Genomic DNA, 144179 nt, shown 5'->3' with positions numbered 1-144179 from the left:
GACACCCAGATCTCATACTTTCAGCCCCAGGATTTTAAGAAGTGAATTTCTGTTGTCTGTAAGTCTCTCAATCTGTGGTGTTTTGTTATAACAGAAGCCCAACTGAACTAAGACAGATGGCAAATGCCTCTCTGAAGAGGTGGCATTTAGTTCAAGATCTAAATGATGAGAAAAATATTGATAGGCAAGACCAAGGAGAAGAGCATTTCAAACAGTGGAAAGCAATGTTAAAAGATCCAGAGCTGGGGAAATTCTTGGAGTGTTCCAGGAGCTAAGAGTCAGCCAGCATGACTGGAGCTTGGGGAGCAAGAGGGAGAGCTGCGGATTAGACCAGCGACAGGACAGAGACACACGGGGAAGGCCGTCGGCCATGGCATGATATTTCAATTGTGTTCTAAGTACAAGAAGGCCTTAAACAATTTCAAACACAAAAGCAACATAATCTATACAGATGGACAACAGGCACATGAAAAGATGCTCAACATCCCTGATTATTCAGTTCAGTTCAGTTCAGTTGCTCAGTCGTGTCCAACTCTTTGCAACCCCATGAATCGCAGCACTTCAGGCCTCCCTGTCCATCACCAACTCCTGGAGTCCACTCAAACTCACATCCATCGAGTCAGTGATGCCACCCAGCCATCTCATCCTCTGTCGTGCCCTTCTCCTCCTGCCCCCAATCCTTCCCAGCATCAGAGTTTTTTCCACTGAGTCAACTCTTTGCATGAGGTGGCCAAAGTACTGGAGTTTCAGCTTTAGCATCATTCCTTCCCAAGAACACTCAGGTCTGATCTCCTTTAGAATGGACTGGTTGGATCTCCGTGCAGTCCAAGGGACTCTCAAGAGTCTTCTCCAACACCACAGTTCAGAAGCATCAATTCTTCAGCGCTCAGCTTTCTTCACAGTCCAACTCTCACATCCATACATGACCACTGGAAAAATCATAGCCTTGACTAGACAGATCTTTGTTGGCAAAGTAATGTCTCTGCTTTTCAATGTGCTATCTAGGTTGGTCATAACTTTTCTTCCAAGGAGTAAGCGTCTTTTAATTTCATGGCTGCAATCACCACCCTGATTATTAGAGAAATGCAAATAAAAACTATAATGAGGAACCACCTCACACTGGTCAGAATGGCCACCATGAAAAAGCCTACAAATTAAAAATGCTGGAAAGGATGTAGAGAAAAGAGAACCCCCTACACTATTGGTGGGAATGTAAATTGGTACAACCATGAAGGAAAATGGCATGGAGGTTCCTCAAGAAACTGAAGATAGAGTTGCTGTATGATCGAGCAATCCCACTTCAGAACATACACCTGAACAAAACTATAATTCAAAAATTACATGCACCCCTACGTTCACACCAGGACTATTCACATTAGCCAAGACGCGGAAGCAACCTAAGTGTTCACTGACAGATAAATGAATAAATAAGACGTCTCACACACACACACACAATGGAATATTACTCAGCCATTAAAAGGACTGAAATAATACCATTTGCAGCAACATGGATAGAACAAGAGATTATCATACTAAGTGAAGTAAGTCAGAAAGAAAAAGAAAAATATGATATCCTTTACATGTGGAATCTAAAATATGACACCAATGAACTCATCTATGAAACAGACTTACAGACACAGAGAATAGGCTTGTGGTTGCCAACGGGGAGAACAGTGAGGGATGAACGAATTTGGAGTTTGGGATTAGCAAACATAAACGATTATGCATAGACTGGATAAACAACTACATACAGGTTCTACTGTATAGCACAGGGAACTATATTCAAAATCCTGTGATAAACCATAATGGAAAGAAATGTGATAAAGAATACATAGGGACTTCCCTGGGGGTCTGCTGGCTAGGACTCCACGCTCCCAAGGCAGGGGACCTGGGTTCGATCCCTGGTCAGGGAACTAGATCCCACATGCTGCAACTAAGTCTTGGCACAGTTAAATAAATAAACATTTTTTAATAAAAGAATGGATATATACATGTAGCTGAATGACTTTATTATATGGCAGGAGTTATTACAACACTGAAAATCAACCATACTTCAGTAAAATACATTTTTTAAAAAAGCAACATGATCTGTATTAAAATCCTAAGCGGATCCCTGTTGCTGCTATGCCGGCTCTGTGAGTACCAGCTTCATGACTTTGATCACAGCTCTAATTCAGCACTGAGTACTTGGCATTATTATTATTATTATTATTTAGATAGTTAGATAGCATCACCAACTCAATGAATGTGAATTTGAGCTAACTCCAGGAGATAGTGAAGGACAGGGAAGCCTGGCATGCAGCAGTCCATGGGGTCGCAAAGAGTTGGACGTGACTTAGCAACAGACCACCACCACCACCACCACGTGACCTCAGAGGGTACACTCCCACCACCCCAGCCGCCCCAAAAGTGTTAAATGACTGACTTAATAAGAATGCACTGGAGGGACATTCCTGGAAGCCCAGTGGTAAAGAACCTGCCTGCCAATGCATGAGACATGGGTTTGATCCCTGATCCAGGAAGATCCTACATGACAGTGAGCAATAAGCCCATGTACCACAACTACTGAGCCTGTGTTCTAGGGCCTGAGAGCTGCAGCTGCTGACCCCACATGCCACAACCACTGAAGCCTACGAGCCTAGAATCCACGCTCTGCCACAAGACAAGCCGCTGCAAAGAGAAGCCAATACACTGCAACTAGACAAAAGCCTAAGCAGCAGTGAAGACCCAGCATAGCCAAAAATAAATATAGGTTTTTTTAAAAAAAAGAATGGACTGTAGAGGCATAAAGAGTAAATGCAGAAATACCAGCAAGAAAGCCACTGTAATAACCCAGGTGAAAGAGTCTGGTAGGACTGGAGGTGAAAAGAAGAGAGAACTGTTGAAAAACAGAGGAAGAAGAAATTAGACTCAAGTGTTGGCTCTGAGATGTATCAGTTGTAAGACCTTGAGAAAATCAAACTCCCTGAGCCTCTAAATCTTCATCTGTAAAATCCTGTCAATATAGGAATATCTCATTCACTTTGGTGTTGTGAGAATCTTATGAGAAAGTATCAGGAGAGCACTTTGTCAAACTGCATTGCCTGCTTATATGAGGAGACATTACTGTAATTATTACGTTTTCTACTCTGACCTGATGGATTAGTCAGAAACATTATCTTTAGTTTTTACAGCATCTCCTAATTTTCTAGAATAGTGAGTATAGGAGTCCAATCCGTTTGGTCTCTGAGGCTGACAAGGTGATTCCATGAGCCTCCTATAGGTCTTCACCAAGGTCGTAAGAAGCCAGACATCTTCTGGACCAGAAGCTTTGTTCTCTTTAGAGCAGGAGTTCTCAAACTTAAGCACCTATCCGAAGCTCCTGGAAGACTTGTTAAAATGCCAACTGCTGAGCTCCAAACCCAGAGCTTCTGCTGTAAGAGAACTGACAAGAGGAGCAAGAATTCCCATTTCTCATAAGTGCCCGAGTGAGGCTGATGCTGCTAATTTGGGGTCAGCTTTGAGAACTGCCTTAGCTGAGCATACAATCAATATCCTTTTTAGACTGAATGGTTTCCTCTAGTTCTTAGATGAGAGTCTCACAGATATTCAAGAACCAACTGGAAAAATTTCTTCCAGGTTCTTAACATGAGAGCTAGCTGTTCTTGTTCTGAACAACTGGTAGGTTTTAAAAGCATGGAGCCAGGCCATCTGCTTTTAAAAACTCTGAATCAGCTGCATGACCTGAGCCAAGTACCTCCCTTCTAGGATCAATGTGAGGATCAAGAGTTCATGCACACAAAGCACTTAGAGGCACAGCTGGTACCAAGTAAGCAGTTGATAAATGCTAGCTGTTAGCATGATTATTTCGGAGCGTGACTCATGTAATTGGTTGTTTTATGGTTTTCACATAAACCCAGCAGAAAGTGCGGCTTCAAATTTGTAACCCACCTCTCAGAAATGTATAAGACAGCACCAAGCATTGTGGGAACAAACATCACCCCCAGCTTCATCTAGCTTTTAACCCACATTTTTCCTAGGACTCAATTCCCTCACTTCACTTTATCTTATTGAATTATTGTGTGGGTCTCTGTATGCCATTTTAAATCCTTTCTTTTTTTAATTTTTTATTTTATCTTGGAGTATGGCCAGTTAATGATGTTGTGATAGTTTCAGATAGACAGTAAAGGGACTCCACCATACATATACATGTAGCCACTCTCTCCCAAACTCCCCACCCATCAGGCTAAATCCTTTTTTAAACCAACTGGATCCCATGTATAAATAAATAACTCTCCATTGATTTATGCAGCTGCTCTATGAATAATCAAGGTGTTTCAGGGTCAAGAGTCCTACAACCCAACTTCTTCAGGTACCTGTCATTACTATTTTACATTTTTAATCACCTTAAGCACACAACAATAATAGTAAACCATATATGCAAACCATACATAAGAATACAATTGTTTCATGAGTATTCACCCAACTTTCTGTCCTACTGTTTCTTGGAATGATACAGACTGTGTTCTACAAAGTCAAGTCACGGTCCAACTTTTGCTGCCTTTCTCTTGTGAAGACGTCATTGACTGTCCACTGATAGACACTGCCTTTCGATCTTGCCTGTGGCATTCAGTCACTCGGGAAGCAGTTACTGAATACCTAATACATGTCACACAATCGGGCTCCAAACACTATCTGTCCTGAAAGAGACTCAGACTTACAGAACAACTGATGGGTGCCAGGGAAAGGATGGGGTAAGCCATAGTGAGGGAATTGAGGGCTGACACGTACACACTGCTATATTTAAAATGGTTAACCAACAAGGACTTACTGTGTAGTACATGGAACTCTGCTCAATGTTATGTGACAGCCTGGATGGGAGGGGAGTTTGGGGGCGGGTGGATACATCTGTATGTGTGGCCGAGTGCCTTTGCTGTTCACCTGAAACGATCACAACATTATTGATTGGCTATACCTCAATACAAAATAAAAAGTTAAAAGAAAACCACTGATTGTCCTCTAGGAGCTAGAATCTAGTGAGTAGACCCATTACTAGGCAGGTGAGTTCCATACTGCAAGATGCATATTATGAATAAGAAAGGTCAACAACATTTGCTGGACATTTGCTACATGCAGGCCCTGTTCTGTGCACTTTACCTACTGCGAGGCCCACACCACCAATTCCCTCACTTTGTAGCTGAGGAAATGGAAGCAGGGAAACCGCAAGGTCACCCTATAAGAAGCAAGGTCACACTATAAGAAGCAGAATCAGACTTCAAACTCAGGCAGTCTGACTCCAGGGCCTGCACCCTGAATCCCTCTCTACTATGCTGCTTTTCTGCCATGTAACATGAAGGAGAGTTGAAGGATTAAGGTCAGGGGATCTTTGGACCCAGGAATGCAAAAAAAAAAAAAAAGTAACTTTGGACAGAAAAAAAAAAAAAAATTAGCGAGATGAGAGAAGGGCAGGACCTCTAGAAAGCAGATTAGGTAGCAAAATTAGGTAGCATTCCGTGGCTGGGAACCACAGGTGGAGGAAAGGCTGAGTAAGCCTGCGATAATGACCCGGGAGCTGCTGGAGGGTGGCCACTGCAGGAAACTGCAGTCCCAGCCCCCAGGAGACCAGCCGGCCCCACACAGGTAGCACTCTTACATAAGGATCAAAATCAGCACTTTCCATGGAGTTTATCAGCAGAGCAAGGGCTGCAAACCTGAGAAGGCACTCACCACAGCCATCACACAGGAGAGAAGAGGAAGGATTTTGCAAACAGGCATTGCCTGAGAATTCTGTGTCCACTTGTGCTCTGTGCTGTTATGTTGGACCTGCCATATAAAGGATTTCATAATTATCTCCGAGTCTAATTTAGGGTCCTGATCCTGTTTCCTATTGTTACATAACGTACCATCCCCAAACTAAGCAGTAAAATAGCCACCATTTTATAAAGCTCATCATTTTGCTCATTTAGGACTTTGTACACACCAGAGCTGGCTATAGAATGGCTTGAATAACTGGAGATGACTAGGAACTTGCTTGAGCCACATGTCTGAGGCCTGGGTTCTGAATTCCAGTAGAATCTCTAGGTTCTTCTCTATAGCATATAATCTAGGACGGAAATATCTGAGGTGGCTTCTTCACTCGGATGTTGGCACCTGGCTGGGATGGCTGGATAACCAGAGCTCACTGACCTCTCTCTTCTCTCTCTTCCACAGCCTGTCCACACAGTGAGCCTGGGCTTCCTCACAGCATGGCGGTCTCAGGACAGGGACCCATTACCTGACACCCGGCTTCCCCTAGAGCAGGCATTCCAAGGGAGGATGTTGCTACTTATTCAAAGCTTAGGTGAGGCGTCAGTTTTTCCATATTCTGCAAGCAGGCAATCTCAGAACCAGGCCAGATTCAAGGGGAAAGGAGAGACTTTTTCCCCCAGTAGTGGGAGAGTCAAAGAATTTGTGGACAAGCTTGCTCCATCACAGGGCCCTTCCTGCAGCCTCCACTGGTACACTGCACTCGCCTCACCATGACATGTAAACTCAATCACAACGTCACAATCTTAGTCAACATTGTAACCCAGAGGGTAGCACAGAGCCCTCAGTAAAATTTTGTTGAATGAATGAAAATTAGGAGGGTTTTCCCTATAGTTTAGATCTCCCCAAGTATTCTGCAGAAATGGAAATCAAACCACCCAGAAATATTACCTGAATGAAATCACAAAATATTTTACTAAGGAAGGTACCATAGAAATATGTGTATATTTATACATGTATAACAGACATATTTTGTATACATATAATTATTATGATTTGTAGATATATGAGAGAACGGAAATAGTTGCTATAATTGAGTAACTCACTGTTTATGTAGTGCTTCCTATATGTACCCAACACTACACCAAGCCCTTCATAAGAATTGCCTCAGTACAGGAAGTTAAGCTCTATTATGAACTGAACTGTGTCCCCTTCAAAATTTGCCTGTTGAAGCCCCAACTTCCAGGACCCCAGCACTTGACTGTACCTGGAGAGAAGGTCTTTAAGGAGGCATCTCAGTTAAAATGAGGTCACTGGGGCAAGCCCGCATCCAATATGACTGTAACAAGCAAACTAAGACACAGACAGACACAGAGGGAAGGCCACGTGAAGGCTCAGCGAGCAGACAGCCGTTGACAAGCCAAGGAGAAGGGCCTCAGAGGAGACCAACCCCGCTGACCCCTTGACCTCAGGCTTTTAGCTTCCAGACCTCTGAGAAAATAAATGTCTGTTATTTAAGCCATCCGCTTTGTGGTACTTTGTTACGGCAGCCCTACCGAACTAACCCAAGGTCGCGGAACCCACGGGCAGTAATACTATCAAAAAGGATGGGCCCTGACCTCGGTCTAGGTCAAATGACAGGGAAATGAAGGAAGGACTGTGGTTTTTACCCACAAGCATGAGAGATGACAGCAGCCTGCAGAAGGAGACATTACATAGCAAAGGAAGATGATCAGAGCCATCTAGTCCCGGTGTGGAAGGAGCCTGCCAACTTGGCAGTCCAGAGCGGAAGGAGACAGGAACCACGACTAAAAACCCAGAGGGCACCAATCCTGCACGTATGTAAGAGGAGGGCTTGAGTTATTCTATCTGTCCAGCCAACAAACAGTGAACCTAGGCTGGAGGATTTGAGGACTTAGTTTAATATGGAACAAAAGTGTTTTTCCAATATAGTGGAGAACACTGCCTATAAAACTTGCATTTGTAAAGGAAGTAAGTTCAAAGTTTTACCTTGGATTGTAAAGTGCCAGAAAACCAACTTCCCCCTTCTACAGCTCTAGGAGTCTCACCAGCCACCACCAGCCCACTATTCCTGCAAGCAGGGAGCTCCACTGCAAAGGGGAAGTGGAGGGGAAGATGAGATGATATCATGTTAGTTTCTGGCGGCTGTTATAAATATCACCCGAAACTTGGTGGCCTCAAAATAGCAGAAATGTATTTTCTCACAGTACTAGAGCCCAGAATTCCCAAGTCAACACCACTGGGTTAAAACCAAGGTATCAGCAGGGCAATGTTCCCTCTGAAGCTCCAAACGGGACTCTGTCCCTTGCCTCCTCAGCATCTTATGGTGGCTGCTGGCGTTCCGTGTGTTATGGGTGCATCACCCCAGTCTCTGCCTCTGCAGTCACACTGCCTCCTCCTCTCTGTCTCTGTACAAACCCCTCTCTGCCTCTTTCTAACAAGGACAATGACAATGGCATTTAGGGCCCACCCAGTAATCCAAGATCAACTCCCCATCTCAAAATCCTTAACTTTACCAGATCTGCAAAGACCCTTTCTCTGTTTATAACATAGTTCACAAATATTTTAAAAATTACATATTTTTATAACATATTCCATCTGGAACCATAAAGTAACATTTACACATTTGAGAGATTGCATGCGTTTGTGTGTGTCTGACTCTTTGCAAACCCATAAATCCTAGCCCACCAGGCTCCTCTGTCCATGGGATTCTCAAGGCAAGAATACTGGAGTGAGTTGCCAAGCAGTCCTCCAGGGGATGTTCCTGACCTGGGTACTGAACCTGCATCACCTGCATTGGAGGCAGATTCTTTGCCACTGAGCTACCAGGGAGGCCCAGAGTTTCCAGGGATTAGGACCTGACATTATAGGGGCTGTTACCCTGCCTACCACAGGCATCCTCTACCTCTGCCCAGAAAACAGGATGCTATCGGGCCTGGAAAGAGCTTTTAATATATTTATATACACATATTTTTATATATTTATTATATTTATTTAATATATTATATATACATATATGTTTGGCTGTGCCAGGTCTTAGTTGGGGAACGTAGGATTTTTGATCTTCTTTACAGGATGGAAACCCTTAGTTGCAGCATATGGTTTCTAGGTCCCTGACTAGGGATAGAACCTGGGTCCTCTGCACTAGGAGTGCAGAGTCTTAGTAACTAGACCTCAGGAAAGACCCAAGACCATTTCTGAGGCTGCCTGGGATGCCCGTCTTGAGACAGACCTAGCATATATGTTTGCATATATGATTAGCTGAGCAACAAGATGCTAATTTTCCTAATGATATGAATCTAAACATCTTTCATTTCTATTATGTCTACATCTATCATCTTTTATTTATGTACGGCTTTGGGCTGGCTCAAGGAGGCAACTCAGAGGGCACGTTCTTCCAACACAACAAATACTCTTGGGTTTGCAAGGGCTGCAACTTCTGAATAAAGGGGTTGGAATCCTCTCCAGAGCGCTCTTGAGACAGATGGAAATTAAAGAGATGCCATGAACGGCCTGCATTCAGAGACCTGAAGCAGCAGGATGGAGAGGGTATGTTAAGATGTCTGAATGCGCTGTGTCCATTTGACTAAAGCTGGAACTTTGTTCTCCAGGAGCCTCTTCCATGTGTGGAGGTGGGTTCAGTTTGTCAAAAAGAGGACCTTGGGGAAGAAAAGAAGTCATGACTCTCAGGTCACGGCGGGAAGACGTGATGACAGACACAAATGTCCACCAGGCTCTAGCCTCCAGCAAACAACAGCGGCCCCAGCCAACAACAGCGGCCCCAAGCCAGTCTCCAGAGGCAACAACTCTCCCAGACCTCTCCACCGGCCCCCTCTGCAGGTCCCCAAGGACAGGCGGCTGCCCACAGCCTGCAGGGTTTCCTCCAAGCCGTGGCCTGCTCGTCTGGACCAGCTTCAGGCTCTCACGACCTCCCTGCCCAGACTTTCACTTCCTCAGCTCCTCCGCTGCTCATTGTGGAAATTCAAGCTGCCACAGTTAACCCTTTGTTCCTACAGTACGTTTAGGGGCCCAACTAATCTATAACAGGTGGCTCTTCAGATGCACAGTTTGGCTTGTAACTTTGTAAACCAAGAGATATTTCTCAAAGTTTGGTCCAAGACCCTCCTACATCAGATATATCTGAAGAGCTTTTAACATATATATATATATTTTTTTTTTTTTTTTTTTACGTATTTGGTGGCACTGGGTCTTAATTGTAGCACTGGACCTTCAGATTCATTGCAACATGTGAGATCTTTAGCTGCGGTATGTGGGGTCTAAGTTCCCTGGCCAGGGATCGAACCCAGGCCACCTGCACTGGAGCACAGAGTCTTAGCCACTGAACCACCGGGAAGTCACTGAAGAGCTTTTTCAAACAACAGAATTCCTAAGGCTCTACTTCAAACCTATGAATCAAAATCTCCAGTGAGGCATCCCAGGATTCTGCAGTACAACAAGTAGGCCAAGTGGCTCTTGCACACCTACAGATTTTATATATAAAATATTGCTAAGATGGAAAGTATTGGTGATGATTGAAAACAGTAGTTCAGCATAATGCTACTAGTCGTATACACTAGGAAGTATTACATTGTACTGAAATGTCAGGTTTCATTTTCATAACATATATTTTATAATGCAAGTTACTATCATTGAAGAGAAGCCTCCAAATCTCCAACTTTTAGGAGAGAGAGTTAAGTGTGGTCTGAAGTGGTCTGAGTACGAGCAATAGTTTATTTCCTTATTCTTTGGACCATCCCTGGTTACTTGTGACATGTTACAGACCATGGAGATCATTAAGAAACACTCTTGTCCTCATGGAGCATACACTTCAGTATGAGCAATGAGAATGTTAACAATTCATACAGTGATAACAGTTCATACTTATCTGAGGCTTACTGAGTGGCCACTTGCCTTTGTCATTTCATTAACAACCGTGTAAGAGACAGACTCTTACTTAATTCATTCTCCAGGCAAGAAAGTTGAGATTCAAAGAGCTTAGGCCCAAATGTCACAAACCCAGGAGCCCCCACCTCTGTATCATCCTGCTCCCTTTCCTGAAAAATGGAAGCTGCCCATGACCGACAAGCACTCTGGGAGTGAAGGCTGAGGAGCCCATCAGAACGGCAGAAAGCATAAAGTGAGTGGGAACAATTCACACCAGAAAGCAGTTTTTGAACAATCTTGAAATTGGATCCATACTATTCCACTGCTCGGGATTTGGTCATTAGGAGGCAGAATTATTTCACTGCTCTATAAATGTGCAGACAAAGGCTTTATTCCTCCTGTTAGTACAGACAGCTCTGCTGAGACATCCTGACAGTCCCCATGTTCCCCTGTGGTATGCACGAGTTGGGCAATTTGATATTCAGAAGTGAGATGTAGGACTTAGACTGTGGAAGGCCTGAGGCAGGAGGAGTCCAGATGTACTATCTGTGACTGTCATCAGTTTTGACATTAAGGGTCTTCCCTCCATTAGAGGAGAGGACTTCTCTTGTGGGTGCTGTACACCTGGGTCTGAATCGAGACATTATATTGCTCTCTCTCCTTTTAACTCTTTACTTCCTAATATAACAAAATTGCCAGTTATTATAAAATGCCTTTTTCTCTGTATTTTTGTAGGTGACTAAGGAAACCCCAGCAGGCCATGATTATGAGGAAAAAGGCTATTGGGACTGTAGAAATCATCATGAGGACTCAGTAAGGCTTCCCATCCTGGGAAGCAGGGTCCAGACACAGCTACCAGGCTCCCTTGTTGGAGTTGCTTAAGACTCCTCCACTGTCAGACTCCCTGGAGTATCCTCAAAGCTCAGGACACAAAATATCCCTGGACCCTTCCTGTCTGAGCATCTCCTCTGATGCCCCATTACCACACCAAGAACCCTTGGACAAAAGTATTTGGTATAAGAGACCCCTGTTCCCTGTTACCCTGCAAAACACCTCAGTATAAAGTTTATTACACAGTTCTGAACTCCTCCTGGTCCCAGCCACTGATCTTGCCTTTCCTTGTGTTAAGTCGCCAGTATGATGGACTCCCTGGTCTTGTTTACTTGATTATTTTGTAACTGATGGCTTCCTGGAATATCACTGCTCTAGACCGGTCTTCCTGACATGTTTCACTGTCTGAAACATGCCAAAGACGGCCACAGACTTTACACCCTGCACCTCATCCTCTTCTGTGTGACCTTGGTAGAGGATCCTGCCAGACCCCAGCGCTCCAGTGGGAAGACAAAGCCAGACAGAGCCTCTTCTTCCCCCTGGGCACCTGATTACTCAGTTCATCCTTCTTTCTTTCCCACTTCATTCTCATATTCCTTCGACTAGAAATACTTACATTAGTCACTGTTGGGTGGATATTTGACATTTTAACTAATAATACTCAAAATTGGGTCTTTGCAATGGACTGAACTGTGCCCCACTCCAACAAAGTTCATATGTTGAAGCTCTGAACTCCAGTGTAACTGTATTTGGAGCTAGGGCTCTTAGGAGATAATTAAGGTTACATGAGGTCAAAAGGGTAGGATTCTAATTCAATAGGATCCTTGGCCTTAAAAGAAGAGGAAGATCTTGCTCAATCTGGATTGATCAATCGATCTCTGTCTCTCTCTCCCTCTCTCTTTCACACACACACACACACACACACACACACACACACACGTCACATACACTGAAGAAGAGCCATGTGAGCACACAGAGAGAAGGCTGCCATCGAAAGGCCAGGAAAAGAGCTCTCACCAGAACTTGACTGTATTGACATCCTGATCTCAGACTTACAGCCCATGCGAGAGAGAAACTTCTGTGGTTTAAGCCATCCCGTCTACAATGTTTGTTATGGTAGCCCAAGAAGACTAAGGAGATCTTGTTGTAAATTATCATAAAATAGCTCATCAATGTACACCATGATGGGTGCTATAAAGAAGGTAAACATCAAGTGTATTCTTTGAATCAGTTCTAATGAGGTGGGTGAAACTGGAGCCTATTATACAGAGTGAAGTAAGCCAGAAAGAAAAACACCAATACAGTATACTAACACATATTTATGGAATATAGAAGGATGATAATGATAACCCTGTATGCGAGATAGCAAAAGAGACACAGATGTATAGAACAGTCTTTTGGACTCTGTGGGAGAGGGCGAGGGTGGGATGATTTGGGAGAATGGCATTGAAACATGTATACTATCATATGTGAAATGAATCACCAGTCCAGGTTCGATGCATGACACAGGATGCTTGGGGCTGGTGCACTGGGATGATCCAGAGGGATGGGATGGGGAGGGAGGTGGGAGGGGCGTTCATGATGGAGAACACATGTACACCCGTGGCGGATTCATGTCAATGTATGGCAAAACCAGTACAATACTATAAAGTAATTAGCCTTCAATTAAAATAAATAAATTTATATTAAAAAAAGAAGGTAAACATCAAGCAATATTCGATTAACACAGCCCTGATGGTAGGAAGTCTTCCCAGAAGAAGAATAGATCCTAAAGGATGAAAAGGGTAGAAAGTATCTCCAAAGGAGAAGGGGCCCATGTGTAAAACTCAGAAGGTGAGAAAGACCACGGCCCCACTGGTTCTGCAAATATTTCACGATGGCAGGACAACAGAGTAAAAATACTGGGTGACAGGAGGCAGGGCTGGAGAGATTAGCAGGCAGAGGCTCAGAAGGCCTTGCCGTGAACATTGGGTTGCATGTGTCCTTAAGAATTACAGTTGTTGTCTCAGGGAATATGCCCAGCAGTGGGATTGTTTAATCATAGTTTTTAGTTCTTTAATGAACCTCCATACTGTTCTCCACAGTGGCTCTATCAATTTTCATTCTCACCAACAGTGTCGGATAGTTCCTTTTGGGATGGGGGGAGGTAGGAGGGAGGCCCGAGAGAGAGAGAATACAAGTATATGCATAGCTGGTCCACTTCACTGTGCAGCAGAAATGAACACATTATAAAGCAATTATACTCCAGTTTCAAAAAATACAGCCTTGGAGGCCACATGAAGGAATCTGAAATCTATTTTGAAAGCAAAGAGAAAACACCTGAAGAGTTGTTTCTTTCTTTCTTTCTTTCTTTTTTTTTTACAGGAACTGACACAATAGGAGATATATTTTAGAAAGGTCACAGGAAGGAGCAGCATATCCACATCTTCAACAACAGCAATATTAATTCGACTAACATTTATTAAGAACCTATTATGGATCAGGAACCATTCTGGGTATCAGGGATACAGAAGTGAACAAAACAGGCCACAACCCCACCCTCCACAGCACCAATATTCTGACATGGTGATACAGTCCGGAAATATGTAAACAAAGAAGCATTTAGTATGTCAGACGACAGAGTCCAGGGTGAATGTGAATGGGCAGAGGTGGGAGGTTATACAGAACAATAAGAGAGGACTTGTTAATAAAATGACATTTGAGCAGAGAGCTGAAGGAAGTGAGGAATGAGCTGGAGGAATCTGAGGTCAGACCATCCCTGGCAGAGGGAAGAGCAAGAGCAAAGGCCCAGAGGGAAGAGCAGGCCTGTCCCAGAAACGGCTGGGAGACCAGTGCAGCTAGAGCAGTGGGAGACAGGAGAGGAGGGAGAGAGGAGGTCAGAGGCCAGCTCTTGTGCCTTTAGGGGATGCTCTCAAAGCCCTGAATGCTTGCCCTGCCAGAGCATTGCCTAGGCTCGCGGAGACATGAAGCAGCTGTAAACTCTTAACCATCTACACACCACACTTTGTTACCTGGACCCCCAAACAGCTCCCTTTGAATCTAGTTTCGCTTGAGCAGTTCTGCCAGCTACCAAACACACTCCCTCAGCTGAATTTCTCACAAGAAATAAGTCGGTTTTTACTCCTACTCCTCTAACCAGAAGGATTTAAACCCAATCTAAAGAGCCCAGAGCAAATAGGCACTAAACCATCACTTCATCTTTTTCCTGTGCCCAAACAAGTTCATTCTCTATCCCCAGACCCACACTCACACTCCCAGTTTTGTTACCATCTGAGAATCAAGACAAATACTTAAAGGAAAGGGTGGAATTATCAGAGGAACAGTATATGACAGGTTTTGAATTGGCAAAATAAAAGGTTATTTGTCCCCCATACCCCAGGGCTTCCACGTGAACAATATCACAAGGTGAATTTTAACCAAATCCTTAATGAAATAAGAAAAAAGAAGGGAAAAGGTAGTGGGTTTCTGTGAAATTAAATTTTTTCAATTTAAATTTAATTTGGGGATCCGTGTTGATTAGCTACTGTCACAAATACCAAATATCTTGGTGCTTTAATGCAATAAAAGTTGATTTCTTAGTGTGCAGGAAATTAAGCTATTGTATCTGTTCTCAAAATCCACGTTTTATACTCAGCTTTACAATGCTGGAGCTGGAATTCTGCGAACCACACTATGCTTTGATGGCTGTTTCCTGAAGTTTCCATTAGTACAGGGTCCCAGAAAGGGGCTGCAAAACTGTAGGAGGAATAAGAAATCTGCTCCTTTCTGGGCATGTTTGGGATTTCAGCTCGTTTGTTCATGTTTTTGTAAGTTGCTTTGTTTGTTACACTCTTCAGTGTCACTTGAGCACCATTTCGTACCTGGCGGCAGCAGCTAGTCATAGAAGCAGTTGGTTTCCAGTTTTTTCCCTCTTTTCAAGAGTGAACCTCACCAAGCTCCCAGAGGTATCCGAACCACACTGCAGGCCAGAGTCCCTTCCTCAAAAGTCAGACTTACAGCTCCACTCTCACTCACTCAGAATCCAGGGAAAATACTGTAGGTCGACTGTGGCTTTCTAGACGGCCGTGTGCGCATCCTTCTGTTACCTTGAAATTTAGCCATCTTCAGGACATCGGGTCTTCTGCGGGACGCTCAGCACCTGTCCAACACGTGGGGCATGAGAGCTGGGAGGATTGTGGGAGTCTTTAAGGACCAGGACAACCAGCAGCAAACTTCACTTTGGCTCCATCCTCAGAGCCAGTCTAACTGCAAGGGACACTGAGAAATGTAGTCTGGCTGTGGTTTGTGGCTGAATGTAGGGCAGTCACTGCCACAATGTCCTTACAACAGTTGAATGTTAAAAAAAAAAAAAAAGTCCTTTCATAACTTAGAGTAAGAGTAGATGACAGGCTTGGCAAAATTAAAGGCTACTTGGATTCCCAGGTAGCTCATTGGCGTCCACCTGCCAATGCAAGAGACACAAGAGATTCAGGTTCAATCCCTGGGTCAGGAAGATCCTCTGGAGGAGGAAATGACAACCCACTCCAGTATTCTTGCCTGGAGAATCCCATGGACAGAGGAGCCTGGTGGGTAAAGTCCGTGGGGTTGCAAAGAATCAGACACGACTAAGCATGCACAGGCAAAAAGGTTACTTGTCCCCAAAACCCTAGAGCTCAGTAGGTCAGTGAGATTCAAAGGGCTGAGAACCACTGTTTCTTGCTAATACAAGTGGCCTCAGATGCCTTCTTCATGCTCCTATCGAGCGATGTCCTGAATCTGTTCATGCTCATTTCCAAGTTATACTCTTTCCTCCTGAACACAGCAGTGCCCACAGCCTCTCTCACACTATTGGATGGAAAACCTATATGTCTTCCTTGATTCCTAACATCAGGGTTATAATTGTTGTCCACTGAATTAGCATATTACAGGTTCCAGATGAGTGTTAAAACTGGAACAGCATTGGCCAGTGTTGAGCTCTCTAGAAGACATTTTCTATTTTAAAAAAGGAAATGAAAAGAAAGGAGAATGACAGAGTTTAGAATAGTCTCTAAGTTCGTTTTGGTATTATCCTCCTTTCTGCTGTGCTGGCTGCTGCGTCCACGCTGTAGTTGTGTCCGACTTGTTTCGACCCCATGGAGTGTAACTCTCCAGGCTCTTCTGTCCGTGGGATTTCCCAGGCAAGAATACTGGAGTGGGTTGCCATTTCCTTCTCCAGGCGATCCTCCTGACCTAGGGATCAAACCTATGTCTCTTGAATCTCCTGCACTGCAGGCAGTTTCTACCACTGGGCCACCTGGGAAGCCTTGTTAAACTTACTTTCCAGATAGTTGGATAAGTTAATATAATCACACTTGGCTCTTCCATGAATCTTTGCCAACTATGAAATGTCTTGCATGAATCTATACTTACCCATAAATTACTGTTGAACCCATATCTGGAACAGATCACTGTGAAAGTCTAGGTCATCTGACCTTTAGAAGGCAACTCTGATTAGGAGACCCTCTTAGGATAGCATCCTCTTGCCTACAGAATAAAAACAAGCTTAACCTTTGGTGCAATTTCTATTTTAAAAAAATATAATAATTGAACTAGAAGCTTTCAGGGTGAATAGATAGACCCCTTGTAATTAGTGTAGGAAGAAATTCTAAACCCAAGTCAGGACTGTGGGAGTATAGAGACACTTAATAGTCTCTCTCTCTTATATTCATAACAAAAACATTTAAAAGGAGAAACATCACACCAGCAGTGTTTTTTAAAGACAACTATTTTTTTTCTTTTTTCTGTAACTCTTGCAAATCCAAGGTAAGCTAAACTATGCCTGACTATTAAAAGACTATCTTAAGTTCCAGTTGCCTCATGAACAGCAAAACCAATGCACTGAAGACCTCCAGACACTTACGTCTCTTCCCATTTTCCTCTCCTATTCAAGGATACATCAACATCCACCAAGTCACCAGAGCTAAAAAGCTTAGAATCTTTTTTAGCAGCATCCTGTGTATTATTTCTGTATACATGTCTATCATTGCATGCATGACATTGCATTGTATGCATTTATTATCATACTACCTTTCTTTCCTGGAGAAGGCAATGGCAACACACTCCAGTACTCTTGCCTGGAAAATCACATGGATGGAGGAGCCTGGTAGGCTGCAGTCCATGGGGTCACGAAGAGTTGGACATGACTAAGCGACTTCACTTTCACTTTTCACTTTCATGCATTGGAGAAGGAAATGGCAACCCACCCAGTGTTCTTGTCTGGACAATCCCACAGACGGCGGAGCCTGGTGGGCTGCCGTCTCTGGGGTCGCACAGAGTCAGAAACGACTGAAGTGACTTAGCTGCAGCAGCAGCAGCAGCCTCTCTTTCCAGCTACTTTAACTCAGAACCATCCCTTGATTTTGTATCTCTCGTGCTTAGTACAGAGTTGGCACAGAGTAATCACCAAATAAATGGATTTGAACTCTCCCACTTCCCAAGTTCTTTCTTTTTGGTTACTGAGTCCTGCCCACTTTTCCCCTGAAATGTCTCTTCAGTCCTCTTCCTCAAAGTTCAGACTCTTATCACTCTCTCCCTTCACTTATCCAGAGTCTTCTATCAACTGTTCCCTCTAACTCCAGGCTAACTCTGCCTGTACCTGCCTGCTATACAGCTGCCAAGTTATCTTTCCAAAATACAAGTCTAATCAAGCTGCCCCTTTGTCTAACACCTTCAATATTCCCTCACATCTAGCACAGGGTCCAGATTTCTTAGCATAATTCTCAGCACAGTCTACCTGCCCAAGTTCAACTCCAGACACTTGTCCCTGTATGTCCTAAGCTCTAGTCATTCAAAACAGCTGATTGTTTAATCAAGAAATGCTCCTTGAGGCCTCTGTGGTTTGTTCGTTCTCCTTCTTCCATTTAAAATGCTTTTCCCACCCTCCTCAGAAAACTCCTACTCATCCATCAACACTTAGGTTAAGTGTCAATTCTCTGAAGCCTAATTCCCCAAACATTTGCTTATAGATCCTTCTCTTCCACTCAATTTTGTGCCACTTAAGAAGAGGGACTATGTCTAAATTATTATTGTATGCCTCATGCTAAATTCAGTTTCTGACACCATCAGCATCAGCAGATCTTTACTAAGACTAATTGCCAATCAGCACATAGGATTTTTTTGGTATTCTGAAATCCTAATTGGTATCTTCACTTCTACAAAGGCCAGATTCCTGCTCCCCAGGAAGACTCCCTCAAAAGTGTTATTATAGTACAAATTGGAAACCCTCCAGTACCTCTGCTCAAAGCCACAGACATGGTAACATCCATTTTTAAGCATCTAAGGAAGGTAAATTTACTTCTTTGCAGAAACAAAAAATAAATAAAAAACTGCTGGCTTTGTAAATCAGAGATGAAGTTAACACATAGTCTTTTTGTTGACGATGATTGTGAAAATTTCACTTTGAGTAATTTTTAAACCACTTCCACATATATTAACTTACTTGGTAACCTATGAACACAACTGGAAATTTTCAAATGCATTAGCAAGGAGTCATTTGGAGTCTGGTATAAGCACGGCAAAGGTTCCAGTCCCAGACCCCCATTTGCTAAATACTTGGCCATGGAAACATTATTTAACCTCCTTAGGGCTATGCCAAAGCCTTTGACTGTGCGGATCAAAATAAACTATGGGAAATTCTGAAAGAGATGGGAATACCAGACCACCTGACCTGCCTCTTGAGAAACCTATATGCAGGTCAGGAAGCAACAGTTAGAACTGGACATGGAACAACAGACTGGTTCCAAATAGGAAAAGGAGTACGTCAAGGCTGTGTATTGTCACCCTGCTTATTTAACTTCTATGCAGAGTACATCATGAGAAATGCTGGACTGGAGGAAGCACAAGCTTGAGTCAAGATTGCCAGGAGAAATATCAATAACCTCAGATATGCAGATGACACCACCCTTATGGCAGAAAGTGAAGAAGAACTAAAGAGCCTCTTGATGAAAGGGAAAGAGGAGAGTGAAAAAGTTGGCATAAAGCTCAACATTCAGAAAACGAAGATCATGGCATCTGGTCCCATCACTTCATGGCAAATAATGGGGAAACAGTGGAAACAGTGGCTGACTTTATTTTTCTGGGCTCCAAAATCACTGCAGATGGTGATTGCAGCCATCAAATTAAAAGATTCTTACTCCTTGGAAGGAAAGTTATGACCAACCTAGATGGGATATTAAAAAGCAGAGACATTACTTTGCCAATAAAGGTCCGTCTAGTCAAGGCTCTGGTTTTTCCAGTGGTCATGTATGGATGTGAGAGTTGGACTATAAAGAAAGCTAATCACCGAAGAATTGATGGTTTTGAACTGTGGTATTGGAGAAGACTCTCGAGAGTCCCTTGGACTGCAAGGAGATCCAACCAATCCATCCTAAAGGAGATCAGTCCTGGGTGTTCTTTGGAAGGACAGATGTTGAAACTGAAACTCCAATACTTTGGCCACCTGATGGGAAGAGCTGACTCATTTGAAAAGACCCTGATGCTGGGAAAGATTGAGGGCAGGAGGAGATGGGGACAACAGAGGATAAGATGGTCGGATGGCATCACTGACTCAATGGACATGGGTTTGGGTGGACTCCGAGAGTTGGTGATGGACAGGGAGGCCTGGCGTTCTGTGGTTTATAGTGTCACAAAGAGTTGGACACCACTGAGTGACTGAACTGAACTGAGGGCTTCCCTGGAGGCTCAGACAATAACGAGTCCACCTGCAATTCAGGAGACCCACGTTCAATCCCTGGGTTGGGAAGATCTCCTGGAGAAGCGAATGGCTACCCACTCCAGTATTCTTGCCTAAAGAATTCCAATAAGAGAGGAGCTTGGCGAGCTATAGTCCATGGGGTCACAGAGTGTCGGACATGACTAAGCGACTAATACTTTTACTTCAAGCCTCCTTAAGCCCATGTTTCTTCACCAGTAGAGATAGGAATAATAACAGTAATAACAATTGTTGAATGCTTCTTGTATATGAATACCATTCTAAGTGGTTTCCATATAATTCATTTAATCCTATAAAAAGTGAAGTAAATACCCTGAACTGTCTTCAGTTAGGAGACTGAGGCACAGCTAGTAAATGGTAGGACCAGAATAGGGATCTGTACTCTTGCACACTATGGAAACCATCTCAGAAATTTCGTTAAGTATAAATGAGATCAGGCATATGCAGCCCTTAGCACAAAGCCTGGAACATACTAAATCCTTGATGAACATCAGCTCTTCCTAGCCTCATTAGCTAGAAGGACAATAGTAATCATTCAGCTGAGCTCTAATGTAATCTAATTACCTACCTTTGCTGCTGCTGCTGCTGCTGCTAAATCACTTCAGTCGTGTCCGACCCCATCAACAGCAGCCCACCAGGCTCCCCCGTCCTTGGGATTCTCCAGGCAAGAACACTGGAGTGGGTTGCCATTTCCTTCTCCAATGCATGAATGTGAAAAGTGAAAGTGAAGTCACTCAGTCGTGTCCCACTCCCAGCGACCCCATGGACTGCAGCCTACCAGACTCCTCCATCCATGGGATTTTCCAGGTAAGAGTACTTACCTTTACCAAGCACCAAAACAGACTTGTCCACTTTGCTACAGCCTCAGAAGAAAAACAAAAAGAAAAGAAAAGAAAAAAGAAAGAAAGGAAGGAAGGGGGCCTTCCCTGGCTGTCCAGTGGTTAACACTTTGCCTTCCAATGCAGGGGGCATGAGTTCAATTCCTGGTCAGAGATCTAACATCCTACCTGCCTCCTGGCCAAGAAACCAAAATGTGAAACGGAAGCAGTGTTGTAACAAGTTCAATAAAGACTTTAAAACATCAAAAAAGTTTTAAAAACACACACAGGAAAAACAAAAAACAAAAAAAAGGTGGGGGCAAGGGGGGAAACAGGCAAGAAAATGAAAGAAGAGATGTGAAGGCAACATGCATGTCAAAGGTGCTTCATAACATGAATGGTGGTGTTGTGACAGGGGCAGGAATTTCTGGAAGGGTGTACATCATTTGTATTTAGTTGTCCTATTCCCAGAAGGAGGACTGTTCATTTTTCTCCTTGACAGTGAGCCTAATCCTATACAAAAGTGAAAAGGGCTCGAGACTGGATTTTCCTGTGGACACAAATCACGTCATAATCCTGTCTGTATCCACATAGGAGCCACCATAATAGAGGGAAAACAAACACCCAAACCCAGCCTCTGCCCCCCACCGCCCCCCAGTACCCTTACGTGGAGTTCCCTCTTCAGATTTAGCTGCCTTCCATGTTTTATCTTTTGACCCATTTCCTTATCTCCGGACCTCATAGATTCACTTTCCTTCCTTATGGTTTTACTGAAAGCAAAATAACAGCAACTGTCACCTAAAAGGCGATTGATTGTTTTTAATTAAAACCTGTCATTCTAGGCACATCATACATGTCAAGCCAAGATCCCTCTGTGGGAAGGTCTGTAGCTGCTGCCACTGCTGCTGCTGCTAAGTCGCTTCAGTCGTGTTGACTCTGTGCGACCCCATAGAGGGCAGCCCACCGGGCTCCCCCGTCCCTGGGATTCTCCAGGCAAGAACACTGCAGTGGGTTGCCATTTCCTTCTCCAATGCATGAAAGTGAAAAGTGAAAGAGAAGTCGCTCAGTCGTGTCCAAGTCTTCGCAACCCCATGGACTGCAGCCCACCAGGCTCCCCCGTCCACGGGATTTTCCAGGCAAGAGCACCGGAGTGGGCTGCCATTGCCTTCTCTGAGCTCCATAGCAGTGCTGTCCAATACACCTTGCTACGATGATACTCTGTATCTTCACCATCCAAAATGTTGGATGGCACATTAAAATATAGTTCCCCCTGCAACTGAAGAACTACATTTGCATTTCACTTAATTTTAATAAATTTAAATAACCACATATACCAAGTGACTACCATGTTGGTCAGAAAGCGTTAGTCGCACAGTCATGTCTGACTCTTTGTGACCCCATGGACTGAAGCCCGCCCAGCTCCTCGGTCCATGGGATTCTCCAGGCAAGAATATTGGAGTGGGCTGCCATTCCTTTCTCCAGCATATTGGTCAGAGCATCTCCATAAACGATCATCCACTTCTACTAAACAGTGAGGGATGACTACGCAGGGTTTAGGATGTCACCCCCCAAGAGCAAACAGCAAACTCAGAGGATGCAGTCCTCTGAAATTAAGATTGCTTACCGAGAAGATCAACACCAGTTATTTCTAAAATTTGCTTCTAGAGGGACTAGAAGGCTGACTCTCAAATCGGCCCTGGGCCACTTGATCACTATTCAGTTCAAGCATGTGAAACAGAGACTCTTTTATAGGTTATAAGTAAAGATGCACTGCTGACCTTTAAACTGCAGGCAATGTCTGGAACTGACCGCTGCGATCTCAAAAAAGCTCTAAAAGAAGACATTAAACATCAAGTATCACCCAAAGAAAAGCAGAATAATTTGTCTCTGTTCTTTTTCCCTTACAGGAACACACCCCCAGTCATGCTTTGGACTTGGAACTGGGCTGATCCGCTTTCCTATGAAGATAGATTTACTAAGGTAGAGAGGAGGGTGACAAGCTTTGTGAGGCATGTAAGAAGCAAACGCCAAGACTTTGTGAGGATGCGAGAACGTGCAAAGAAGTGTGGCTTGTGTTCTGAGAACCATAGGAGGCCTCTGGACTATCTGAAGCAGGGAGGGGACGTTGTCCATTTGGGATTTTGTAAAGGTGACTATTGTTGCCATGTGAAAAGTGCAGTGAAAGGGGTGTGAGAGATCAATGAGGAGACCTTTGTTTTTGCAAAAAGTGATGGAAGTGAGGAGTCTGAGAGCAGTAGAGCCAAAGGGAAGGGGGCGGAGTAAACAGATACTTCAGTTCAATTCAGTTCAGTCGCTCAGTCGTGTCCAACTCTTTGCGACCCCATGAACCGCAGCACGCCAGGCCTCCCTGTCCATCACCAACTCCCAGAGTTCACTCAGACTCACGTCCATCGAGTCAGCGATGCCATCCAGCCATCTCATCCTCCATCATCTCCTTCTCACTTAGGAACAAAATTAACAGGGCTTTGTAATGATTGGACCAGGAGTAGGGAGGAGGCAGGGATGAGCAAGAGGTTCCTGTTTTCATAACAATGGAGGGAGGTGCTGTTCGCTGAGATAGACGGAAAGGACTAGATCTAGGGAAAAAATGAGTCTCATTTTGGACACTTATGTTTGAAGTGTTATTGACACTATGAAGTTGGCAAATAGATGAGTTGGACATACAGGTCTAGGGTTTAGAGGAGTGGTTTAGTCTATAGTGTTGATTCCATTGAAAACCTTTGAAAAAAGAAACTGATACCATATCTCACTTTTCAACCCTCAATAGATGATGCCCAGAAGTGGCATAAGGAGGATTTCTCCAGAATTCAGCTTTTACCAGGCATAGCTCCTTCCTTGCAGAATTTCAGGCTGCCAACCTCACCAGAAAAGACTGCGTTCCCCATTTCTTTCGGCAACGCTGTGGGGCATCTCTTATTCTTACAAACCCTGCTAAATGTCCATCTGCTTTGGTCACACATCTGCCCTCTAGTCTGCCCCTCTGGCTGGGATGAGGTTAATGCTTTAATCCCTCCTGACTTGCAGCATCATCTACTGGCGAGTTCCTCAATCTGCAGCCTCATGATCCTTGAACTCACAGAAGACTTTATTAACCTGTAAGTCACACATCCTAGTCCCTAGGGGCATGCTTGAACTACGCCAATACCTAACTCTATTGTGTTGTCATCTGGGAATAACCAATATTGCTGGAGTTAACGATTTTTAAGAGAAGCTGAAGCTGTTGAGTTTTTTTTTTCTTATGAAATCATTCTACTTTCAAAATGTCTAACTCATAATTTTTTTAATTTTAAAAGGCCACCTGGGTCAAGAAAAACCTCTTACAGTCCCATTTGTTCCACGGATCAATTTGTGACTTTTGGTGTCATGGGTGGCACATGGACAGCATTCATGTATTCATGCATGACTCACCCCTAATCGATACCTTTTCCCACTGAATCTGAATACATCTTCAGAATCTATCTCAACATAAAATCCTCCAGGGAGATAATGTTTCAAATATTCAGAACTGCATATATGAGTTGGATCTTATCTGCCATATATATTCTTGTGGTAACCACAGAATAAATTCTATTCCTCAAAAACAGGAGGACATCACAAAATGCCCCAAAGTCCCTCTCCTCACCTCCTTTCAAGACAAATTACCCTGAAGCACAAACACAAATGCCAGAATTCTTTCAGTGCCCGTTTCTATTAGCACATATTGTGTTATCTGAGTCTACAAACATTCCTATCTTCTTCCCACCTTATCTCTGCTCAGTGACCTTTTAAATGCCACTGTAGTTCAGTTGAATCAACATCTTTTTCTTTTTCTATTCACTCTTGGCCTTCATCTCTCCTCTCAACTTTTTTTTTTTTTTTTTAAATCTCAACAGCGTTTCCCTAAACACCTCATCCTGATTAAAAACAAGACCCGGACACTTTTCTCTACATAATTCTCTAATGTGATGATAACTGATGGAGAAACCTTTTCTACCCTGACCTCAGAACTCAAGGGCACCAGGAAGAGTCCACAAGCCCTGTACTTCCTGCAAAATGACTCGTTTTCTTTTCACCTGAGTGTAAATGAATTGAAGAAAGAGTTCCCATTCTTTCAATTAGTAAAAGAACAATTATTTTCCCATGTAAAATTAAAGCTTAGCAGGCACCTTTCCTTGGGAAGACATCAAGCTGAACGCTTTTCACTGAAGCCAAACAACAGCATTAAGAAGATAGATTCCTCCAGAGCTGTACTCCTTCGATCCTCAAATGCGAGTTGTTGGTTTACTTTTTAGCCAAAGTAAAAGATCTTTTTGCTTCTTTCTTTAAGGATCTCCATTAAGAAAAGCAGCAGCAGTTTTTCTATTATTGAGTTTCCTTTGTCGGGGGCAAAGGAAGGAGAAATGATAGTCTCATAACTTAGACAGTGGTTGTATTGGTTTGCTATGGCTGCCTTAACAAAGGACCACAGACTGGGTGGCGTAAATGACAGACTTTTTTTTTCTCACAATTTTGGGGGGTTTTAGCTTTTTATTTCCCTTTGGAGTACAGTCAATTAACAACGTTGTGATTGTTTAGGGTGCGCAGCAAAGGGACTCAGCCATACACATGCATGCATCCATCTCCCCGAACTCCCCTTCCATCCAGGCGGCCACACAGCCTGGAGCAGAGGTCCCTGTGATAGATAGTCGGTCCCTGTTGGCTGTCCATTTTATATATAGCAGTGTGCACACATCCATCCCAAACTCCCCAATTACCCCTTCCCCCCTTCCTCCCCTCAGCAACCCTAAGTTTGTTCTCTGTGAGTCTGTTTCTGTTTGTAAATAAGTTTGTTTTTGTCATTTCTTCTTAGATTCCACACATAAGGGATATCATTCGATATTTCTCCTTCTCTCTCTGACTTACTTCACTCAGTATGAAATCTCTAAGAAAAGGAGAAATATCATATGACATCCCTTATGTGCAGAATGTAAAAAGGAATGATACAAATCTCACAACTTTGGAGACTGGAAGCTCAAGATCAAAGTGTCAGGTTTAGCTCCTCCCAAAGGCCTCTGTCTTTGGCTCGTGAATGGTAGCCTTCTCTCTGTGTCTTCACGTGCTATTTCCTCGGAGACTGTGTCCTAATCTTTTATAGGGACGCCAGTCATCCTGGATTAAGGCCCACCCAAATGGTCTCACATTAACCTACTTAACCTCTTTAAGGACCCTAGCTCCTAACACAGTCACATTCTGAGGTCCTGAGTGTTAGGACTTCAACATATAAATTTGGGTGGGGGAGGACACAATTCAGCCCATAATGGTGGTCTTGAGGACATGTTCAAGCAGAGTTTAAGTGTTTAGTGACGACTAGTGCACCCGGGCGAGTGTGCTCAGTCAATTCAGTTGTGTCCGACTCTTTGCAACTCCATGAACTGGGGCCCACCAGGCTCCTCCCTCCATGGGATTCTCCAGGTAAGAATACTGGAGTGGGTTGCCATTTCCTCCTCCAAAGGATCTTCCTGACCAGGAAGTGAACCACATCTCCTGCATCTCCTGCATTGCAGGCAGACACTTAAGCGCTGAGCCACTGGGGAAGATGTTAGTGACAAGTAACAGAAACTAACTCAGTGTGAGTAAATAATCATCATAATCACCAAAAGAAAAAACCAACAGAAAACATCCAAGGCAGGAAAGCAATCATGCCTTAAGAAGGAAAGAACCTGAAACAGAAAAACCCTCAAGACACTCTCCCTCCCCTCCCTGCTTCCTCTGCAAACAGGCATCTTCTCTCTTTCCCCTCTTTCCACAAGATAGAGAATAGTCTCCAGGCTGAAAACCTCCCTTGGACAGGTCCTGCCATTTATCCACACAGAGTAGCTAGAAAAGCTTCAGTCCCAGTTTCCAGGGGAGAGAATCCTGATGGTCCCATTTGAGGTCAGGTGTTCGCGACGGTCCAATTAGTTATAACCATGGTGATCACATCACCTATTTCACACATGACTCTTGGGGGCTTGCCCCTGTGAACTGGGGTGATTCCCATGGGAAAAGAGGTAGAGATACATGATCACTGGCCGGTGAACAGGCTAGATGTTCCAGAACTTGCCACTGGATGGATAAAGATGTTTTTTCTGCATGTCCCACTTTTTTTGTTAGATCTGAGCACCTGTTTCTCTCCTGCTAACCATCTGAGCTAGAGATTTCTCCTCTGGAAGCATAGACAATAGGTAACTATAGCAACTAGCTGTACAGGTAATTGCTCTAAAACACTACCCGGGGGTTAAAAAGCCATGGAGACAGTGATTCCCTACGTTCAACTCGAGCATTAGTCCACAGCTAAAGAGAGTTTTCTTATCTCCAGAAGAGTCAATGTTTTACCTTTTAAAAGTAAAGTGTGTGTGCCACAATTCTCTCTGAAAGCCCAGGCACTGAAGTAGGTCCAGGAGATGCAATTCCAAACAGGCTCAACCTTTCATCTTCCAGGTCCAAGGCTTGGCTAGGTCTCAGTTGCCTCTAATCTTCTTTGTATCTTTGTTTCAGCTACCCACCATTTCCAGGAGCGGGTTGATGAGGAAAGACACAGGTTCAATAATATCACCTGTAGCTCTGATAAGACAGCATTTCCTAGGGACTCCCATGGCTGTCTAGTGGTTAAGACTCCAGGCTTCCACTCCAGGGTACATGGGTCCTGATTCCTGGCCGGGGAACTAAGATCCCACATGCCACACAGCACAGCCAAAAGAAAAATTTTTTAATAAATTTTAAAAGACAGCATTCAAATGTGATCAGTTCATCCCCCAAAGGTTCAACCAGAAGTACAGGCATCCCAGAACCTTTCTACCTAATGATCTCCCTTCTCACTCACTCACTCTTACCTGAATGCACTGAATTTACAGACATAAGGACAATAGCCTTCCCTCTCTCTGTTTTAAAGCTCACATCAAATTGGAGTGACTCATTTTGGAATCACTGGGATAAGGAAACAGACATAACCCAGGGTTTTATGGTCTCGTGTCCTCTCTCATCAATTATTCGGGAGAAAACTGAGTGATAACCATACACATGCTGGAGCCAGGCTGCCCAGGCGCAAAGTGCTACTCCTTTCTGACTCTGCCTTAGACAAGCTATCGTTCTCTCTGAGCCTCAGTTTCCTGATCCTTAAATGAGCTAATATACCTAAGTGCTTAGCGCTGTGTAGTTGATGGCTATTATTACTAACACTGTAATAAAAATCTGGCCTGAAAGGCCACCCAGGGTTAGCCTGTGATGAAATGCAAGGGCATTCCTCTCCATTCTTCATTCAGGGCATCCTGCTCTCCTGCCTCTGTATCCCATCTATCTGGGAGCCTCATGGGAACTTCCCCCATCAGGCCCCAGAACCCAAGGTCATCTCACTCTCTGAAACTGCTGACTCTGAAAGAGAGGTAGTTCTCCTATCCTTGGAAAAAAAAAAAAAATACCTTCAGTGTCTTCTGTTTCCTTTCTAAGAGTTTTTTCTACTGTTTCTCTAAGAACGTCCGTGCATCTAGTTAATTGGATTATACCAGTTTACTGGGTTTCCTGGGTGGCTCAGTGGTAAAGAATCCACTTGCCAATGCAGGAGACACAGGATATGTGGGTTTGATCTCTGGGTCAGGAAAATCCTCTGGAGAAGGAAATGGCAACTCTCTCCAGTATCCTTTCCTGGAGAATCCCATGGACAGAGGAGCCTGGTGGGCTACAGTCTATGGGATCACAAAGAGTTGGACACAACAGAGCACCCACACACGAACAGTTTACTAATTATCACCTAAAGCTGTCCCCTGCCCTCCATACTCACTACAACTGTCTGAGTTTGAACCCTCTCATCTCTCACCTGGACCATGACTCTCTTCCCTACTTGGTTATGCTACCAATTTTGGTCTGATATCCATAGAGCTAGCATAAGGGTTTGTTCTAGAAAAATTGATTTTACTACAGATGAAATATTTTTCCAGGGGCTTCCCTGGTGGCTCAGATGGTAAAGAGTCTGCATGGAGTGCAGCAGACCCAGGTTCCATCCCTGGGTCAGGAAGATCCCCTGGAGAAGGAAACAGCAACCCCCTTCAATATTATTCTTGCCCAGAAAATCCCATGGATGGAGGAGCCTTGAGGGCTATAGTCCATGGGGTCGCAAAGAATTGGACACGACTGAGCGACTTCACTTTCACTTGAAATATTTTTCCAGATAAAAAATTTTGAAAGCTCCCTATTGCCCAAAAGGTATATTCCAAAGTTTTGTCTGCATAGCCCAAAAGCCCCCTGCTGACCTCTGCCTACTAATCTCTGATCAGTCTAGTCTCTGATCACTCCACTTACCCTACTGTGTTACACTTTAGCCACAGAAAGCTACAAGTGTGGTGTTGTTACTTCCAGCTGGAGTATCCCAGTCTTCCAGCCATCCACCTAACTAACTCTTACCCATTTTTCATGATCCAAGTCAGTAGATATCTCCTCTAAAAGCAGTCTATGTTTCCCCCTAGAAATAATCCATTACACTCTCCTCCCTGTTGACTTCATACAACATACAGAACAAACCACTCTAAATGTTCATTTTCTAGACTGTCCCCACGTTTTTAAAACCACTTTATTGAAGTATGGTTGACATGTAAAAATATAGAAAACTTATATAACTCAACAGCCAAATTTTTAAATGAGCAAAGGACAAAGACATATAGTATAGCACAGGGATCTCTACTCAGTATTCTGTAATAATCTATATGCGAAAAGAATCTGAAAAAGAATGGTATATGTATAACTGAATCCTTTTGCTGTACACTTGAAACGAACACTACATTGTAATAAACCATAACTCAATATAAATAAAAATTAAATTTAAAAAATAAATAAAATGGGCAAAGGACCTGAATACACATTTCTTCACAGCTGACACAGACTTGGCCAAAGGCACATAAAAAGGGACTCATCAGGCAAATGCAAACAAAAACGCCAGTGAAATATCACTTCACACCTGTTAGGATGGATATTTCTTAAAAAGAGGTAACAAATGTTGGCAAGAATTTAGGGAAAAGGGGACCCTGGTACCCTGTTGGTGGGAATGTAAATTGGTACTGCCATTATGGAAAACAGCATTGAAGTTTCTCCCCTACTTTACTGGAAACTCTTTGAGGTCAGGAATTATGTTGCATCAGTCTTAGTATTTTCCTCAGCACCAACCCCAGAAAAGGGTATGAGCTATAATAAACACTGGACAAATGAAGGGCTAAGGGAGTGGGGAGGAGAGCGTTATTCTTTACACACAGCTATAACAGTACTACCCCGGGCCTCCCTGGTGGCTCAGGGGTATAGAATCCGCCTGCCAATGCAGAAGATGCAGGTACAATCCCTAAGTCGGGAAGACCCCCTGGAGAAAGAAATGGCAACCCACCTCAGGATTCTTGCCTTGGAAATCCCATGGACAGAGAAGCCTGGTGGGTTACAAGTTCATGGGGTCACAAAAGAGTTGGACACAACTGAACAACTAAAACAGCAGCAAATAATAGTACTATAACCCTATCGAAAGACTTTATCTTTGGATACATTCCCCAACTTTGGAATGTGCTATATAGGTTTATCTATGTATTCTCATCCTTGTTACTCTGGAACTAACGACTCCATTATGGCTGAGTGAGAGGTTTCAGCAGTCTCTGACTAGGGACAAAACCAGCTGGCCCCACTCTGGAAGGAAATTCTATTCTTGGCCCCCTTATCAGCATCACTCACTCCCCAGCTGAGCCCAGAGCCTGAAGGAGGTCAGCTTGCAGCCCAGCCCAGCAGTGGGACTGAGAAACGGAAGAACAGGTCTTCTCCACCCCACCATGAAACTGAAAGAGCATATGTGCTACATGTATGTGGATGGAAATCTTCCTTCCTGCATCCTTCCCTGCCCTTCTTCTTTCCTTCCTTCCTTCTCCCAGCACATGCACAAATGAGGTGCTAGTGTAAACTTGAGCCTAACAGCGTTGGTGGTTGATTAAACTCTTGTTTCATTCCTCTGCTAATCAACTACAAAAGCCTTCAATACGCACACCAACCTCAGAGAGGTTATATCACTTAATTACTATAAAACAACCCCACAGGTTAATGCATGCTTGATCTCAAAGGCGTGGCAGTAATCATTGTGTTATTTATACCAACTGCACAGTATGAAACAAGTACAGAGAATTCAGGCCGAGAAATATGACACAGGTCTGAGTTAAGGGACTGTCCACACCCCTGGCTCCTACTGCTGCTGCTGCTGCTAAGGCGCTTCAATCGTGTCCGACTCTGTGCGACCCCATAGATGGCAGCCCACCAGGCTACCCAGTCCCTGGGATTCTCCAGGCAAGAACACTGGAGTGGGTTGCCATTTCCTTCTCCAATGCATAAAAGTGAAAAGTGATAGTGAAGTCGCTCAGTCATTTCCGACTCTGTGCAACCCCATAGACGGCAACCCACCAGGCTACCCAGTCCCTGGGATTCTCCAGCCAAGAACACTGGAGTGGGTTGCCATTGCCTTCTCCAACTACCACTCCCCAAAACTTGGGCTACCATGTTGCTATAGACTGAAATTTTAGACCAAGAAATAAATTATTTTGTGTTTTTCCTATTAAAATGCAAATACCATGTATGGTAGATCACATATCAAACCATGATCAATCATTTATGCCTCAGATACATCTAGATAAATTTAGACATTTTTCTGTGGCACTGGTGTTCCAATGCCTCAAAGAATTGAAAGAGAGTAGCTGGAGCTGACGGAGAAGGCAATGGCACCCCACTCCAGTACTCTTGCCTGGAAAATCCCATGGATGGAAGAGCCTAGTAGGCTGCAGTCCATGGGGTCACTTAGAGTCGGACACGACTGAGCGACTTCACTTTCACTTTTCACTTTCATGCATTGGAGAAGGAAATGGCAACCCACTGCAGTGTTCTTGCCTGGAGAATCCCAGGGACGGGGGAGCCTGGTGGGCTGCCATCTATGGGGTCACACAGAGTCAGACACGACTGAAGTGACTTAGCAGCAGCAGCAGCAGCAGCTGGAGCTGAATAGTTTGGGCAGGTTACCATCAAGGGTGGAAAACAAGTCAAAAGAGGAATATTGTTACTGCAGTTGTTTAGTTACTAAGTCGTGTCTGACTCCTTGCAACCCCAGGGACTATAGCCTGCCAGGCTCCTCTGTCCATGGGATTCTCCAGGCAAGAATACTGGAGTGGGTTGCCATTTCCTTCTCCAGAGCAGTCTTCCCCACCCAGGGATCGAACCCACGTCTCCTGTGTCTCCTGTATTGGCAGGCAGATTCTTTACCACTGAGCCACCAGGGAAGCCCAAAAGAGGAATGAGGGACTAAGAAAGCAAGCCTCACCTATTTCATATCTGTACCTCCTGCCTGGCATTGATAGAATTGTGGACAGTCGCGTGGAAATAAGAGGTCGAGGAGTCTGATTGTAGCTAGCATTCTATTCTACAGGATTGATTTACTGAAATTTTCTGCCTCTGATTTTTGCATCACTAGCATCCCAAGAATGAAGCAGCATGATTTCCAACTTGGCATTTCACTTTATACAGTATATCTGCTTCTGACAAGCTCTGGGTAAATAATTTTTCATAAGTCAAATCGTAACGCAGGTATTCCAGGAGAGAATTAGTGAGGAGATCACCCGGAACAGTGACAATGTCTTGACTGTTTTGTACAAATGCTTGCGTTTCTACATCAGGCTTGCTTGTGACGTACACTTACCGTGTATTTGCCTCTCTCTCTGGAAGGCAGACTATTTAGAACTCTGTGATGAGGACTGATTTAATTTACAAAAATGCCTGTCCAGATGGATAAGGATCTGCAGGAGCTTCCTGATGATCTCATCACGATTCTATGGGATGCATAAAGTAAAGAGGATCACCCCCAAAGTGCTAAAAGATCTGTTCTTCTGTCTGACAAGTTAGTCAAGAAATGAGCAGTCAGTCTCTTCTGCGAATAGAGAGGATGCCAAGTACTAGATAAGAGACTTCTTTTAGCTACAGGCTCTTATAGTGAGAACAACTGATAAAAAGTGTGTATATTTGAACAAAAGGCTCATTTCATGGAAAAGGTTATTAGAAACTCAAGAAGAATGATGTGTCTCATTGTGGTAAATGAGGTCAGACACTCAACCTGCTTCCGACGTGGGTCAACAATCTTAAGCATGTTGTGAATAGAAAAGCACGCTGTCTATCTCATCAACTTACCTAGGTTTGTACAAGACAATCATTTCATTCAGTAAGGAATATAATGGGCTTTTTAGGCAGCACCTCGGGGACAAAGTGAAGCATGCCCCCAGAGAACTTGGGAACAAGGGTGCCCACCAAAAGGCAAACCAAACAAATCAGCACTGAGTGGGACAAAGCCAAAAGTCTACCGAGTTCTTTCTGAAGCATCATCGACGATACTGGCACGCTGAGACCTTACCTTGACCCAGAAGACACATTCCTCAAAGCTATCTGCATCCTTTTGCTCTGAATCTTTACTCAACAGTCTGCTGATTGATAACGCAGCTCAATGCCTGGTAAAGGGGCCATCCAGGCACAGGCAGGAGTTCTCTCTCGTTGTAAATAATCACATTGGCATTCTAGTTTATCCATCAATCTCATGTGAACTGACTTAGTGAGTAGCCATCACTTTAAATCTGGTCAATTCCAAGTATACTGATAAAGCCCAGTTTCTGTAGTGGTACGTTTACAAAGCTTCTGCTATATAGCACCAAGAAGACTTTCTAAGGCTTTATCCTTTTGTTTGCCATTAATCTTTTTCCATTCTTTCATCATTGCTTAAAAGGTAAATTTCCCTTAATGGTTTGACTCATAAGCAGTATCTATACAATACCCAAAATGCTGGTTGATCACAGACTTAGAGAAAGAATTCATGGTTACCAGTGGGGAAGGTTGGGGGGAAGGGATAGCTTGGGAGTTTGGGATGGACATGGACACACTGCTATATTTAAAATGGATAACCAACAAGGACCTACTGTATAGGACAGGAAACTCAGCTCACTGTTCTGTGAAGCCAGAAGGGGAGGGGATTTGGAGGGAGAATGGATACCTGTATATGGATGGTTGAGTCTCTTTGCGCTCCACCCGAAACTATCACAACATTGTTAATTGGCTATACATCAATATAAAAAATCTTTTTTAAAAAAGATCTAGTTTATCTCTTTGAATTGTGGAATGAAACATCCAGTAGAAATGGTTATTTAGCAGTAGAGGCAGAGGTGCACAGTTAGACTTGAGGTCAACAGTGAGGATAAACTTTTTAGTGCCACAGACCCTTTTAAAGGAATCTGAGGAAAGCTTTGAGTCCCCTCTCCATTGAAATGCACAACTACAAGATTTGGAGTTTGGGGTGGTCCATGAATCCTAGATACAGATTGCTACTTGAGAAGCGTGATCTTATGCAAATCTGTCATTTTATAGATGGGGAAACCGAGGCTTTGTGGAGGGAAATGGCTAACCCAGGTGATACAGCTAGTTTCAGGAAGAAACAGAGTTATTAGGTCTTTAACATCTTCAGACCAACATTCATCTAACCAACTTTTTCCCACCGTATAACAAGTCATCCTGACATCAGGCAGATGCAGCAATAATGTGGAAACCAGCTGGTTCATGCTGCTTGGATACCATCCTCTCCTGGGGCATGAGAAGACGCCAACCAGACTCCTCACCCACCGACCCCCATTCCCTAAGCCAAGTTACACTAAGTCATCCGGCTCTTGAGTCTTTATTTCTCTCTTTTAAAACGGGAGCTGAGGGACTTCGCTAGTAGTCCTGTGGTTAAGACTCCTCCTTGCAATACAGGGCACAAGGGTTCCCCTGGCTGGTAAACTAAGACCCCACATGCCATGGGGCAGCTAAGCCACAACTACTGAGCCCACACACCGCAAGATGCAACTAAGACCCAACACAGCCAAATAGATATGTTTTTTAAAAAAATGGGACCTGAAAGAGGGAAGCAGAACTGACCAACCCATTCTGGAGAAGATTCCAGAAGTTATCAGTGTTTCCTCCTGCAATATGTGAACTCTGGGTTTGTCCAGTGATTTCAATCAAACAAATGTGAAATCATGGAAAGAAAATAGCCAATTTATCTGAATTAACTAGTCTGGTCAATGAAAACACTCCATCTGAGGGGCCCAGGAAGGTTGCTCCTAAAGCAATCTCTCTGGAAACTATTAACTAAAACTTCTATGATGTTTTATATTTCATAAAGTACTTTCAGGCTTCCCTCATAGCTCAGTTGGTAAAGAATCTGCCTCAATGCAGGAGACTCTGGTTCGATTCCTGGGTTGGAAAGATCCCCTGGAGAAGGAAATAGCAACCCACTCCAGTATTTTTGCCTGGAGAATCCCATGGACAGAGAAGCCTGGCAGGCTACTGTCCATCGGGTCACAAAGAGTCGGACATGACTTAGCGACTATACCACCATTACCACCAAAGTGCTTTCAGGTAATACGCCACCTGAGGAAAGAAACATTAAAGGGAGAGAAGGATTAGCAAATCCTTACTGTTAAATGGTTTATTTCCAAAACAACTCTGAAATAAAGACCTTTCTAACTCGTAAGGAATCGGACTCAGAATGGCCAGTATTTTGCACAAAGTCACACAGTAACTAGCAGAGCCAGGACTCAAATTCTGATATCTGATACAATCTTATTTTCTAGATGACAAGTTGAGGTTCTAAGAGGTTATGCCATTCCTTTTTTTCATTCACCTCCTAGCTTATGGTTCTTGTATTTGAACTCACAACTTTAGATCCTAAAGCAAGCCTTTCATCCCATTGAGTCAATGCTTCTCAACATTCTCTGCAAAGCACCCAAATAGGAATCACCTGGTTGCTCCATTTTTGAGAAAAATAGATCTTGAGTGAGAATTCTTAAAGTGTGGTGCTTGGACCAACAGCTGAGAACACTTGTTAGAAATGCAAGATTTCAGACACCACCCAGGACCTACTAAATCTGAAACTCTGGATGTGGGGGTCAGGAATCTGTGTTTTAAGTCCCCCTGGGTAACTCTGATGCCTTTTTGAGAACCATTCACTAATGACATGCTTTCCTTTAACCCCTCCCCAAGGCAACTTATTTACACCTGAACTTTTTCTAGATAGAACGATCCTAACACATGTAACCTCACCTTAAAAAGCACTAACAGGTATTCAGCATTTGATCTAAGTCCATCATACTTTACAAGGCCCCAAACCTTGTGGCATTTGATTCTACCGCCTAATTTCATTGTAGTCTCTTTTCCCCAAACACGATCAGAAATCAGAGGACTCGAGAATCTGCTGAGAATCATGGACATAGAGAATAGACTGGTGGTGTCAGTGGGAGGGTTTGGGGGAGGGATGGAGTGGCAGGTTGGGATTAGCAGATGTAAGCTTTTATATACAGAATGTATAAACGACAGGGTCCTACTGTATAACACGGGGAACTATATTCAACATCCTTTGATAAACCATAATGGAAAAGAATATTTTTAAAAAGAATATATATATATATATATGTATGTATAACGGAACTACTTTGCTGTACAGCAGGAATTAACACATTGTAAATCAACTACAATAAAAAAAAAAAAAATCTGCTGAAAGAACTCCACCCTGAATGTGTTCTCAGAGATTGTTCCTAATGAAGAGGAAAAAGATGCCCAACCCTATCATTTGCTTATTCACTACTCTGAACAGAATTTTTAATGGTGATGTTTACATGAATTTGAGCGAACTCCAGAAGACAGTGAAGGACAGGGAAGCATAGCGTGCTACATACAGTCCATGGGTAACACAGGAGGACACGACTTAGTGACCGAACAGCAAAAAGATTAGAAAATAGTTTCCTCCAAGAGAACCCACGAGTGTAGATTGTAAGGCTTTTTTTCAGAGCTAAGCTTGGCTGTGTGATGTTGATGTGTGGGCCTTTCATAGTATGTCTTGGTGGGTGGTTCGTTTTATGACACTAAATGTTCTTCTCAAGCAGGTGGTTGGCTGGATAGACTAAAACTAATTAGTTTGTTCTTGGAGAAAAGTGAGCCTTATTTTAGATGTGTCCAGGTAGGTTATTTGCTTGAATTACACGCGCGTTCTAACAAGGAGTGAAAATGTGTTACTCTGCCTGGAGTCTGCTATATTTTACCATGGAAAACACAATCAGCACGACCAAATGCAGGTATAACGCTCGCTGGTTAAACCAACCCGGTCCTGCATCTCCCGTGTTGCTGCTGAGCAATTGAATTTGCCTGCGACCGCGCTGTGGGCGACGCTTTCACAAGGAACGGTGCAACACTGCCACCGTGTGGTTTCCAGGTGAAAATGGCTGAGGCAAAAATAACCGTCCCCACTGAAAAGGCCACACTGCTGCCAGAGTCTCCCAGGAAGCTTAACCTTTGCGTTTGAGCTTAGAATTCAGAGGCAAGAGGACAGATGAGGACTTTCCTTGGGTGGACACAAAACATTAATCAGAAAGTGAGGCAGTGCCTGGGTAATCGGGTACCCCCAGGAATTCCCATTTTCAATCCTCCTTCAATTCATTCTGTTCTCTTCCCACCCTGTTCCTTTCTTGTTAGCAGCTTTTATTTGACTACAGCTTAATCAATTTCCATGCCATTCCTGAATCTCAGCTGCTGGCCATTTAAGATCCCCTCCCCCGCCCCCGCAAGTTCAAAGCATAGATCCCACCCTCCTTATGTTTCTCCAGGTTTCACAAAGCCTTCATCCAACCATTAGGAACCAACTCTTATCCTGGTCTGTAAGAGGGAAAAAAGAAAGAGACGGAACAAGATGGGAGATTCCGAAAACTCACAATGACCAGTCCAGCAGTTGACTTGCCTGCTCTTGGACATTTCTTCTCTCTTTATTAATTGTATAGGACTTTTTAGTTAGTATGAATATCAGAGACTCACAAACTATATGAAACTTTCAGGGAAAAAAAAGAATTATTTTTCTAAATGAATTAAAGATATACCTTAGGAAGTTTATTTACCTGAAAAGAACAATCTCCAAAGCTTGCACAAGTGCACCTTCAGGGTTCCAAGAATATATGGTTTCTTACAATTAACTAGTAAAAATTGAGGGTGTCAAGCACACTTCTGATGAAGAAAAATCTGGTTCCCTTTGTTTTTATAGTTTCCCCATATTATTAATGGCCCCACTGCATCCCAGGCCCTGAGTAGGCCCTCTATGTCCATGCTATTTCTAATTCCCAGGTTAGAAATAACAGTTTGCTTTTTTTTCCTAAATGCCTCTTTCAAAACTAAACCCGAGCACACACGTACACACACACAGAGTTCTTGTCTGGAAACCTTATTTGCAGCAGTGATGAAGAATCTCTTTTGCTCCTATAGTATGGCTGACAGCTTTAGTGTTTCCTCCTTTCAAAAGTTAAATTCAAAATGGCTTTTATCTTTGTCGCTGGAGATGAGTTGACATTTAATGTAAAATGAGACATTTAGCTGCCTCTATGAAGGCAGAGTAGGGGGTTTTCTAAGAGAATAAGCACATTCGTTTTTCAGATCTGCTGGCCAGCAGCTTTGGTTAAATCAAGTTTAATCCTCCCAGCTTATCCTCACCTCGCCTGAAGCAACTGGGAAGTTTTCCCCCACATTCCTTCCAGCCTGAGAGGTGCTGCCTCCTGCAGACAGGTGTATCAACAGGGAGCTTACAGAGAAAGCTGGGAATGTTCATTCCGAGAGAATTTAAAGAAACATAACAGCAATAGAAAGGAACAAAATTGAATCAGTTGTAGTGAGGTGGATGAACTAGAATCTGGGATACAGAGTGAAGTCAGTCAGAAAGAGAAAGACAAATATCATGTATTAATGCATATAATATGGAATCTAGAAAAATGGTACTGATCAATCTATTTGAAAGCAGGAATAGAAACGGAGACACAGAGACCGGACACAGTGAGGGAAGGAGAGGCTGAGACAAACTGGGAGAGTAGCATCGTCATATATATCATGTGTAAGATAATATATATATGATATAGATTATTTACACTATCATGTGTAAAATAACTCGTGGGATGCTGCTGTATGACACAGGGCGCTCTGTGACGAGCTCGGGGGGTGGGAGGGAGGCTCAAGAGAGAGGGAGATATGTATACTTCTAGCCGATTCATGCTGTTGTGCAGCAGAAACTAACGCAACACTGTAAAGCAATTATCCTCCACTAAAAAAAAAAGAAAGATAGTATTTACAAATTAAAAAAAGAAAAGAAAAGCATAACACACCCACACTAGCAGGATCAATATTCACTTACACTATATTCAGATGCACAAAGAGCCTTTTTATTCCTCTGTTTTGATCGGCTTCCCTCACAGGACTTCAACCAGCTGATGGCAGAAGAAAAAAATGAAATGTCTATCCGGCCCAGCAACATAGTCTTAGTTGGAATCCCATCTCGGCTGGGCTGGCTTGGATATGTGCTTACTGTTTCAGAGTCTGCACCTCCCCGTCCCGGGTGCCTCCTGAGCTGATACCTTAGAGTCTGAAACGAACAGTGTGGCTGTGTGACCTCTCGGAGAGAGGGGAGATGGCCAGGGTCCTTGAGATGTCGGCCAGCATCCACAGAGAAGGATACAGGCTGGGTTGACCCCTTGCCTGGAGCCCACGGAGGTGTGAGCAGGTGCCCTGGACTTTCTGCTGGTGCCACTTGAGTCTTTGGCTAACGTCACTCGGGGTCTGCTGGACTCAGTTCACCTTAGTTCTTGCTGGCACAGTGGACACACCCCTAAGACCTGCCAGGAATCTCTGCCTTGCGGTCCTCAGCAACACTGGCTCCTTTGCACCCTGGAAGTGCTGGTCCTTCAGTCGTGTCCGACTCTTCGCAACCCCGTGGACTGTAGCCCACCCGGCTCCTCTGTCCATGGCTTCCCCAGGCAAGCATACTGGAGTCAGTTGCCATGCCTTCCTCCAGGGGATCTTCTGAACTCAGGGATTGAACCTGGGTCTCCCACACTACAGGCGGATTCTTTACCGTCTGAACCACCAGGGAAGCCCAATTTGCCCCCTGAAGTAACCCCTTTCTGCCAGGCTCCCCAGGCTCTGCACAAGTCAGTGGCCAGCCCTGGGGGTATGAAGAAATCCCAGGTACCTTTCAGTCACTTGAGAAGGAAGGGTGGTTCAGAAAAGCCAGGCCCTCCTAGGCCTAACCCAGCTGAGATGGCAGTGTCTTCCGATGAAGCTGCCACAGGTGGCTGCATGGGCAACCTGAGAAACCAGTCTACACCCATAAACCCAGCTTACTGCTGGTATCTCACACACACACACACACACACACACAGTCACGTACTCACACACAGATAGTCACACACACTCACTCACAGTCACACACAGTCACACACAGTCACACACAGTCACACACACACACTTCCCAGCGCCCCAGCTCAGGCCCAGAAGAAAGGACATCTCACTCCCCCACTTCACTTCATTTCTCTCCCTCCTCTTCTTCCCATTCACCTATGCCAGAGGGATAGACCATGGATTTTCCATTTCCTCTACAAACTGGCCTCCTTCTGCACATCAAGTCTTGTGCCCTACCTGTCCTAGGCAGAAGGAGGAGCCTCTACAATTGGAAAATCTTTATCCTTTAGTCTACTGAGGCCTCCTCTCAATATGCTGGGAGTGAGTGTATGCTTAGTCGCTTAGCCGTGTCCAACTCCTTGCAACCCCATGGACTCTATAGCCCACCAAGCTCCTCTGTCCACGGAATTCTCCAAGCAAGAATACTGCAGTGGGTTGCCATGCCCTTCTCCAGGGGATCTTCCCAACCCAGGGACTGAATGCAGGTCTCCAGCCTTGCAGGCAGATTCTTTACCATCTGAGCCACCAGGGAAGTGGGACCCCTAAAAAAGGAGTCCTAGATGTCTTTTTCCCCCTGGGGGAAAATGTCTTATCTTACTGCAGAATCAAAAACACTATTTTGAACACCAAACCTGGAATATTAACTCCTTCTTTCTCTTTGCCCCCCTCTAGGAACCATTCTAAGAGTTAGGAGGATTGCCTCAAGTGAACTAGGGAGAAGATTACATGTAGGGAAGTGTAAAATAAGAAAACGTTTCAAAATATCACCCTAGCTCTTCATTTAAATTCTCCAGATCCTTCCTGAGTACCTGCTTCATCTTTAGTTTTTGAGAAAGCACTACAGGAAGTACAGAAGAGACACGATACATGGTCACAACCTCAGGGAACTTTCAGTCTAACAGTAAGAGAGACTCTTGAATAATCAAAGCGAAGACCTGACTCGCACAAACTGGTGGCGAGGGCACTAAACTGCTGGCAGTTCGGAAGGCCCTCTCCCGACCCCTGGTGTTTCCCTTCCTCCTCTGCTATCGTGAGGCTCTTAAACGTTTAATCTCTCTGCCTCTTGGACGAGAAGCCCTGAAGCAGTGAGCAGGCAAGCAACCCCTGCACTCTACACTGCTGTCTGCAGCCCCCCCCCAACCCCCCCCATCCCCCCCACCCCCCGCCTCCCCCGGTTGTCAGGAACCAACAATTCCCCAGGGGAAAGGGGAGTGGATGAGGACACTACCGGGTCTCAACTGTACACAGGCAATGTGTGCTCATGATTATTTTGAGTACTGCACAAGCCACATCAAACTGGACCAAACAGCCCCTAATTAAACGCTATGCGAAACGTCTCATTCCTGTGCAGGCTTCTAATATGTCAGAGTCCACTGAAAGAGAAATCTCACATCTAATAACTTCCACCCGTCTGCTCTTTGTTCAGTAAGACCTCTTAAAAGAAGGGTAGATGTTGATTTTTTTTTTTTAAGTCAACTTTCATAGAGAGAAAGTGTGCTTCCCTGGTGGCTCAGACGTTAAGCGTCTGCCTGCAATGTGGGAGACCCGGGTTCGATTCCTGGGTCGGGAAGATCCCCTGGAGAAGGAAATGGCAATCCACTCCAGCACTCTTGCCTGGAAAATCCCATGGAGGGAGGAGCCTGATAGGCTACAGTCCATGGGGTCGAAAAGAGTTGGACACAACTGAGCAACTTCACTTCATAGAGAGAAGACTTAAAAGAATAGAACTAAATATTGCCAGTAATTACTCCAGATCGCGTGTGTGTGTGTGTGTGTGTGTGTGTGTGTGTCATTATACTTTTAAGAGAAGCACCAACATTGAATATGCTACAAATAGAGCATGAAAAAGTGTAACATTTAGAAGTCAGAATCTTAGGTGATGCTGATACTGGTGGTGTAAGCATAAATACAAATTAGAAATAAGGGGGAAAAGGCAATTCTCCATGAGGCAAAGAAAATGGAAAGGCACTATCCTCCAACTCCCTTTCTTCTTTGAGCTTTACTTATAAAAACTCATCATTGTAAGCTCTTTCTCTGCCTCCTCAAAATGTATGTAAATCTCTGTAGAAGGTAAATAATCCTCTTGCCAATTTTACAATCCAGGGATGTTTCCTCCATGAGCAGGGAGCCATCTCTTTGAAAAGTAATCATCAAGAAAGATAGGACCCTATTTCTCAGTTTCATGAGAGGACAGGACCCTCCCTTCCTGAATTCATATTGCAAACTTACTTCTTGTCGGGAGATATGAGAAATTTACTTTTTCTTTGGATAAAGGCAACTAACAAACACAGATCATTATCCCCATTACATGGTGAATTTAGGAAGAACAACTACATGTGGAAATAGTGCTGTTAAGTCCTCTTGAGGGCTAGTTGTCCTTTATCTTGAGAATGTGTATGGAATGGGTATATCTGCTTGGCTATACAAACTATAGAAAAGGTGAGATTTCTTTCTGTCTTTGTAATCTCTTAATGGATTGCCTGTGATACTCATCATGTCCTTGTTTAATGCTGGTTCAGTAATAAAACTGTTTCTCTTCTATCCTTGTGGAGAGGTTTTCTGAGTTGGCAGGAGCTTTTGTTTTTCTGATACATTTTTTGACACTCAAATCTTTCTGTATTGAATAATTTGTACATTTGTGATTTTTTAAATAATGTAATATCTTGATATTACACAATGGAATTAATATAAGAATTAAACCCAGCTGAATGTTATTCCCATGGAAAATAGGGGAAAAAAATGGAAACAGTGAGAGACTTTATTTTCTTGGGCTCCAAAATTACTGTAGATGGTGACTCCAGCCAAGAAATTAAAAGACGCTTGCTCCTTGGAAGAAAAGCTATGACCAACCTAGACAGCATATTAAAAAGCAGAGACATTACTTTGCCAACAAAGCTATGTCTAGTCAAAGCTATGGTTTTTCCAGTAATCATGTATGGATGTGAGCGTTGAACCATAAAGAAACCTGAGTGCTGAAGAATTGATGCTTTTGAACTGTGGTGTTGAAGAAGACTCTTGAGACTCCCTTAGACAGCAAGGAGATCCAACCAGTCCATCCTAAAGGAAATCAGTGCTGAATATTCATTGGAAGGACTGATGCTGAAGCTGAAACTCCAATACTTTGGCCCGCTGATTTGAAGAACTGACTCACTGGAAAAGACTCTGATGCTGGGAAAGATTGAAGGCAGGAGGAGAAGGTGACAACAGAGGATGAGGTGGTTGGATGGCATCACCGACTCTATGAACATGAGTTTGAGCAATCTCCAGGAGTTGGTGAGGGACAGGGAAGCCTGGCGAGCTGCTGTCCACGGGGTCACAGAGAGTTGGACACATCTGAGTGACTGAACTGAATTGAATGCTATTTAGTTGTTTTGCAAAAAACTAGGAATTAAATACCAGAAAGGAGGGATAATTCTGGAATATTCTGGATAATCTTTAACATGATTGATTAACTACTACAAAATTTGGTTTCTCCATCTGAAAAATGAAGATTATGTAACATGTATTAATCAATTACAGGTTTTGGGAGATGTTTAAATATCTTCTTAATATGGCCCCAAGTTTAGTAAACATCTGCTTTGATCACATACCTATAACGCCAAATCCTCTGCTCATCTATAAAAGATTCCTTGGATGGAGTAAGTCTTCTTTTAACCCTGGCTCTTCTACTGAGGAAAAAACAAAAACATTTCAGGATTTTTCCAGTGATTTTCAAAGGATACAAAATGTTTTTTAAAATATAGGTGTCTTTGACATTAGTGTAAGGTCACCTCTCTACCTTATCCACATTATCTATTCTATTTCTATCAGCAAAATGTTCAAAGATTTTGTCATTGGGCATATTCAGATTCTTTTTAAATTATACATGTATTTTAAATCCTGGATACAAATACCTTCTATACTTTTGTGACATTTAAAGAATTCCACAGCAATGAACAATGGCCTCATAACAAAGATCAGTAATAGTTTCTATTGCAGCAAATCTTTAACCCAAAATTTGAACACTGTTACCGTAAGAGCAAACAGACAAAAGGCTATCTGGTTTCTATTGGGTTGGCCTAAAAAGTGCATTCAGGTTTTCCATAAGATGTTATGGAAACCCAAACAAACTTTTTGGCCAACTCTATAAATTCCTACATTAAAACTCACAGGTAGACCTATAGCTTAGTCATCATATATACCTTACAAGGTTTATTTTACTATTTGCACCATTTAAATTAAGTTTAATTTTAGCAATTTAGCCTTGAACACTAGTCATATGAGAAGCTCCCAATTTTCTAAGATACCAAGACTTAAACAATTAAGAACATAAATTTGAAATCAAACAGATCTGCTGAACCATAAACTAACAGTGTGACCTTGATCGAGTTATTTAACCTCTCTTCAAAGTTTCCTCAGCTGAAAATGAGTTAAAATTAAATGAGATAATGCCCTTAATAAAGCATGCTGCTGCTAAGTCACTTCAGTCGTGTCCGACTCTGTGCGACCCCAGAGACGGCAGCCCACCAACCTCCCCTGTCCCTGGGATTCTCCAGGCAAGAACACTGGAGTGGGCTGCCATTTCCTTCTCCAATGCATGAAAGTGAAAAGTGAAAGTGAAGTTGCTCAGTCGTGTCTGACTCTTAGCGACCCCATGGACTGCAGCCCACCAGGCTCCTCCGTCCATGGGATTTTCCAAGCAAGAGTACTGGAGTGGGGCGCCATTGCCTTCTCCTTAATAAAGCATATCATTAGAAATTGTTATATAATCACTCTATTCAGCTCTGTCATTCAAAATCCGTATCTTTGTAGCCAGTGTCTCTGCTGATGACCCTGGTAATCTGTTGTTGTTGTTGTTGTTCAGTCGCTCAGTCGTGTCTGACTCTGCAATCCCATGGACTGCAGCAGGCCAGGCTTCCCTGCCCTTCACGGTCTCCCGGAACTTGCTCCAATTCATGTCCATTGAGTCCATGATGCCATCCAACCATCTCATCCTCTGTCATCCCCTTCTCCTCCTGCCTTCGATCTTCCCAGCATCAGAATCTTTACTTTTTTAAAAAATAAGAAAGAAAACAGGAGAAGTTTGTAAAATGCCCTCACAAATTCTCATGCAACAAAAGGCCAATAAAACTCAGCCTGACTTCCAAATAAGGGACGGGATTTTCAGTTTGTCCCTTTAAGAAAGCAGAACTCCAAGTCCACCACTCAACCAAAAATAAAATAAAATTCCAACTTCTGCTCACTCCTATCAGAGAGACTTGTAGCTCTCAACCCAATTTCTCATTCTATGGTTCAAATCAGCATCACGACAGCATGCCTCAAATTAATTAAAAGACATTCCTTTCCATCCAAGGTATAATCACGGCAATTTACTTCCAAACATAATCAAGAAAGTATGTAAAGGAAGATTAACCATATGAAGAATTTTTTCATGTGTGAAGTTAATTGATTTTCATATCTTTTTTTAATGTTTCAAATAAGGATTCTAAAAGACTAGGTTTCCTGAAATATCTCAACTCAGAATAATTTTGGAATAAACTCTTCAAAAGAGATCACACTTTCCACAAAAAAACAGCTTCGAGGCTATGGGGGTAGTGGGGCACCTACCGAATTTGTTATAGGTCTACAGTAGCTACGTTCAGAGTTCTGGGAACTCTTGACCAGAATTCCTTTGAATAGTCAGAAGAGGGCAAAAAGAGTGATGAAAATATGTTCTTTCAGTAGAGCTTAGAGCTATCTGTTTTAACAGGCCAGATCAGGTTTATGGAGAAAAAACTGCTGGCCATGTTTGATTGTCTTCAGTTCTTTGGGGAAAAAACAAAAACAAGCAAAAACTCAGGCAAACAAAAAAATTGTTCACCTGCAATATTCACTTCCAAAAAGAAGACTGATTCCCTCTATTGAAAGCCAAATAAGAGCTTTATTGAAACAATAGACACAGCAACCTCAATTGCAAACAAGGATTCTAAAGGTTTCCCCAGTCCCTGATCCCCTACATTCACATTTCCACAGCCCCTAAATTTACTCCTAAGCCCCTCCAGTGAATGCCCCGTCTGACACAGAAACATTGCAGGAGGGCAACACGATAGTCCCATGAGCAGTCATCACCAATGTTTGTCCAGGATCTTCACAATTAAGGACCCTTGTCACACTCTTCCCCAAATTTCCACGTATTGAAACATGATTGTTTTTGTTGTTTAGTGGAAGAGGCGTTTAGACTCTTCATGACCCCATGGACTGTATGTAGCCCACCAGGCTCTTCTGTCCATGGGATTTCGTTATGCTAATAACCAATAATAAGATAATAGCATTTATTAATAACCCTTTGTTACCCATTTTTTTTTTAATTAACGAAGGACACAGAAAATGATAATTTAAGTTCTGATCAGCACAGGGCTACCACGTTACTGCAGTAAGCTGATATAATACCAGCCAAAATCCAGTAAAGGTGGTCCACAGACCAAACTCTGGAACCAGAGCACCCAGGCTAGAATTCCAGCTCTGCCACGTGTCAGCTGTGCAACTCTGGGCAAGTTGCACAACCTCTGTGTCTCAATGATCTCACCTATATGCTGCTAGTAATAATTGCACCTGTCCATAGCGCTGTTGGAGAGACCAAAATGAATTCATATATTTAAAGAACTTAAAACAGTGCTGAAAGATAGTAAATGCTAATTTAAAGTAGCTTTACTTTTTTAAACAGCTTTATTTCTAGAAATAACTCCAGGAAATACTTCTAGAAACTTGTGTCCCTGGATGTCTCGATCTAAGTGAGACTGTGTGTTAGTCGCTCAGTCGTGTCCGACTCTTTGCGACCCCATGTACTGTAGCCCACCAGGCTTCTCTGTCCATGGAACTCTCCAGGCAAGAATACTAGAGTGGATTGCCATTCTTTTCTCCAGAGGTACTTCCCAACCCTGGGATCAACTCTGGTCTCCTGCCTCACAGGCAGATTCTTTACCCTTTGAGCTAGAGGAAAGTCTAAGTGAAGATCTAAGTGAAGAACTCTACATTAAGGCCTTTTAAAATGTCATCTTGTTTTCATGTGGCCCACAATTCAGTGCTCACCAAAGTAATTAATTGTAGCTTTAATATCCTCATTCTGCACCAGGTGAGGTAAAAAGAAATAAAAATTATCTGTAGTAGACTAAATGTGTCAGTAACATAATGTTAATCATTTAAACTCTAGATTTTTAAGAAATACAGTTTTATCCTTTATAAAGTATCACTAGGACATAAATTGGAGAAGGCAATGGCACCCCACTCCAGTACTCTTGCCTGGAAAATCCCATGGACGGAGAAGCCTGGTGGGCTGCAGTCCATGGGGTTGTGAAGAGTCGTACACGACTGAGCGACTTCACTTTCACTTTTCACTCTCATGCACTGGAGAAGGAAATGGCAACCCACTCCAGTGTTCTTCCCTGGAGAATCCCAGGGACGGGGGAGCCTGGTGGGCTGCCGTCTCTGGGGTCGCACAGTGTCGGACACGACTGAAGCGACTTAGCAGCAGCAGTACATAAATGCTATCTCCATTTCCTTCACTCAAGATACAAGCAATTGTTGGATAAAAGCAAGCACTTTGCAGGGGCGGTGAAGAGGTGGGCTCAGTCATGCAGGCAGGTCTGACTCTTTTGCGATCCCATGGACTGTAACCTGCCAGGCTCCTCTGTCCATGGGATTCTCCAGGTAGGAATACTAGGGTGTGTTGCCATGCCCTCCTCCAGGGGATCTTCCTGATCCAGGGATTGAACCCGCATCTGTTGCTTCTCCTGCATTGGCAGGTGGATTCTTTACCACTGTGCCAACTGGGAAGCCTGAGTAAAAGGCAATTGAAAATAGAAGGGCTACTGCTGCTGAGTTGCTTCAGTCGTGTCCAACTCTGTGAGACCCCATAGACGGCAGCCCACCAGGCTCCCCGGTCCCTGGGATTCTCCAGGCAAGAACACTGGAGTGGGTTGCCATTTCCTTCTCCAATGGATGAAAGTGAAAAGTGAAAGTGAAGTCGCTCAGTCATGTCCGACTCTTCGAGACCCCATGGACTGCAGCCTACCAGGCTCCTCCATCCATGGGATTTTCCAGGCAAGAGTGCTGGAGTGGGGTGCCATTGCCTTCTCCGAAATAGAAGGGCAAGAGAAGTCAACTGAGGGAAATATGTCAATATGCCCTAAATGGACAACTATATTACTATTCCCAGAAAAAGTGAAGGATTTCAAAATCTTGGCATAAGGAAATAGCTCTGAAAATGTCAGTGGTCCAATCTTTCCAAGTGCTGAAATGGAAAACTATCCAGAGAGTGAGTGTCGGGCTGCGCAGTCCCCACCCTGCCATCCTCAGGAACACCAGCACTTGGGACACTTCTCCCAAGCACAATCCTCTAAGCAGACACCCTCCCCGCCTGCACTGCCAAGCAGTTTCTAATACCGACTCTGTGGTCTTTGAAAACCCTGTGGCTTGATTTCCTCATTTGTAAAATAGAGATAATATCTGGACCCACCTTACAGTGTTGGCTTGTAGTTTCTCTTTATTTTTTGGCTGTGCCGAGGGGCCAGTGGGACCTCAGTTCCCTGACCAGGGGCCGAACCCACACTCTCTGCAATGGAAATGCAGAGACTTAACCACTGGACCATCAGGAAAGTCCCTATAGGGTTTTATAAAGATTAAATGAGTTAATGCACATAGAGCTCCTATAACTGTGCCTGGCACACATTGTTACCTAAGTCTAAAATATTATTTTTATTTGAAAAACTGGCTCCTAAACTTCTCCCCAGTCCTGAGTCAGACTCTGCAAACCTTCCCCTAGGTGATTCTCATACGAGACAGCTTTGGGAACTATGGATGGGCATAGTGAGATTAAGTGAGATTATCACTTAGTTATCTTATTTAAAATATCTCTAAATGGGTCAAAGGTACAAACTTCCACTTCTAAAATAAACAAGTCATGAGAATATAGTGCACAGCATAGTGACTGTGTTACTAGTCATGTTTAAAACTAATATTTTATTGTGTATTTCACAGTTGCTAAGACAGATCTTAAAAGTTCGCATTACAAGAAAAAAAATCCTGGCAGTGTATGGTGATGGATATTAACTTGTGGGGATTATTTCACAATACATACAAATATTGAATTACTATGTTATATACCTGAAACTAATATACTGTTATATGTCAATAATATGTCATTAAGAAAAAATTATAAAACCGAAACCCAAGGGAATTCCCTGGTGGTCAAATAGGACTCAACACCTTCATTGCTGGGGCCTCAGTTCAGTCCCGGGTTGGGGAAGCAGGATCCCACAAGACAAGTGGTGTGGCCAAAAAAAAAAAAGCCCACGAGGCACTTACCAGAAAAAGCAAAAAAAAATTTTTTTAAGTGCCTGGAACAGAAATATGAGACAATTTGTTGGATTTAGACCAGCTGTTCTCAACTAGGGTGAGTTCTTACTGCCTCCCATCCTGGAGTATGCTCATCAATTCGTGCAGAAGTTTTGCTTATAACAACTGGTAAGGAAATGCTCGGGGAAGGCAATGGCACCCCACTCCAGTACTCTTGCCTGGAAAATCCCATGGACGAGGGAGCCTGGCAGGCTGCAGTCCATGGGGTTGCTAGGAGTCAGACACGACTGAGCGACTTGACTTTCACTCTTCACTTTTATGCATTGGAGAAGGAAATGGCAACCCACTCCAGTGTTCTTGCCTGGAGAATCCCAGAGACAGGAGAGCCTGGTGGGCTGCTATCTATGGTGTCGCACAGAGTCGGACACGACTGAAACAACTTAGCAGCAGCAGCAGCAAGGAAATGCTACTGGTATCCAGTGGGAAGAGGCCAGACATGCTGCTAAACATCCTACAATGCAGAAGCCAGCCCCCAGGATGAAGATTTATCAGGTCCAAAATGTCAATAGAGTTAATATTGAGAAACCCTGATGGATCAGTGCTTCCCAAACTTTTATGTGCTTACGAATCACCTGGGGATCTTGTGAAAGTGTGTATCTTCAGATGTAAAGAACAGACTTCTGGACTCTGTGGGAGAAGGTGAGGGTGAGATGATTTGAGAGAATAGCATTAAAACATGTATGTTACCATATGTGAAACATATCGCCAGTCCAGGTTCGATGCATGAGACAGGGTGCTCAGGGCCAGTGCACTGGGATGACCCTGAGGGGTGGGATGGGGAGGGAGGTGAGAGGGAGGGTCAGGATGGGGACACATGTACACCCATGGCTGATTCATGTGAATGTATGGCAAAAACCACTACAATATTGTAAAGTAATAGCCTCCAATAAAAATAAATTAATTAATTAAAAAAAAAAACAAGTGTGTGTCTTGACTCAGTAAATCTAAGGTGAGGCCTGAGACTCTGCTTCTCTAGTAAACATCACTGGGGAGTTTGTTAGAATCATTTCAGGCTCCATCCCAGGACTGTTGGATCATAATCTGTATTTTAACAAGTTCCCTGAGGGATTTACATGCAAAGGTTGAGAAACATTGCTTTAGAACATCCAGTCAGCTTTGTCTGTCTTTTACATGCTCAATTGTGTCCTACTGTTTGCCATCCCATGGACTGTAGCCTGCCAGGCTCCTCTGTCCATGGGATTTTCCAGGCAAGAATACTGGATTAGGTTGCCATTTCCTCCTCCAGGGGATCTTTCTGACCCAAGGATTGAACCCATGTTTCCTGCATCACAAATCAGGTTTGTGCTAATCCACAAAAGAGAAAGCTATTTTTCAAACCTATTGACAAAGAGTAAAACTGGACATTATTTTCTAGACAATTTTTTATATTTAAATATGATGAGAAAACTGCAAGGATTTTATTAGATTACTTTATTAAATTTTATTACTATTAATAATTTATAATTATAAAGAATAATTTTTATAATTATTGGAAAATTCAGACATTCCAAGTAGGTCTTACTGTTCCTCAGTCAAAACCTCTCACAGCTTAAAGGTGTTCTGAAAAACAGGAAGGTCGGGGGAGAGCAGAGGAGGGATGGATGGGAAAGAGGGAGGAAGGGAAGGGAGAAGAGGAAGAAAGGAGGGAGGAGGAAATGAGGGAAAGAATAAGAGAAGGAGGAAGGAAGGAAAGAAATAGAATGTAAGGATGTAGAGAGGAAAAAAGGAAAGAAAGAAGGAAGGAGGAATAAAAGAAAAAGAGACAGTGAGATTTGAAAAATGCTTTGTACAACTTTAAGCAAAATGATTTCTTACTGCAGGACTTATCAGAGCCTTTAATGTTCTCATGTGCAATTTGAAATTCCAAAGGGAGATATTTTTGAATATATATGACTATAGAAGCTTTTTATTATAGAGCTTCCAAGGCCTTCATATGCTAAGGAACTCAGCTTTGGAAATGTTGGTGTCAGTAAACCATTTTCTTTCCTGGACCTTTAAAAGGACTGTCATGCGTACATCTTTTCAGACCACTCAACCTCTACTTTGTATCCTTAGGAGCCAGAATGTATGTGTGTATGTGTGTTAGTCACTCACTCGTGCCTGACTCTGCAACCCCATGGACTGTAGCCTACCAGGCTCCTCTGTCCATGGAATTGTCCAGGCAAGAATACTAGAGTGGGTTGCCATTTCCTTCTCGAAGGGGATCTTCCTGACCCAGGGATTGAACCTGGGTCTTCTGCATTGCAAGTGGATTCTTTACTGTCTAAGCCTCCGGGGAAGCCCAGGAACCAGAATAGGCACTAATAAATAAGAACAGCAGGTATCATTTTAACCACCTTGCCATACCAGGCACTGTGCTAGACACGTGACATGCATTTTCTCTGATTCTCACAACAAGCTGACAAGGTGGGAATGAACTTAATTTATACCTTAAGGAAATGAGACAGAGAAGCTGAGAAATTTGCCCCAAACCATGCCTGCTGGTGAAGGCTGGTGAGCTCACCCAGATCCACTTAATGAAACATCGTCTTCCCTGACAGGGGTGTTAGATTCAAATCCTGACCACAGACATCTGTTCTCCTTGGAGACCTGACTGCCTTTTTGCTAGTAACTGGCTTAGCCTCTGTCTCGATCTCTCACTCACATCTCCGTCACCCTCATTTGCTTGCCTTTAACATTTCTGTTCAACTCAGAGTCCTCAGCAGTGACCGACTTTCACAGACTCACCCACCTTTCCCATAGATGAGCCCCTGGGTTGGAGACGGCCAACGTGGAGCTCAGGATCCCTCAGATCTCCCTGGAAGCATTACGTCACCACTTCTAATTCCCTGCTTGGGAGGAAGCCCACCCAGCAAATGAAGCCACTCATGGACCAACAGCTCCTGTCTGGGGTTCTCCTTTCCCATGCAGTATCTAGGAAGCTCTGGAGAGCTGGCCTCTGCTGTCACGTTGGAATAACAGGTGGTTTTCACATTGGACTTGACTGGACAGCCCACCTCCTCACTTGATCCTCTGCATGCATTACTCCCACCTGCATCAGGTATAACATCTGCCTACAACAGCAGCCCACTACAGAGTGGTGATTTTAGGCCAGGCCCCATGCTAAGTGCTTCCCTGGTTGCTCAGTGGTAAAGAATCCACCTGCAATGCAGGAGAGGCAGGATTCGTGGGTTTGATCCCTGGGTCAGGAAGATCTGCTGGAGGACAGCATGGCAACCCATCCTAGTATTCTGGCCTGAGAAATCCCATGGACAGGGGAGCCTGGCAGGCTACAGTCCATGGGGTCACAAAGAGTTGGACACAACTAAGCACGCACATGCCATGCTAAGGGCTTATAGGCTTCATTTCTTTTTAACCTCGGGCTTCCCTGGCGGCTCAGCAGTAAAGAATTTATCTGCGGTACAGGAGACATGGATTCAATCCCCAGGTCAGGAAGATTCCCTGGAGAAGGAAACGACAACCCACTCCAGTATTCTTGCCTGGAAAATTCCATGGACAGAGGAGCCTGGCAGGCTACAGTTCATGGGCTCACGAAGAGTCAGACACAGCTTAGCAACTAAACCACCACCACCACCTTTTTAACCTCACAACACTGTGAAGTAAGTAATATTACCCCCATTGGACGACGCATGCATTAAACCAATATAGTGGACGTTATTCACATGATCATCCAACTAATGTGTGCTAAACGCAAACCTGTTCTTCCTGACCCCAAAACTCACCCTTTTATCCACCAAGCCCTGATGACTCTCAGTATAACAATTAAAGGCTCATAAAATCCTATGAGAAATGGATACAGAGGGGAGGCAGACAAACCATGTGGGTTGCTTGGTTTCCTTGGTTTCCTCGTAAAAGACTCTTCGTGAAGTTTTCTTGGCAAATATTTCCAACGACAGATGTGCAAACTGAGGAAAGCTGCTAGAGCACGTGATCGTATGTTTCCAATCCAAATTTACAACTAAAGAGAACTTCGGTTTATGTCAAAACAAGAGGCTGAAAATAGATTCCTAGGCTCCACAGAGATGTGGATTTGTGAAGAAAGTTGATCCAAATCACAACACTGAAAAATGAGCCTTGTGCAAAACCACCCACACACTCAGCTTGGTTTGGGGTGGAAAGGATCAGTCAGTGCCCTTTATCCTTGGCTCCTGGACCTCAAAGACTGTTTCTTCTCGAAACATATCCTTAGGATATGAGTCACTTCATCTGGAAAATGAAGGAATGGAACTAAACAGTATCAGAAAGTACCTCTCGACTCCACATTTGACGGCTTTCTGAATTGCAAAACCAATTTCAAATATCCCCCTGAGAGTGGCTCATAGAGAAGAAATAGATGAAATTGGTCTTGTCCACACACAATTTTCAATCATCTATGCAAGCTCCAAAATCACTGCAGATGGTGACTGCAGCCATGAAATTAAAAGATGCTTACTCCTTGGAAGGAAAGTTATGACCAACTAGACCAACCTAGACAGCATATTAAGAAGCAGACTTGTTACTTTGTTAACAAAAGTCCATCTAGTCAAGGCTATGGTTTTCCCAGTGGTCATGTATGGATGTGAGAGTTGAACCATAAAGAAAGCTGAGCACCGAAGAATTGATGCTTTTGAACTGTGGTGTTGGAGAAGACTCTTGAGAGTCCCTTGGACTGCAAGGAGATCCAACCAGTCCATCCTAAAGGAGATCAGTCCTGTGTGTTCATTGGAAGGACTGATGTTGAAGCTGAAACTCCAATATTTTGGCCACCTGATGCAAAGAGCTGACTCATTTGAAAAGACCCTCATGCTGGGAGGGATTGGGGGCAGGAGGAGAAGGGGACGACAGAGGATGAGATGGTTAGATGGCATCACCGACTCAATGGACATGAGTTTGAGTGAACTCTGGGAGTTGGTTGTGGACAGGGAGGCCTGGCATGCTGTGGTTCATGGGGTTGCAAAAGTCAGACACGACTGAGCACAGTTTCATGCTTCCCCACAATGCACACTCCTGGTATTCCTTCACTCACTTCCTGTTTCGGCTTTTCCGGGGTGACACATATCAGGCATGTCCTGGGCAACCCAGAACCCACTTGTGACTGGAAGAAACCAAAGCAACAAAGAGCAAGAACTGGCTCTGCTGCCTCCTAACACCCGACCTACCGAGTGCAGCCACCACACTTTCCTCGCTTGGAAAGGCCATGATACTGTTTAGTGTCCTCAACCAGTGCTTCTTGAAGGGTCGGGGGTGAAAAATCAGTTCTTTTTGTCTGAGAATTTCCAATCTATCTTAGATGGCTACATTCATTATAAAATAGAATAAAAGTAAATTAATGGGAAAATGACAGGCTGCTTGGGTGTCACAGCAATTTCACTTTGCCATAAAAGTTTCAAAATGTTTACTCTTCAGTCGCAGACTTATCTTACCATGGACCTGTAACAGTTCACAGAACCATGCGGGACTGCAGACCACACAAGAGAGGCTTTGCCCTAAATCCTTTTACAATTCAATTCCAGACATTTATTAGGCAATTTCTAGGTCTATACTAGGTGACCTGGGCACCACTGATATTTAGATGACTGGCTTAAAACCTCTCTCACATGCTGAGATAGAATGAGACCGGGCTATTGCAAAGTGATAGTGGAATTAAGTAATCCATAGGTTTTAACTTGAAAAGAGGGCAACTAGCATGTGGCTTGAGAAGTATCACAAGTCAGAAGAGACGATGTTTCGTAAAGAATAAAACCTCCTATAATAAATATCATAGTGTTGTGTTTGGAAGTTCCAGACAGATCTCAACCTCCTGGTCAACCTGTTTTTCTTTATCCCAGCCTTATCCTTCAGAGGTTGGAAGAGAAAACTGTGAGGCAAAAATTTAGGACTCAGCCTCAACTCTCTCATTCACTCAACCTCCCTCTATGTAACCCTCACTAAGCTCCATCAACCCCATGTCCAGAATGGGTCCTAAATCCATCCACGTTTCTCCATCTCCAGCACTACCAACCAAGCCACCATCACCCCACCTGGATGACTGCAGTACCAGCCACATAGCCGGTCACCCTGCTTCTTCTCCTGATCCCATCTCAACCCCATCAAGCAGAGTGGATCTCTTAAAATACAAAGCACATCAAAGATTTCAAAATTCCATGACTTCTCACAGCACCGAGATTAGAATCCAACCCCCACCATGACCTCCAATGTCAGACAGTGAATCCCACTAGCTGCCTCACTCACCCCCAAGAATCTTGGCTTTCCCTCGTTACACTCCAGACACACAGTCATTCCTTACATTTCTCTGATCAACAAGTTTGGTTCACTTCAGGGTCTTAACCTAGCTATTGATTCAACCAGGAACACACTTTCTCCAGATCATTGCAAGCCTGGCCCCATCTTGCCATTACAGTCTCAGCTTACCTGTATGTTCCTTAATGAGGCTTTCACTTTCCACCCAAATGCTCTCTATTCCTTCATCCAGGTTGGCATTCATCGCAGCATTTATCAGCAATGTGTCTTTACTGCTGCAACTCCAGAGTGCTGATGCCTTGCTTATCACAAGCACTCAATGAATATTTATTGTCTGTAGGAAAATGTTCATCTCCATCTAGGACTTGTGCTTAGTTGCTACTTAGTATGAAAAATAACTAATTCACTTCAGAAAAAAAAAGTACAATAAAAAAAGCTGAGGGATTTGTTTGCTGACTTACTTGGGATTTAATTACATGGAGGATTCTGATGAAAGGAAAGAAAAATACTGTAGTACATTACGGTGCTAATGTGTGGGAGTTTTCATTGTTTACCCCTGTCTCCTTCCTGGAGTATTATTAATGAGCCAACTATCTTGTATGTGATAATGTATTACAATGAGTTGCATTGGGTTGCGGGTCAAGATAAAATAGCACAGTGTAATTTAAATGAAATGATGTTTGCTCAGTGAATGGCTGACTCATTTAACACTTGCTTCTTTTCTGCACTTTAGCTGTGCACACCCCAGAGCTGCACAGACTCAGCCTCTCTCCCACCCAGCTGATGGGAGGAGGTGGATGAGCCAGTTGCGAAGCAATCTAATCTGACCTCTGCAAAAACAAGAATCAAGGTGGCCCCTCAAACGGGCACTCATCCCAAAGGCTCACCAGCTTGCCTTTGAATGCCAGAGGGTTTCTTGACAACCACCTCTAATTTTCTGAAAATCCAGGCAGGTCCTCAACACCTGGTTACTCTCAGAGCAGCTCCTGGGCCAAAGCAGGGCACTGATCCCAGGGAGGTGGGTTTCCACTTCAACAGACGACCTTCAAAAGATGGGCAGCCACTGACGCCCACCTGTGTTAACTGTCAGCTACCCACAAGAGAGTACAGTGGTGGGAATGCCCCTCTTATCTCCAGCTTGCATCGCTGTGGTGGAGAGAAGCTGCTCTTGTGGGCTGAGAGGGATGGGGTTTCAAGGGTTTCTTTGCTTCTGATGTCAACCCTCCAGCACCGCAAGATGAATATGTGCCATCTGTAGGGTAGTGTGTGAGGGGGAGGGGACAGGCAGGGAAATACATACAGATGCAGGTATGTACCATGAATGTCATGTCATCAGGATGAGCCGTCTCTTCCCAAAGGAACACTGAGCTCAACTTTTAGAAAGCATGGTCTGTTTACTTCTCCCCTTATCTAAGGGCTTCCCTGATGGCGCACATGGTAAAGAATCTGCCTGCAATGCAGGAGACCTGGGTTCAATCCCTGGATTAAGAAGATTCCCTAGAGAAGGGAATGGCTACCCACTCCAGTATTCTTGCCTGGAGGGTTAGGGTTAGGGAGAATTCCATGGACAGAGGAACCTGACAAGCTATAGTCCATGGGGTTACCAAGAGTCAGACATGCCTAAACAACTAACACTTTAGCTATGGAAGGTCAGTTTATTTGAAACAATGCGTCTAGCTAATGTAGTACTAGTTCACCGGTGGGTTCTCTGGATATTGCATTGATTTCTCTTTCCTGTGTCAAAATTGGCCTCTCTGTGATGTTACTGAGTAATTAGCCACTCTTTTTTCCTTCTTCCACATCTCATCTAAACTGAAGGCGAACATGTGGTGAACACTCAATTGACACTTAGTGTTTTCTTAATGCTTTCTATTTTGATTAATTAATTGCTTAACATGTCATGACTGTCAAATTAGGGGGAACTGAAGATGGGAGCACACTTGTAGCAAAATATATTTCATTTCTCATTCTAAATTACGGTGGATGGCATTGGATGGTTTATTTATTTGATATATAGCACATTAGAGCTTAATTTCACCACAATGTGAAGTGATCATTGTGGGTACCATCTGGGATCCTGACAAATCGAGGACCCTAATGACAGGACATAATACATTCACTTAGGCCAACAAATACAGAAGCCATTACAGAAGTGAAGAAATTTTCCAGAAATACTCTGACCAGCCCTTTACACAGTTCCTGACATGTAAGGGACTCACGTTTCCTTACTGCTTTTTGTTTGTTTCCTTATTGTTTTGAAAACAGAAGCCTCTCAAGTCCAACATGCAAGCCCTCACCTGCAACCTGCACACATTCTTCTTTGTTTGTCTTGGATGAAAGCCCCCTCTCCAGAGTCCTGTGCACCTGCACACAGGCAGCCAGGTGTTCAGCTGTTCGACACCAAACGACCACCAACACGCAGCTCCCTCTGTCACACTTCCACTTGGTGCACGGAGGGGGTGCAGAAACCGGCGCTACAGGCAAAGCCTCCAGGACAGAACAATAAAAAGGAATAAGCTGAAGAAAGACAAACACTGCAGGATGTTGTCCCCAGAGAAAGGTTAGCAAACTCAATTTTAGCAAAACAAAAAGGTGACACAGACCAACTAATCTGTGAATTTCTTTCACATTTGAAAATAAGCTGGATTCAATGCAAAGTAATATAAATTTATTTGCACACAGAATATATATCATGCATATACTGTTGTTTAGTGGCTAAGTCGTATCCGACTCTTTTGCCAACCATGGACTGTAGCCCACACGACGCCTCTGTCCACAGGGTTTCCCAGGCAAGAATACTGGAGTGGGTTGCCATTTCCTTTTCCAAGGGATCTTTCCAACCCAGGGATCAAACCCACTTCTCCTGCATTGGCAGATGGGTTCTTTACCATTGAGCCACCAAGGAAGCCCCAAGGGTATATATATGGATATAAAAACATCAAGTCATCAAAAGTCGTTACGGTCAATATGTCAACAACAGGATAATACTATAACCAAAGCATTTAAAGAAAATCATAAAAATTCTCCAAAAACTAAAGTCTCCTAAACAGATCTCTGCTTTCCAAGCTAAATCCTCTATAAGTTCAAGACAACAACCTTTTGAAACCCAAAGGACTGAGGAAATCATTTTTGCAAAGATATACCATGTTTTTTCTAAATGACCCAATGCTTGTGATACAAATACTTTCCGGATGTTCCCATCTTTGTCGGGGGGGAAAAAAAGAAGATAAGAATAATTAGTGGTTTTTTTCTGCCTGGTTGTTAAACACCCTAATTACTTCAAGCACCATTACTGCCTTTGAAAATCCTGTTCAATCTAAACTAAAATTCATGCTAATTTCTTCTGAGAATTTAGCCAATATTAACACAATTTGAAAAGTTATTAGATTCACTTTTCTAATCTTAACAGGGATGTCCATATTCTAAGCATATACAATGGAGATAATCTGTTATCATCTGAAGTGTAATGAACAACATAAAAACTCTTTAAAAAGATAGAGCATTTGTATAGACCTGAAAAGTATTATAATTACATATCATGTACCATAATCTTTATTACTGACTTGCCATTATTTTGATACTAAAATGACTTCCTTTATTTCTTCTTACAAACTTTACTTACATTAAAATCACATTGTTGGGTTTTCCTCCCACCTTTGTACCAAATGGAATTACTTTTTCTAATTGTTCGCTCAGTAAATCAACATTCTGGTGCAGCTTGTGCAGACATTTTGGGTTCCTTTTTTATCATAAGTTCAGTGGGCTAACAAATCATGACATTATTTCTTTCTATAACAAAATGTAACAAAGGAAGTAGATTATAAAGAAACATTAGTTGAATGAAAAAATCTTGATGTGACCCACTTTTGTGGCACACATCCTAGATTTTGTAATTAAAGGAAGCCAGTGATGAGAACCATAATATTTAAGAAACCTGCTTCCTAAACAGGCATGAATGAATGAGATTTAGTGTTTGGGCAGGGAAAAAGTGTTCACAAGGCAGAATGTGACAAGTAGCAACAGTGTCATAAAATGCTATGGAGGTTTCAGTTCAGTGCTCAGTCCTAACTCTGCGGCCCCATGAATCGCAGCACGCCAGGCCTCCCTGTCTATCACCAACTCCCGGAGTTCACTCAGACTCACGTCCATCAAGTCGGTGATGCCATCCAGCCATCTCATCCTCTGTCGTCCTCTTCTCCTCCTGCCCCCAATTCCTCCCAGCATCAGGGAGGTTTCAGGGAAGATGAAATTATACCTGGTTGGAAGGATCAGAAAATTTCACAGAGGAAGTGACCCCTGGGGTGAATCTTAAAGGATGAGTAGAAATTCACTGGGCAGAAATGAAGGGTGACCATCCAGAAAGAATGAACAATAAGAAGAAAATCAAGAAGGTGGAAAGGAACATCTGGGAACCATGTGTACTGAGTTTTGTCTGTGTCATGGCCAGACTAGGGAATAGGGCCTTGTACGTTAAACTGAAAAGTTTTTTAACAATCAGTAGACAATGAGCTGGTACCCCACTCCAGTACTCTTGCCTGGAAAATCCCATGGATGGAGGAGCCTGGTAGGCTGCAATCCATGGGGTCGCTAAGAGTCGGACACAACTGAGCGACTTCACTTTCACTTTTCACTTTCATGCATTGGAGGAGGAAATGGCAACCCACTCCAGTGTTCTTGCCTGGAGAATCCCAGGGATGGCGGGGCCTGGTAGGCTGCCGTCTATGGGGTCGCATAGAGTCGGACACAACTGAAGTGACTTGGCAGCAGCAGCAGACAAAGAGCAGCTAGTAGTGGTTTTGAAAAGATTGCAACACAAAGATGAATATGAAAGCAATGTGCAAAACAAGCTACAGTGAAAGAATAGAGGCATTTAGGGACTAATTGGGAAGTAGGAAGGATTCCAGAAGGAGATCAGTAACAATGAAGTCTTGAATAAAGGCCAGGAGGATACAAAGGAGAGATTGGAACCAAAAGGAAGTATAGAGGCCAAAATGATACTCAGGCAACCAATGTGGTGCCATAAACAGAAATAGGAACATCAGGAATAGGAAACGGAGGTGCTTCAGAGGATGGAATGCCTAACACTGAAAAGACACACATTCCAGAGACCCAGCCAGAGACCCAGCACTTAATGTATCACTTCCCTCTCTCAGTGTCAGGGAACCTAGAACTTACTCAGCCTCCACTTGTTCACCCCTGAGGCTTTCTACAACATGCTAGGAATACCCAAGACCCTCCTGACATCTCCATCACCTCTGCTCATTCAGTGTCATAAACACAAGCACTTCCCCTTGAGGGGCACCATGTTCAGCCTTACCAAGGATGAGATGCTACCTTCATTCACACAGTTCTAATGGTCCAGTCCTGAAGCAGCTCTGGCATGCTGTCCTGATCAGTCTAGATGTGGTTTTGTGGCATCTGTCCTTATTTACCTTTTCATGAAAATGGCTTTACTATTTAGTGGATTTTTAAAATAAAATGCAAAAAATAAAAGTATATGCATCTTGCAATAAAAAACATGGAAAATAAAGTTGAGGAAAGTCTCAGAAAATAGAGCAAAAAGAAAGAAAACAAGAGAGTACAAAAATATTAGAGTAGCATCTAAGAAGATCGATATCCAAAAAGCAAACATTCTAGGAAAACAAAGAGGAAATGGAAAGGTCATCAAAAAATAATTCAAGGCAATTTCCCAGAACCAAGGATGTAGCTTTCCAGACGAAAAGGCTACTGAGTGCCCAGTACCAAAAGTGAAAACAGACCTGTGTCAGCAAAGATCGCTGTAAATTTTCAGAAAACAGGGGATTATGAACTCACAGTAACTTACACAGAGAGAGAGAATGGTAGAAAAGCCCTTTACAGTGCAGCCTGGCACACCCCTCCAGCAAAGCCTTTCCCCAACATAGTACAGCCCTGGCCCCTCTCCACCCGTCTCCCCTCAAATATTAATCAGATTATGTCCCTCCTCTGTTTACAAATCTCTTGTGACTTACATGACACTAAAATAAAAAGTAATGAAAACAAGGCAGTTAGGCTTTAAGACCCCCTCTACAATGTGACGACTCTGGTGAGCATTAACATTTTTGAATGAATGGATAAAAGATTCTGCGTTACAGTCAGCTACCAAAGTGAAATTTCCTTCTTCCTAACTCACTCTTTAAGTTCTGTTTCCTTTTCCCTTCCAGTTTTTTTCCCTTTCAGTCTTTTCTTTTCCAGTCAGCAGTCCACACTTTTTAATGCAGAATGTTGGGAATACTGGTATTATATCTCATGAATGGCTCCCAAATAGGGTTTTCAATGAAAGAAGTCATAACAAGGTTTTAAAAGAACAACTGAGAAGTCAGTCAAGTTCCCATGTGAGCCACAATTCTCCATGGGGTTAGGCAAGGCAAAGAAGGAACAGGGTAAATGGAATAGTTCTAGTCCATATTCACATTGGCCATTGGATAATCATCATGAGTCTAAGAAGTAATATATTTATATAAAATATATACATATATATTATGTCTTGAATATAAAAGTGCTCAATAAATGCCTAACCAAACCGAATTGATGAAATGGACCTCTCGGTTCTTCTTCAAACTTTAGAGGTTTGATTCATTCAGTAAATACTTATTGAACAACTACTATATTGCAGGCCCTTTTCAGGTGTTGGGGCCATGGCAGCAAAAAGGCAGAGGAGCTCGGTACCCTCTTGCAGTTCATGATCTAATGGGAGAGTTCGTTAAGACATAGACAAGGTAAGGTAAAGGGATGCACAGTGACAGGGTGAAGGCTGTGAGAAGAGGATTAGACAGACTGGTCAGAAAGAGACTCTGGAACACACTTCACCGAGACCTGAATAAAGAGAAAGAGGAGCCACACCAAGAGCAGGGAAAACCAGGCAGAAAGAAGAGCAAGAGAAGAGCACAAAGGTGGAAACAAGGTAGAGTATTTGAAAAACAAAAAGAATACAAACTGGTTAGAACATCATTTAAAAATGCTGCTGCTGCTAAGTCGCTTCAGTCGTGTCCGACTCTGCGACCCCAGAGACGGCCCCCCAGCAGGCTCCCCTGTCCCTGGGATTCTCCAGGCAAGAACACTGGAGTGGGTTGCCATTTCCTTCTCCAATGATGAAGGAGGTACAAAATGAGATTGAAGAGGCCCCTATGGAGGGGCATAGGATATATGGGCTGGGTAGGCCAGGGTGAGGCGACTGGATTTCTCTTCTGCTTATCAGTTCAGTTCAGTCACTCAGTCATGTCCAACTCTGCAACCCCATGGACTGCAGCACACCAGGCCTCCCTGTCCATAACCAACTCCCCTTTACTCAAACTCATGTCCATTGAGTTGGTGATGCCATCCAACCATCTCATCCACTGTCATCCCCTTCTCCTCCTGCCCTCAATCTTTCTGAGCATCAGGGTCTTTTCAAATGAGTCAGCTCTTCGCATCAGGTGACCAAAGTACTGCAGTTTCAGCTTCAACATCAATCCTTCCAATGAACACCCAGGACTGATCTCCTTTAGGATGGACTGGTTGGATCTCCTTGCAGTCCAAGGGACTCTCAAGAGTCTTCTCCAACACCACAGTTCAAAAGCATCAATTCTTCAGTGCTCAGCTTTCTTTATAGTCCAGCTCTCACATCCATACATGACTACTGGAAAAACCATAGCCTTGACTAGATGGACCTTTGTTGGCAAAGCAATGTCTTTGCTTTTTAATATATTGTTTAGGTTGGTCATAACTTTTCTTCCAAGGAGTAAGCGTTTTTTAATTTCATGGCTGCAATCACCATCTGCAGTGATTTTGGAGCCCCCCAAAATAAAGTCTGCCACTGTTTCCACTGTTTCCTAATCTATTTGCCATGAAGTGATGGGACCGGATGCCATGATCTTAGTTTTCTGAACATTGAGCTTTAAGCCAACTTTTTCACTCTCCTCTTTCACTTTCATCAAGAGGCTCTTTAGTTGTTCTTCACTTTCTGCCATAAGGGTGGTGTCATCTGCATATCTGAGGTTATTGATATTTCTCTCGCCAATCTTGATTCCAGCTTGTGCTTCTTCCGGCCCAGTGTTTCTTATGATATACTCTGCATATAAGTTAAATAATCAGGGCGACAATATACACCCTTGAAGTACTCCTTTCCCAATTTGGAACCAGTATGTTGTTCCATGTCCAGTTCTAACTGTTGCTTCTTGACCTGCATACAGATTTCTCAGGAAGCAGGTCAGGTGGTCTATTATTTATCTCTTTAAGGATTTTCCACAGTTTGTTGTGATCCACACAGTCAAAGGCTTTGGCATAGTCCATAAAGCAGGTGTTTCTCTGGAACTCTCTTGCTTATGGAGACATATTTTTCTAGGAAATTCCAAGATTGTCTCTTTCACGTCATTTCCCATGCTATTGTATTCATACACCTTCCGCCTCCAAGAAACAAGCCAATGAAATGAAATTTTTTTGCCTTTTTCATATTTTAATTCAATCATACAATTACTATCACATAAGGAAAATTTCTTGATGAAAGAACTAAAAACCCTCTTGATGAAAATGAAAGAGAGTGAAAAAGCTGGCTTAAAACTCAACATTCAGAAAACGAAGATCATGGCATGTGGTCCCATCACTTCATGGCAAATAGATGTAGAAACAGTGACAGACTTTATTTTGGGGGGGGGGGGGCCTCCAAAATTACTGCAAATGGTGACTGCAGCCATGAAATTAAAAGATGCTTACTCCTTGGAAGGAAAGTTATGACCAACCTAGATAGCATATTAAAAAGCAGAGACATTACTTTGCCAACAAAGGTCTGTCTAGGCAAAGCTATGGTTCTTCCAGTGGTCATGTATGGATGTGAGAGTTGAACTATAAAGAAAGCTGAGCAGTGAAGAACTGATGCTTTTGAACTGTGGTGTTGGAGAAGACTCTTTAGAGTCCCTTGGAATGCAAGGAAATCCAACCAGTCCATCCTAAAGGAAATCAGTCCTGAATATTCACTCAAAGGACTGATGCTGAAGATAAAACTCCAATACTTTGGCCACTTGATGTGAAGAACTGACTCATTTGAAAAGACCCTGATGCTGGGAAAGACTGAAGGTGGGAGGCAAATGGGGACAACAAAGGATGAGATGGTTGGATGGCATCACTGACTCAATGGACATGAGTTTGAGTAAACTCTGGGAGTCGGTGATGGACAGGGAGGCCTGGCGTGCTGCAGTCCATGGGGTCGCAAAGAGTCGCATACAACTGAACAACTGAACTGAAGGAAATTTTCTTTTTTTATAAGAGGATACAGCTCTATCTCATTCACGGGAAAAGAAATTTTTTGATGAAGGAAGCAAGAAAGTTCAATACCAGATCTAAATATTTTTTTCTCCTTCTTATGTGATTCCATATAAGATGGATCCTGCAGTAATAAGACTGCCCATTGAGCCACCACACAGAACAAGCTAGGGCTGGTATTGCAGACTTGGAGTGAACTTTTCTCCATTCCAGCTAGTTCGTGTAGCAACTGCCACTTTATTTCAAGATACTCAAAATTTTCATGTTCTCCCCTACCATTTTGGTGCATACCTGCAGGAGCTTCTCCTGATCTTCTACTCTTTCTTACTCTTATCCTAAATCCCACTACCTAATCCAAGTAAGGATCATTCATACATACACTTGTAGGCTTCTTCTAAAGGCACTTGGTTAGGGTTTGCCAGTCAATACAAAATGAACCATTCACATCAATTCAAGGGATCCATAAAGATGAAAGTCATGATGGAGTTTTTACTAGTTAGGGCAAGAGTAATGGTACAGTTGAGACAAAACTAATTCATTCAAAGGCTTTAAGGGACCTATTTCCAGTGTCAGTTTTGCTGTAATGCACAACTGCCCCAAATAATGCAGGAATCAAAAATTTCCAAAGGGAATGAAGCTAATGATATACCAACTCTACAGATAGAATGCTCTGCAGTAACATGCATCTGCCGTCTACCACTGCCCCCACCCCGCCCCCAGTTAATGGAATACTGTGCCAACATGTAATTCTTTTTGAATAGCTGCTTTTGTTTCTTCTATTATAAAACTATTTAAGTTTATAAAATGGCCGATTCATGTTGATATATGGCAAAAACCATCACAAAATAATTTAAAAAATAAAATAAAACGGTGAAACCTTTTATTTACAATACCAAAATGCTATATATATGTGTGTGTATATATATAGTCAAAAGAGAGTCTCTGATCTTGTGAACAACTATAACACACTGTGGTTGTCAAGTTAGCATATGTATAGACTGCCTACTAAAATACTGTCTTAACCTCACAATAACACAATATTGTAAAGCAATTATCCTCTGCTGCTGCTGCTGCTGCTGCTAATGTGTCCAACTTCAGTCATGTCCGACTCTGTGCGACCCCATAGATGGCAGCCCACCAGGCTCCCCTGTCCCTGGGATTCTCCAGGCAAGAATACTAGAGTGGGTTGCCATTTCCTTCTCCAATGCATGAATGTGAAAAGTCAAAGTGAAGTTGCTCAGTCGTGTCCGACTCTTAGCGACCCCATGGACTGCAGCCTACCAGGCTCCTCCAGCCATGGGATTTTCCAGGCAAGAGTACTGGAGTGGGGTGCCATTGCCTTCTCCAATTATCCTCTACTTAAAAGTAAATTTAATCATCAAAAAATATATTGTCTTAACCTCACAACTGCTCCCTTATGCCCACAATGCACCAACCAACAGTCCCTGAAAGTTCCACCTTCCAACCTCTCATCAGATCCACGCCCTCCATGTCATGTCCACCTCCACTGCCTTGGTTCCAGCTGTCATCTCCCACGTCACCCACTCTAACAGCCTCAAATCAAAAGGTCCTATTGATTCTTTCCAACCAACCTCAAACCTCTCCTCCTCTGTGAATATTCCCCACCTCTCCAGGGTGGGGAGACTCAGTAACTCTGATTTGCTTCACCCAGTAGCTCTTAGTACACACCACTCTTACAATACTGATTATACTCTACTGCAATGCCATCAAATAAAAATACACATGCCACAAGCATAATTGTAAATGCCCCAATAGCCTCATTAAAAAGGCAAAAAGAAATTGGTAATTTTTAACAATATATTTTACTTAACCAGATACATGCAAAATATTATCATGTAACATGTAATCAATACAAAAAACAAGATATTCTATAATTTTTCATATTAGTTCTTTGAAATCCAATGTATGTTTTCCCTTTACAGCATATTTTAGACACTAAGGTGTTATCAAAAATAGTTCATCTGTATTTAGTTGTCATAAAAGTTACAACTGAAAAAAGTAGATTCACACACCCAAGTTGTTCCAAATGAACTTGAGAGTTTTATAATAACTGCATCAAATATCAACTTTATATTTTAAGTTAAAATTAACATCCAAAATCAGTTCCTCAGTCACACTAGTGGCTAGTGGCTATGAGGTTGGATCATGTAGCTCTATGGTAATTATTTGCATATACATTTGTCCTTCCCACTAAATCAGACTATATCTAATTTACCTATATCCTCCTCAAGCATAGGCTTGCCACATATATGGTGTTTCGTGAAAGTCTGTTGACTAGACAAAGAAAAACGGACACGGAAATCACCTGACTATAGCAACAATAAATCAAGGAAATTCTTTTGTAAGGAATATGAATGGCAGTTTTATGAATATACACACACATACAAGCACAGGCTTGTATTAAAAATAATTATGACTAAGTACATTTGAAATTGGTGCAGCCACTATGGAGAACAGTATGAAGGTTCCTCAAAAAACTAAAAATAAAGTTGCCATATGATCCAGAAATTCAATCCCTGGGCATATATCCAAACAGATTATACTTCAAAAAGATACATGCACCCCAATGTTCATTGCAGCACTATTTACAACAGCCAAGATATGGGAAAAGTGTAAATGTCTATCCAAAGATGAATGGATAAAGAAGCCGTGGTACATGTATACAATGGGATGCTACTCGGTCAAACAGAGAATGAAATAATGCCATGTGTAGCAACATGGACAGACCTAGAGATTCTCATACCAACTGAAGCAAGTCAGAAAAAGAAAGGTAAATATCATATGACAGCACTTACACGTGGAATCTAAAATACGACACAAATGAACTTATCTGTGAAACAGAAAGACTGACAGCACTTATCCATGAAACAGAAAGACTCAGAAAGGCTGTCTGCAGAACAGGCGTGTGGTTGCCAAGCATGGGGGTGGGGAGGGAAGGAGGAATGATAAGGAGTTTGGGATTAGCAGGTGCAAACTATTATCCACGGAATGGCTAAATAAGGTCCCACCATACAGCACAGGGAACTATAATCAATACCCTATAATAAACCATAATGAGAAAAAAATAGGAATAAAATACATACAGAGGAAAAAAGGCTAAGTACGTTTGATTTGTTACTGATTCCTTCAATAACAAAAATCACTTCATATATACTATCCCCCTTCTGTGCCCTCACCCCCTTTTTATCCTCCCTTTAAAGCATTCATGGGTATTGTACACAATTGGCACTTCATAATAGTTTTTACATTCGCTGGTTGCCTTCTCTATGTCTTGCCTTCTCAAATTATATTTCAAACTTCTGGAGATAGAGATCATTCCTTGTACTTTGTAACTATCCTTATACATGGTTGAATGGCAGTAACAAAGTACAAGAATTTAATACATGACATATAATCAATTTTCAGATGCTTTCCTTTTCAGTAAAGTCTTTCCCAGTCAATTCTCGAAGCCCAGCCTCTCAGCACTCACATCCATATCACTGTCTCTGGATACCTGGCACCTGGGACCTACCACATGACCAGTTCTTCTCCAGGCTTTGCATGCTCAATTGCCCTTCCTCCCCAAGTAGGTAGGGTGAAATTTCCAGTCAGTGTCACAATACCCTCATTACCTTCTTGCAGTGCTCTCACCAGATAGACCCTTCTGTAGGTGCTGCTTCCTGTTCCCATTTGCCACCTCCATCTCCCCCTATCAGCCATGGATACAGCCAAGTGACAGAAGAGAATTCTGTAAGGATAGAGGCTCCCCTGGTGGCTCAACTGGTAAAGAATCTGTCTGCAATGCAGTAGACTGCCTGCAATGCAGGGGACCGGGTTTCATCCCTGGATCAGGAAGATCCCCTGGAGAAGGAAATGGCAACCCACTCCAGTATTCCTGCCTGGAAAATTCCATGGACGGAGGAGTCTGGCGTCCATGGGATTGCAAGAGTTGGACATGACTGAGCGACTAAACTACATAAACCATAGAGAGCAGTTTGGTTTTGTTAGACGCATCGCCTGGGCTTCCCTGGTAGCTCACCTGGTAGAGAATCCACCTGCAATGCAGAAAACCCCAGTTCCATTCCTGGATCAGGATGATCCGCTGGAGAAGGGATAGGTTACACACTCTAGTATTCTTGGGCTTCCCTGGTGGCTCAGATGGTAATGAATCTGCCTGCAATGTGAGAGACCTGGGTTCAATCCCTGGGTTGGGAAGATTCCCTGGAGAAGGGAACGGCTGCTACCCACTCCAGTATTCTGGCCTGGAGAATTCCATGGACTGTATAGCCCATGGGTCACAAAGAGTTGGACACAACTGAGCTATTTTCACTTTCACTTTTCAGACGCATCGCCCTACTGAAAAGATTGGTGGTATGGGCATGCTCAGTTGTATCCGATTCTTTGTAACCCCGTGGATTGTAGCCCCCCAGACTCCTCTGTCCATAGGATTTCCCAGGCCAGAATACTGGAGTGCCGTTCCCTTGTCTAGGGCATCTTCCCGACCGAGGGATTGAACCCACATCTGCTGCGTCTACTTGCATTGATAGGCAAATTCTTTACCACTGCGCCACCAGGGAAGTCCACTGACAAATAACCCTATAAATCAATGCACACACATACATTTACATAAAGGGGATTACAACAGGTTTCTCTTTTAATTTCATGTTGCTTGAATAAGAACAAAATAAAAATAAATGTAAAGAGGTCTGGGTGGATCAGTCATGGGGGTCCTCTAAGTCTGCGCTCTTTGTCTTCTGCTTGGATAGCTCTTTGATGGCATTCATCTCTGCAGGAGTGAACTTGGGGGTTAGCACCACCGCATCGTAATCGAATTTTTCATCAAGCGAGAAGGGCTGAACTTCGTCTCCAATGATCTATAAAAGGTAATGGAGGAGGAAAATCATATATAATCATTGTAAATGAAGATAAAGCTGAAAACATAAACTCCCTATTAATATTTAATTAAACTTTTTTTAGACTTCAGCACTCTCAGCTGATTAAGCTGTTTTTAAGTAAAGGAATAAATTCAATTATTCAATTTGACCTAATTTAGGCCTTTTAATATGCCCCATTTGTACCATCCTGCATTGGAATGAATATCATTAGCTAATTCCACCCACGGCAAGAATCAGAAAGTCTCTCTTGCACACATTCAATACATTTTTACCATTTGTAGCATAAGGGCTACATGCATATGGAAAAAAAAACTAAGTTTGCTGTTGTTCAGAAGCTAAGTCCTATCTGACTCAGGGTCTTTTCCAATGAGTTGGCTCTTCACATCAGGTGGCCAAAGTATCTGAGCTTCAGTTTCAGCATCAGTCCTTCCAATGAGTATTCAGGGTTGATTTCCCTTAGGACAGACGGGTTTGATATCCTTGCAGTCCAAGGGAATCTCAAGAATTTTCTCCAACACCACAATTTGAAAGCCTCAGTTCTTCAATGTTCTTCAGTGTTATGGTCCAACTCTCACATCCATACATAACTACTGGAAAAACCATAGCTTTGACTCTATTCAGACCTTTGTTGGCAAAATGATGTCCCTGCTTTTTAAGAGTTATATTCAAATGTAAGAAAATAAACCCTAAGATTTTGTTCAATCTTAAAGACATTTTTATTTTTAGTATTTACTAAAAAAGACTTGTATCAAAAAAACATTCATTTTTGAAGATAAAAATACTCTGTGCTTAACATACTTCTTCAGATAGTACTTGGGCCAATAACAGCAGGAATTAAAACACAGTGTCCCCCTTAAATTAAAAAGTCTAGGATCCTTTCTTCCCACCAAGCATTTTAAAATATTACAGAATTTATTTGCAACTCAGAGTAGCTGCAAAAAGAAATAATAATTTTGTACCTGCTTATTCATAATCTGTGAATTTTAAAGACTTCCTAAAGGAAGGTAGTTTAAAAAGTGTATTTTCCAATAAACAAAAGAGAATGCTTTAAATCTCATTGTATTACCCGTTAGCCTCTCCAAAATCAAATGGCGTGTGATACTATGAGATCACCCAGTACTTCTTTGTAGCTCTATATTATGTATGATGATGCTGAAATAATTGAAAACTATGGCTTATGCAAGAGTAAAAAAAATGCCCTGAAGCTATAATCAGCTTTAAATATTCTTGCATGGAAAATTATCTCATCGAGTGGCTTTTGCAATGTTCTTGAAAATGGAGCATCTCACTCAGAAGCTGTGTGCTGTTTTCAAAGATGCGAAGGAAAAAAAAAAACATGAAAAGTAGGTATCACCTATCTGTTTAGCAAGTTGCATTCTGTAGTTGGGTATGCGGTGCTAATAGCAAACACCCAGCCATCTATCATCCTTTCTTAGTAAAACCAGCAAGAGAACAAATTTCAGAGACTTGTTCATTTCCTCTTTATTAGAAAGTGTCTGTGCTTTCCTGACAACGGTAATGATGGAACCTGTCACTGAATGAGTTCCCATCACACGCCAGCCCCAGTACTAGGAACTTTGTGGGAATTAGCAGTAATCTTCAAACAACCCATTTTACAAAGCTCTAAGAGGTTAAGTAACTTATCAAGGCTGTACAATTAGTAAGGTAGAGAAGCAAGATTTGAATCCCAGGTGATCTGTAGATAAAGCTGCCACCTTCTCAACAAAAAACACCAGTAAAGATCAACCTTGAAGTTTCACTAAGCCAATCACGTCTCTTTGGGAGAAAAGATCTTTTCTAAACAAGCTAAACAATTCTCTCAGTCTACCATAAAAAATGCACTCAAGGATCCACATAATACTGTGACTGTCTTTAAAGGAGCAAGTGTATACAGGAATCAAATCAGTCTGCTGAGTGGTTGATCTGTCTATTCTGGTCACTTTCTGAAAATTAAATTTCTCATCACCAGTGGCGTAATAGGGCTAAGACCAGCTCAAGTGAAGAAACGTGTACACAATGACATAAAACGCTCATTTCCTGAACAGAAGCAGCCTTACCATCTCCAACTCCGGCAGTGAGCACTGAGGCCTGCAAGCCTGGTCCTGGCAGACAACGAGGAGGAGTCCCCTCTCTGCCAGCTTCTGTCTGATGGGATTCTTGCTGCCCTGTAGCCTGGTTAAAGGCCTGCCATCCACATGTCCACCAAGATTCCAGCTGCCCACTGCACTAGGACTTTGAACCCTGTCCTGAGGCCCCTAAGACCTGCCCAGACTTCACCAGCCACTCTCAATAGATGCAGTCACTCTGCCTTCACCTACCTGGAAAGCGGGTGCAAATTCAACAAATCTCTTTGCTGAGCTAAAATCTCAGCAAGATCATCCTTCTCGAACTCGTTCACACCACATGAACAGCCCTCACTTGCCCACCTCCCTCCCCTCTACGTGTCCACTCCATAAACAGCTATTGAGCATTAAATGTGAACTGGATACTGAGAACACATAAAGATGAAGAAAAGGAAAACCTGTGTCCACGAGGTTTTGTAACTTCAAGGAGAAGAGAGAAGTAAGGGAATGACTTCCTGATCATGCTCCATGCTCCCCAATAGAGGGATGCAAAAGGGCTACCGTGGAGGGCAAAGTGCTGAGCTTAGCTTACTTCCAACTGAGCACGGCCACTCTCCAGAAAATCCTAGTCGACTCCCCACTCAACACCCTAGTCATGACCCACCTTGTACCAGCAACCCAGACAGAGCAAGGCTGGTGTGTTGAATTTCTAGACTCTCTTGACAACGGCTGACTCCCACAGTCAAAGTTAGTCCTTTCTCCCAGGTACGGCCCAACCCATCACCTTCTTACCACTCTTCGTTCCCAAGGGACCCAAGACACCTTTTGGCCACAATATCCAACATTATGGAACTGGAGATATAGAAATTAATCTTTAAGTGGAAAGTTTTTATTTTCCGTAAGTTATTTTTCATACACTTAAATTTTTCTCTATTATAGAGCACAATTTCCTTCATCAGCTATTTGGTATTAACTTAAATGATGCCAAGTTTTTAGCTAGCCAATAAATATACAATGCCAATGCAAGAATTATTCATTTATAGTACACTTAAAAACGTAACAGTATACTTAAAAATATAAATGTCTTCATTAGAAACTCAGTTATTAACAGCAGCTCTTATTGTTAGATTAATTCCTTTAGGCAATCAGTTAAATGCTGACGTATATAATAAAAGAAAGAAACCAAGGGTGATAATAATTTCTTATTTACAATGCCAAAATATGATACTCAAGACATTTTAAAACTGTTTGGGTGTATCACTGTCACTCTGTACTGCAAGGTGGCCAGTACATCTCAGGATCAAAATATCAGAGGAATCTGCAATCATTCAGATATATTCCATTCTTTCCATGGATGTTTATTAAAATCTAGGTGCTGCGCTGGGTGCTGAGGATACAAAGCTGCAGACTTGTATGAAATCACAGAGAAATGATTTAGATACATATATGAACAATCATAGTAAAATGTAGTAAGTATACATGGTATAGTTAGGAGGGAATAGGAAAGAGAAAGAAAGCCTAACCCAGCCTAGATTAGAAGGCATTGGGAAGGAATCAGGGGAGGCTTCCTGGAAGAGGTGCTATCTAAGCAGAATCTTCAAAGGTAATATTATTTAACAAGGTGAGGGAAAATGATCTGAGGACAAACGCAGGTCTCATGAGCAGAGGAGGCCAAGTAAGAAAGACACAGAATTTCATGTATGTAGATCTACAAGTAGGTCAGTGCTGTCAAAGCAGAAAATGTCAGGTAGAGAGCAGCAGAAGACGAGGACAGCGCCAGATCACGACAGGTCTTGTATGCTGCTTTTCCCAGAGATGATGAAAAGTCGCTGAAGGATTTTTTTTGAAAGCAGGTAGATACCTGGTCATCTATGCATTTCAAATAAATTCCTTCCTTCATTCAAATGCTAACTGAGACAAGTGCTGGGGACGCAGGTGTGGTGCAGAGAACAGGATGCCCTGCCCTCCTTGAGGGTACATCGAGATAAGTCACTTTGAAGATGGAACAAAGGGTAGGCTTGGAGTCAGGAGTCAGCTGAAGCAGTCCAGACAAGAGACAATGAGCACAGGGCACTGAGAGCAGACGGTTGAAAATTTTAGAAAAGCTGGCAGCACTTGCTGGCTAATTTGGATATGGGAAGGGACAAAGGACAGAATGCAGGGATGGAAGCAGATAAAGATAAGTTCAGTATTTAACATGCTGATTTGAATGTACCTTAAGGAATCCAGATAGAATTGTCAACAGGCAGCTGAACACACAAACCTGGAGCTCAGCAAAAGGTCTGAACCTACAGAAATACAGATTTGGAGACAGAAGTACAAAGGGGAGTCACCTAGAGACAAAAACGGATCCATGTGTGCAAGTGGGAAGAGCTGTAGGTTTAGCATGGAACCCTGAGGAACACCAGCTCCCAAGGAGAGCATGGCACGAAACCCCCAAAGGAAGCAGGGCAAGAACACTCACAGAAATACACACAGGGAGAGCCAGGAAGAGAAAACCAGTGGACTGTGAATGTCAGGCAAGATCAGTGGTGAAAACTGCAGTAGAGAGATCCATTAAAGACAGAAAAGTGTCCACTGGCATTTGGCAATAATAAAGTGCTCTTATTCTGAATCTATCCAGGCAGATGATCAGCACAAGGACATTTTGCAATGAACTGAATGAGGAATGAGGGGAAAGGAAGCAGAGACGACCAGGGGAGCTAGATCTAACGGTTTCTGAAGTCTACATGGAAAGTGAGAAAAAAGGACAATAGCCAAGAGGGGTCCAAGGTAAAGGGGAGGATATTTTTCCTTAGTTTTCTTTCATTTTGTTAAGAATGGGAGAGACTTAGACGTGTTTACATGTTGAGGGGAATGAACCAATAGAAAAGGAAAAAGAGAATGTCCCTCACCATCTTATTATACCAGAAAGTCACTCCTGGTAGCTAGTAAAGTTTTTTTTTTTTTTTTTTTGCTCATTCAGTATTTACTACGTCTTCTACAGGCATAGCACTGAACTCAGCACTAGTTCTGACTTTTTTGCATTTCAATTAAGTAACCTCCTTATAGAGACACACACGAGTGAATGTAGAGCCTTCTAAGACAAAGGGCATACATGTAATTCAAAGTGTACCCTGATGTACCCTGCAGTTTAGAAGACTTCGCTCTGATCTTCAAAATGACAGCTTTTCAGCCACAGTAAAGCTGCAGTTCTATTTATGCATTTCAGCTGTTGGCTACTGTGGCACACTTTGGGAATTCTCTTCTTTCAAGTTGGGTTCATTTTCGGGTTCTAAGCTCTAAGGCGCCGAGGTTTTTAGATTGCAAACTGAACTTCTGATTTATTTCAAAGGGCAGAATTTGTGCGATGGGACACCAAATCCCCTGCTACTAAACAGAAAACAACTGTGAATTAAGTTATTAACTTGTTATTTTTGCCTAAGGAGCTGAGAGAAATATACGGATTTCAGGTGTCTAATTTCAAATCTAATTGAAATCTTTTTGTAGCCTCCCAGGGAATAGAATTTTTACACTATTAGAAAACTGCTGGTTTTCTTAAAATTGTTTCTGTGACTTATTCTAAGACGGGCACTGTTACAGGAAGAATCATTTTCATTCACAGAACCACACAGGCAAATTAAAGAAAATAAAACTAATGCTCAAATCAATAATAGCAGCATTTAGCTATAGGCTGTCTTGCACAGTAATATGGTAACTAAACTGTCTCTACAGGTGAAAAAGTTGAGAGTCCTATTTTGAATTGGAAAAACAGGCCATCTCCCATTAAAATATTACAAAAGTTTCTTCAATGACCTCTCCTGTACTTTGGGAAGTAGGAAAGGAACTCATAATTTTTCATCTTCTTAATGTGAATTCTTTTTGCTCTATAAAGCTATTCAGAACTTCCAAAATTCATCAAAATAGAGTGACCATGGCAAGAAATTATTCACAAAGGGAAAGTGGAAGGTTCTTGAAAAAGGTTTGACTGTTAAAGGGGAAATGCACATGTATAAAAGCAGTGATAAAATTAGCAAAAAAAATTAAATGGGTTCAGTTCATATCAAGAAGTTATAGATTCGTATTAGGCAATTAAGAGGAAGTCAGGACATCCAGGATACATTTTCATCTTTTGAGACTGACATCACAGAAAGCAACCGCCATCTCTAGCCCAAAATGGCCCCTTGATAGGTCCTCACAGGACACATGTGCTGGAATTTGGTAATTATGTTCTTCTTCTTGCACTGCATACTTTAGAATAAGATTAATACTATTAAACCAAGGCAGAGGTGGTGGGGTACTGTGATTCTAGATAGTCCTGAAATGTTTCTCTAACAAATAGTGTCTAGAAATTAAAATCCCACCCACAATATTACTCTGAATATTAAAAGAAACACCAAAAATTATTCATCTATGTCTCATTGTCAGACTTTATTTTTTTGGGCTCCAAAATCACTGCAGATGGTGACTGCAGCCATGAAATTAAAAGACGCCTACTCCTTGGAAGAAAAGTTATGACCAACCTAGATAGCATATTGAAAAGCAGAGACATTACTTTGCCAACAAAGTCAAGGCTATGGTTTTTCCAGTGGTCATGTATGGATGTGAGAGTTGGACTGTGAAGAAAGCTGAGGGCCGAAGAACTGATGCTTTTGAACTGTGGTGTTGGAGAAGACTCTTGAGAGTCCCTTGGACTGCAAGGAGATCCAACCAGTCCATTCTGAAGGAGATCGGCCCTGGGATTTCTTTGGAAGGAATGATGCTGAAGCTGAAACTCTGGTACTTTGGCCACCTCATGCAAAGAGTTGACTCATTGGAAAAGACTCTGATGCTGGGAGGGATTGGGGGCAGGAGGAGAGGGGGATGACAGAGGATGAGATGACTGGATGGCATCACTGACTCGATGGACGTGAGTCTGGGTGAACTCCGGGAGTTGGTGATGGACAGGGAGGCCTGGGGTGCTACGATTCATGGGGTCGCAAAGAGTGGGACACGACAGAGCGACTGAACTGAACTGACTGATGTGTCATTAGTTTGCCAGCACAAAAATTGTTCCTATCATTTTGATTTGAACATTTAAAAATTTTCACATTTTCTGAGAAGAAACTTATACTTGTTTTAAAGATACAATCATATACAGGCTTTTAACTAGCATTTTGCTGGCTATATGGGAGATCATAGAAGTCATTCATTTTTTTAAACCCATCAACTAAAGCCATTTTGTAACAATTTCTATAATGGCATGAGGTGCCACTGACCATTGGCTGGCCCAATAATTTGTATGGTCACAACTGAAGTCAAGAACATGAACAAGTCTTTAAAAGAAGCTGATTCTTGCTAGCAATCACCTTGCAATTTTAGCTTCTTAATACTCAGAGAAAGCTCCGTAATTCAAAAAGACACTGAAAAGTGTCTGTCTCAACCCCATGGACTGTAGCCCACCAGGCTCCTTTGTCCATGGGATTCTCCAGGCAAGAATACTGGAGTGGGTTGCAATTTCCTTCTCCAAGTAACCTATTTGGGGGTTCAATATAAGTCTGCAAGCCTCCTAGATAGACTTTTCTGATGTCAGTGAACAAAAGTTCTATTAGCAAAGGGCAAAAATTGAAATGTGTGGATTACTTCTGATTGAATGACTGCTTCCATAACAGAGTATCTTCAGGTGACAAGACTAGTACCTGAACGATTACATACTCAGGAAACACTCTAGTATTTTTATTTGGAATCAATAATAAAGAGCCCTTAACAAATTCTTGTACCTGATCCCCTTTTATGCTAGCGTAAAAAAGGTGATAAAGGTCACTAGCCAGCGCCATCAGCGGCCTCGGTTGGTGCGTGTCGATTAAGTAGATGAAGATGAGCTGGAAAGGATAGTAAAAGATGAGTCTCCCTGTTGTGTATTAGGGAGAATTAACATGTGGCAGACTCCATTCTCCCACGCTGGAGGAACACATGGCTAGATGACATTTCTCAACTTCCCCGGTGACCAGACAGGAACACGGGACTAGCGGGTTGCCCACGGAGAGCGAGCAGAAATGAAGCACCTACGTCCTCAGCCTTGGGGAAATGTGCTATCCCCATCCTCTCATCCCCGGCCCCTCCAGGTAGGACAGTGACCTGACCTGAAACACGCACATGAAGACAATGTCCTGAGGGGTAGTGAGATCCAGAGAGAAGGAACCTGGTGGGCCCCGATGACTGAAAACAGAACCACCACTTGCCCACTTTAAAGGCTCTCTATAGACTGTTATGGGAGAGAAATGCACTTCTCTCTCCTTTCAGCCATTGAGTTATTGTTAGGGTTCCCTACTATAGCAGCCTGGCCTTACCTTAACTAATGCAAAATGTTTATAGAAACTTGGAAACAATAATAAAAAGAAAAGAGGCTGGTACAGACAAAAAGAGGTAAGAAATCTGTCCATCCTATCTGTGGATTAGTCCCCAGGTAGCACCGTCCCGCAGCACGGCAAACATCATGACATAAAAATAGCTTCTGAGTAAAAACATAATTGCTCTCTGTGTGTTCAAAAGGGATTATACACATTAGAGAGAGATGACAGGGAGAGGGACCCAATTAAGCAACCTGAATTCTGCATTTTCCCAAACCTGAGAAAAATACAGGCACACACGGGTACGGTGGCATTTCTCTGAAAGGACCAGTTATAGAATTGAGGCAATTTCAAGAGGCCTGAATTCCCTGAGAAGTACCTCTTCGCTTTGTTTATCTGCTGCTTTCACAGTGGGTCGGGGCTTCGTTCCAGGGGTGACAGGCTGGACGGCCACAGAAGGAATGTAAGAGGGAACACTCAAGCTCACTTCCTGCTCCACTTGTCCTGGAAGCAGCAACACATCTGTTGAACACAAAATACATCACTTGATCCCTTCACCAAGTCCACAATTGACCTAAACCATCAAGAAGCCTACGGTAGTCAAAAGAATGAGCAAATATACTCAAGTAAAGGAGGCCCGTTTCACAACACCTGTTCTCACTGGGGAACTTGACTCAAGGGTGTCTCCCTTCTAGAAAATAAAAGCTGCTGCTGCATTAGTTTTCCTCTGATTGTTGCTATGTTAACAACCCATCCAAAAGGTCTGGGAGAAATGTTGTCTGGGGAACAGCTTGATCATGCCTTTCAACCCAACTTCTACTTCTATAGGAAACTAACTCCAGAAGATGCTACTTTTGTCTCATTTTGCCATATTTTCCTAAGGGGGGAAAGAGAAAGAAAATGGAGTGCTGATTTCATCCTGTAACAATATGGCAATATTTCAAAACAACATATTAAAAAACAATGATGCCAGAAGGGAGGAACTTTCACTTGCAGCAGAAAAATGAAATAATCCGTCATACTCAGAATGCAGGGCCTCATTTCCAACACTTGCAAACAACAATGTGCTCTGTGTTTCCAGCTTGTTTAGCACAACAGCAAGAATTGAAAAGCCAATCCTGGTTTTCTGATCAATCCATTAGAAGTAGATGTGTTCCTTTATTTTTTTTTTGCACGTGTGGCAGAATCATTGATGCATCATGGACAAACAATGATCTTCCACAGCTCTCTTTGAAGACAGAGAAACAAATAGAAGCCCAAAAGGATAGCTCCTTGGCCTGTTTCTGCAGGACCAGAAGGGCTGCTGGAGCCAGCCAGTAACTTGCAGCTGGCGCAGGATGCTGCGGCCTGATACTCAATGACGATCCTAATTAAGACACTAATTAAGTTCTCAGTGGAAGTGATTAATTAACAACAGGTATGCCTTGGCTGTTGCCAATGGCAGCATATATGAGGAGATAACTGAGCAGGTACTGCTATTCAAAAACGGAAACAGATTTGAAATACATCTCTCTCCACTGCAGATACCACCTGGAAGCTTAAGAATTTTGTAATCATGTCTTTTTTGATCCCTGAGTGAGGAAGATCCCCTGGAGGAGGAAATGGCAACCCACTCCAGTACTTTTGCCTGGAAAATCCCAGGGACAGAGGAGCCTGGCAGGCTACAGTCCATGGGGTTGCACAGAGTCGGACACAAGTTAGGGACTGAGCATGCATGCATGACTATGATTAATTACTGAAATCGTAGAACGTGACCTGATTAATTAGGGGAAATAAAAACAATAATACTAGCCAGCCTTTTACATGCATTAACTCAGCTAATCCTCTCAACAACTCTATTATTTCCTGTTTTACAGGCAAGGAGCTCTAACACCCAGAATCACCGCACTCAAGGCGCCACAGCTGCAGCCTGGCTGCAGAGCCCTGTTCTAAACCCAAGACGTCACATCAGAAACTGATTTTTAAGAAAGCAGTTTCATCACTTATGTTATTTATATCTACCAGATTCGTATCTCCAAACTCAGGGCCAAGAAATGTCACTATGATAAGCATGTTAACACGATTAGTCAGCAGTCAGTGTGTTCACGTGTTTTATAACCAGAGAAGTAATACTTTTAAATACTCAATAAGGCTGGTGGAAAGACTGGCTTTCCCTTTATGAGTCCAAAGCTAAACTCCTTCACTAGTTAGGGGCCAGCCAACAACAGAGGCAAGGAGAGTAAGGGTCAAGCCTCTTAATATGAAAAACCAATATCTACCAGACCCACTGGCTGCCAGAGCAAACATCACTTTAAATGTGAAATCAAAATCAATTCTGCTTTCCGAGCTATTTAAGATCCGACTGACAATATTGTGCACCAAGGAGGATAACTCTGCCATTCCTTTGCTGAAATTCTTCACATCCCTCATATATTTGCAAAGAAGGTTGGATTTTCAGCAATAATGGTTTCCTTCCTAAAAAGCCCACTGCCATGGGAACAGTTCTTTCAGACTCAGTATCCACCACATTCCACATTCCTGTCATTTGTTTCTCCAGGGTAAAAGGAAAACGCACAAACTTGCATAGCTGTTGGAGTCTAACACAGCACCTTATGTGTAGTAAATTCAACGCATACTTGCAGAAAGGGAATGGATTTCCTGTATCTCAACTTTTAAATTGAACAGCACGTATAAGTCTACCTATCCATAGAATATTGGAATGATACAAAATATGTAAAGTCCTTATCCTCGCAAGCTAAGTTTTTTTTACAGGGATATGATTTTTACACATAAAATCACAGAACAGTCAACACAAAACCTGAACTGCTTTACCTCTAAATAGGACAGATTTATAAAACGGTGAAACCCTTATGGACACGAACAGTCTGATAATAAGTAAGTTATAAAGAAAGCTACCTTGTCCTTTACCCATTTTATAGTCACTGATGGGGCATTTATATATTCATTCTCTGAGAGGGAACAGGATTGTATTCATTGATGGTGAGGAATGGAATTTCTGGAGATCTCCAAAGCTTTTTAGACTGAAATCTGATCTCTAAGACACTTCTGCTGCTGTTGTTTAGTCACTGACTCACATCCACTCTTTGTAGCCTATGGACTGCAGCACCAGGCTTCCTTGTCCTTTACTATTTCCCACAGCTTACTCAATCCAGGCTTACTGTTTCTACAACAACTAGTTTTTTCTTAACTATGGATAAATACCACCATCTTGACTGATGGGCTTTGTCGAGTTAAGGCAACTCTCAAAAAGGAATCTTCATGTTGGATGGCAAGCCTGGTTGAAAGCATTTCAATCTCTTTCTCAACTACATAATAAGAATGCTCAATGTTTATAAAGTATCTGTTTCTGCCATCTGCCTTCTTATATTTAACTGATGACCAGCAAGTCAAAGGTAATACATTTAAAAGTAAGCAATCAAAAAAAAAAAAAGGTAATCTGATGTCTGATAATCTCGACAACAATAATACTTAATCTGCCTATCATATTTATAAGATCAACCAATTCATTCCTTTGTTGACATGTAGAAATAGCCAAAATTTCCTGAAATTTTGGGCACTCCTCAAGACCAAAAAGGATACACATAAGAAATGGACTGAGGCCTCTTATGCATATGGATTCCAGCTATGATAGTTTATGTCAGAGTTTCTTGTTATTAAAAATTTTTGAAGATGCAAAGAGCTTTTTTTGTGGGAGTTATATCTAACAATATTAACCATATTAGAAACTGAATTTTCAAATATTTGACTTCAAATTATTAAAATAATACAATCATTATTAAAATAAATACTTTTATTTTTAAAATATATTTTCCAAAAGCAAAGATAATAGAAGAGAAGCGTTGTTTTACATTTTCTGAATCTTTTAAGTTCTTGTCTCAAGTAGAAGAAAGCTGGATTCTATATTTGCTTCTGCATTCAATTTTTGGAACATGCTGTTTCACATGATGAAAATGAAGAAATTCTAGTCTCACACGATATATATGTTGGAAAGGGGAAGAGTACTTTAATACTCCTTTTATACAGTTGGGCATAGTCTTTGATACACACTGGATCTTGACAAATGATATTGGTTTTAAAAATATTTTCAATGTGCAACGTGAAACCCTTTCAGTGAAGTTTTCATGCTCTTATGTTTAAAATTCATTGGTCTGCCCTTTATCATAAATGAACTGTTCTCCTGTGCATGATTTTGGAACACCATAAATCGGTTATTTGGAAACTGGTGGTTCACCCTGTTATGCAGATCTGTCAAATGTTGACATATTTCATTATGTAACATAAAAGTCACATTAGTTAACATTACCAATTTTGTCAAAAAAGCCTTTAAATATTGAGAAGCTGTCAAGCTCACAGTACTGGATATAAGTTTCCCAAAAATCCAATTTTCACTTGATCCATTGCCAACTTTATCACTGGCAATGAACAGTATCAGTTGTTTGTCTTGAAAAGACAGCTTCACTTCCTTCACTTTTGAGAACTACACTTTGTCAGTCACCCTTTCAAGTAAAAATGTTGATCCATGAAAGAAAAAAAAAAAGTAACTCAGCACACCACTCAACAGCACAAGCGTTTTTCATGAAAAAGTGTGTTTCCTTTTTTCCATGAAAAAATGCTCATGTATTTCATGCACATGTGAAATACAACTGTTGTCCTTCAGTATGCAGCAGAAGTGCTTTACACACACAAAACGTTAAAAAGAGGTATACTCAGGGATCAAGATTCAATAAAATTAATAACTTTTACTACTTCCCTGGTGGCTCAGACGGTAAAGAATCTGCCTGCAATGTGGAAGACACGGGTTAGATCCCTGCGTCAGGACGATACTCTGGAGAAGGCAATGGCAACCCACTCCAGTATTCTTGCCTGGAGAATTTCACAGACAGAGGAGCCTGGGGGCTACAGTCCACTGGGTCACAAAGAATTGGACGTGACTGAGCACACCCCACACAAACACCATTTCATCAAAGACATTTTCGATGGAAACTGGCATTTGTTTTAACTACAAATTCATGACAGTGAAGATAACAATGACGACTAGCATAGTTTGGTGCTTCTACCTTGATTCACACTAAGGTACTAGTATCTTTACCCACCATTGCTTTTGCAACATCAGTGTAAACGTCAACATATTTGACCTTCAGACCCTGGGGTTTCCAAAGGAGCTCCCAGACCACATTTAATATCTGACCCTCATCAGATAGTCTGAACCTCACACCAAGAACACCAGCATAGCTGGAAAAATGATAAAAATTAACTAGTTAAAGTCACTGGAATGCTACCAGGGAAGCCCAGAACTTGAGGGGCTAAGATCCTGGAGAGAAGGAAAGTACTGAATGTGAGTCTAAGATTCTAAGCTGGTTTTCAACATATGGCATCTAGTGATTTGTAAGCAGAGGCTAAAAAACCAAGAAGAAGAAATAGGCTAAGAGGCTGAGAAGCTTAGCAGAACTACCAACAGATTCACAGTGCTATGAAGATAAAAACAGAGCTCAGGACTTCCAAAAAGAAAGGGCTGTAATTTACCCTGAAGGGCTACACCCTAGAAGTAAGCGAGAACTAGAAGTAGAGCAGCCCTCATAAAGCCTGAGGTGGTGGCTCAGATGGTAAAGAATATGCCTGCAATGTAGGAGATCCAGGTTCAAGATGGTAAAGAATATGCCTGCAATGTAGGAGATCCAGGTTCAACCCCTGGGTTGGGAAGATCCTCTAGTGTAGGAAATGGCACTCCAGTATTCTTCCCCAGAGAATGACATGTATTCTCCAGTATTCTTGCCACTCCAGTGTTCTTGCCCAGAGAATGCCATGAACAGAGGAGCCTGAAGGGCCACAGTCCATGGGGTCGCAGAGTCAGACATGAATTAGCAACTAACACTTTTACTTTCTTTCATAAAACCTGAAACTCAGTCACCAAATCAGCTCAATCCCATATTGGGTTAAGATGACCTAAATGCTAGCAGAGAATGTTGAAGTTTCTCTAAATACAGATTAGGGTAACATCATCCAGAGCTTCTGTAATATTTTATATACAGTATTCAGCACTCAAACAAAAATTACCAGGTATACAAAGACACTGGATCAAAAGGGAAACTTAATGATACACACGGACCCACGGAACATCTCAGTTATTGGAATTATGAGACAAGAACTTCAAAATAACCAATTAATACATTCCAATAAATATATTACAAGATGAAGAATTTTGGCAGGGAACTGAATTTTTTAAAAATAGATACTCCAGATCTCTTGACAACTATAACAGAAATACTGATGGCTTTAACATCATATTTGGTACAAGATTACTGAATTGGAACACAGTAGAAAATATTCTAGCTGAAGAAAGAAAGGAAATAGAAAATGATGGAAATGCAGGAAAGAGCTTGGAGAGATGTGGGACATGGTGAAAAGGTCTGGGCACAGGTATTATTTGAAGACATAATAGCTGAGACTTTCCCAACATTTACAAGAATCTACAAACCCCAAGCAGAATAAATACAAAGTAAACAATGCCAAGGCACAATGAAATTACTGAAAAACAAAGAGAAAATCATAGAAGTAAGCAAATGAGGTAAAAAACATATTGATATTACCTTTAAATGTACAACAATCAGATTGACATTTGGTTTTTCTACAGTTTTCAATAGAGGAACAATTAACACCACAACAAAAGAATAACACCTTTAAAATGCTGAAGAAAATAATTATATATATATTCTGGGTAGAATTCTCTACCCAGAAAAAACAGGAGGCCATGAAACAATAATATTTGATTGATCCAAAAATAGGCAAAAAATGAGTGAAGAAAAGAACATATAACTGGCAGAACAAGTGGAAAACAAAAGAGTAAGATAAGAGATTTAAAGTCAAATATATCAGCAATGTATTAAATATAAATGGATTAGACACTCTAAAAGACAAAGCTGTGTGTGTGTGTATGTCTAGACGCACATGAATAAATCATACGCCACTTTCAAGAGACACATTAACCAACACCCACTTCAAGAAAAAAACTGCAAGGTAAAAGTGGAAATATAAAAGGAGGCAGAAGACCAGTACTGCCATCCAAGGCGCTGGGGAAGAAGCTGGGGAAGATCAGGGAAGACTTACTTACGGCTGGAGCTGGCATTTGACAGTGATAATAAATCATATCCCCCTCCCTTTAAATATAGAAATAGAGGAAAATACATTCAGGAGTCAAAATAATGGGGATCAAAATATGAGCTTTATAAATAATGAAGCTGATTTTGAAAATGGAGCTTGTCTTGCAGTCACAATTGGACCTCTTATTTATCGAGCTTTCCTCCCAAGTCTAGACCTCAGACTATCCCACCTGAGAGGAAGTCCACACAGATGACACGAATCCAGCCAGGTAAAAGGAGAACCTCTTCACATCCCTGTAGCTCTTGGAGTAGGCACTCAAGAGTGATACCTCCAGAACTGTCTAGAGCTGGTTCTCAGCTTCAATAGCATGTTAGAGTCACCTGGGGAACTTTAAACCCTGCCAGTGCCCAGGACACACACCAGGCTACTGGGAAAGGATCCCCAAAGGCAGGATGCAGGTATTGTCTTTTTTTTTTTTTTTAAACTTTACATAATTGTATTAGTTTTGCCAAATATCAAAATGAATCCACCACAGGTATACATGTGTTCCCCATCCTGCAGTGCACTAGCCCCAAGCATCCAGTATCGTGCATCAAACCTGGACTGGCAACTCGTTTCTTACATGATATTTTACATGTTTCAATGCCATTCTCCCAAATCTCCCCACCCTCTCCCTCTCCCACAGAGTCCATAAGACTGTTCTATACATCAGTGTCTCTTTTGCTGTCTCGTACACCGGGTTATTGTTACCATCTTTCTAAATTCCATATATATGCATTAGTGTACTGTATTGGTGTTTTTCCTTCTGGCTTACTTCAATCTGTATAATAGGCTCCAGTTTCATCCACCTCATTAGAACTGATTCAAATGTATTCTTTTTAATGGCTGAGTAATACTCCACTGTGTATATGTACCACAGCTTTCTTATCCATTCATCTGCTGATGGACATCTAGGTTGCTTCCATGTCCTGGCTATTATAAACAGTGCTGCGATGAACATTGGGGTACACGTGTCTGTTTCCCTTCTGGTTTCCTCAGTGTATGCCCAGCAGTGGGATTGCTGGATCATAAGGCAGTTCTATTTCCAGTTTTTTAAGGAATCTCCACACTGTTCTCCATAGTGGCTGTACTAGTTTACATTCCCACCAACAGTGTAAGAGGGTTCCCTTTTCTCCACACCCTCTCCAGCATTTATTATTTATAGACTTTTGGATCGCAGCCATTCTGACTGGTGTGAAATGGTACCTCATAGTGGTTTTGATTTGCATTTCTCTGATAATGAGTGATGTTGAGCATCTTTTCATGTGTTTGTTAGCTATCTGTATGTCTTCTTTGGAGAAATGTCTGTTTAGTTCTTTGCTCCTCAAGTGATTCTAATGTATCTCAGGTTGAAAACCACCGGGTGAGGCAGACCTGGGCCCCATGTAAAGTACGTCTGCAATAAGAAAGGCGGTGTGAGCACAGAAGAGAGGACATACACCTTCCACACAGCATGACCCAAAGGAAGCAAAGGCCTCATCCATGCACATCCAGTGTTTTCCCCTGATCTCTCCAATTAGATAAAACCTTTCTTTTTTCCTACGGGAGAAATAAACATAGGAACTGTTGAAAGGGGGTAATTATCATGCCAATTCTGTTCTCAGGAATGGAGTGGAAGCATTTATCTTTGTGGTTGACATTGCTTTCAAACTGGAGTTTAATAGATGGATAAGTCTGCACATAAAAAATAATTGGAGGAATAGAGACAGAAACATTTTGAAGCTAGGATTTTTTTCCTTCTCAACGTTTTTAGTGATCTTCTAAGCAATGAAAGGATGATTTTTAACAGTCTCAAGTATAAAGTAAATGAAATGCCTAAACTCTGAAGGGCTGAAATATGCCATCCTCTTCTAGCTCGGGACCTTTACATATGCTGTTCTTATCCTGTTCCTATACTCTCCTGCCCAGCCCTCACCTAGTTAATAATTACTCATCCTTTAGATCTCAAGCTCTCTGCTCTTTATCTGATCCACAGAAAAATTAAATTCCCCTACAATGTGCTCTCATAAGATCTAGAGCAATTTATAATTATATATTTGTGATTATCTGGTTAATGTCCAATTCTTCCAATAAACTATGAATTTCTGTAAGGACAGGAACCAGATATGTTTTATTTTTTATTTTATTCCCAGATCCAGTCACAGTTGTTAAACATTTATTGAATAAAAGCCAGGTCATTCACAGGGTACATAAAGCTGCTTTAAGTTGCAGATAAGGAAAATTTTAAAGAAAAAAAAAGAGGGAGAGGGAGAGAAACTGATACCTTCATTAAAACTGGAAGTACTGGAAAGCTTGAAAATGAAAATCAAATAAGGCTGCCAATCTTCAAGCAGGATCAGTTGCCCATTTTAATTCAGTGAAATCAATCACAACATAAGTACATATACTGGTCAAGAAACGTGTATAATACAGTATAATTCTGAATACCAGACCTCAAAACGGTCTCTTTGACCTTCTGCACTCATCCAGAGAACAGGCTGGGCCAACTGAGGGGCGGAAATAAAGACAATCAGAAGATTCTTTCTACTCTAAAGGGCAAACCAATTGTTGAGTCTTCTGTGATCCCATGGACTATTTAGCCTGCCAGGCTCCTCTGTCCATGGGATTTCCCAGGCAAGAATACTGGAGTGGGTTGCCATTTCCTTCTCCAGGGAATCTTCTCAACTCAAACCAAACCGGAGTTTCCTGCATTGGCAGGCGGATTCTTTACCACTAAGCCACCAGGGAGGCCCCTATAATAATTAATACCGATTCCAAATAATAATCTTTCTGGATATGCATGACAGTAAGTAATCAGGGTAATTATCTTGTCTCAAAAGAGGAAAAAAAAAAGTTAATTTAATGTCAAATAAACACAGGGCACCACACTTTGTGACCAAGGTTTCCTGGGACAACTGGTCAATAGCACATCACTGGGTTGGCTTCTTGGAAAAAGTGTGTCCACCTGGGCTGCTGAAACAACAAGCTAAATCCCAGGGCGGCATCAAAGGCCTGAATCTTGGAGAATATTTATGAAAATGAAGAAGGTGAACAAATAAAGTCCATGGTAGAAAAACAATAGGCAACTCACTTCCTTGTTGCCCCAGGCAAATCTGTTGTTTAAACAATAATGACAGAATCTAATCAGTAAGCCTCTCAGCTGCCAAAATTATACAAGCAACTTGCTTATTTAAAATGTCACATTTCCCATCTGATATATTTACCTTCTGCTCACATTCCTGAAGTGTAATACAAATTAGACCCAAAGATAAAACCCATTTGGCAAATTTCTTGTGTGTGTGTGTGTGTGTGTGTGTGTGTGTGTGTGTGTTTTCTTTCAGATGACCCAGATTGTACATTATAAAAACAGTGAAGCTTGGTGGTCTTTTCAGTAATTGGGATAGATCACTGAAGCCTTGGTTGCTTTTTAGCCTTGACTTTTCACATTATTTTACACCTCAGAAGGTCTTGACTAGGTAATCCAAGTCCACTGAGACTTGGTTCAGCCTCAGGAAGCTTTTATACACAAATGAAAAACTACTTGTTCTCAAATTTCTGGAAAAATCATACTAGTAAGACGTTTTTATGCAATCCTTTAAACAAAAGAAACAGACCTAATAGCAATAAAAAATAATTTAAAAAATGCTTAAAGGAAACAATATAAAAGTAGTGGGAAAAGTAAAGACTAATTTAAAATATTGATACAACCAAAATCAAATTCATTGGCTATGCAGGATTATGTCGGTATAAAGACTTTCTAATTACTGGCAAGAAAAGGAACCATCACAGAAACGCTCCACCTGTGCACTGCTATGCCCTCCTGTGAAAGTAACTTTATGTTGCAAATATATACATGCCAATTCCAAGCACCAACTCCAAGTGCCTACTCCAAGTGCTACCCACAGAAGAACTGTATCAGAATCCCCTGGGGGAGTGGTTAATAACACAGATCACTAGGTGTCACAAAAGACCTTCTGAATTAAACTCTTTTTTGGGAACAAGACCCAGGAATCTACTCCTTTCCCCCAAACTACCCAACACCCAGAAACAGTGTGCTTGCTCTACAAATTTGGCTCCCTCATAAACCCTTAGCAACACCTTCTAATCCAATCAGAACCCCTAAATTGCTCTTATAAAGAAATTCAGAGCCGCCTAAAGCACAGAAGTTAAGAGAACCTCTCCCAGGAGTCTGTGATTCCCTTAGATCCCTCATCTCCCTTAAACCAAGCAAGCAAGGGGGAAAAAATCTGCAGTTTACTGGTTAATAGACTGCTTGAGAAATAATCCCTTCAGTGGAGTAGTGTTATGTTTGGAAGCAGAATAAAAATGTTAATTGCTTCCAATTACCAAAGCCTCTCAAATTCAGGGGGAACCAGAGAAGCCAAAGCAGAGGCTTATATAGACAATTTACAGACAGCAGTCCACAAACCAGCTAGAGCCTGCACTTTAACTCCTGTGTGATTACAAAGAAACCCTCCTCCCCAACAATAATGACCACAATGGCTGTTTATGACCACCTAATGACTATAAACAACAAACGCCAACAACCAACTCCCCTGTGGAAACTGCCCCATGGAAACATTCAACATTAACGTTGAGATAGTCTTGCATATTAAATTAGGAATGAGAGTTTTCAAAACAACTCAAATTTTGAACATATTTCAAAGCTCCTTGGAACAACAAAGGGTACCTATGCTTACACAGAAATGTTAACCAGGAGAGGAAAAAGGCCTCATAAAAGTCATGGACTACATACATGTCAGCGGACAGCAGGCTCTCTCAGCCCAGCCTATGTAGAACAGCCCAGAAAAAAACATTCACAACACAGCTTTAGTTTCAAGTGTTTGGCTTACATATTAATAAATATTCATAAAAGCAAAGATCTGGATTTTATTTTCTTTTGTGTTTATTTTATGACCAACTCTCATAATGTTTACGATCAACTGGTATTTTATGGAGCATTCAAAACTAATCTCAATTTACAGCATGATGCAGAAATTCTAAGAAATAAGAGTTTGACTTAAATGGTTCTACTTGAGACAATTATCCAAAAATCAATCATATGGTAAATGGGAGATGGGAGGAAGAAAATCTTTATTTCTTTTAAGATCAAAGACTTTACAACCTTCAACAAGCTTTGTTTGACCTTTCAGCTGAAATCTTTATTAACAAAAAAAAGACTGCAGGACTCCAGTTTTCTGTATCTTGGGGAAAGGAGAGGTAAGAATTGCACCCTGCGCCCACCCACCCAGAAAAAAAAAAAGAGAAAAGCTGTCTAAAGTCTTACGTGTAGTTTCTAGAAAGAGGTCAAGCAGTGTAGGAAGGAAACAGAAAACATACCCTTGCTCAGTTGGGGATTAATCTCTTCATCCAGGTCTAAATCTTCTATATCAAGGAAATTGTCTACCTAGAAAAGGATTAATATCATTTTATGCAAATCTGACCTAGAGAAAAAAAAAATGCAGTTAAGAATCAATGAATCCATTTCTACAACACTCAAGTGAGCAACTGAATCCAATTTTCTCATTAACTTTTGAGTCCCAGCTAGAGTTCTGTGCTTTCCCAGAGACATCTGAAAGCAGCAGTAAATTTAGAAGTTGGCCTGGATTTTGTAGGCACCATAATAAGATCTCTAGACTGAAAGAAAAAATACAGTCTGCAGAGTTTTTGAAAAGTTTTGTTCCTGATTCTATCCCAGAATATATACCACCATCAAGACAGTCCAAAGCAGTGTCTCCGTCTTTTATTTTTGTTTTATTGCTTGTGTTTCTCTGGCCAGCGATGGTGGTGGGTCTGTCTGTTCTCATAACGGTGTGCTTTAAACTCCAAAGAGACAGAAGAAACTAAAGAAAGCAGGAGAGAAGGTTCATTCGAGATAGAATCATCCTGCCCCAGGTAACCACAAGAAAGGTGAGCAGGGCAAAAAACCAAGTGTTCTCTTTCGACCAAATAAAACTGAAGATTACTTTAAAGGTAAAAAGCAGAGCAAATGACCTTTACAGACACAATAGCAGCATTTTAATGAAAAACTATTCCACGTGGAATACTGCTTTCCACAGCAAGCTGACAATGAGACATTTTAGATTAACAAAATGTTAACACTTCATACATGAACTGATTCATCTCAGGTGAATATCAAAGAGTGTAAATTAAAACAATGATTTCACCACTGGCAGACCTAGCAAAGGCAGGATGTCGAAATGCCTTTTATGCTTATGATCTAAAACATGTGCATAGCAAAATACCATAAAATTATAAATTTAGATTTCATCATTGGAATTCAAAACACAGCCTAGGTCTTTCTTCCCCACTCTACTTATCAGACCATGGCTTTTACACAGGAATTAAAAATGGTAGCTTCCATGGCTTGTAAGTACATAACTGCAGCTATTTTTTTGACATCCAAGTGACAGCAAAAACTTATCTTCCAAATGATGGTTTAGTGCTAAAACTTGAGAATCTGTTATATTGTCATTTCTCTTAATGGTATAAGTTCAGGGGAGTGAGAGTCATGTTTCTCTATTGAAGCACCACTTCCATTTCTAAAGCTTTGAGGAAAAAAGATCCAGAACCCAGCCAACCAAGACAGTTGAAGATAATCAAACATCATTTTTTTTTAATCAAACACCATTTAAAAAAAAAATCATATGGACAAATTCTGCTGAATTTTCCAAATTTGTATGGGAGAAAGCAAATGAGTCCTGTGAGGTTCTTGTGCTTTTTTGGGGTTTTGGCCATGGAACAAAATTGAATTATGCCTCACCTTCACCTTCCCTGCTCGATTCAGATCACCTTGAAAGGAACTGCCAGCTTTTTGGCCATCACCTATCATTATCTGAAAAACAAGACAAAAACCATTGAAGACAGATTGATGGGAACTTGAAATAACCGAAAATAAAGGAGCTGATCTGTAGCCCTTCAGGCACAAAACTCCCCTTCCGGTTTCTGTTCATTAGCTATGCTTGACAGACCATCACACCTTAGTGACGGCAGATTCAGTAGGTCACAGTGGTAGTCAGGGAACAGGTTTCAGGAGGTCTGACTTCTACTTCTGTCCTCTAGACCCATCTACAGTGCAACTTAGAGTAACATACTTCACCTCGGTTTTCTCATTCGTAAAACAGGAACACTCCCCACCTCATTACCCCAGTTCTCATGCCATCCCAACGAACCTCTGCAGGACAAATCAGAGAACGCTAGTACAACATTTTCAAGTTATTAGGAAAAATATTGTGAAACAATTCTTTGCCTCTCACACGCAGGTTAAAGATTCAACAGAAAATGTAATTCCAACGGCCAGTGATTGCCAACAGACAGGAAATCTTCTAGGAAAAAAAAAAAGTTTTGTCCCTTAATTGTCTCTCTGGAATAAGTTATAGAAGTAAAGAATTATAGGCCTTCACTGTATATAAACACACTTCTAATGTGGAGATGTTTTTCCTTTGCATAAAACCACAATCTCATATACATTCTATCCACCGTATCACAGGGAAGACGTGTGAGATATAAAGTAGAAACTCAAATGGCTTAAAAAAAATAGAACAGTTTCCACTAGGATTCCTTGATTGTTAAAAAAACATAGCTAGAAAGAATGTGAATATAGTCTATGAAATCTTGAAGATTAGAAAGAGAGCATCTAACATTTATTTATTGACCAACTCGTGGAAAAACCAAGATAACACATTCTGCTTTAAGTCTGAAGGACTGAATCCAGGACAGTAAAAGAAACTCCATTTACACATAGAATTATAAAAAGGAACTCTTTTATCCCGAACAGAAGATAAGCTAAAATATAGAAATAATTACAAGAAAAATCTGTAGATGGCAGATCCTGATATTATCATAAAAGTTGGCTGTTGAAATCATGAAATGTAATGACGATTTTCAGTAAAGTAATCCAGGGGCTCTCCTTCTAAAATCAGGAGTGTGAGTTACTGATCCAGCAACTGTCCAGTGTTTTTTATGTTCTTACAGTCTCTTGTTTTAAATTCATGATGAATGTTTTTCTCTGCTTCCATAAAGGTGCTATGGTATTACCTGCTCCTCTTCCGAACACTGTGATGAAGTATGAAGAAAGATGGCTTTATTGCTAAGACGGCAATCATTTGGTTCATTTCTCTGAGTAAATTTTATTGAAGTAAAATTGTTTTCTGAAGAATTAGTTCCAAAGGCTTCTCTTTTGGTCACATTATCTGAAATGATAAATTACGTAATATTAGAAAACACCCACCACATCCAGTCTAGTTTATTTTGTGTTTATTGAGAATTTTTCTTCCAAACAGCAACAGAAAACCTTTCAAGGACATCTACAAACTGAATGCTTGAAGCATTAAGTACTCTTAACCTATAAAGTTATTTCTAAAAATGCATAAAAGACAACATTATTTCATTCACTACTCAACAAACATTTAGAGCTTACTATGTATCCAGTATTGTTCTCAGCCTGTGTTAAAAGGTCAGTAAAATACAGTATTTGCAAGACTCTTAGACATTACCTGGAGAAGGCAATGGCACCACACTCCAGTACTCTTGCCTGGAAAATCCCATGGATGGAGGAGCCTGGTAGGCTGCAGTCCACGGGGTCGCTAAGAGTCGGGCACGACTGAGTGACTTCACTTTCACTTTTCACTTTCATGCATTGGAGAAGGAAATGGCAATCCACTCCAGTGTTCTTGCCTGGAGAATCCCAGGGACGGGGGAGCCTGGTGGGCTGCTGTCTATGGGGTTGCACAGAGTCGGACACGACTGAAGCGACTCGGCGGCAGTAGACATTACCCATCTCTTTTTTTTTCCCCTAAATTTGAGGTTTTGTTTTTGTTTTTTTTTTTCAGAAAGAAAAACACCAATACAGTATACTAACGCATATATATGGAATTTATAAAGATGGTAACGACGACCCTATATGCGAGACACTTTTGGACCCTGTGGGAGAAGGCGAGGGTGGGATGATTTGAGAGAATAGCATTGAAACATGTATATTATCATATGTGAAACTGATCGCAGTCTAGGTTCAATGCACGAGACAGGGTGCTCAGGGCTGGAACACTGGGATGACCCTGAGGGATGGGATGGGGAGGGAGGTGGGAGGGGGGTTCAGGATGGGGAACACATGTACACCCATGGCTGATTCATGTCAATGTATGGCAAAACCAATATAATATTGTAAAGTAATTAGCCTCCAATTAAATAAATTAAAAAATAAAAATATGGAAGCAATGTACAGATGATTTTAGAAAATTTGTAAGAGAAAAAAATTAAAATTAGACTATCACACATAATCCTACAAGACAGAAACGCTACAAAACAATTTTTTCAGTGACTATTTTTCTCATCTTTTATCTATGCATCCATAAACTTCTAAAACAAAAATGGAACTGTATGATACATACCATATTATAAGGCAACTTGAGAATATTTTTTCCATATTATTGCATATTCTTCTGTGTAATTTTAGTGACTGTAGAGAATTCCATTGTATATATTTAACATAGTTTAACCAATTCCTACTCTCAATTATTTAAAACTGTAAACAGTAAATACCTTTGTACTAAATCTTTGCACATTCATGATCATGTCCTTAGGATAAGGAAAGAGTCTAAGATTTCATCCTAAATTAAGAGAAAATTATGATAACATGGTGCCATTAACAGAAATGTGGGGGATAAATTCAGATGAGAGAGGACAAATTAACCTTTGTCCCAAGTTGCATTTGAGACGCCGGAGGAGACTGAGGGAAAAGTACCCGAGGCAGCTGCAAACATAAGCTAAAATGAGGATGAGAGAGATCACAGCGACAGGCGAAGGGCCAGTGAGCCAACTACCCTGAGGCAGGGCTTAAGCCATAAAATGAATTTTAATATTAGCAGTAATATTAAAATAAATAAGGGTTAACGCTTACTTGAGTGTCAGACAGTCTTTTATATGCATCTCATAAATCTCATTTAAACCTCGCCACCGGTGTAGAGGTAGGTACTGTCAGTATCCCCATTTTTCAAAGGAAGAAATCAAGGCCTACAGGGAGCCTAAGGACCCTGTTCACAGTGACACAGCTGGTAAGTAGCCAAGTGAGGATTTGAACCCAGTCCTTCCTAACCACTTACTGTGCTATGCAACTTAACTGGGAGAGCAGCATTGGCACAGATACACTGCCGTGTGTGAAACAGATGGCTAGCAGGATGCTGCGGTGTAACAGCAAGCAGCTCAGTGCTCTGTGGCCTGGAGCGATGGGATGGGAGGTGTGGGCAAGAGGAGGCCCACTGAAATCAGTGGGATTTGTGTTCTAATGACCTCAGCCTGGTGCAAGGTAGCCAGAGTCCTTTGTTTCTGGATACCTCATCTTTGGTAGAATTAAGCCTTGTAGGGCTGTCTGCAGGACATTTAACACAGAAGTACTATCAGGGAGCAGAGGTAAGGTGCACGCATGCATGCTAAGTCACTTCAGTCTCGTCCGACTCTTTGAGACCCCATGGACTATAGCGCACCAGCTTCCTCTGTCCATGGAATTTTCCAGGAAGGAATACTGGAATGGGTTGCCACTTCCTTCTCCAGAGGATCTTCCCCCACCCAGGAATGGAACGAGCATCTCTTCTGTCTCCTGCACTGGCACACAGATTCTTTACACTTGGCACATAGAAAGCCCATCCTTTAAGTCTAGCACAACCTAAAGTCTAGTATTTCCAGAGAAAATACTGTGTACCCAGCACAACGCTACTGTAATAATCTACTGACTTACATATTTGAAAAGCACAGTGATGTCTGGGAAGAACAGATGCTCTCTAAGGACAAGTTCTATTTGTTCTCGTAATCACTCAGTGTACTCCTCTGCCATTTCCAATAAAATACCAGGTTATTTGACAGATAACCAGATGAAACTCCTTCGAAATAAAGAGCAAAATATAATGAAGTCCTGGCTTCTGATGCTGATGTGGAACGACTGTTCAGGTCTCAGATTGAACAAAACTTCTCATTCACTCTTTTAAAACTTCTTCCTATTGTACACATAGAGCTTTCATTTTTAAAATACCGAAAGATGCAGAAAAAAAAAATTATTCTCTGACTCAACCTACACTTGAAGACTCCTTCCTAAATCTTGAAAGCAGTCTCACAAGAGTACATACTGCTTTACTCCAAAGACACCAAAGTGCTTCTTACAAAGGCTTTCATCATTTTAAAAACCAAAGGCAAAGAAAAATTAATCTCTGGGCAGAATAAGATAGGGAAAAAGTTCCTTTTCAATATGACAATGACACAATGGCAGAAGATGGCACAGCCCAGGATCCAACGTGGCCTCAAGCCTGATTCGAGTGCAGATGCTGCCTCCCAGGGTGATTCTGCTGGCGATCCGCACATCCCATCCAAGTGTGTGTCTCACATTCTGCTGTTTCTGTTTTTCATCAGAGTCTTTTTCCATCCTTTCATCTGATCCCCAATGTTTCTTGCTTTGAAATAAGTGTCAGACATAATACACTTAAGAAATATAACAGCAATATTTCAGAGAACAAGTAGGTTTTTGAGACCTGAAAGAGCGTTTCTTTGGGGTATTTCTGAGTCAAAACTTCAGTATACATGAAACAAAGGTTGTATTTTTTCCCCCCTAAAAGTTTCATTATTCTGAAGCAGTGGAATTTCAATTTTCTTTTGATACCAAACAGACAAGCTTCCAACAGACTTTCCTTACAAGGCTACCAACTATAACTATTGTGTCTATTTTCAGGCCAAAGAAAAGTTTACTCTCCTGGAAAAGGGTTGAAACTACTGATACCTTGATAAATTAAACACCTATCATAAATTAACTCTATATCTTCCAGATGAAAGCCATCCATTTCAGAGAACTCGGTTTCAAAAGAAATTTTTAAAAATTCAAATTCCCCCATTCAAAGGCTGGACTAGTGTCCATGAGCTGAGAAGAAAGTTTAGGCTTCTGGGAAAGTTTTCAGAAATCAACCCAACCAACATCAGAATTCACGATCTAATCCTCCTGGCAACCCCTAAGAGTCTGTTTTTCTGCACCATGGTCAACAGCGATATAAATCAAGAGCATGTTCCCAGTCAAGAAGTGATATTGAATACGTTGCTATAAGGAAAGAAAAATTCATGGCGGGGTGAGGGCGGGGGGTGGGCGTGCAAAATTCTGTGCAACACCGGGTAGCTGCAAAAAGCCTTCTGCCAAGAGCGCAGGGGATAAGCATTCATGCTTATAACAAGGTTGGGTACTTTGAAAATCAGGGGGTGATTTTCACATCACATTCCTAGCCTAGAGCAATGTTTCTTTGGACAATATCTGCTCTTCATTTGCCCAGCCAAACTACTTCACTCCACTGCTTTTTGATCACGTGTTCCTTGGTATCTGGCCTCCCCTGGAGCGAGAGTCATTAGGATTAAATAAGCAATTTAAAAGCCAATCAATCATAAATCAGAATAAATCCAAAGAAGCTAAATTCAGCAGACAATGGTTTTGCCTAAATTCCCTTTGCAGCGCTCTGAATTCCAACTGTTTCATGTTCTTCATTGGAAAGGGCGCGGGGAAGAGGGACTTGCCTCAGACTGGCCAGCCAGAGATCCCTGGGCTTTCCCCAAGGCTGGACGGTAACTCATTATTCATAGTCAGAGCTCTCAAGCTGCCAGGACACAAATGTACAACCCGAGCTCAGGAAAAAAAAAAAAAAAAGTGTGTCAGAAGTCCAAGCTGAGGGACACAATAGCAGTTAAGTTGATGTGTCTGCAATGTCCAGTGTTAGGTGCTTTCAGGGAGAAAAAAAAAATGTGAAGAGAATGTAAAGTTGCTGTAAGTTTATTTTCAGGGAGAAAAGCTGAGTCGTAGTTGAATTATGCAGTTCATTCAACCCAGAGGTTATATTTTGAGCATCGAATATGTGCAATGTGATCAAGATGGGGAAGACCCAGTCCCTGCCCTTACAGAGTCTATAGACTAAGAAGTCAAGCCGGGTATGCAAACCACTCAGCTAGAACACAACTGAGGCAGAGCATGGACTTCCCTGGTGGCTCAGGGGTAAAGAACCCACCTGCCGATGCAGGAAACGCAGGGTGGATGCCTGAGTGGGGAAGATCCCCTGGAGGAGGAAATGGCAACCTGCTCCAGTATTCTTGCCTGGGAAATCCCATGGACAGAGGAGCCTGGAGGGCTACAGTCATGGGGTCACAAGAAGAGTCGGACACGACTTAGCAACTAAACAACAACAAAAAAAGGAGAGGTTGTAAGGGGATGAGGAGTTAGAGAACGGTGAAGTCACGGTTGGTTTAGGAGAATCACAAAAGATTTCATACAGGAAGGCAGAGTCTGAGCTACACTCTGAAAACTGGCCACGATTTCAGCAGGTGAGCCCTGTGCAGAGCTATCCCACAGAAGAAGAACCGCACGAGGAAGAACCACCACACCTCCAGGAAGGCAGGAGAACGCACTGCGCGATGCATGGAAGGCCTGCTACTTATGGGGCCTGACAAAAACTCTGCACTGTGCCAAGGCCCTAGGGAGTCATCACTAGACCAAGCTCTAAGGAAACGAACTGGATGGAACACAGCAGAGTGCTTTAGAAACTGGAGGTAAAAAGTACGACGTTACTCCAACAATCCAAGCAAGAAGTAAAGGGAGCCTCGGTAACAGGAGTTTAGAAAGGAGAAAAGAGTTCACAAAGTGGGCTCTTCTTGTGTTTCTAGAACGGAAATGAAGACACTGTCTCCAAGTGGTTATGTTTCTCCCTCGAGATATCTCAGAAGGTTCACCTGATCTTTCCACGGCAATCTGTACTATTCTCTTAATTTCATTTGGCATGCCCTAGATAAATAAAAAACAAAAACAAAAAAACAATCTATGTGGTGGTGGTGGTGGTGGTATTAGGTATTACAGAACGCTTGCAATCTGTCAAATGGATCACACTGTGGTACAAAGAGGCTGCATACATCATCCCATACGATGAGTTCACCTTGCCAACAGCTTCATTCGAGGCTGCAGAAGGGAGCTGGCCCAGCGTGGGTAGAGATGCAGCATATGTGAGCACAGCTTCCCTGAGCTCCCAGAACCCCTAACAGGCTAACCCGTTAATGGCACTGTCTACACAAGGTAGGATACTGTGGCATCTGGGAAGTTTGTTTCTTTTTTGTATCACAGTCTTTATCTACCTAAAATTTTCAAGTCTATGCTGCTGCTGAGTCGCTTCAGTCATGTCTGACTCTGTGCGAACCTACAGACTGCAGCCTGCCAGGCTCCTCTGTCTATGGGATTCTCTAGGCAGGAGTACTGGAGTGGGTGGCCATGCCCTCCTCCAGGTCAAGTCTATGCACATATGGTTTATTTTCTTGGTAGGAAATAATTATGACAATCAGGACCCTCAGAGTTCTTCAGCCAGATCCAGAGTCACAAGGCTATATGCTCATCCAGTGAAGAACTCAGGTAAGCATCTAGGTGTCTATAACTCAGGTAAGCATCTAGGTGTCTATAACTCAGGTAAGCATCTAGGTGTCCGTGAACAGTAACTCTACCTCTCCATAGCTTCACTGAGGTATATCTGTAGAATTCACTTAAGTGTGTTGTTGTTGTTCAGTTCAGTTCAGTCTCTCATTCGTGTCCAACTCTTTGTGACCCCATAAATCGCAGCACGCCAGGCCTCCCTGTCCATCATCAACTCCCAGGGTTCACCCAGACTCACGTCCATTGAGTCAGTGATGCCATCCAGCCATCTCATCCTCTGTCGTCCCCTTCTCCTCCTGCCCCCAATCCCTCCCAGCATCAGAGTGTTTTCCAATGAGTCAACTCTTCACATGAGGTGGCCAAAGTGCTGGAGTTTCAGCTTTAGCACCATTCCTTCCAAAGAATACCCAGGGCTTATCTCCTTTAGGATGGACTGGTTGGATCTCCTTGCAGTCCAAGGGACTCTAAAGAGTCTTTTCCAACACCACAGTTCAAAAGCATCAATTCTTCGGCGCTCAGCTTTCTTCACAGTCCAACTCTCACATCCATACATGACCACTGGAAAAACCATAGCCTTGTTGTTATTCAGTCACTAAGTCGTGCCGGACTCTTTGTGATCCCATGGACTGCAGCACACCAGGCTTCCCTATCCTCCACTATCTCCTGGAGTTTGCACAAACTCATGTTCATTGAGTCAGTGATGCTACCTAATCATTTCATCCTCTGCCAACCTCTTTCTCCTTTTGCCTTCAATTTTTCCAGCATCAGGGTCTTTTCCAATGGGTCAGCTCTTTGCATCAGGTGGCCAAAGTAATGGAGCTTCAGCTTCTGCAGCAGTCCTTCCAATGAAAATTCAGGGTTGATTTCCTTTAGGATTGACTGGTTTGATCTCCTTGCAGTCCAAGGGACTTGCAAGAGTCTTCTCCAACACCACAGTTTGAAAGCATCAATTCTTCATTACTTAGCCTTCTTTATGGTCCAGCTCTCACAGCCATACGTGACTACTGAAAAAACCAGAGCTTTGACTATACGGACCTTTGCTGCAAAGAGATGTCTGTTCTTTCTAATATGCTGTCTAGGTTTGTCATGCTTTCCTTCCAAGGAGCAAGCAGTCACTTAGGTGTGCAATTCAATAATTTTTAATAAATATATGGAGTTGTCCAACCATCGCCACAATTACAGTTTAGATCATGTCCATCATCCCCAAAAGTCTCAGATACTCATCTGTAGTCACTCTCCATTCCTACTGCCAAACACAGGCAACCACGAATCTACTTTTTAAAGCTACAGAGTTGCCTTTCCTAGATACTGCATATAAATGATACCTATTCTCTTTTGTAGTTGGCTTCCTCACTTAATATGACATCTTTGAGGGTCTTTCACATTGTAGTATATATTAGTATTTAATTTCTTTTTATAGTCAAGAACTATTCCATGATCTTCATAGACATTTTTTTTTCCATTCACCAGTTAATGGACAGTTGGATTGTTGGCACCCCCTTGATTCAAATACTGAGTTTGATCCAAAGACCACCATCACTAATCCAATTCCTTTGTGGTGCCAAGACATGTTGAAATCAAAACAAAAGCCAACCACAGAGTTCCAGCTTCCCTTCACACCCCAACAAGGGAAGAAATGTGTGTATCAATTGAAGCTACATAACTCTCTGATCATTTTACCATCTCATATAGTCACAGACTTAGAAACATGATCCTGTTCTCTTCTCCAAATATACTGAAATCATCTGCAATTGCCTTTCTTTAATTTTCCATGGTTATCCCTTCCTACTAAACTGTAAGCCTAAGGAGAATAAGGACCTTTCTGTCAGAAACTTACTCACAGTTCCTGAAAGGGAAATATCCTTTTCCCATTCCTAAGGACATGTAACGATTAAGACTGGAAGGTGGACTGATGCACTACCCTTCACCCATCGAGATCTCTGTGTGTTCTGTACCATGCTAGGCTGGAAAACTAGGAATTGAGAAAGTTAAAGGACATGACCTCTGCCTAAGAGAAACAGAATTTATCTCCTTAAAACTTTTACTCACTCAAAGGCATAACACTTTGCATATCTTTCAGCAGCATTTCTATGTCTAAGAATTTATCCAAAAAAATAATTATGTGGGCAAAGATTTCACTACAAAGCCAAAAATGTCTGATCTATTCCCTTGAAATTTTTTTTACTTAATCAAGGCCTTACATTTTTGCATATCTTTGAACCAGCATCTCCATGTGCAAAAAAGACCGTAAATAAGAAGGGTGCAAAAACATAGCTACTAAAAAAATAATAATAATACATATGACCAAAGTCATTCAAGGACCTACAAAGCTACCATGCCTCGTCCACCCCCACCTCCACAGCCTGTGATGTCAGCTTCTCCTCCTCTCTCCCCTCATCATACCACTCTGGCCCTTCTGGCCTCTGCACCGTTCCTCAGCCAGGCTGGGTACTGCTCTCACTAGGCCTCTGCACTGTTCCACTGGCCTCGAGCGCTCTTCCCTCAAGTCTCTGCAGGTTTAACTTCCTCACTTCCTTCCAATCTTCATTCAGATTTGACCTTCCTGTGTGGGCTCAGTCGCTTTAGTCGTGTCCGACTCTTTGCAACCCTATGGACTGTAGCCCACCGGGCTCCTCTGTCCACAGGATTCTTCAGGCAAGAATACTGGAGAGGTTGTCATGCCCTCCTCCAGGGCATCTTCCCAACCCAGGGATCCAACCACATCTCCTGCAGCTCCTGCATTGGCATACAGATTCTCTACCACTGCACCACCTGGGAAATCCAATAATTGTGTTCAGTTCAGTTCAGTTGCCTAGTCGTGTCCAACTCTCTGCAACGCCATGGACCGCAGCACACCAGGCCTCCCTGTCCATCACCAACTCCTGGAGTTTACCCAAACTCATGTCCATTGAGTCGGTGATGCCATCCAATCATCTCTTCCTCTGTCATCCCCTTCTCCTCCTGCCCTCAATCTTTCCCAGCATCAGGGTCTTTTCAAATGAGTCAGCTCTTCCCATCAGGTGGCCAAAGTATTGGAGTTTCAGCTTCAACATCAGTCCCTCCAATGAACACCCAGGACTGATCTCCTTTAGGATGGACTGGTTGGAACTCTTTGCAGTCCAAGGGACTCTCAAGAGCCTTCTTCAACACCACAGTTCAAAAGCATCAATTCTCTGGTGCTCAGCTTTCTTTATAGTCCAACTCTCACATCCATACATGACTACTGGAAAAACCAGAGCCTTGACTAGATGAACCTGTGTTGGCAAAGCAATGTCTCTGCTTTTTCATATGCTGTCTAGGTTGGTCATAACTTTCCTTCCAAGGAGTAAGCATCTTTTAATTTCATGGCTGCAGTCACCATCTGCAGTGATTTTGGAGCCCCAAAAAATAAAGTCTGACACTGTTTCCACTGTTTCCCCATCTATTTCCCATGAAATGATGGGACCGGATGCCATGATCTTCGTTTTCTGAATGTTGAGCTTTAAGCCAACTTTTTCACTCTCCTCTTTCACTTTCATCAAAAGGCTCTTTAGTTCTTCTTCACTTTCTGCCATAAGGGTGGTGTCATCTGCATATCTGAGGTTATTGATATTTCTCCCGCCAATCTTGATTCCAGCTTGTGCTTCCTCCAGCCCAGCATTTCTCATGATGTACTCTGCATATAAGTTAAATAAGCAGAGTGACAATATACAGCCTTGACGTATTCCTTTCCCAATTTGGAACCAGTCTTTTGTTCCATTTCCAGTTCTAACTATTGCTTCCTGACCTGCATACAGATTTCTCAAGAGGCAAGTCAGGTGGTCTGGTATTCCCATCTCTTTCAGAATTTTCCAGTTTGTTGTGATCCACACAGTCAAAGGCTTTGGCATAGTCAATAAAGCAGAAATAGATGTTTTTCTGAAACTCTTGCTTTTTCGATGATCCAGCGGATGTTGGCAATTTGATCTCTGGTTCCTCTGCCTTTTCTAAAACCAGCTTGAACATCTGGACGTTCACAGTTCACGTACTGCTGAAGCCTGGCTTGGAGAATTTTGAGCATCACTTTACTAGCGTGTGAGATGAGTGCAATTGTGTGGTAGTTTGAGCATTCTTTCGCATTGCCTTTCGTATATACAAATTAACCAAAAGAAAAATTCAAGAAGGATATATAGTATGTCCATGATTTATCTCTTAAGACACAGGATTATGGTTTTATTAATTGGATATAGGTTTGCCTACGTGAAACAGATACCCGAAGTAACAATTGGTTAAACTAGACAGAAGTTTATTTCTCGTTCATGTAATAGTACAGGTAGAGATAATTCAGGGCTAATATGGTTGTTCTGCTCCACAAAGTCATCCTAGAACCCAGGCTCCTTCTATCTTTCTGCTCTGCTGTTTTTAAGAAACCACCCTTCTCCACATGACCCAGGAGGAAGCACCCTTGCTCCAAGCAAGAAGATGAAGAAAAGAGAAGAAGAAAGCATGGATGTCTGCCTCCCTCTTGTTACCCGCCAAGGTTTGGTTTAAGCTACTAAATGGAGGAAGCACCAAAACAGAGCAGCTGAAACAAGAATTTTATTTCTCTCTCATTTTATTCCTCATGGGGCAGGTGGGCAGGCCCTGCTCCATGAGACGACGCAGGGATCCAGGCTGGTGGGGTGCCCTGCCATCCTCAGCATAGGGCTTCCACCTCTGGGTCTATGGAATTGCTCCAATGATTGCCTAGTTCGAGCCAGGGGAAATGAAACAAAAAGAGTCCAGGGCATGTTTCCTGAGGATGTGACTTCAAAGTTACACACATCAGTTCCCCTCACTTCTTACAGGCACATACTTAGTCAAATGGCTATACCCAATTGCAAGGGAGAAGGAGAAATACAACTTTCATTCTGAATGACCACAGAGTAGCTAAAGATTTTCCTGCCAGAGAAAGAGTATGTTTTTTGTTTTGTTGTGTGTGTGCGTATGTTTGATGCCTCTCTGTATTTTCTAATTTCCTACCATGAACAAAAAAAATAAATAAATAAACATTCATTTATAGAGGTGAAAAGCATTTTGTTTTCAAACCCTCAATTCAGGGAGAATACCTACATGCATCTCCTTCCTTCTTAAGAAGACTTTCCTAAAAATACTGGAGAAAAACATACATATATGGTATTTTACATTTACATGTTTTAATATTTTGGACAAAAGTTTCCTTTGGCATTTAACTTTGTGGTCCCTCTTTAATTTTTTTAATTTATTTATTCTTAATTGGAGAATAATTACTTTACAATATTGTGTTGGCTTCTGCCATACATCAACATGAATCAGCCATAAGTATACATATGTCCCCTCTGTCTTAAACCTCCTACCCATCGCACCCCTCTAGGTTGCCACAGAGCGATAGATTTGAGCTCCCTGCCCCATGCAGCAATTGCCACTGACTGTCTATTTAACATATGTACTGTCTACGTTCGGAGAAGGCAATGGCACCCCACTCCAGTACTCTTTCCTGGAAAATCCCATGGATGGAAGAGCCTGGCAGGCTGTAGTCCATGGGCTTGTAAGAGTCCGGCACGACTGAGTGACTTCACTTTCACTTTTCACTTTCATGCACTGGAGAAGGAAATGGCAACCCACTCCAGTGTTCTTGCCTGGAAAATCCCAGGGACGGGGAGCCTGGTGGGCTGCCATCTATGGGGTCGCACAGGGTCGGACACGACTGAAGCACCTTAGTATAGCATAGTGTCTATGTTTCAGTGCTGCTCTCTCAACTCATCCCACCCTCTCCTTCCCACACTGCATCCACAGGTCTGTTCTTTATGGATGGGTCCTCTTATAAATCAGTTACCCCAATCATAAAATGTTATGCTTGACTAAATTTTTAAAGCTTACCAAGAAGCTTCATGTATGAAACATAGACCAGAAAAGTTACCAAAAGTACAAAATTATCGGTGGGGCATTTCCTAGAAATACACGTGACAAGATGCCCCCGTAGCCCGGGTGGCCTCCCGAGTCTCCTGCCTGTGCGCTTGCTAATGATAAAATGCTCAAACACTCTTCTGGTAGCAACAGAAGCAGGCGGGAGACTTCTCTGTGACTGGGGAACTTTGGTAGCACATACACTAAAACTGAAATAATAGAAGATCAGCTATTAAATAAGAGAAGATCAGCATGGCCCCAGAGCAAAGATGTGATACAAATTCGTGAATTGCTCCATATATTTTTGCAACCAGACATTATCATACAAAGCGAAGCAAGTCAGAAAGAGAAAGACAAACACCATATGATATAATTTGTACGTAGAATCTGAAGTGTGGCACAAATGAACCCACCTATAGAACAGAAACGGACTCGTAAACCCAGAGAGCAGGCTTACGGTCGCCGAGGAGGGTGCGGCAGGTGAGGGACGGACTGGGAGCTTGGAGTCTGTAGATGCAAAGGATTGTATATAGAATGGATAAACCACAAGGTCTTACTGTACAGCACAGGGAACTTTATTCCAACATCTTGAGAGAAACCATAATGGAAAAGAACATGTACATGTGTATAACTGGGTCACTCTGCTACACAGCAGAAATCAATGCATTATAAATCAACTATATTTCAGTTTAAAACAATTTAAAAAAAATTCTTTTATCATTCCTGCAACCTGCCATGCTTTTTCACTGTCAAAGTATCTTTTAAATAATGTAAAATGGTGGCATTAAATTAAAAGTTATATTTAAAGTACAATAATTGTCCTTACCCTTTGGGTAAAGTGTGGACAATTTCATGAAAGCTATTCAACTATTCCTAGAGAAATTCTATATATACAAAAGCCCAGAATTCTGAGGAATTCATCCATCTTCCCACACCCTTCCTTAATCTCATTTAGGGTGTTTATCAAAGCTGGTCTGAAAGTCAAAGTGCCTGGGCTGCGCATAAGAACTGGAAATCAGAGTTGGGAGATTGGTCCCCAGGAACCCGCATTTTAATAAGCCTCTCCCAGGTGATCTTTACATATACCTCGGGTGAGAGTCCTAAGTAAAGATTCCATGGAGCAGTATCTAAAAAATTTATAATTAGAGGTTTCTTATGCCTCATCTTTGTCAAAGCACACAAATGCCTTTGCCTGAAGGATCCACGTAGACATATTATTTAGTCCCTCCACCAGAGGCCAGTGTAGGATTATTGCCTGCATTGTACAGTATCACACTACATAATACACACTTAGACACTACACAATACGCACTACACATAGCTGGTTTTAGCTACTTCAGTGAAGAAGTGCGGAAAACTATACCAAAATATATAACATCTTACAAAAATATAAAATACTATAGGTAGTATTTTACACTTTTTATACTGTAAAGTCAAGATTTCTTTATATTTAACCTTGATGTTCCTCTTTTTAAATTATAAATAGCCCGCATAATCATAATACTTGAGAGTAAATCTTTAAAATTTACCGAGAATCTTCATGTATATTTCATCTGATTATCTCCACAACCATAAGAGACACCAAGCAGACAGGATTACCCCTGATATACAGACTCTGAGAGAGTAAGCGGCAGGTCTACAATCTCAGAGAATTCATGAATGTCAGGACCCAGTCTTCTGAATCCTATACTAGAATAGCATCCTTTCCATTACAATCATCCTACCTATGACAAAATAAGAAATACAAGGGCAGTATACTAAGTTCCCCATAAAACTAAATCCTGCCAACCTAAGAAACTCCCCTTCACTCTGAGATCATGCCCTTCTGCCTGCCTACACAAAGATGCATCTACTTAAGACAATCTCTTTCACTCACACAGGTTGGAGAAAGCTGGAGTAATTTTTTTTCTGTCTCCTTCATAAATAAAGGCTTCCTACAAGTTTTCAAACTTCATGAGGTAGAATAACCTCTTCTGTACAAATCTGTAATAACACAGGACTCATACATTGATGTGTGAGAGCAATGCAAACACAGAGATAAATTATACATGTCTTTTACACTCTCGTTTTTTTTCAGAGTACTACAAGACATCCTTGAATGTAAAAAAAAACCTTGAAGCAAAAAACCAAAGAAAAGTCTGAAAATCCACTGTTTCTAAACATTCTTATTGCTCTTTTCTTAACTCATATTAAGTGTTTATTCAACCTAAAATTGAGACTCCAAAACCAAAGGCAATATCCTGGATACTGTTTAATCAGCACTATGTAAAGAGTAGTGAGCACTGGCTCCTCAATCAATCTATAACTGTAATGTCTACAAATATACAGATTGCTATTGCTTTTTCATACATCTAGAGCATTTGGGACATCCAGTACACAGAAATTAGTAAGAATGACATATTTCTGTCTCATTTATCTTGTATTCCCAGATTCCAACTCAATGCCTGAATTACAGCAGGAACACACTCAATACAGAAATGGCCTCAACATTAGCAAGAAAAACTGGATTGACACCACAATTAGGAACTAGAATCAGTACTCAGAAATTAGATGAGTGGCTACAAGTCACACAAAGCATGATTTGGAGAAGGTGGGGGAAAAAATGGTACTTGGCTCACAACCCTTCTTTTCTAATCAGTGATTGGCACACCACAGAAACTAGAATAAAAGAAGCTAAGTCCGCAAAGCATGTAAAAATGGTCCAGCGGTTCCTCAACGTGCTAAGGGAGCAATGGCTGCAAAAAGAGTGAGCTAACTAGCGTCACTTCAACCTACCCCATCTGGGACACATCTGAATAGGAAGGGAAAAAAGACAAAAAGTGGCATATAGACAGATGCGGTTTGATTTTCATATAAGAAAGATAAGAGTTTGGTTAAAACACGGTTTCCTGTTTGTATCCCTTTGGGTTTAGTGGACCATTTCAAAGAAAATATTATTGTTCCATGCCTGAAAGAACATTGCTAAAACCATCCAGATGTGAACATGTACCCACTCACGGAGTGAAAGGACACAGTCTCGCGACCACCTCAGTTTCAAGTCCAGTAATTTAGTTTTTTCCATCAAGTATAACAATACATTGACAACAATGATTTTTGAGAAATGCGTGCATGTGTGCTAAGTCACTTCAGCGTGTCCGACTCTTTGCAACCCTATGGACCATAGCCTGCCAGGCTTCTCTGTCCATGGGATTTCCCAGGCAAGAATACTGGAGGCGGTTGCCAAGTCTTCCTCAGCATTCTAAACAAACGTGCATGCACTTTATATTGTTTAAATTGACTACTTAAAGGATGATAGTGACCATCTTAAAAGTTTCTTTGGGGACTTCCCCGGTGGTCCAGTGGTTAAGAATCCGCCTGCCAATGCAGGGGAGATGGGTTCAATCCCTGATCTGGGAATATTCCACATGCCGCAAAGTGACTAAGCCCATGTGCCACAACTTCTGAGCCCACACATCTAGAGCCAATGATATGCGACAAGAGAAGCCCCCATAATGAGAAGCCCTCGCACCCCAATTCCACAACTAGAGAAAACCACGTGCAGCAACAAAGACCCAGTGCAACCCCTCCCCCACCAAAAAAAGAGTTCTTTGGCTACCAGTAATTCTTTGCTTGTGTTTTGAAAAGTTCAAAATTCGATTTGCCCAAGAAAGTACACCTCTCTAATTTACGCATACATATAAAATATGCTAAATAATATATATGTATGTGTGTGTTGAGAAGTTATAAAGAGAAAGAAAATGACTCATTTATTAGGACATAAACCAGATTTAAAACTTCACATAATATCTTTTGTGTGTTTTACTGAGAAAACACACCAGAAAATACATTTACTGTAAGAAAATACATGTCAAAAACACTGCCAAAAATAATTTAATGATTGTAATTCAGAATGTTGTAAATACTTAAATACATTTTCTTTCCTTATCCAATTACACCTAAACTACAGCAGACACAGAAAACAAACGACTATCTATGGACCAAATATTCCTGTGCAGAATGAATATGAATTGTAACAACTGCAGCTGAAGATTTATGCTAATATATCTAAGGCAAAATGGCTTGATCAGCTCAAAATCCATCATAGTTTGGTGGGGGGTGGATTTCCTTCTGCAACTGAACCAGCAGTTTTCTGTGTTTCATAATTTGCCAATTTTTCCCCAAGTGTAGTGATTTAGTGATGACAAAAGAAATAGAGAAACAAATGAAAATTGCTTAATTACCATTTGCAGATGTTCCCCCAAAGTGAAAGAACAGGTTAAACAGCTGATGCTATTTCTTCCACTGGACTCTGCTATAAAGTAGCTCACTTCATCCAATACTTCTTTTCTCCTTCGGTGTTTATCTGATATTAATGCTGTGATAAATATGTCACATACAGGCAGCCACTAAATGTATGACCAATATAAAATCATGAGTTTTTTTCTTTTCCTTTTAGTCTTTTCAGCAATCAGTACAGTTCAGTCACTCAGTCGTGTCCGACTCTTTGCGACCCCATGAACCGCAGCACGCCAGGCCTCCCTGTCCATCACCAACTCCCAGAGTCCACCCAAACCCAAGTCCGTTGAGTCGGTGATGCCATCTAACCATCTCATCCTCTGTCATCCCCTTCTCCTCCTGCCCTCAATCTTTCCCAGCATCAGGGTCTTTTCAAATGAGTCAGCTTTTCGCATCAGGGGGCCTAAGTACTGGAGTTTCAGCTTCACCATCAGTCCTTCCAATGAACACCCAGGACTGATCTCCTTTAGGATGGACTGGCTGGCTCTCCTTGCAGTCCAAGGGACTCTCAAGAGATTCTCTAGGCAAGAACACTGGAGTGGGTTGCCATTTCCTTCTCCAATGCATGAAAGTGAAAAGTGAAAGTTAAGTCGCTCAGTTGTGTCCGACTCCTAGCGACCCCATGGGCTGCAGCCCACCAGGCCCCTCCATCCATGGGATTTTCCAGGCAAGAGTACTGGAGTGGGGTGCCATTGCCTTTTCCACTTTCTCCAACACCACAGTTCAAAAGCATCGATTCTTTGGCGCTCAGCTTTCTTTATAGTCCAACTCTCACGTTCATACGTGACCACTGGAAAAACCATAGCCTTGACTAGACAGACCAATAACCCCACCTCAAAAAAAATCAGTCAGTCAATCCTTATTCTCTCCGTTTGGATGCCAGATTAATTAGGTGGATTTTTTTTAATTGCCTACTTGCTTTTATTAGCAAATCCTCATTTGATGCCTTCTACAAATTTCTCTGAAGTTAACATCCCCATGGTCTACATCCTAATTTAGAGCAAGTTTATTACTACTTGCTGTGCTATTTTCAACAGTGCACTTTACTGTTAAATTCACATTTGTAAAAGTGCTTCCCGAGTTGCCTTTTTTTTTTTTTAAATGTGGCTTATGTAAAAAAGGAAACAGAAAGACACTACAAATGGCCTGTGAACTATAAACACCACTCAATATTCAGTGGGGAATTAAATGACTGATAACAACAGCACAGAAAAAGTGGCTTAAGATCCACCTGGAAGTATAAAGCTGGTCAGTTTGTTTCCAACTCCCACTGGTGGGCAATCTGCCAGTGGTAAGGGTGTCAAAACAGTGCTAAGCCCGCTGGTCTCTAATACTCAACAGAAAACAACTGCAAAAGGCTATGCAGCAAGGATTATGTTTTGTTGTCGTGCTTTCTTTTATGAGAGAAAGCTGTTTTTATGCTTTACTGAAATTCCTTTCCTGCTCTGAAATTGGTAAGAGGGCCAGCTGCTTTCTCTATTTTTCTCTGTGGTATTTGTCAATGGCAGGTTTTAAATTCATTCTTCAGATGGAGAAAAGATGCTTCGTCTCCCTGGGGACGTCTTAAAGATGCATTGCTAACGATCAAATTCAAGATAGCTTTGGGGACCAAAATGATATGTCAGCTTTGGAAACGTGTTGCTTTATGTGCTGTCACCAGTTTCATTTTTAATTACCTTTTTTAGAAGTTGTCAAGGGTGAATGGTGAATATATCCCTTTGGCTGAAATGACAACTCGAAGTTTATCAGTCCAGAAGTGTAAACCAAATCCCAGCCCAAGATTCTAAGCTCTTTGACAGAACATACACTCAGTAAGGAAAAAAAAATAAAAGGCTCCTGAAAGGAGAACTGTGAACAGGTTGGCCTCGGTGGGCCTTGGGATCTCCAGGCAGGACAATTGTGACCCATCTTTGGCTGTTTCTTCTCCCTAATCCTCTGTCAGTCACCCGTTACCAAGGGCTGCACTTCCTCACTTGCAGAGTCTCACTGGCCCTATTTTCTTTCTATTTCCTTCTCCATGGCCCTAATGGAGTCTGTACCACCTTATATGTGTTTCTGCTCAGCCTCCTGGCTAAGCTAGTCTCCCTGACTCTAGGTGCTTCTCTCCTTCTTTGCCTCTGTTTTTCAAAATCACTTTGTGTGTGTGTGCACACGCATGCTCAAATTCCACTATGGCTCCCAATTAGCTAGTATATCAACTCCAAACTCAGGGCATCATGACATCAGGGCATCTTTTGCAGGCTTTTCTTTCTGTGCCTAGCCATTACATGTGGATGTCCTTTAGGGTCTGGTCTGAGGACCTCCTGTCCATCTTCCTGCCATCCTGCGTTCTTATTTTCTTTTTATTTCATTTATTCAACAAATATTTATTAAGCATCAATTTATTCTACATTACCAGTCACTGCTTTAGACACGAAAATAATAATAATGAACAAAACCCTCAAGCAACTAGACCTCATGGAGCTTACACTCTGGAGAAGACAGAGTAATTATATTTTGAGGAAGCACATCCATTCCTATGATTCACATTACCCACATGCCAGGGACTCCCCAGGTCTCGAGAACTGCCCAGCTGCAATGTGGAAGGTAGAAAACTGAAACAGCTCAGGGTATGGGCTTTAGCGCTACGATGACTAGGCCCATATTCCAATGCCATCACTAAACAGTTACAGGACCTTAGGTAATTCTGTTAGGGCTGCCATAGCAATTCACCACAGACTCGGTGGCGTGAAACAACACAAATTTATTTTCCCACACTTCTAGAATCCAGAAGTCCAAGATCAAGGCGTGTGCTGGTTTGCTTTTCTCCTGAGGTCCCTCCCCTTAGCTTGCAAAAGGCTGCCTCCTTGCAGTGGCCTCCCGTGGTCTTTCCTCTGTGTGCATGCATCCCTGGCGCATCTCTCTCTCCAGGAGCACACCAGTCATACTGAACTAGGGTCCCACCTTACGACCTCGTTTAGTCTTCATTACTTCTTAAAAGGCCCTGTCTCCAAATGCAGTCACCTTGCCAGTTAGGGCTGCAACAGATAAATTTTGAAGGGGCAAAATTTAGTCCACAACAGCAATTTACTTAAACTTAAGCCTTGGTTTTCTCATCTGTAAATGGAGAATAATAAAAATTTTAAAAGTTACAACGGAAAAAAAGAAATTTACTAGGTTATTACAAAGTTTGAGATGATCCAGGTAAAGTGCCAAGCATAATTCCTAGTACTTAATAAATGTTAGCTGCTTATCAATAAGGGTAGGTCAAACCCTCTCCTTCTATTAAGAATATTAGAACCTAAGAAAAACTGAAACATATTTAGAGATTTTGAGACTAAAATTTTGAGACAATCAAAAGACTAGACCACAACCTGATTATAAAGTCACAGGTGTGGCCATTTGTCCAGAACATTCAGACACATAGTATTCTACCTAAGGGGGAATTTCATTCAAATATTAACAAGTATGAAGGGAAAAAGGCAGGTTGAGTTGACAGGGTTTTTGTTTTTTTTTTTTTCCAAATATATGTTCAAAGAACAATAAAAGGCTAAAAGCATGAAGTGTTGGAAGGGAAACAAGAATGGCATAAAGAAAACAAGAACACATCAAAATCAGAAACAAAATCTTTGATCTCAACTGGTTTAAGTGTATAAATATAGCAGTGAGTAAAAAGCTGTTATTATGTGATAATATAGAAACTGATAAAATCACTTGGGAATCTGGATCCCAGGTATTTAAAGAATGAAATGAGAGAATGAAAAGCAAAGTCTTATTTAAGAGTTAATCATAAAATTACAGTAGATTCATCTCAATTTCCAAAGCATTTTAAGCTGAAATTGGTAAAAACTGGCAATCTTAATGGAAATTAATCATTTACTCTGAAGCACACACAAAAAAAGACAATAATGGTGTGAGTGTGTGTGTGTATGTGTGGGAGACAATGAGTGTTGGTGAACACAAACTATACCTTAAATGTTTTCGAATCCTTAGCGTATAAAACAAGAAATTCAGACAAGAAGACACTCAGAGGACTGTTGAATGAATGAATGAATGAATGCATTAACAGAAAATCAAATGTAATTATTTATATCTGTGTTTTTGTAACCTAAACAATGATAGAAACATAACAAGGAGGAAGAAGCATTTTTTTCCCTTTAGACACACAGTCTGGTATCAATTAATTATATTCACAAAGAAGCTGAAATATCAAAGATTGAAAGTCAGCCTCTTATTTTTATCTACAATAATGTCAAAAATATAATAATGTCTTCACTGATAATGAACAAACTCAAAATCTGCACACTAATTTTCTAATACAAATCTTAAACTCAGTCTTAACCTTCTTGAACTGAAGAATTCAATTAAAATGTCTGCTTAAAATTAATAAGCAATATATCTCTTTAAACATTTTGGTAAAACACAGTATTTATCATCAAATATGCACCATGATTATAAAAACCAGAGCTGCTTAAAAAAAAAAACTGCAAAACATAGTCAATATAAATGTACTGGAGTGAGAATTATGCTACAATATTAACAGTTTCCAACTGTTTCCCAAGCACCTGAAGCAGTAACGTGAATTTCTTCAAAAAGGCTCTAGTTTAATTTTTTCCAGGGAAATATTTTTAATAGGATTACTGACCCTTTTAACACTCTCGGAAAGAAAATGAATCTCATATGCATTCTGGCAGGTAACTATTACAAAAATAAATAGAAGAGTCAATCAGTGAAAGCATACTTGAGAAACTAAAGAAACGTACGTAACTATACACGGTGAGAACTACTTTAACACAGACAAGATTCCACTTCATATTAGCACGACAACCAAATACCAAGACAAATGAAGGGCTGGAAAGCAGAAGACAACTGAAGAAAAAGCTTTCAGATCTTCCTTCAAACAGAGCTAACTGCATTGACTGTGGTCAACTCTGTTGGCTATCATTCAACTCTTAGGCCCGACCCTAAGTCCTATGTTGTTTTTCAGAGGTATTTAAAAGTTTCAGGGTAAGAAAGGACACTTAGTGATTTAAGACATATTTTTGCACTCACAGCTCTTGTGCTCTAGGAGGAATTTTTTCAGGTCATTAGTTTATAATGTGAACTGGCGCCTAAGGATATTTTGAAAGGGAAAAAACTAGTGTGCTTGGAGATGCAGTTTATGTAACTTGCATCATCATTTATTTCAGCTCAATTTGGGGCCTAAACTGAACTCAAAATGAAGTCACCACATCTGCAACAGATTCTCTGGGCATGGAATGAGCACACAGAAATCTGCAAACAGAACAGACTCCTTACCCGGAAAAACAAAAACAGTGTAACCTCCTTAAAATATCCAAGTCCTTGCAAGAAGTTCTTACACTTCCAGAGTACAAAAATAAAGTCAGCCTTACAAGTAAGTTCCAAAATAATCTGGGTTATCAAAATGCCACTGGCATACCAAAATGCATGAATTCTGCCAGTTTTATCCTTGTTTCCACAGCCTGCCCCAGCCATTCACACAACCATGCATGTGTGGGTCTGGAAAACATGAAACTAAATCATTAGACTCTGAGAAGGCAAGCATCTTCCTAAATCCATGTGCATAAGACAAATGGTGATTTGGCCATTATCAAGATTAATTTGATCCACATATGATACCAAAATAGATCATTCTCAGCCCCAACTTAACAAAGTATTTCCTAAATTCTCTATTTCCCTTTCAGTTCAGTTCAGTTCAATTGCTCAGTCGTGTCCAACTCTTTGTGACCCCATAGATTGTAGCACGCCAGGCCTCCTTGTCCATCACCAACTCCCGGAGTTCACTCAAACTCATCTCCATCAAGTTGGTGATGCCATCCAGCCATCTCATCCTCTGTCGTCCCCTTCTCCTCTTGCCCCCAATCCCTCCCAGCATCAGAGTCTTTTCCAATGAGTCAACTCTTCGCATGAGGTGGCCAAAGTATTGGAGTTTCAGCCTCAACATTAGTCCTTCCAATAAACACCCAGGACTGGTCTCCTTTAGGATGGACTGGTTGGATCTCCTTGCAGTCCAAGGGACTCACAAGAGTCTCCTCCAACACCACAGTTCAAAAGCATCAATTCTTCGGCGCTAAGCTTTCTTCACAGTCCAACTCTCACATCCATACATGACCACTGGAAAAACCATAGCCTTGACTAGACGGACCTTTGTTGGCAAAGTAATATCTCTGCTTCTTAATGTGCTATCTAGGTCGGTCATAACTTTCCTTCCAAGGAGTAAGCGTCTTTTAATTTCATGGCTACAATCACCATCTGCAGTGATTTTGGAGCCCTAACCCTATTTCCCTTGCTGCTGCTGCTGCTGCTAAGTCGCTTCAGTTGTGTTCGACTCTGTGTGTCCCCATAGACGGCACCCCACCAGGCTCCGCCGTCCCTGGGATTCTCCAGACCAGAACACTGGAGTAGGTTGCCGTATTTCCCTTAAGAGTAAACAAAACAGATAGATATTCCCACTACCTTGTACAATAAAAGAAACAGGTTAGAATCTCTTTTCCTTTTCTTCATTATAACTTCACTTCTTTTACATTTGTTAAGGACACATGAATTATGGCTTCAAATCATGGAGCTGAGGATCCTGAGATTGTTATAACCTAAGAAATTATGGAACTCCCTATTTTCAATCCTGGGTACACATTAGAATCACCATAGGAACTTTTAAAAAGTCTGTATTCCCAGGCCCCATTAGGGCCCTGGAGTTGAGTCCAAGATACATGTAAGTCAATAGTCTCCCAAATGTGGAGTCATGACCCAAAAAGGACCAAGGTTGAGAGCAAGCCAATGGCAGTCGAAACAGAACTCAATACCTATAGAAGCCAGTGGCGTGAAGGAAGCAGGCAGGATATGCACACAGTTTTAGGGTGTGTGAGAGCCAGAGAGTGTATCACACTAGTAAGGTCACAGGGTAAGTGTAAGGCTCCTGAACTCTAGCTGCTGATACTGCCATCAGGGAAATAAGAGGCAACCGTCTTCTCACTTAATCAGAAAAAAGAAAAAATAGAACATCAAGATTTTTGTGTAACATTTCCAACTTTTAAATGTTGGCTCAATAAAACAATAACAATACTGCATGAGGTAACCAAACACATTACAAAACACAGCACGCGTTTGGCCTTTAGGGCTTCAGTTATCACTTCTGGTCTAAAGGTTGGTTTCCATTCTACAGAAACCACAGCATGATATCACCACAATAAACAATAATAATACCTAGCCTTCATTAAGCATTTACAAGCTAGCCACTATGCTAAGAGGTTTACATGGATTATCGCAATTAGCCTTCATCAACCTTTATGGTACTATGAATATCCCCCCTCTACTCAAGTGACGTCCCCTCAAGCCAGAAAGAAGCAATGCCAGAATCCAAACGTGTATGGTGTGACTCCATATCCTACATGGTGCTAGGTTTCTTCAATGTTTTCAGTGTGCTCTTAAAAGCCTGGACTCTTTGCACTTGTATTTTTTCAAAACTAAAACAAAGGGATTATACTAAATGATTTCTTGGGTCCTTTTAGTTCTCAAATTCAATGGCTCAGATTCCACAATACAACTCTTGGCTGGATAAAAAAGTTAGCATTTATATGCATCAGTTGCAAATGCCTTGATGAGAATAACCTGATCAAAACAATGGAATGAATGAATGCTCATTCAATAGTCTTTCTGAAAAGACAGCAAAGACATAAAATCATAATAAAATTCGTTATCTCTACTGGGCTTCCCTGGTGGCTCCGTTGGTAAAGAATCCACCTGCAATGCAAGAGACCAGGGTTCGATCCCTGGGTTAGGAAGATCCCCTGGAGGAGGACATGGGGAGGATACACTCCAGTACCCTTGCCTGGAGAACCCCCAGGGACAGAGGGGTCTGGGGGGCTACAGTCCATGGGGTCGCCAAGAGTCAGATACCACTGAGCAACTCTCACTTCACTACTGTCATAGAAAGTTTACTTTTCCATCTTACCTTTTGAAAGATGAGTGAACGTTCTCAGAAATTCTTCATATGTTTGCTCATGACAATTAACAAACTTATCCAAGACTTCTTCAATTAGCCGATCTTCATCCATCATCTCCAATTCTGGTGTCTTGGCAGGCATTCCTATTCATAAGGCCACTTTATCTATGAGACCAAGAAAAACATGAGCTATGGTGAGTTGTGCAGTACCAGCCTCTTGAAACTACTCTGGACGGGTAGGTGGAAGAATTCCAACACTCCAAAAGGACAAATCAAGATAGTTATTAGAGTGATATACCCTGGTTTAAGAGACCAGAGTTATATTCATATCTCAATTGTAGAATTGAACTATCCCAATTTTATTTTTGCTTGTTTCCTGGTTACCATCTTCTTAATTCACAGCAATATCATCACACAGTTACATAACTAGAAACTCAAAATCTTTCAAGGTGAGATAAACCAACCACCCATCCAAAGACAACAGCAACAGTTGCTAACACTTGTTACCTACTGAGCACCTATTAGGCACCAGATACTGTTCTTTAACTTCATAACAATTCTAGCTCTGATTACAGAGCCAGTAAGCAGAAATGTCAGTTCTAGAAGTGTGACCCTAGAACCCATGCCCCTAAGTACTTCACTATGTTTCTCTATTCACTGCATGACATACACACACACCCTCCATACTCTGGTACTTGTGCTGCCAAACAGTTGACCTGTCTGTGCTTTAACACATCCAGATATTGAAAACCCTCTATGTCCAAAGAAGCCTTTGGACAGCTCTATTCAAGCCTCCTTCTAAAACAGCCTAAATGTGTCTTTGTGTTCCCTACCCCAAACTGGTCCTGGCCCCTGGATGGGACTGAACCATTTCAATTCTTTTCATATACGATTTCCTTTCAAATATTTGGGCAAGCCTGTCCTGCCCTTTCTCAATCTTCTTATTTCACCCACTTACACAAATTTCTTTTTCAAAATTCAGTTCAGAATTCAGTTTGTCTCTGAAGGCTTTAGCTTTCCATCTCCCATCACCACAAGAGCACATCATAATTTCTGTGCTGCTTTTCTATGCTGTGTTCCACTTATCCCATTGTATTGTAAATAGTTGTATACATTTCTGTGTCTTCTATGAGACCTGGAGCCCGTGAGAGAAAGGGTCCATATCTTTTCATAGCTCAGGACGTGGCACAAAGTTGGCGGTCCATTGATCTCAAACTAAAGTTACTCATTTGAGCAGGTACTACAGTCAAATATTGTTAGAAGTTGGCCAAAAACTCTGCTAAGCCTACCCAGTCACTGTATCTGTACCTTATGTGACATGGCTTTGAATTCTTTCACCCTTCTGATCAATCTACCTGGAAAAGATTTCACACTGTCTGCATCCCTTTAAAATGTGTCCTCCAAAAATGAAGACAAGATTCCAGGAACAGTCTGGAGACAGTGATATTTGATTAACGCTCATATTCTAAATGCCTTACTCCTACTTCATGCAAAGATCCCGTTCGCAAGCTAGTGGCCCCCTCACATTGTCAGAGCATTGACTACTTCGTAACTAAATGCTTGTCAGCTGAGACAGTACCTCAGTCCTTGAGGAGTTTGAACTTTGTTTTTAGTTGTGATATTTCACCTTGTTAAATTCTGTTCATTCTGTGTGAAATATGATTCTTACACAGCTTTGCGAAAAATGACTATCTACAAAAAGCAGAAGAACAATGACAGCCTAAATAGCCAGTGTGATTCACAGGAGGGGTTCTCCGATACTATATAAATCCCGTGGTTCTTCTATTTTTCCTGAATAAAAGTGAACATCTGGTGTCTGTTATTAACATCATTATTTGATATTTACCATAAAGTTCAGGAAAAACAAACCAAAAATATATTCACAAGGTGATACCCGAACTCACTTAGTGGCAAAACCCAACCTGAATTAACATGAAAGTGTTTGTGGCTTTTATTTATTCTGTATAAATAGTATTACTATTTATGTTTCCCTGAAAAAAAACTCATGGGCTTGCTTTTGAGGTGCTTTTCCAGACCCCACTGGAGATTTTATGTATTAATAATATGTGGCATTTGCCCTGATTACCTTTCTAAACTCCAAAAAACTTTTGAATTCTGAAAGACAACTGACCCCAAGAGTTTTAAATACGAAGTATGAAGCTACAGGTACCTCTCAAGATTGCTGTAAGGATTAGATGAATATACAGGAGGCCTCAAGAAATGTCAGCCATGAGGATGACGACAACGGATCAGCCTTGGTACCCTGTCCTTTGTTTACATCAAGACCTGTGTTTACTGTGACCCCTTTGACTTTGAAGGTACTAATATGACCCAAAGATCAACCAAGAGAATTCATGATGCATTACAACCCTAGATAAAGCATGATACTGTAGCAGTCCTAGTGAAAATAAAAAGTCTAGCTGTACACCAACCCAAAATGAAAGAAATAATTTGGACCTGAAAATTAGGTATAAGAAACAGCACCAGTTACAGTTTATGAAAATTTGCCTATAATACTGCCAGGCTTCAGCAACCCATAGTTTAATTATGCTTGCAATTGCTAGCTAATAAATAATGACAAATTCAAAGGTGGTTATTATTGAACTATCAGTAGGACAAATACTTAATTACCAAAATGTTCATATCAATCTGCTTTTCCAGAAGTGGACCCCAGCAAAATTCCAGCACTGTATTATAGCAACCTCTTCCTCAACCCATCTCAGGTAATCTACTTCTGCAGACAAATATCAAACAGTAGCAGCCAGGTTGTACTTTATATTGCTGGATGCTTTGAGAGTTATAATAGGAATTCCTTTAAACATGCTTTGCAATTCTCAAATTGGTATATTTTGAGTATTTAGCCTTAACACATCTCAGTTTTACTAAAGGCAGACAATTAACAGGCTGAGCACAGCACAAATTCAACATCTTTCAATGTCTTTAATTTTATTCCTGTGGTTATCACAATACAGTAACTGTACAGACATTTTAAAGACTTTTGCAAAATCCAGTTTTACAAGCTGTCATGATTTAAAGAGTTTAACCCACCTTCAAACTTAGCACTTTCCTTATCTATGAAAATACAAATAACCTCATGTTAAAAGTCCTCAGAGACTGACAGAGCAGATAATCATTTACCAGACAATCAAGTGGTTTATGCAAATCCTAGTGGTTTTCTAGAAGGAAGCATTGCTTTTTCAGTTACCACTCACATTAGTTTGTGTTTTTACCATGAAGTGTTTTTCTAAAAGACAAAAAGGAAGAGACAGAGATATACTTGCCTGGATAACAGGATTCTTTGATTTGGTTTTTTTGTCTTAAAGCTTAAAGCTCCACATAAAAAAGACCCAGAACATATTGTGATGATAAGTAAACGTGTAACAACATACACTTTCACAATCACAGCCTCCAGAAGGAACCGCTGGGAGGATGTGTCGCTCTGCTTGGACTACTAAACTCCACAAAAGACCACAAGCTTTCTTAGGAACAGGATTCTCTGCTTACTGAGTCCCTGGGAGCTAGCAAAAGAACCGCACCATCTTCCTGGAGTCCTGCTTTCTTCCTTTCAAATAACAAAACTAATGACCACTCAAGCCAGGTAGTGTCACCTGCTCTCTGAAAGAAAATGTAACACATCCAGGCTAGTTCTGAACCCAAGTTTGCTCACTGCCAGAAAGACCAATACTTGAGAGACAAGTATTGGTAAAAAAGGAAAACCTGCTTTATTCAGGAGGCCAGTGACCTGGGGAGATGGTGGCTAATGTTCCAAGATCATCTCCAAGTTGCTGGCTAGGAGAACAAGGTTTTCAAGGGGAGTTTCAGGGATGTACAAGCAGGGGTCGACATGCACAACAGCAGTCAGCTCCGATAATCATCTCCAAACTGGTCCAGTTAATGTCATCTTCATTAGGTGTTCATTAATTTTCTACTCGGGGTCATTCCATTCCCGTGTCCTTGAGGTTGGTTTCTGAAATTCTTAGGCAAGCGAGATTAGTTCTCATTCTCTCCTCGTCAGCTTGTCATTATCTAGGCAGCTCTGAGGCATGCCAGGGCCAGCTGGAAAGGAAAATGCCCATGAACTTGAAAATCTGTGCTGTTCAAGATGGATCAGCTCATGCCCTGGGTGTAAGACCCCACTGTCAATCCTTCATTCCATTTCTATGGAACAGGGGCAAAGGTCTTTCTTTCTTTCTAGGAGAAAGCAAAAGCAATGGTTGGGACATTTTGTTATATACTTAGAGCCTTCATGATGGTTTAAGAGTTTCGGTTTTTAATTGACTCTCCCTGTGTCATCAATTTCAGGTCCACTTGGAGCCAGTTGGTTAAACCCACAGGACATTATCTCAATAGTTTGGGGTCATAAATCAAGACACTGGTTTAAGCTAACAATAGAAAAAAATTATGTTGGGCTGTTTTTTCCTTTGTTTGTACATTCCCTCACTTTTCCAGACAGTACCTGTTCGAATTTGCTCTTTGGAGCTCAGGGAAGGTTTAGGAGACTAAAGCCTTTTTATAAACAAGAGGCAAGCAGAGGAAGAGTGGGGATTGGGGGGTGATTTGTCCTAGGAAGGTCCCTGTAAAGGGTCCCACCCCTTTACAGACATTATTATAAAATAAAGTATGTGGAACTATCACCACTGATGTAGTATTTCTTGGATACTTATCTTCAGATCCGTGCCTCCTGTGACTTACTTAAAACACATCTGTCAGAGATGAAAGCAAGAAGCCTTAAGAAACAAGTCACCCTGAGCTAGTAAGCTTTCAAAACATATAATCTGCTTTCTAACAGTACAGAAAGGTATATGCCTGCAAAATCGTGTTTGTTGTTATTGTTGTTAACTGTGAGGCTTACTGCTGATACTTGAAAGTAATAAATAACACATTTTTAAAGAGTTTTGCAGGGACTATCAAAGCCCATTGTCTCAAATTCTCATAGTTCTGTTCAAGCAGCTCCTGATGTATGAAAAGTAAAATGGGATATTTTACAAAGAATTCACAAAGTCTGAGAAGGAAAATGTCAACCTTGGTGCTGCACAGGCTAGGTCTCTTTTTATACTTTGGAAAATGAACAAATCTCAAAAGACCAAATTACACAGTAAGGGTACAGATTTACTTACATGATAGAAGAGACTCGGTATGAACTGACAGCCTCTGCCTTGACTGAACAAAAACTATTTTGCATCCTATAATATTTTCATGTTGTTTAGATCATATTAAGGAGAATGAAATTCAATGACAGAAATTGGCACAGAGTCTCAGAGTTGAGAGAAACCTAAAGGTCATCTAGTTCAATCACAGAAATAAACGAATCTGGAAAAGAAACTGTAAGTGAGGTTTTTGTCAACTAATGACTCTACTGGAGAGCAGCATTATGTGGTTCTCATAAACAGTAATGAGATCTCCTGATTATGATTTTTAATGCATAGATGAAGTCATCAGGAGATTAAGCAATAAGCAGAAATCTCACTCAGGTTGGGTGTATTCGTGTGTCTGACTACCACTACGTTCTTTATCCCAATAACATACAAAACATCTTGAGGCAAAATGCACACACTCACACACACACACATGCATATACATCATTTGTTTTAGACATTTACTGATACAAACAAGAAAACAAAGGAAGAGAGGAAGAAATAAACACAAAACTTCTTATGAAATAGAAGAGGATCTAAATTCCTTTATAGTTTTTTATCCGGGTGATAAAAACATACATTTTGGCATCAAAGAATACACAACACTTCAAGTTACAAGCTTCTCCCAATGAGCCTTTTCTAATACTTTAAAAAGCATGGAATTCTCCATTATCACCAAAAAAGATGACAGTATAAGCCTCTGCTGCTGCTGCTGCTGCTGCTAAGTTGCTTCAGTCATGTCCAACCCTGTGCGACCCCATAAACGGCAGCCCACCAGGCTCCCCCGTCCCTGGGATTCTCCAGGCAAGAACACTGGAGTGGGTTGCCATTTCCTTCTCCAATGCATGAAAGTGAAAAGTGAAAGTGAAGTCGCTCAGTCGTGTCCGACTCCTAGCGACCCCATGGACTGCAGCCCACCAGGCCCCTCCATCCATGGGATTTTCCAGGCAAGAGTACTGGAGTGGGTTGCCATTGCCTCCTCCAATAAGCCTCTAGATTTCCATATAGATTCCCCTTGATACAACCCTTTGCAGTGAATATTACAGGAAGCCTTTGGTAGGAAGCAGTAGAGGCTTGGAGATAACTGCTAACTACAAAGCTTTAGAAGAGCAGCTTCTCAGGTGGTTCAGTGCCAGTGCAGGAGATGCAGGCTTGATCCATGGGCTGGGAAGATCCCCTGGAGAAGGAAATGGCAACCCACTCCAGTATTCTTGCCTGGAAAATTCCATGGACAGAGAAGCCTGGCAGGCTACGTCCATGGGGTCACAAAAGAGTCAGACACGGCTTAATAACTAAACAACAAAGCTTTAGAAAAGAAAAGCTGCATATTGTCATCTGTGCAGAGGTCTCAGAAGTTGGCACATCTTTGTTACACTTTTTCCTTGACAAAAATCTCATCTTAAGGAAAAGAGAAAGAGAAGACACCCAGTAAAAGTTTACCAAGAATGTTGGAACTCAGGCGTGTTGATGGTTTTCCTCCTGCAATAAGCTCTAGAGAGTGGGAATAATACTAATCTATAAAATTACATGTTTAAGCAGAAAGTTTCCTCTTGAAAAATTTGCTTCCCTTTCCTGATCATCCATCCAAGTTACCGTAATGGGGTTTCTTGAGCCTATCATTTATTAAGACTTGTTCATCAACAGATTGTATAAAATCAATTTTATTTCCCCAAAACATACTTTTCCTCCAAGCTGCTCAAGTCAATCCAGAAATGTCTACATTGACTCACTGAGGCGGGTCAATTATTAGACTGTTTTCAATTACACAGTTATTAATTCCATTAAACAAAAATGCAAACAGTTAAGCATTCAGAACTTCCCTCTCCTTGATTACTCCTTATTTTTTTTTTAAAAAGCAAATTACCTGTGGACATAGAAGCTCAAAGATGTACCCATAAGACAAATTTTAGAAAATTCATTGTTTTTGAAAGCAGAAAAATTACTTTTCCACTATCATTTTTGTTTCTTAATTTTCTTTTTTGAAAAATTTGAGTCAATCACCTACCTTCACCTCCTAACAAAACTACAAACATATTAACTGACCTCTGCTGCTGCTGCTAAGTCGCTTCAGTCATGTCTGACTCTGTGTGACCCCATAGACGGCAGCCCACCAGGCTCCGCCATCCCTGGGATTCTCCAGGCAAGAACACTGGAGTGGGGTGCCATTTCCTTCTCCAATGCATGACCTCTAGACTAGTACATTTATCAAGACAAATGTACAATACGTACATTTCAATCTTACTCAAAACTGATCTCCTGGCCTCAGAAACGTGATCATCTACCTCAATGAGTTACAGACAATAATAGTGAGTATTTCAGTGAACATTTTTTCAAGGCCCCTGATAAACCTGTGGATCCAAACAGGCAGTAGAGTTTCTAAGTCAACTTTAGAGCTCTATAATCACGCAATAAGGTTTCAATCATAAAAGAGTTATTAGCTCAATTGTAATGCCGCCTTCCCATGGGACACGATGTCCCATTTTTGCTCATTTTATCTGTATTGCATGACAACTGTGGCACAAAAGCATCCACTCTCAATTAAAGTCATCTCTTTGTCTGGCTTCCCAGCCTGTGGGCCATGTGCACAGCACACACCACTTCCACAAAACCAGAAAGCCTGCTTTAAAGCAACACCTGCACAGCTAGTTAGGAGCAGGTGTAGACCCACCAGACTAAATCAACTCTGTTTTTAGGAATTCATTTCACAAAGTGTTTCAAAATGCCAGATGGTGCAAATAATATCGACCTTTTCATTTGACATTCTCTTAAAAAGAAATAAGATTTTAAAGCTGTATTTCTCAGCTATTTTTGATTCTAAATTCCTATGACCGTAGAATAACAAATGGGCCTTAAGGAGTAACACAGTGATTCCCTAACTTCCAATTTCCCTCAGCATTTTATTTGCAATTTTGCTTTGTGTACACAACATAACACACACACACACACCTACGTAAAAACCAATTTCTTTTTGCCAGCATGGTTTCTATACACAAAGGCAGAAATTAAGAAACACATATTCCCTCCTTCTCTAAGAATAAAAATTTTAAGTGCATTTTCTTTCTGAAACAACACTGTAAATCACCTCTCAAATGTTGCTCCATTTTATTCTACAATTAGGAATCCTCCTCAAAAATCAGAGAATGTTCTGGTCAGGTGGCTGCATTTAATTCATCACTTTAAATAAAAAATGACAACTCACTTGTCATGTTCTTCTCTTGATAATCCATCATACTAACTGTAGATTGCTTCCGTCTACGTTTCCCTTTCCTTCCTCTTTTCTCCTCCTTGCTAGTTTCAGTTGTGGCTTCTATCGTGGGATTCATTCAACAAGTCAGACATCTCCCTTTCCCATACTATTTATATTATTTCCTGAAAAAAAATCAGCCACTTATTTGAAAAAGTAAAAATTGTCTATGCCTGTTTGAATGCTGTGAAAAGCTGCCATCGACCTTATTTCAAACACTTGCTAACCCGTTGGGCAATGTCATTTAAGTTGTTTCTTCATTTATAAAAGGGGATGGAAATGCTTGACAGGTCACTACATTTCTTGGGAAACACTGTCAAGAGTTCACAAGACTGTGCTCCTCCTCTGCCCGCCTCAGCTCACCATGTACACACGCTCCTGTAGCTGTGTTACCCTTTCAAGTTATTTAACTTTTCTAGCCTTAAGTAATGTGAATGTAGATATAAAGGGACAGGATTTGAAGTTGTCTTCCATCTCTGACGTTCTATTTTTCTCCAACTATGTTTCCTTTTTATTCAGTTACTATGACAGAATACCCCATTACTAAATCTTTTATCTCCTCTGTGGAATAAAGATTATTTTACTCTGTAATGACACTGACTTGTATTCTTTAATTGCCCGCTGTCTTTGGATTTAAGGTAGAAGAAATACACATATCTCAGTATGAATTTGACTCTGCCCCTATAATTGTGATTTCTTGGTGAATTTTTAAGGGTGACTACTTCCTACTATCATGCAAGCTCCTTAAGGCAAAACCTGTGTCTGTGATATTTTTTTTCCTAATCTTCCACAGTGGAGGTACACAGTGGATGCTGGATAAATATCGTTCATGACTTCACATTTAGCTTCTGTGCTAGGATGTTGATAGGCTGGGGACAACGAACCCACTCAGCAACCAACTGCCTGTTTTCTGGTGTTAGCAGAATGTAAAGGCTAAAGCACTTACCTAAACTCACCCCTTGTTTCTGTGTTGCATTTATTATTTTATATTTATTGTGGAGATATCCACTATGTCAATTAGATGACCGCTGTCACTGATGCTGGAATTTCAAGTGCCATAATCATTATACGACACCATGAATAGGTTAGGGAAATAACCCAATGCTCTTTTGCAGACAGAGATAAAAAAATCACTGTGGGAGTAACCAGAAGAGATGATGACACTTTTTTAAAGAATGGACCAACATTTCAAATGATGAAAATCAGCCAAACAACTGAGCTACTTGCTCGGTTTTTAAAAAGTCAATCCTGAAAATGCATCCTAAAGTTTTTCAAAAAATGAACATCTTCACTTTTACAAATAAATGTATGGCACCATCATATTAGACAGATTTATTGAGTACACTCTCTATAACAGACACTTCATATCCATCCATCCTCCCAATAAGGCAGGTATCACCCTTGTTTTAGAGATAAGGACTGAAGCTCAAAAAGGCCCTTCAGCTAGTAAGTGGCAGAACTCGGACTCAAATCCAAATCTATTCTAATCACTACATTCTATCATCTAAGCCACACAGAACCTGACTGAATGACCAACAACACTGAACGGTCTGATAGACTGCATTATATTTACCTAATGGAATTTCAGGCAAGTATGAAAAATTATAAAGGTGGAAATATACATTTCATAGTATATATGAAATAACATTACATCAAAAAGATAATACACAATTTAAATACATTCTTATCATAATTATTAATGTAGGTACACCTGGATAAAAATTAGAACACAAATAAATAAAAAATTTTATGGTTAGGAAATGGGCTTAAATAAGTGGTATATATTTTTCTTGAGGTAACTGTTTTTAATGAATTGTTTTAAAATTAAGTCAGCTACAGTAATCAAGGGAGTGTGGTACCGGTGAAAGAATATACAAATAGATCAATGGAACCGAACAGAGAACTCAGGATAGATCCACATAAGTAGAGCTAACTGATCTTTGACAGAGGAGCAAGGGCAACACAATAGAGAAAAAAAGAGTCTTTTCAACAAAGGGTTCTGGAACAACTGGACATCCACAAGCAAAAACAGGAGTCTAGGCTTATGAATAAAGTGGATCACTGAACAAAGAATAAACCACAAAATTATGAAACTCCTAGAAGTTTTATATCAGAAAAAAACCTAGATGACCTTGGGTATGGCAATGGGTTTTTAGATACAACACTAAAGGCATGATCCATGAAAAATATAATTGATAAGCTGAACTTCACCAAAATTAAAGACTTATGCCCACCAAAAACACAGACAGGAGAATGAAAAGAAAAGCCATATGATGGGAGAAAATACTTGCAAAGAACACATCTGATAAAGAACTGTTATCCAAAATATACAAAGAACTCTTAAGACACAACAGTGAGAAGACAAATAACCTGATTAAAAAATAGGCCAAACACCTTAGTAGACACCTCACTAAAGAAGATGTACAGATTACAAGCAAATGAAGAGATGTTCACATCATGTCATTAGGGAAGTGCAAAATTAAAACAATGAGATACTACACACCTATCAGCATGGCCAAGATCCAGAATGCTGACAACACCAACTGCTGGTGAGGATGTAAGCAACATGAACTCTCATTCATTGCTGCTGCTACTACTGCTAAGTCACTTCAGTCATGTCCGACTCTGTGCGACCCCACAGACAGCAGCCCACTAGGCTCCTCTGTCCCCGGGATTCTCCAGGCAAGAATACTGGAGTGGGTTGCCATTTCCTTCCCCAATGCATGAAAGTGAAAAGTGAAAGTGAAGTTGCTCAGTCATGTCCGACTCTCAGCGACCCCATGGACTGCAGGCTACCAGGCTCCTCTGTCCATGGGGTTTTCCAGGCAAGAGTACTGGAGTGGGGTGCCATTGCCTTCTCTGCTCATTCATTGCTAGTGGGTATACAAAATCATAAAGACAGTTTGGAGGTTTCTTACAAAACTAAACCTACTCTTACCATATGATTCACTAACAGTGCTCCTTGGTATTTACCCAAAGGACTTGAAACTTACATCCACACAGAAATCTGCACATGGATGTTTATAGCAGCTTTATTCATAACTGTCAAAATCTGAAAGCAACCAAGGTGTCTTTTGATAGGAAAACAGATGAACTGTGGATATCCAGGCAATGAAATATTATTCAGAGCTAAAAAGAAATGAGCTATCAAGTCATAAAAAGACATGGAGGAAACTTAAATGCATGTTACTAAGTGAAAGAAGCCAATGTGAAAACTATACGACATCATGAAATCTGCAAAAGTATGGAAACAGTAAAAAATATTAGTGGTTTCAGGGGTTGAGGAAAGGGAGCAATGAGTAAGCGGAGAACAGAGAACTTTTAGGGCAGTGAAATTATTCTGCATGATGCTATAATAATAGATACATGGGCTGCCATCTATGGGGTCACACAGAGTCGGACACGACTGAAGCAACTTAGCAGCAGCAGCAGCAGCCATTATACATTTGTCCAAACCCCCTGAATGTACAACACCAAGAGTGAATGTTGATGTAAACTCTGAACTTTGAGTGATAATAATGTGTCAGTGTGGGCTTCCTTGGTGGCTCAATGGGTAAAGAATCCACCTGCAATGTGGGAGATCTGGGTTCGATCCCTGAGTTGGGAAGATCCCATGGAGGAGGGCATGGCAACCCACTCCACTTGCCTGGAGAATCCCCATGGAAAAAGGACCCTGGCGGGCTGCAGTCGATGGGGTTGCAAATAGTCAGTCACAACTGAGCGACTAAACACAGCACAATGTGTCAATGCAGGTTCACCTATTTTAACAAATGTACCTCTGGTGGGAGGTACTGATAACGAGAGGCTATGAATGAGCAGGGGCACCAGGTATATGGGAAACTCTACTTTTCATACAATTTTGCTGCAAACCTAAAACTGCTCTAAAAAATAAAGTTTATCTTAAAAAATTAAGCCAGCTTTTACATCTGTTCTGAACCCTTTGGTTTATTCTTCTTTGACTGTGCAACTTTGGGGTAGGAATGGGGGAGGCTACCATCACAGCTTTTAAGACCGCTGTGAAATATTTTCCTTGGCAGAACATTTATTTAATCTTTTTGCAACAATCTTTTGAGGTAGATATTTCTATCCCCATTTCAGAGATGAGGAAACAGAGGCTTAAGGATTAAGATGACTCCACCTGGAAAACAGCAAAGTTGGCAGAGAAAACCAGGACCACTTGACTCTAAAGCCCATTTTCTTAATCACCCCATTGTACAATCCTACACAGCAGCTGCCCGATATAAAGCTGGTGGTAGGCCTCCCATAAACAGAAGTCCTCTTGAGCCTTGCATTAAAGAAAACAAGACCACTCAAAATCACTGACACTGGTACTAGTGGTTTCTGTTCTAGGAAAAATAATTTCCCCATTTGAATTATGGTAGTATTTATTTGTTGCCATTGTTGTTGTTAAGTCACTAAGTCGTGTCTGACTCTTTGTGAACCCTTGGACTGTAGCCCGCTAGGCTCTTTTGTCCATGGGATTTCCCAGGCCAGAATACTGGAGTGGGTTGCCATTTCCTTTTCCATGGGATCTTCCCAACTAGGGAATCAAACCCATGACTCCTGTTTGGCTTGGCAGGTGGGTTCTTTACCACGGAGCCACCTGGGAAGCCCCAGTATTTATTTAAATTATATTAATTATATTCATTTTTCTAAAATGTTTTTAATAAATCAGGTTTCTACCAGGGCTTTTTTTTTCTGCCTTTATAGATGAATAGTAGATTAGGTTTTCATTGCTCACCAGTAAGGAAACAGTTAAATCTTGAGGGTACACCCTGGTGGATATCTCCCTCAACCATCTAAAGAAAAAAAAACGTCACAGTCAGTTACTCCCGTTAGATCTGCGTTCACTGGGACATCTGTAGGCACACATACATGCTCTGTTTACCGTCATCCTTCTGCAGGCCACGGTCAGAGTCAGCAGTCAGTGAATCTTCCCCACTTGCTGACATTTAATACCGGGTTTAGCGGCAAAGATTGAGAGAGGGCTGAGCAGACCCCTGGCCTTCAGGTAGGTCCAATAACTTCATTTCTACTGGAGCTAAAACCTGGGAGCTTACACTTGTCAACTTTTAGGGAAAGATGCCCCTTTAGCAGTATGTTAGTTCCAGTTGGACTGGGTGTCCAGATAGGGAAGGGATGATGTAGAATTTGGAGAGAAAGGGGCTTTCTGGTCTCAGGCTGCAACAAGGATTTTATTCCTGTGACATCCGAGTTGACATATTAATCTTAGTGCATAAATGCTTCTCTGATACAAGGGTCAGAAGGAAGACCCAGTCCTGGCTCCACCGGCAGCAAAAAAAGTCAATGTGTGCCTCAAGCCTGATTAACTGTGCAAGATAGGGTTAATTCACACACTGAAAAGACTGCAGTTACATGAGGTTACCTGCTATTTTGGAGCAATCAGGAAAACGTGGGCCACGCTGATCAGTAAGATTTAATGCTTCCGAGTACAGTAGCTTTCTTTGGAAGAGAAAAAAAGTCAGTTCAAACACAGGAAACTACAAACCCAGACCTCACACCATTAGTCCTCTTTTGATTCTCAACTATGCCCTAGCTTCATAGTGAATAAGTGAAAAGCTCCCTGCTGAGGGATGTTAGCATGGGGTTGAGAAACTTGTATAAATTTATTGGTCCCGTATTTCTGTCTTTTAAAAAGAATCTTTAATGTGTTGACTTTGAAAGTTCCTTCAATCGAAGAACAGTGTCTTCTTTTTCAAACCCTGCCTGTTTTTATCTGGCCTATTTAAAGAGAACCACTTCAGTAGATTATTTTAGTTATAGTATCACCTTTTAAAAACTCATTTAAAAACCGAGATGGGACAAATAGAGTCACATTGAAACCGTGGAAAATATACCATAGTCTACTCCTGTGAAGACATATTTAAGTTAGTAAAGCAAAATTACAAAATCTAAACTACATGGCAAAATAAAGTGAAAACACTTTCAATGTTAATGTTCATTCTTTAAATACATAAGTCATCCGGCCATGGTTTAAAATGTGTAACCTAAAAATTAAAAACACAAATACTTTGTGTTACACGAAGAGGTAATTCATCTTAACAGTAATCTATTTTATGACTATTTTTAGGCCCCTGTAATTATGGGGTGAGCCAGGAGCAGGACATCAAAGGGAAACGAGGTCAGGAATCTTTGCGGACCCAAAAAGCTACACAAAGAGATAGTATTCGTGATGTCTTGTTTGTTTGTTTGATCTACAATAACCATGTTTTCCTTTATGAGAAGTCAAAATCCCTATGAACTTTATTTGTAATCAATTTTTTGTTAGTAATGTTTTTTAATGAGAAAACATTGTACAGCACAGAGAACTCTACTTAAGGCACTGTGGTGACCTGAACGAGAACGAAGTCCAAAAGGGAGGGGATATGTGTATATGTGTGGCTGATTCATTTTGTTGTACAGTAGAAACTAACACAACGTTGAAAAGGAATTATACTCCAATAAAAATTAATTTAAAATTCAAAATCCCCATGAACTTTAAAATAAAGCCAATAGGCTACAGTGAAACTTTCTGTTTAAAAGCAAGCACTCTTGGTGTATGGTCACCCCTTGGGATCTGGGATCCATTACCTCTGCACAGCGAGCTTTCCAGCCCAGTCATTACTGGGTGAAGGCCAATCTTCCCTGGTGTTTACAATAAGCAGGCGCTGGTGCAGGTGCTCCCTCAACCCCAGAGTGCGCAACTCTGAAAATCATGCGCACATCATGCTGAGTGTAATCACTGCTGGTTTTCCTTTACTAAACTGAGTGCCAACAATATTTCCCTTTAGTTCCGATGGAGAGCATTTTCTTAGTTGCACAGATGCCTTCTCTCACATATACCTGGATAGGCCACAAGTAAATAAAACACTTGCCCAGGTTATTTCATAAGCAAGGCAAGTTGCTGGACCTACAAACCACCATGTCTGAGGAAGAAAGAGGCTTGCTTCATAACCTTAGGCATAATCCTTCTCATTCAAGTTCCTCATTTGCTTTAATAACCCACAAGATGATTATTAAAATATCACACTTTGAATCTCCCAAGCTAAAAATAACTAGAAGAGAATAATTAGCAATTAATTAGATCTGATCTTCAAGGCCCCACCAAAACTGCATTAGACTGACCACAGATTTCAAATGGCCCAAGGAAACTTTGCAGGCAGAATAAAATAAATTATAGCATCAAATAATGTTTGCTGTGTGGTGTGCTACGCTCAGTCACTAAGTCCTGTCCAACTCTCTGCAACCCCATAGACTATAGCCCCAGAGAAGGCAATGGCACCCCACTCCAGTACGCTTGCCTGGGAAATCCCATGGACGGAGGAGCCTGGGGCGCTGCAGTCCATGGGGTCACAAAGAGTCGGACACGACTGAGCGACTTCACTTTCACTTTTCACTTTCATGCGTTGGAGAAGGAAATGGCAACCCACTCCAGAGTTCTTGCCTGGAGAATCCCAGAGATGGGGGAGCCTGGTGGGCTGCCGTCTATGGGGTTGCACAGAGTCGGACATGACTGTCGCGACTTACCAGCAGCAGCAGCAGCAGACTGCAGCCCCTCCAGGCTCCTGGACCAGTACATGGAATTTTCTAGGCAAGAATGCCAGAGTGGGTTGTCATTTCCTTCTCCAGGGGATCTTCCTGACCCAGGGATCGAACCTGCATCTCCTGCATTGGCAGGCAGGCTAATGTTTATTCAATACTTATTATGTACCAGCATATATAATCACATATGTCCTATGTGATTTATGTGTGTCATCCCACTTACTCTCAAAAATAACTCAATGAATAGATACTAATACTATCCCTACTTCACAGATAAGAAAAGAAAGGAAATAAACTTGGCCAAGAGAGTTAAATAGCAAATATGTGTTTCAGCCCAAATTTGGACTCAGACAATCTAACTTTAGAGTCTGCATATTTAATCAGGAGTTAGTGGAAGGGTAAAAAGAAGAAGGAAATATTCCCTGTTACTTAAATTGAGCTCATCACCAACACCTCTGTCCTATGCATGCACTGTTGTGTCCAACTCTTTGTGTCCCTGTGGACTACAGGCCCACCAGGATCCTCTACGGGATTCTCCAAGCAAGAATAATGGAGTGGGTTGCCATTTCCTCCTCCAGATGATCCTCTCAATCCAGGGATCAAACCCATGTCTCCTGAATTCCAGGCAGATTCTATACCACTGAGCCACCTGGGAAGCCCCTTCTGTTGCATCAGTTCAGTTCAGTCATTCAGTCATGTGCGACTCTTTGTGACCCCAAGGACTGTAGCACACCAGGCCTCCCTGTCCATCACCAACTCCTGGAGCTTTCTCAAACTCATGTCCATCGAGTTGGTGATGCCATCCAGCCATCTCATCCTCTGTTGTCCCCTTCTCCTCCTGCCTTCAATCTTTCTCTGTATCAGGGTCTTTTTCAATGAGTCAGTTCTTCGCATCAGGTGCCCAAAGTACTGGAGCTTCAGCTTCAGCATCATTCCTTCCAATGAATACTCAGGACTGATTTTCTTTAGGACTGACTGTTGCATATGTTTATTCAATTCTCACCAGTCTAAAAAATTATCAATCTACACCCACTAACCAGATTCCCAGACCTTAAAACCCTTCTAATCAGCTAACTGTGCATTAACAACCTTACTTTTTATAAGTTCAAATATAATCATCACAACTAGGACTTAGAGTGTACAAATCCCTGTTCTAAGTGCTTTGCATGTATTAACTTACTAGTCACAACTTACATCAACCATTTTACAGATGAGGAAACTAGACACAGGTTAAAGTACTTGCCCAAGGTAACATAGGAAGTGACAGAGCCAGGATTTGAATCCAGGGAGTCAACTTTCAGAGTCCATCCTCTTAGCCACTGTTTTTGAAACATTAACAGTTTATTCTTCGAAGTCAAGGAATCTGTGCTTTTTTTGTTTCCTTTAATTTAGGAATTTAGTTTGCAAACAGGGAGTGTATTTCACATAAAGGCTCCTGATATTTCTTCAAGGTAGGTAATAATTTTTTTAATTAATCAAGCTTACTTCATCTGATAAACATCTCTTTTTAAAAATCATGCAAATATTACCTTCTGTATAATTCTGGTACCTCTTTTCTTAACGCTTGCTTACAACAGAATTACTAAAGAATTACTTCATGGTTCTGGAACAGGAAAGGGATCTGAAATAATGGCCACTAACTCTCATTTTCTTATCCAAAGAGGGAGGAAGGGAGGGATGGGAAGAGACAGGGGAGAGAAGAGGTGTTGGAAAACTTCTCTGCTTCCCTAAAAGAACTCTAAAACCGAAGCCAGAGCAGCTGAGAAAACAAACAGCCTTTGGAGAGGTATTCGGTAAAGTCTAATTACCATATTTCCATGACTATATACAGGAATGGTAAAAATCACTATCAGGTAAATTCTCCCCAGCACGCTGAGTATTCAGAGATTAATCTTTTGGTTCTGCAAAACAGTCACAGCTTTGTACTCTTGGTGCCCCCTTCAAACTCCCGCCCCAGCAACCTAAAGATGCCCAAGTGTGCAATTTTGAGTCCAAGCTCCAAACCGTCCCGGCAGGAGTCCGTGAGGACACCTCGGGCAGGAATCTCTTCAAGCGGCGGTTTCCAGGCAACCCCACTCTGGCCAGAAGCAGCTGTGCTTCCTACCCGGTCATCTGTTAATGAGTCCCCGGGAGAGGCTCCAACAACACCCGAGGGGGGAAGCCTGACGCCCCTCCTGGTACGCAACTTTCCCATAACCCGGATGTTAGGTGTGCATCAGCCATTCTCACCTCCCATTCCCTAGTTTTCTGTCTTGGCTGCCAGCTAGTCACTTCGCATTTTGGGAGTCTTTACTCAGCGAGACTTGTCTCCTGGAGAAGCAACTATTGGAGCCACACGTCCCACAGAGAACGGATTCTTGGGAAATGTAGTTCTTTCTGCTGACAAGTGGTGAATTTTTAAGGGAAAATGACTACAATTCCCAGAAATCTAAGGGACGGTAGTCCATGTCTAAAACAGCTCCCAGCTGCTACGATTGTTTTAAGCAAAAAGGTTCTGTGTCTCTTTGCTTGTCTAGCCGCCTGAGTTTTTGGTATTCCACTGCAAACTTATGGGACAACTCTTTATTTTTAACATGCTTTTTGCATGTGAGGGAATCTACACATAGTGATTTTATATGAAGAGATGTAGTAAGTAAAGAAAGTTGTTTTTTTTTTTTTTAATTCTTTCAGATAAAATATCTATCCACCGTCAGAGAATATGTCACTACAGATGGTAACAGTCGGAAATAGCATAGCCTTAATTCAACCAGGCTTCTCGTTAATGAATTTTGATGGGCAAGTTTTCTTCTTTGGCCAAAAAGGCTGGCCCAAGAGGTCTTGCCCCACTGGAGTTTTCCATTTTGAGGTAAAGCATAATCATCTCAAACTGAAGCCTGCAGTTTTCTCTAAGGATTCCTGCTACCTTCCTCCTCTTCGATACCCGGCCACTTGCACATTCAGCGGCAACTTGGAGTCTGAAAAGCATCAGTACATCATCCATGGAGGAAAAACACCAAACAATGAGCTTTCAGATAAGATTTATGTGATGTCTGTTGTTTCCAAGAACAACAAAAAAGTTACCTTTCGCTGCACAGAGAAGGACTTGGTAGGAGACATTCCTGAAGGCAGATATGGTCATTCCATTGATGTGGTGTATAGTCGGGGGAAAAGTATGGGTGTTCTCTTTGGAGGACGGTCATACATACCTTCTGCCCAAAGAACCACAGAGAAATGGAACAGTGTAGCTGACTGCCTGCCCCATGTCTTCTTGGTGGATTTTGAATTTGGGTGCTCTACGTCATACATTCTTCCAGAACTTCAAGATGGACTATCTTTTCATGTCTCCATTGCCAGAAATGATACCGTTTATATTTTAGGAGGCCATTCACTTGCCAATAACATCCGCCCTGCCAATCTGTACAGAATAAGGGTTGATCTCCCCCTGGGTAGCCCAGCTGTGGAGTGCACAGTCTTGCCAGGAGGAATCTCTGTCTCCAGTGCAATCCTGACTCAAATAAGCAATGATGAATTTGTTATTGTTGGTGGCTATCAGCTTGAAAATCAAAAAAGAATGGTCTGTAACATCATCTCTTTCAAGGATAACAAGATAGACATTCTTGAGATGGAAACCCCAGATTGGACCCCAGATATTAAGCACAGCAAAATATGGTTTGGAAGCAACATGGGAAATGGAACTGTTTTCCTCGGCATACCAGGAGACAATAAACAGGCTGTTTCAGAAGCATTTTACTTCTATACGTTGAAATGTGCTGAAGACGATGTGAACGAAGATCAGATAACTTTGACAAGTAATCAGACATCAACAGAAGACCCAGGGGACTCCACTCCCTTTGAAGACTCAGAAGAATTTTGCTTCAGCGCAGAAGCAAACAGTTTCGATGGTGATGATGAATTTGACACCTACAATGAAGATGATGAGGAAGATGAGTCTGAGACAGGCTATTGGATTACATGCTGCCCTACTTGTGATGTGGATATCAATACGTGGGTACCATTTTATTCAACTGAGCTCAACAAGCCTGCCATGATCTATTGCTCTCATGGAGATGGACATTGGGTCCATGCCCAGTGTATGGATCTGGCAGAACGCACACTCATCCATTTATCAGAAGGAAGCAATAAATATTACTGTAATGAGCATGTGGAGATAGCAAGAGCACTGCAAACTCCCAAAAGAGTTCAATCATTAAAAAAGCCTCCACTGAGATCCCTCCATAAAAAGGGTTCTGGGAAAATAATTACTCCTGCCAAGAAATCCTTTCTTAGAAGGTTGTTTGATTAGTTCCATGAAAGCCTTTCAGATTCAAGTGCATCAAAATTTTAAACTTATTTTAAAGAATTGTAACAATGGTAAAATTTATCTTTGTATTTTTGTTTATTGAAGATATCTAATGTTTTCATTTAGTTATATGAGTAAAGTACTAGGGGAAAGTGCTTATAATGCCATACTGAATACAGTCATTGTGTTTAGACCTATGAAGGACCTATAACCTGTATTCTGAAAATATTTTACTGAAAGTTATATTCAATGGAATTTATGATCTGAATTTTTATTCAAGGAATCTTAAACACAGAAGTAGTAATAATAATCAATGTATGCTTATATCCTTTATAGGACTTTTGGTAACAAATAATCCACCAAGGAGTTAATACAAATTTAACCAGTAAAGAAGCTAACACCCAAAGAAGTTAAATGAATTATTTTCTGGACTATAACAATTTGGTGATTGACCAGAAATTAAAACTGGGATCACCTGTATCCCACATGAATGTTCTTTATACACCTCAAAGATGGCCACTTGACTATGCCCATATACAGAAAAAACTATAAGGAGATAGGTAGGTAGGTAGGTAGATAGACTGTTGTTGTGTTTAGTCACTCAGTTGTGCCCAAATCTTTGGACCCCATGGACTGTAACCCACCAGACTCATCTGTCCATGGGAATTCTCCAGGCAAGAATACTGCAGTGGGTTGCCATGCCCTCCTCCAGGGGATCTTCTCAACCCAGGAATTGAACTCAGGTCTCCTGTGTTGCAGGCAGGTTCTTTACTGTCTGAGCCACCAGGGAAGCTAGATGGGAAAAAAAAAAAAAAGATAATCTCCACTGACATAAAGAAAGACAAAATGAATCTACATCGTTTGTTACATTTTATCAAGCTATCCACATGCACTCTCTTCATAGACTCCTCCCCCACCCCCACCCACCGCCCCTCCCCTCCTCCCCTACCCCCCACCCCCCCCACCCCACCCCTCCCCTCCTGCCCAGTCATATGGTTAACAGATGATGAAGTAAGCTAGTGGGTTGAAATAGTTCTTTGAGAGATTTAATGAAAATTCAGTCCACTGATACTTAGCTCTCTGAAACAGGGAGAAGAGTCAGAGTACAATAAGAATCTCTAAATAGATCTCATGAGAGATTATTTCCACAAGTAATATTGATTACTTACCCAAATAATAAAAGTTTAGAGATTGACAAAGTTAACACGTAGATAATTTTTAAAAGGGAAAAAGAAATGTATGTGTATCTATGAGTCTAGTTGGTATATGGCATTTGCTGCCAGTGAAAGTTGTAGAATCAGTGAGCTGCTCAGGTTCAATTAGATACTTGCTAGAACTGAAATTAAAAGAACTGTTAATTTCGAGGCTTCACATAAATTGATAACTAGATGACCTTAGATACAAATGTCCTCCCGCCCTGGAGTATTTTTCTGGAGATGTATTTCATTTTAGCTCAAGAGCTTAGACCATAGCCTCTCATTCATTTGTTTCCACTGAGTCCACAATGTGTAAGGTATTATTGTCAAATTTAGGGGAATATGAACCATACAGGAGATGAAATTGTGCTGAAAAGTTCTGCTAACAGTTCATGCCTCAGATACTGAAATAAATCTGAAAAAATTAAAGCGTGTTCACTTTGTTTCAGTAATGTTGCTTGATGAATATTCTTTTTGCATAATTTGCTGTACCATTGTTTTGATTTTCTATTGTTTCTATTACCTAATAAAGCTGATAAAATATGAAAATGTCTTTTGTTTACATTGATTTATTCCTATTATTAACATTTGTAGTTACCCAGTTATCAGCAAAATTATACTGTTTAATTTTTTCAAGATCACTCTACTTTTATTTCTTTTTTATCTGTCAGTAGAAAGTGACATGAGTGGAAGCTGAAATAGCCTCCACGGTATTCAAAATGTTTTTCCCTCACGTTGTAGTTATTCCCACAGTCTTCTCTTATCTTTATTTGTCTACAATGACCAAGTGGCTAAAAAATAATTACACGTATTTGTTTCATAGTGAAAGCAGATTACATACGATAATCTGAGAGATTCAATTAGAATCTGAGAGATTCAATTAAAGCTGCTTTTGTGTGTGTGTGTGTGTGTGTGTGTGTGTAAGTCGAGGGCAAGTACTTTGGTTTTACTTACTGTAAGTTTGAGTAAAAATAGGTCTTTTTAAGTCATCTCACTAGGAAATGGCAACCCACTCCTGTGTTCTTGGCTGGAGAATCCCAGGGACGGGGAAGCCTGGTGGGCTGCTGTCTATGGGGTCGCACAGAGTCGGACACGACTGAAGCGACTTAGCAGCAGCAGCAGCAGCACTAATGAGTCTACCACGTGTGATTTGAAGACAATAAAGTTTCTTTTCTACTAAGCATATGCAAACTTTCAAATGAACCACATTAGAAGAGTACTCACTTATCCCAAGGATATAATGCTTTTGCCTAACACAGTTCTAAGACTCACTTTTCAATCACTTTCAGAGTCTATGTTTCATTCTTTAGAAGATACTCAACAGTCAGAGATGAATTTGGTTTTTGGAAACAGACAAATGTTATCCAAAGCCAAGTAAGGTGTCATTTTCAGCATTATTGTCACTTTAGGCCAAAAGTGAAGTCTGAGCTAACAAAGTGGGTTTTCTGATATGCCTCACAAATAGATTTTAAGGGTAAGTCCCAAACGGTTTACACAGAATAATGTCAATAAATAAGTACACAGCTTTCCAGGGTGACTATTTTGAGGGACTCTACTCCTCTCCAAGCACAAAGATGGTCCATTGCATAAGAACTCACCTTGGAATGCAGGGAATGTGGATTCAATTCCCTGGTCAAGGAAATAAGATCCCACATGCCGTGGGGCAACTAAGCCCTTGGAGCCCAAGCACCACTAGAAAGATCTTGCATGACTCAACAAAGATCCCCGTGCTGCAACTAAGACCCCCACGCAGATATCTACACATGGATCTATATATCTATATAAATAGGCACACATATATGTATATATATAAACAAGAGCAAAATACACAAACAAGTTCAATGTATCAAGAAAGTGGAAAGCATAGTGGAAAAGGAGTAGTAAGTCTAAAGGGCAAGAAGCTTGTCATGTTTATGGAACTGAAACAGCATCAGTCTGGTGAACACAGTAAACAAGAGGATCGTGGAATGGCATGCGCATGGAGAGGTGGCCAGGGCAGGGACCCCCAGTTTTTCATCAGTACAAGAAAATCACATAAAACTTCATTCATATCATGTGAGCTGTTCCTTCCTGCTTACCTCTGTGTTACTATTCTCTGTGTGGGGACATCTCACCTAATGAGCTTATGCTTTCACACTTTATGCACAATCTCCTCAAATGCTGAACTGATAACATTTGTGTTGAGCCCCCCTTGTTACTTCACAGGTACTCAGGGCTTTGGGGGAACCCATTCCTTCCGCAGGGTATACTTTCCCTCTTGCACTTGATAACTCCTGCCAATACCCGAATCCATCTGGCTCATTCCTCTCCACTCTTTACATCCCAGTTCAGATATCTGCTCCTCGTCCCGGAAGACTCCTCTGGACCCCATCACCCCAAATCTCTGCTTACAGACTCAAAAATACAAGAAATAAAACTGTATTTTTCTGTAAATTAATTCACATTATACTATGTATCCCTTTCACAGTGCATTGGAAATTTAGTTTAATAAATTTAGAGTTCTCTGTCTTCACCCAGCTTTTTCTCCAATTTCTAGGAAGAAATATAATGCTGAGGTGTCAGGAGTGGGAGCGAGGGAGGGTGAAACATTTGGTATTTAGGGTCATCATTCCTCCTCACCAGCTGCTTCTACAACATTCACATTCCCACCTGACTTGTGGGTGGCACCTTAGCTTTAACCACAAGCATTAGGACATCTACAGTTTCTCTTTCTCTCTCTCTCTCTCTCTCTCTCTCTGCTATTTTCAGGTCCATCTGGGCTCAAATGATAAAGAGGGGATCTTTATCTTTTCTGTCCCTTCCCTTCCCAGCATGGTGACAGTTCTCTTAGCGAAACCATCTAGGATTTCTCTATGCTCTGTACCACTCCTGGGCACCTCTTCCTGATCCCGCACCTTTACTGGGTCACAGAACCTTTCCCCAGCTGTCTCAGGCTAAACCACCCCAGGAAGACATTCACTTCGGGTTCAATCAGGAAAGTGAGTTGCTTCTTCTCTCTGTTTTTGACTTCCCCAAGCTTATCTGGAGTTTGTATTGTTCTCCCAAGTCCACAGTTCAACCCAAGATACAGGAGACTTTGTCATCTCTATATATCTAGTAATTAGCATAATGCCTTGCATACTGTAGGCACTTAAATTTTCATTGAAATGAATTGAATTAAATTCTTCAGTGAGTTGCCTCTGCATTCCACTATGGGCAGCCAAAATGACTTACTCATTGTCTAGCTTAATACTGATATAAATATTGAAAGTAAAATAGAATCAGTTACACTAACTGAATACGCAAGAGATATAAGAATAAATGGAACCAACAGACCCATGAATGCTGACATAGATGAGAAGAAAATGGGTGTTAGGATAAGTGACACTGGCTGTGGTAACAAAAACTCCAAAACACCAGTAAATTGTCACAAAGTCTCTCTCCCACTCAAGAAGAGTTCAGTGCAGGTTTCCCTTATTAAGCTATTCACCAGAGTAGGTTTCCTCCAAGATGGGTCTCAGAGAATCAGGCTGTTTCAATTTTGCAACTTTGCCATCTTTATCTTATCTTCAAGACTTCAGATACAAGGAAAAGAAAGAACACTGAGAAGTCACACTCTCCTGTAAACGTTTCAGCCTGCAAGTGATACAGCATTTCCTCCAACATTCCACTGTTAAAAAGAAAAAAAAAAGCTCAAGTAGTACAGCCTCACCTACATGCAAAGGGGCTGGGAAATATAGTTTAACTGTGTGCCCAGAAAAGGGAAATGGATGTGGTCAGCATGAAGCCAGTATCTTCCATGCATGCTCAGTTCCTTCAGTCTTTGCAACCCTATGGACTGCAAACCCCCAGGCCCCTCTGTCCATGGGATTCTCCAGGCAAGGATACTGAAGTGGGTTGCCATGCCCTCCTCCAGGGGATCTTCCCAACCCAGGAACTGAACCCAAGTCTCCTGCATCTCCCTCATTGCACGTGGATTCTTTACCCACTGAGCCACCTGGGAAGCCCAATATCTGCCATCAGCTCAGTTCAGTTCAGTCACTCAGTCATGTCCGACTCTTTGTTACTCCATGAACCCCAGCATGCCAGACCTCCCTATCCTCCCTGCCAGGCCTCCCTCCCTCCCTCCCTCCACCCAAACCCATGTCCATTGAGTCGGTGATGCCATCCAACCATCTAATCCTCTGTTGTCCCCTTCTCCTCCTACCCTCAATCTTTCCCAGCATCAGGGTCTTTTCAAATGAGTCAGCTCTTCGCATCAGTTGGCCAAAGTATTGGAGTTTCAGCTTCAACATCAGTCCTACAAGTGAACACCCAGGACTGAGCTCCTTTAGGATGGACTGGTTGGATCTCCTTGCAGTCCAAGGGACTCTCAAGAGTCTTCTCCAACACCACAGTTCAAAAGCATCAATTCTTCTGCACTTACCTTTCTTTATAGCCCAACTCTCACATCCATATGTGACTACTGGAAAAACCATAGCCTTGGCTAGATGGACCTTTGTTGACAAAGTAATGTCTCTGCTTTTAATATGCTGTCTAGGTTGGTCATAACTTTCCTTCCAAGGAGTAAGCGTTTTTTAATTTCATGGCTGCAGTCACCATCTGCAGTGATTTTGGAGCCCAGAAAAAGAAAATCTGCCACTGTCTCCACTGTTTCCCCATCTATTTCCCATGAAGTGATGGGACCAGATGCCATGATCTTCGTTTTCTGAATGTTGAGCTTTAAGCCAACTTTTTCACTCTTCTCTTTCA

At 41.7% G+C, this 144179-nt stretch overlaps 2 protein-coding genes and 1 pseudogene across 7 annotated transcripts; 2 read left to right on the top strand and 1 right to left on the bottom strand.

Moving 5' to 3' along the window:
- Positions 1–69772: 69772 nt before the first annotated feature.
- Positions 69773–136322, bottom strand: IFTAP (intraflagellar transport associated protein). Of its 6 annotated transcripts, XM_061381167.1 has the most exons (9): positions 136203–136322; positions 131818–131894; positions 131173–131230; positions 118062–118217; positions 93565–93719; positions 92291–92362; positions 90868–90934; positions 78791–78933; positions 77686–77943 (listed from the first exon to the last, which is right to left on the bottom strand). In XM_061381167.1, the coding sequence occupies exons 4-9, from the start codon at positions 118192–118194 to the stop codon at positions 77701–77703; spliced, it is 813 nt and encodes a 270-aa protein (XP_061237151.1). In that variant the 5' UTR covers positions 118195–118217; positions 131173–131230; positions 131818–131894; positions 136203–136322; the 3' UTR covers positions 77686–77700. The 6 variants fall into 6 exon arrangements, with proteins under 6 accessions (XP_061237155.1, XP_061237154.1, XP_061237151.1 ...); XM_061381171.1 differs by lacking the exons at positions 77686–77943; positions 131173–131230 and adding an exon at positions 69773–70019 and having other exon boundaries at positions 136203–136316; XM_061381166.1 differs by lacking the exon at positions 131173–131230.
- Positions 106019–106139, top strand: LOC133227233 (U6 spliceosomal RNA; annotated as a pseudogene).
- Positions 136323–136336: 14 nt separating the features above from the next.
- RAG2 (recombination activating 2) lies at positions 136337–139183 on the top strand. Its single transcript, XM_061381164.1, has one exon. It carries the CDS (start codon positions 136672–136674, stop codon positions 138253–138255), a length of 1584 nt encoding a protein of 527 aa, XP_061237148.1. The 5' UTR covers positions 136337–136671; the 3' UTR covers positions 138256–139183.
- The last annotated feature ends 4996 nt before the right edge of the window (positions 139184–144179 follow it).

The sequence above is a fragment of the Bos javanicus genome, chromosome 15 (genome assembly GCF_032452875.1).
Source record: "Bos javanicus breed banteng chromosome 15, ARS-OSU_banteng_1.0, whole genome shotgun sequence".
In the NCBI taxonomy this organism is placed as follows: domain Eukaryota; kingdom Metazoa; phylum Chordata; class Mammalia; order Artiodactyla; family Bovidae; genus Bos; species Bos javanicus.
Note: the sequence above shows the minus strand (reverse complement) of the source record. Positions and strands in the feature narration are given on the sequence as shown.

Bases quoted from the DNA above. Each gene is read 5' to 3' on its own strand.
- IFTAP (XM_061381167.1), bottom strand. From the start codon at position 118,194: ATGCCTGCCAAGACACCAGAATTGGAGATGATGGATGAAGATCGGCTA. The intron at 92,363-93,564 runs GTAATACCATAG...CTTGTTTTTCAG, and splicing joins AGTGTTCGGAAGAGGAGCAG to ATAATGATAGGTGATGGCCA. The intron at 78,934-90,867 runs GTATGTTTTCTG...TGTGTTCAACAG, and splicing joins TAATCCCCAACTGAGCAAGG to ATGTGTTGCTGCTTCCAGGA.
- RAG2 (XM_061381164.1), top strand. From the start codon at position 136,672: ATGTCACTACAGATGGTAACAGTCGGAAATAGCATAGCCTTAATTCAA.